Source organism: Abramis brama, assembly GCF_963993115.1.
Source record: "Abramis brama genome assembly, chromosome: 10".
NCBI lineage: Eukaryota > Metazoa > Chordata > Actinopteri > Cypriniformes > Leuciscidae > Abramis > Abramis brama.
The window spans coordinates 24,837,514-24,981,692 of record NC_139972.1 but is presented as its reverse complement, the minus strand read 5'-3'; the positions used below and the strand labels follow the sequence as shown (position 1 = coordinate 24,981,692).

The 144,179-nt window shown below is 37.5% G+C and overlaps 1 protein-coding gene and 1 long non-coding RNA gene across 3 annotated transcripts; both read left to right on the top strand.

The window, feature by feature from the left end:
* The first annotated feature begins 16,119 nt into the window (after nt 1-16,119).
* LOC311091544 lies at nt 16,120-17,312 on the top strand. The gene is made up of 2 exons (XR_014608116.1): nt 16,120-16,714; nt 17,134-17,312. It is a non-coding gene; the product is annotated as an uncharacterized lncRNA (long non-coding RNA).
* Nucleotides 17,313-46,280: 28,968 nt separating this feature from the next.
* LOC311091174 (FRAS1-related extracellular matrix protein 2-like) lies at nt 46,281-129,076 on the top strand. Of its 2 annotated transcripts, XM_084126978.1 has the most exons (24): nt 46,281-51,444; nt 54,108-54,197; nt 87,086-87,232; nt 92,930-93,160; nt 95,122-95,247; nt 95,459-95,710; nt 103,606-103,755; nt 106,488-106,697; nt 106,810-107,007; nt 107,147-107,311; nt 108,131-108,313; nt 109,457-109,587; nt 109,693-109,848; nt 110,528-110,831; nt 112,008-112,139; nt 112,674-113,005; nt 120,170-120,362; nt 120,771-120,875; nt 121,340-121,467; nt 122,358-122,492; nt 124,943-125,069; nt 125,191-125,378; nt 127,609-127,755; nt 127,835-129,076. In XM_084126978.1, the coding sequence occupies exons 1-24, from the start codon at nt 46,428-46,430 to the stop codon at nt 128,324-128,326; spliced, it is 9,339 nt and encodes a 3,112-aa protein (XP_083983104.1). In that variant the 5' UTR covers nt 46,281-46,427; the 3' UTR covers nt 128,327-129,076. The 2 variants fall into 2 exon arrangements, 1 of the variants encoding a protein (XP_083983104.1); XR_014608014.1 differs by lacking the exon at nt 120,170-120,362.
* Nucleotides 129,077-144,179: the final 15,103 nt, after the last annotated feature.

The window sequence follows — 144,179 nt, the reverse complement described above, 5'->3', positions numbered from 1 at the left end:
GTTATTATACCTTTATTACAGTGTAATAATACATTGTGTTATTATACCTTTATTACAGTGTAATAATACATTGTGTCATTATACCTTTATTAAAAGTGCAATAATACATTGTGACATTATACCTTTATTACAGTGTAATAATACATTGTGTCATTATACCTTTATTACAGTGCAATAATACATTGTGTTATACCTTTATTACAATGTAATAATAAATGTATAATTATACCTTTATTACAGTGTAATAATACATTGTGTTATTATACCTTTATTACAATGTAATAATACATTGTGTAAGTATACCTTTATTACAATGTAATAATAAATGTGTAATTATACCTTTATTACAGTGTAATAATACATTGTGTTATTATACCTTTATTACAATGTAATAATACATTGTGTAATTATACCTTTATTACAGTGTAATAATAAAATTTTTAATTATACCTTTATTACAGTGTAATAAAACATTGTGTTATTATACCTTTATTATAATGTAATAATACATTGTGTTATTATACCTTTATTACAGTGTAATAATACATTGTGTTATTATACCTTTATTACAATGTAATAATACATTGTGTTATTATACCTTTATTACAATGTAATAATACATTGTGTTATTATACCTTTATTTCAGTGCAATAATACAGTGTTATTATACCTTTATTACAATGTAATAATAAATGTGTAATTATACCTTTATTACACTGTAATAATACATTGTGTTATTATACCTTTATTACAATGTAATAATATATGTGTAATTATACCTTTATTACAGCGTAATAATACATTGTGTTATTATACCTTTATTACAATGTAATAATAAATGTGTAATTATACCTTTATTACAGTGTAATAATACACTGTGTTATTATACCTTTATTACAGTGTAATAATACCTTTATTACAATGTAATAATACATTGTGTAATTATATCTTTATTACAATGTAATAATACATTGTGTTATTATACCTTTAGTACAGTGTAATAATACATTGTGTTATTATACCTTTATTACAATGTAATAATACATTGTGTTATTATACCTTTATTACAGTGTAATAATACATTGTGTTATTATACCTTTATTACAATGTAATAATACATTGTGTAATTATACCTTTATTACAATGTAATAATAAATGTGTAATTATACCTTTATTACAGTGTAATAATAATTGTGTTATTATACCTTTATTACAATGTAATAATACATTGTGTAATTATACCTTTTTTACAGTGTAATAATAAATGTGTAATTATACCTTTATTACATTGTAATAATACATTGTGTTATTATACCTTTATTACAATGTAATAATACATTGTGTTATTATACCTTTATTACAGTGTAATAATACATTGTGTTATTATACCTTTATTACAATGTAATAATACATTGTGTTATTATACCTTTATTACATTGTAATAAGACATTGTGTTATTATACCTTTATTACAATGTAATAATACATTGTGTTATTATACCTTTATTACAGTGTAATTATACATTGTGTCATTATACCTTTATTAAAAGTGCAATAATACATTGTGACATTATACCTTTATTACAGTGTAATAATACATTGTGTCATTATACCTTTATTACAGTGCAATAATACATTGTGTTATACCTTTATTACAATGTAATAATAAATGTATAATTATACCTTTATTACAGTGTAATAATACATTGTGTTATTATACCTTTATTACAATGTAATAATAAATGTGTAATTATACCTTTATTACAGTGTAATAATACATTGTGTTATTATACCTTTATTACAATGTAATAATACATTGTGTAATTATACCTTTATTACAATGTAATAATAAATGTGTAATTATACCTTTATTACAGTGTAATAATACATTGTGTTATTATACCTTTATTACAATGTAATAATACATTGTGTAATTATACCTTTTTTACAGTGTAATAATAAATGTGTAATTATACCTTTATTACAGTGTAATAAGACATTGTGTTATTATACCTTTATTACAATGTAATAATACATTGTGTTATTATACCTTTATTACAGTGTAATAATACATTGTGTTATTATACCTTTATTACAGTGTAATAATACATTGTGTCATTATACCTTTATTAAAAGTGCAATAATACATTGTGACATTATACCTTTATTACAGTGTAATAATACATTGTGTCATTATACCTTTATTACAGTGCAATAATACATTGTGTTATACCTTTATTACAATGTAATAATAAATGTATAATTATACCTTTATTACAGTGTAATAATACATTGTGTTATTATACCTTTATTACAATGTAATAATACATTGTGTAAGTATACCTTTATTACAATGTAATAATAAATGTGTAATTATACCTTTATTACAGTGTAATAATACATTGTGTTATTATACCTTTATTACAATGTAATAATACATTGTGTAATTATACCTTTATTACAGTGTAATAATAAAATTTTTAATTATACCTTTATTACAGTGTAATAAAACATTGTGTTATTATACCTTTATTATAATGTAATAATACATTGTGTTATTATACCTTTATTACAGTGTAATAATACATTGTGTTATTATACCTTTATTACAATGTAATAATACATTGTGTTATTATACCTTTATTACAATGTAATAATACATTGTGTTATTATACCTTTATTTCAGTGCAATAATACATAGTGTTATTATACCTTTATTACAATGTAATAATAAATGTGTAATTATACCTTTATTACACTGTAATAATACATTGTGTTATTATACCTTTATTACAATGTAATAATATATGTGTAATTATACCTTTATTACAGCGTAATAATACATTGTGTTATTATACCTTTATTACAATGTAATAATAAATGTGTAATTATACCTTTATTACAGTGTAATAATACATTGTGTTATTATACCTTTATTACAGTGTAATAATACCTTTATTACAATGTAATAATACATTGTGTAATTATATCTTTATTACAATGTAATAATACATTGTGTTATTATACCTTTAGTACAGTGTAATAATACATTGTGTTATTATACCTTTATTACAATGTAATAATACATTGTGTTATTATACCTTTATTACAGTGTAATAATACATTGTGTAATTATACCTTTATTACAGTGTAATAATACATTGTGTTATTATACCTTTATTACAATGTAATAATACATTGTGTCATTATACCTTTATTAAAAGTGCAATAATACATTGTGACATTATACCTTTATTACAGTGTAATAATACGTTGTGTAATTATACCTTTATTACAGTGTAATAAGACATTGTGTTATTATACCTTTATTACAATGTAATAATAAATGTGTAATTATACCTTTATTACAATGTAATAATAAATGTGTAATTATACCTTTATTACAGTGTAATAATACATTGTGTTATTATACCTTTATTACAATGTAATAATACATTGTGTAATTATACCTTTATTACAGTGTAATAATACATTGTGTTATTATACCTTTATTACAGTGTAATAATACATTGTGTTATTATACCTTTATTACAGTGTAATAATACATTGTGTCATTATACCTTTATTAAAAGTGCAATAATACATTGTGACATTATACCTTTATTACAGTGTAATAATACATTGTGTCATTATACCTTTATTACAGTGTAATAATACATTGTGTCATTATACCTTTATTACAGTGTAATAATACATTGTGTTATTATACCTTTATTACAATGTAATAATACATTGTGTAAGTATACCTTTATTACAATGTAATAATAAATGTGTAATTATACCTTTATTACAGTGTAATAATACATTGTGTTATTATACCTTTATTACAATGTAATAATACATTGTGTAATTATACCTTTATTACAGTGTAATAATAAAATTTTTAATTATACCTTTATTACAGTGTAATAAAACATTGTGTTATTATACCTTTATTATAATGTAATAATACATTGTGTTATTATACCTTTATTACAGTGTAATAATACATTGTGTTATTATACCTTTATTACAATGTAATAATACATTGTGTTATTATACCTTTATTACAATGTAATAATACATTGTGTTATTATACCTTTATTTCAGTGCAATAATACATAGTGTTATTATACCTTTATTACAATGTAATAATAAATGTGTAATTATACCTTTATTACACTGTAATAATACATTGTGTTATTATACCTTTATTACAATGTAATAATATATGTGTAATTATACCTTTATTACAGCGTAATAATACATTGTGTTATTATACCTTTATTACAATGTAATAATAAATGTGTAATTATACCTTTATTACAGTGTAATAATACATTGTGTTATTATACCTTTATTACAGTGTAATAATACCTTTATTACAATGTAATAATACATTGTGTAATTATATCTTTATTACAATGTAATAATACATTGTGTTATTATACCTTTAGTACAGTGTAATAATACATTGTGTTATTATACCTTTATTACAATGTAATAATACATTGTGTTATTATACCTTTATTACAGTGTAATAATACATTGTGTAATTATACCTTTATTACAGTGTAATAATACATTGTGTTATTATACCTTTATTACAATGTAATAATACATTGTGTCATTATACCTTTATTAAAAGTGCAATAATACATTGTGACATTATACCTTTATTACAGTGTAATAATACGTTGTGTAATTATACCTTTATTACAGTGTAATAAGACATTGTGTTATTATACCTTTATTACAATGTAATAATAAATGTGTAATTATACCTTTATTACAATGTAATAATAAATGTGTAATTATACCTTTATTACAGTGTAATAATGCATTGTGTTATTATACCTTTATTACAATGTAATAATACATTGTGTAATTATACCTTTATTACAGTGTAATAATACATTGTGTTATTATACCTTTATTACAATGTAGTAATACATTGTGTTATTATACCTTTATTACAGTGTAATAATACATTGTGTTATTATACCTTTATTACAATGTAATAATACATTGTGTTATTATACCTTTATTACAGTGTAATAAGACATTGTGTTATTATACCTTTATTACAATGTAATAATACATTGTGTTATTATACCTTTATTAAAAGTGCAATAATACATTGTGACATTATACCTTTATTACAGTGTAATAATACATTGTGTAATTATACCTTTATTACAGTGCAATAATACATTGTGTTATACCTTTATTACAATGTAATAATAAATGTATAATTATACCTTTATTACAGTGTAATAATACATTGTGTTATTATACCTTTATTACAATGTAATAATACATTGTGTAATTATACCTTTATTACAATGTAATAATAAATGTGTAATTATACCTTTAATACAGTTTAATAATACATTGTGTTATTATACCTTTATTACAATGTAATAATACATTGTGTAATTATACCTTTATTACAGTGTAATAATAAATGTGTAATTATACCTTTATTACAGTGTAATAATACATTGTGTTATTATACCTTTATTACAATGTAATAATACATTGTGTTATTATACCTTTATTACAGTGTAATAATACATTGTGTTATTATACCTTTATTACAATGTAATAATACATTGTGTTATTATACCTTTATTACAGTGTAATAATACATTGTGTTATTATACCTTTATTACAATGTAATAATAAATGTGTAATTATACCTTTATTACAGTGTAATAATACATTGTGTTATTATACCTTTATTACAGTGTAATAATACCTTTATTACAATGTAATAATACATTGTGTAATTATATCTTTATTACAATGTAATAATACATTGTGTTATTATACCTTTAGTACAGTGTAATAATACATTGTGTTATTATACCTTTATTACAATGTAATAATACATTGTGTTATTATACCTTTATTACAGTGTAATAATACATTGTGTAATTATACCTTTATTACAGTGCAATAATACATTGTGTTATTATACCTTTATTACAATGTAATAATACATTGTGTTATTATACTTTTATTACAATGTAATAATACATTGTGTTATTATACCTTTATTACAGTGCAATAATACATTGTGTTATTATACCTTTATTACAATGTAATAATACATTGTGTTATTATACCTTTATTACAGTGTAATAATACATTGTGTTATTATACCTTTATTACAATGTAATAATACATTGTGTTATTATACCTTTATTACAGTGTAATAAGACATTGTGTTATTATACCTTTATTACAATGTAATAATACATTGTTATTATACCTTTATTACAGTGTAATAATACATTTTGTTATTATACCTTTATTACAATGTAATAATACATTGTGTCATTATACCTTTATTAAAAGTGCAATAATACATTGTGACATTATACCTTTATTACAGCGTAATAATACATTGTGTAATTATACCTTTATTACAGTGTAATAAGACATTGTGTTATTATACCTTTATTACAATGTAATAATAAATGTGTAATTATACCTTTATTACAGTGTAATAATACATTGTGTTATTATACCTTTATTACAATGTAATAATACATTGTGTAATTATACCTTTATTACAATGTAATAATAAATGTGTAATTATACCTTTATTACAGTGTAATAATACATTGTGTTATTATACCTTTATTACAATGTAATAATACATTGTGTTATTATACCTTTATTACAGTGTAATAATACATTGTGTTATTATACCTTTATTACAATGTAATAATACATTGTGTTATTATACCTTTATTACAGTGTAATAAGACATTGTGTTATTATACCTTTATTACAATGTAATAATACATTGTGTTATTATACCTTTATTAAAAGTGCAATAATACATTGTGACATTATACCTTTATTACAGTGTAATAATACATTGTGTAATTATACCTTTATTACAGTGCAATAATACATTGTGTTGTACCTTTATTACAATGTAATAATAAATGTATAATTATACCTTTATTACAGTGTAATAATACATTGTGTTATTATACCTTTATTACAATGTAATAATACATTGTGTAATTATACCTTTATTACAATGTAATAATAAATGTGTAATTATACCTTTATTACAGTGTAATAATACATTGTGTTATTATACCTTTATTACAATGTAATAATACATTGTGTAATTATACCTTTATTACAGTGTAATAATAAATATGTAATTATACCTTTATTACAGTGTAATAATACATTGTGTTATTATAGCTTTATTACAATGTAATAATACATTGTGTTATTATACCTTTATTACAGTGTAATAATACATTGTGTTATTATACCTTTATTACAATGTAATAATACATTGTGTTATTATACCTTTATTTCAGTGCAATAATACATAGTGTTATTATACCTTTATTACAATGTAATAATAAATGTGTAATTATACCTTTATTACAGTGTAATAATACATTGTGTTATTATACCTTTATTACAATGTAATAATATATGTGTAATTATACCTTTATTACAGCGTAATAATACATTGTGTTATTATACCTTTATTACAATGTAATAATAAATGTGTAATTATACCTTTATTACAGTGTAATAATACATTGTGTTATTATACCTTTATTACAGTGTAATAATACCTTTATTACAGTGTAATAATACATTGTGTTATTATACCTTTATTACAATGTAATAATACATTGTGTCATTATACCTTTATTAAAAGTGCAATAATACATTGTGACATTATACCTTTATTACAGCGTAATAATACATTGTGTAATTATACCTTTATTACAGTGTAATAAGACATTGTGTTATTATACCTTTATTACAATGTAATAATAAATGTGTAATTATACCTTTATTACAGTGTAATAATACATTGTGTTATTATACCTTTATTACAATGTAATAATACATTGTGTAATTATACCTTTATTACAATGTAATAATAAATGTGTAATTATACCTTTATTACAGTGTAATAATACATTGTGTTATTATACCTTTATTACAATGTAATAATACATTGTGTTATTATACCTTTATTACAATGTAATAATACATTGTGTTATTATACTTTTATTACAATGTAATAATACATTGTGTTATTATACCTTTATTACAGTGCAATAATACATTGTGTTATTATACCTTTATTACAATGTAATAATACATTGTGTTATTATACCTTTATTACAGTGTAATAATACATTGTGTTATTATACCTTTATTACAATGTAATAATACATTGTGTTATTATACCTTTATTACAGTGTAATAAGACATTGTGTTATTATACCTTTATTACAATGTAATAATACATTGTTATTATACCTTTATTACAGTGTAATAATACATTGTGTTATTATACCTTTATTACAATGTAATAATACATTGTGTCATTATACCTTTATTAAAAGTGCAATAATACATTGTGACATTATACCTTTATTACAGCGTAATAATACATTGTGTAATTATACCTTTATTACAGTGTAATAAGACATTGTGTTATTATACCTTTATTACAATGTAATAATAAATGTGTAATTATACCTTTATTACAGTGTAATAATACATTGTGTTATTATACCTTTATTACAATGTAATAATACATTGTGTAATTATACCTTTATTACAATGTAATAATAAATGTGTAATTATACCTTTATTACAGTGTAATAATACATTGTATTATTATACCTTTATTACAATGTAATAATACATTGTGTTATTATACCTTTATTACAGTGTAATAATACATTGTGTTATTATACCTTTATTACAATGTAATAATACATTGTGTTATTATACCTTTATTACAGTGTAATAAGACATTGTGTTATTATACCTTTATTACAATGTAATAATACATTGTGTTATTATACCTTTATTAAAAGTGCAATAATACATTGTGACATTATACCTTTATTACAGTGTAATAATACATTGTGTAATTATACCTTTATTACAGTGCAATAATACATTGTGTTATACCTTTATTACAATGTAATAATAAATGTATAATTATACCTTTATTACAGTGTAATAATACATTGTGTAATTATACCTTTATTACAATGTAATAATAAATGTGTAATTATACCTTTATTACAGTGTAATAATACATTGTGTTATTATACCTTTATTACAATGTAATAATACATTGTGTAATTATACCTTTATTACAGTGTAATAATAAATATGTAATTATACCTTTATTACAGTGTAATAATACATTGTGTTATTATAGCTTTATTACAATGTAATAATACATTGTGTTATTATACCTTTATTACAGTGTAATAATACATTGTGTTATTATACCTTTATTACAATGTAATAATACATTGTGTTATTATACCTTTATTTCAGTGCAATAATACATAGTGTTATTATACCTTTATTACAATGTAATAATAAATGTGTAATTATACCTTTATTACAGTGTAATAATACATTGTGTTATTATACCTTTATTACAATGTAATAATATATGTGTAATTATACCTTTATTACAGCGTAATAATACATTGTGTTATTATACCTTTATTACAATGTAATAATAAATGTGTAATTATACCTTTATTACAGTGTAATAATACATTGTGTTATTATACCTTTATTACAGTGTAATAATACCTTTATTACAGTGTAATAATACATTGTGTTATTATACCTTTATTACAATGTAATAATACATTGTGTCATTATACCTTTATTAAAAGTGCAATAATACATTGTGACATTATACCTTTATTACAGCGTAATAATACATTGTGTAATTATACCTTTATTACAGTGTAATAAGACATTGTGTTATTATACCTTTATTACAATGTAATAATAAATGTGTAATTATACCTTTATTACAGTGTAATAATACATTGTGTTATTATACCTTTATTACAATGTAATAATACATTGTGTAATTATACCTTTATTACAATGTAATAATAAATGTGTAATTATACCTTTATTACAGTGTAATAATACATTGTGTTATTATACCTTTATTACAATGTAATAATACATTGTGTTATTATACCTTTATTACAGTGTAATAATACATTGTGTTATTATACCTTTATTACAATGTAATAATACATTGTGTTATTATACCTTTATTACAGTGTAATAAGACATTGTGTTATTATACCTTTATTACAATGTAATAATACATTGTGTTATTATACCTTTATTAAAAGTGCAATAATACATTGTGACATTATACCTTTATTACAGTGTAATAATACATTGTGTAATTATACCTTTATTACAGTGCAATAATACATTGTGTTATACCTTTATTACAATGTAATAATAAATGTATAATTATACCTTTATTACAGTGTAATAATACATTGTGTTATTATACCTTTATTACAATGTAATAATACATTGTGTAATTATACCTTTATTACAATGTAATAATAAATGTGTAATTATACCTTTATTACAGTGTAATAATACATTGTGTTATTATACCTTTATTACAGTGCAATAATACATTGTGACATTATATCTTTATTACAGTGCAATAATACATTGTGTTATACCTTTATTACAATGTAATAATAAATGTGTAATTATACCTTTATTACAGTGTAATAATACATTGTGTTATTATACCTTTATTACAGTGCAATAATACATTGTGTTATTATACCTTTATTACAATGTAATAATACATTGTGTTATTATACCTTTATTACAGTGCAATAATACATTGTGAAATTATACCTTTATTACAGTGTAATAATACATTGTGCTATTATACCTTTATTACAATGTAATAATAAATGTGTAATTATACCTTTATTACAGTGTAATAATACATTGTGAAATTATACCTTTATTACAGTGTAATAATACATTGTGTTATTATCCCTTTATTACAATATAATAATAAATGTGTAATTATACCTTTATTACAGTGTAATAATACATTGTGTAATTATACCTTTATTACAGTGCAATAATACATTGTGTTATTATACCTTTATTACAATGTAATAATACATTGTGTTATTATACTTTTATTACAATGTAATAATACATTGTGTTATTATACCTTTATTACAGTGCAATAATACATTGTGTTTTTATACCTTTATTACAATGTAATAATAAATGTGTAAGTATACCTTTATTACAGTGTAATAATACATTGTGTTATTATACCTTTATTACAATGTAATAATACATTGTGTTATTATACCTTTATTACAATGTAATAATACATTGAGTTATTATACCTTTATTACAGTGTAATAATACATTGTGTTATTATACCTTTATTACAGTGTAATAATACATTGTGAAATTATACCTTTATTACAGTGTAATAATACATTGTGTTATTATCCCTTTATTACAATATAATAATAAATGTGTAATTATACCTTTATTACAGTGTAATAATACATTGTGTTATTATACCTTTATTACAGTGTAATATTACATTGTGTAATTATACCTTTATTACAGTGCAATAATAAATGTGTAATTATACCTTTATTACTGTGTAATAATAAATGTTTAATTATACATTTATTACAGTATAATAATACATTGTGTTATTATACCTTTATTACAGTGTAATAATACATTGTGTTATTATACCTTTATTACAATGTAATAATACATTGTGTTATTATACCTTTAGTACAGTGTAATAATACATTGTGTTATTATACCTTTATTACAATGTAATAATACATTGTGTTATTATACCTTTATTTCAATGTAATAATAAATGTGTAATTATACCTTTATTACAGTGCAATAATAAATGTGTAATTATACATTTATTACAGTGCAATAATACATTGTGAAATTAAACCTTTATTATAGTGTAATAATACATTGTGAAATTATCCCTTTTTTACAATGTAATACATAGTGTAATTATACCTTTATTACAGTGTAATAATACATTGTGAAATTATATTTTTATTACAATGTAATAATACATTGTGTTATTATACCTTTATTACAGTGTAATAATACATTGTGAAATTATACCTGTATTACAATGTAATAATAAATGTGTAATTATACCTTTATTACAGTGCCATAATACATTGTGAAATTATACCTTTATTACAATGTAATAATAAATGTGTAATTATACCTTTATTACAGTGTAATAATAAATGTGTAATTATACCTTTATTACAGTGTAGTAATAAATGTGAAATTATACCTTTATTACAGTGCCATAATACATTGTGAAATTATACCTTTATTACAATGTAATAATAACTATGTAATTATACCTTTATCACAGTGTAATACTAAATTGTGCTATTATACCTTTATTATAGTGTAATAATACATTGTGAAATTATCCCTTTTTTACAATGTAATAATACATGTGTAATTATACCTTTATTACAGTGTAATAATACATAGTGTAATTATACCTTTATTACAGTGTAATAATACATTGTGAAATTATACTAGGGCTGGGCGATATATCGCATTCGATTGTTATGCGCATCTCGTCAGTAAAGCCGGTTCCTTGATTAGTAGTAAATCGCCATCACCTGCTTTCAGATGGAGCGGCATTTACAACACAGAGCCGTAGTTCACTGACAAGCTGAGCCATATCGCATTAATTATCGCAATGATACGTCCGTGATAATTAATGCGATATGGCTCAGCTTGTTAGTGAACTACGGATCTGTGTACCTTTATTACAATGTAATAATAAATGTGTAATTATACCTTTATTACAGTGTAATAATACATTGTGAAATTATAATTTTTTTACAATGTAATAATACACTCTAAAAACTGCTGGGTTAAAAAATAACCCAACCTTAACCACACCGCTGGGTCACTATTGGACAGAACACGCGCTGGGTTGGTTTGACCCAAGTGCTGGGTTTTACCATTTAACCCATATTTCTGGGTCAATCAATTTGACCCAACCAGTGGGTGAAATTAACCCTCTTGCTGGGTTAAGTCTTACTCATGTGCTGGGTTATTTCTTGTCTCATTGCCTTAATAATTAGTAACAAATAAAACTCACAAACCCACAAAGCTGCTCGTTGACTGGCAGCGCTGATGATCACCTCGTTTAGATGTTTCACACAATAAAATGAAAGATAGGGTAGGCTATCATGTAAGTTTAAATTTTTTAAGTTTTAAATATTGACGCTCATTCGTTCAACTAAACGGGTATAATTTTCTTCTCAAAACTGGTGCCTGTCCATTTATTTCTCCTTTCCTCAGTCGCTGTTTATAAAGATTGCAAGTCATACATTTACTAAAAATAACTAGGCTATATCAAGCTCTTGAAAGCCTTTTTTTTTTGGCACAAACAATGGTTCGAGACATTACAGAAGACACACACAGACTGTGCTGGAACTTACCTCAGTCACTTCTTCTGACGAGTATTTCTAAAACTATGCCAGCAGACTTTTCACTCACAACTCACTAGCTAGCCTAGAGACTCATTTCCTGCTGATTTTACGTGCGAGCCCTGTGAGGGATAGTGCGTGTATGGATTTCATACAAAACGCTTTTCTCACTTTTAAATACGCAACATCGACAATGAATAGGCCTACGATAATTACATGATGAATTTAGAATTTAAACTGCATATTTCAAAAAGGCTGCTGATATAGCTGGTTTAATTTCTTTTTTTTTTAACTCCTGGGTTTCAGTCTGGATTCAGACCGCATCACAGCACTGAAACTGCGCTCGTTAAAATCACAAATTATTTACTTTTAGCTTCTGACCAAGGCTGTATCTCAATACTAGTTTTACTTGATCTAAGTGCTGCGTTCGATACTATAGATCACACAATACTCTTAGATCGACTACAAAATTATACTGGTGTTCAAAGACAAGCATTAAGCTGGTTCAAATCATACCTATCTGACCGCTACCATTTTGTCTCTTTAAATGGAGAAAAATCGATCATAACTCCAGTAAACTATGGAGTGCCACAGGGATCTGTGTTAGGCCCTCTGTTATTCTCAATATATATGCTGCCACTTGGAAATATTATAAGGAAACATGGAATTAGTTTCCATTGTTATGCTGATGACACTCAAATATATATTTCATCACGGCCGGATGAAAACGCTAAATTATCCAAATTGACAGAATGTGTTAAAGATATCAAAGATTGGATGACGCGTAATTTTCTTTTATTAAATCCAGACAAGACAGAGGTAATACTTATCGGTTCAAAAAACCGCCCACAAAACCTCTCACAATACAATTTTAACATCGTAGGATGTCCTGTTACTTTATCCTCTACAGTAAAAGACCTGGGTGTTATACTCGATTGCAACCTGTCTTTTGAAAATCATATTTCATATGTTACAAGAACTGCCTTTTTCCACCTTAGAAACATTGCTAAGCTACGTAATATGCTATCAGTTTCCGATGCAGAAAAGTTAGTTCATGCATTCATGACCTCGAGACTAGATTACTGTAATGCTTTATTAGCTGGTTGTCCTGCATCCTCAATAAACAAGCTACAGTTAGTCCAAAATGCAGCCGCTAGAGTTCTTACTAGATCAAGAAAATATGATCATATAACACCAATTTTATCATCACTACATTGGTTACCTATAAAGTTCCGTATCAATTACAAGGTATTGCTACTGACTTATAAAGCCCTAAACGGCTTAGCTCCAGTCTATTTAACGGATCTTCTATCGCCCTATAATCCATCGCGCTCTTTAAGATCACTAAATTCGAGGCTTTTGGTCATACCTAGGATATCCAGATCCACCAAAGGAGGGAGAGCATTTTCACATTTAGCTCCGAAACTCTGGAATAGCCTTCCTGATACTGTTCGTTGCTCAGACTCGCTCTCCCAGTTTAAAACTAGATTAAAGACGCATCTCTTCAGCCAGGCATTCATATAACATTTTAAATCTTACTGTTCAAACTACAATCTGGCCTCTAGTTCATAAATGCCAGAGGAGAACTGGCCCCCGACTGAGCCTGGGTTCTCCCAAGGTTTTTTTCTCCATTGGGTCACCTGATGGAGTTTTAGGACACCATTAGGTCACTTGATGGAGTTTTCGGTTCCTTGCCACTGTTGCCTTTGGCTTGCTCAGTTGGGGATATTTTGAGGATATTAATTTAATTTTATCAATCAATAAATTTACACTAGAAACAACCTTGTTGTGTTATTTTGGTTTAATGCTGTGAAGCTGCTTTGATGCAATCTGTATTGTGAAAAGCGCTATATAAATACACTTGACTTGACTTGACTTGACTTGACTTGACTTAATTTCAACTAAGGATTTAACAATGCGGCATTTTGTCAAAAATTCTAACCGGCTAGCTGTGGCTATTTAATGTTTCACAGAATAAATACGTTACCTCTCACACTTCCATATCAAAGACTGTATGTTGAACAGTGAAATTAGCTTGCTGCTACAACCACAACTTATTAAAAATATAGGTAAACATCATATTAACTTACCATAAAACAATGCCTGCTCCGAGTGACGTGCTCCTCGAGTCAGAAGTGAAGAATCCAGAAAGTTCTGCAAAGAAGGAAAAAAGTAACCAGTTGCTGGGTCAAAATAACCCAACCAGCGGTTTATTTGTGAATGACCCCCTTACAACTCATTTGACCCAGCATGAGCAACCCAATAATGTGTTTACAGGACCCCAAACAACCCAACTTTTTGACCCAGCACAATCAAACCAACAATTTGTTTACAGAAACAACCCAGCATTTTTTTTGAGTGTACATTGTGTTATTATACCTTTATTACAATGTAATAATACATGTGTAATTATACCTTTATTACAATGTAATAATACACTCTAAAAACTCCTGGGTTATTTCTTCAACCCACTTTCTGGGTTATTTGTGTTGGGTTAAAATTATGGGTTTCTGGGTTATTTTTCAAAGAGTAACCCATGTTCTGGGTTATAGGGTTGGCTCTCTCTCTCTCTCTCTCTCTCTCTCTCTCTCTCTCTCTCTCTCTCTCTCTCTCTCTCTCTCTCTCTCTCGCCCGCCCGCAGTTGTTCTGGAATTTTCTCACAACAGTCGTTTGAAATAACGTCGCTCCGCACTCGATCCGTTTTGGCCTGTGCTTCATCGGTGCAACTTAATCTATATTTAAGGTAAGAGAGTATTTTCAGTGTTGATGTAATGTAAACTTTTCTGTGTCCATGTCCCTGTTGCTAGTTTAGCACCATTTGCTAAAAAAAATAATACGTTGCTACGTTGAGACTGGCGTTAGCTGTGGTAATTCTGTGGTTGGCATGTAGCCGCGGCTATCACGACAACATCTAGAACAACTCGAGGTAATGTTATCGCACACCGGACGCGATTTTGAACACGGTCCTGAGCCATTGCTGGGTGCCGCGGACAGACGCCGGATGGCGCCGCCGGTGTGTGTACACTCATAGACAATAATGTGTTCGAATTTTAAAGACGCAGCACTGCGCTTCTCGTCCGCGACGCGGTGCTTCTTGTCCGGTGTGCGAGCCCCATAGCCGCGGCTACAGAGCGACGAGGCAACAGTTGAGTTATGTTTACCAGCTGCGCCGTGCTTATCATATTATACAGTGCTCTACTGGCTGAAGTAGTGAGAGTTAAAGAAGCGGGTCAAGTCTTCAAATTTTTGCTAACCTCTATATTGCTATGTTTTCTCCAGGTCAATTTTGAATGGACAGTTTTGTCGCTGATAAGCTAACTGAGTGGCTGCTGTCTGAGCTGATAGAGAATTTTAGAGGTGAGCATTTTACTCTTATTGCCCTTATATCATATCTCTCTATTTTTTTTTTTTTTTTAAAGACTTAAATGTGTCAGTGCAAGATTTTGTGAAAGTCACAACTTCTTCGACAGTGGGGTATGCACAACCCTAAAAGATTCTTGTGCCTTGTCTTTAAGCTGTTATGCATAAGAATGGGCCAGATATTCACCTTTGAATTGATGTCATTACACTTTTTAATGAAAGAAAAGATGGACAGACTGTCATTCACACAAAATGGGTAATGTTAATGCTGCAAAAGAACCACATTAGTTAACTAGCAATTTGGGCCACGTAAGAAAAGAAAAAAAAGCTTGATAATGAAAGGGTGTCTGGTGAGTGGTTCACAATTGTCTCAACTTATTAACAATACTCATGTTGTCTTGTTTTCTGTCTTTCAGATGAAGACATAGATGAGGAGGCATTTCTTCTCTTTGATGAGGACACTATCAAAAATCTTGTCCCCAAAGTTGGCCCCAGGCTTAAATTCCTGAGGCTCTTCAGAGAATTGTTTTTTCAAATTTTTATTTCTAATATTGTTATTACAGTGTGACCTAAAATAAATAGGAAAATAAACATGTCCAAGTGTGTGTTTTTTCATATAGATTTTAATTTAATGCAATAAAAATGTAAAAGTGCTCGAAGTGTGTAATATAATGTAAAACAAAGTTTTATTTTCTGAAATAAGGCATACTGGGATAGTAACCCAACTCCTGGGTTAAAAAAGGATCAACTAATTTTTGGGTTATTTCTACCCAGATGTTGTTTTTTTTTAAACCCAATTTTCTGAGTTGAAATAACCCATTAATTAGTTGGTCCCTTTTTAACCCAGGAGTTTTTAGAGTGTATACAACACACACACACACACAGACACACACACACACACACACGTATGTTGGGTTTCCATATGTTTTATGGGGACATTCCACAGACATAATGACTTTTATACTGTACACACTGTATATTCTATCTACGTACACTAATCCTAACCATCACAGAAAACTTTCTGAATGTATATATTATCAAAAAACATAATTTAGTGTGATTTATAAGATGTTTTCCTCATGGGGACCAAAAAATGTTCCCACAAGTACAAGGATTTCGGATATTGCCATAGATGTGGGGACATTTTGTCCCTGTACCTGAATAACACACTCACACACACACACACACACACACACACACACACAGTAGGAAAAAGGCAGCATAATGACAGTAAGCACAGTTAGAACAGAATTAAATCGAATTTGTGATGATGGTGGTGACAGATCAGAGGAGGAAAAAAGCAAAGCTAGTGAATCACACTCATTTAAGTTCTTTTGTGGATTTTATTCCTTCGTTTTGAAGTGTCTTGTTTCGAACAAAGCACATTAGGATTGTTTTTTTCTGTCTTTTTATAGTGCGTCCCATTTGATGTGTGAAAAATGTCAGCCTTTGATATTTGAAAATTAGATAGAGTTTTATTGCCTTTTCTTTTGCACCGTCAGAAGAGTCAAATATTCTGAAGGAACAATAAACATTTATATCAGTTAGTCTAGTCTGTTCATATTTTGATATTACTTTTAGATGTTTATATTCCCGCAACCTTTTTTTCCCTCCACAACCATATAAGTTAATGTAGTTAATTAGAAAAAAAATCAAATCCAGATGGCCCTTGCAAGCACCATGCTTTAAATACTGCTTCTAACTAGCTTAACTAACCATCAAGACGTCTTTTTTAAATCTTAAAGTCGGCATGAAACAGATGTTGTGATTGTGTGTTTTTGCCTATTGTGACATATATCCGAGTGAAACGGCTTCTCAAACAAGACAAAGTGTAGGGTGGGATTTGATTTTGTCCGTCGGAAATTAATTGGATGGTTGTGGTTTGCTATTGGTCGATCTCTTGTGAATGACAGGTTGTCCCGCCCTCGCGCCAGTAAACACGTCATCAGAGAAGAGAAGAGATGTCACTGCAAGAGGGTGGGGAAGTTATGTTGATTAAAGATGATGAGAGCACATGAAATTTAAAAAATAATAATAATGGTGTGCACAAATAAATAATTTATAATAAATACTGCAATATTATGTAAAAAATATTTGATTTCATGGTGACCAGGATAAACTGAACAAGCATGGCAGTTCATCCGGTTTTAAATGCCTTTTCAGCTGCATGGTAGAGCTCTTTGTATAACGGTTGATACATAAACAATTAATCCATCAGGCTAACTGAAGTGCTCTTTCTGAAAGCTAAATAGCTGACATTTAGAGAGAGGCTCAACCACCTGTCTAGTCTCAGTCAGTGTGGGCAGCACTTTTTCTGGACAGAGATAAATCTGTTTCTGTGCTTGGCGTGGGTTTACCTGTTCCTATAGGAGAGAGGTACTTCTGAAGCACATACCATCCTTTCTCATTCCCACAGACGGAGTGGGTTGTTCACCTCAACAAAATATATGTGCTTTGCATTTTTATAGTGTTAGTAAGATATTTCTTTCAGACCTGAATGAATGATCGTTTAGTTCTCCATGTGGTAATTTATTGTGACAACCACTGCAGATGATTCTTTCCTAAGGTAGACTCATAGTAATTAGTATTGGTTCATAGTAATTGATGGAATCAGATCTCGTATCAGCAATGTGCATTTGTTTGATAAATTATATTTTGGTGAGTGATTGACCATTTGATTAAACATTAGTTTTGAGACTGAGAAGACAGATTGCTGATGGGCTTTGTTGTCATTAGACTGGCAGGGACAGATAAAGCAGATCCATGGACTTTGTGTGACTAAAATAACTTTTTGTTTGTAGAAGTTAAAATCTTTAAAATAAAATTTAAAATAAAAATGTCTGTTGTTGTTAGCATTGACTTTTTATATTACATTTATATTACTATCTTTAGCTATTTCAAATTGTTTTGTGTGAAGTTTTCCAAAACAATATTTTTGAATCATCTTTGTCTGGTGGCTTTTCTGCAAATACTGCTATATTAAATAAATGTATACATTTGATTCGTTTTTTTAAATGCATGGTTGCATGCATGGTTACTTAATTTGATCTTGATCTTACACAAATAAGTAAGTTATTTGACTTTCAGACACAATTTGATGGGCTTTCTTGGAAGGCATTTTTGTTCTTTTGTGGTTTATGAAGCTTATTCGCTAAATTCTTTGGTCATGGTATCCGACATTTGTGCTCATAGAGCTATACACATATTTTCTTTGGTTGAGTAAATCGCCAGCTTGCATGTTTTTCTCTAAGACTTTGAACTTCTCCTCATGGAACATCTTTCTACATTCAGTTCTGTTCCTCAGATAGTTGGTGTAGGAGTTTGTGTGTCCCAGAGTTTCATCATTCACTGATGGCACTTTAGGGAGCAGATCCCTCTAACCACGAAGTGAGACATTTCAACTTCTCCACACAGTCTCTGATCCCCAATGTGTGAACTCTGAGCAATAACACTTCAGTCCGTGTCATTTCCTGTTTGATATGTGAAAGGGTGTTACTGCAGCTATAGTCACCAATGACTGGTTTGTGACTGAGAAAAACAGATAATCAAAAGTGAACAGATATTGTATCTGATGTAAAATGACACAACGTTCTGGAAAACAACAGAATGTATATGTGTCCGTTTAATGCAAACAGTGTAACAAGACCAAAGCATTTCCACCTTACAATTATGAGAAATCTCAAAGCTGTTCAGAAGGTGGGAGAGCAAAATACAGCAGCAACTGTTTTTTTAATCATCTGCGAGTTTATTTTACAGTGCAGTCTCTGGGTAGCATCATCTGAAAGGAATCTCCTGCTGCAGGTTGTTTTATGATTCAGTCATTCAAGCAGATGAGAGTATCTCAGGAACAAGAAGAGAGATTTTGAAGGTTCAGTTATGTAATATAACCTATATAGTTTCAATCATGTTTATGGATAGAGCATCTTCAGCATAATGTTGTATGCTATACAATGGTGTCAAGCATGTTTTAAAGTCCCCCTGTGGTGAAAATCTAAATTTTAATGTTGTGTATATCTCTATGTGGTGTTTTTTAGTATGCTTTAAAGACAAACCATGTGCAAATTCATAAGTCAACACCATTGCTGATTATTTTCTCCTTAAAACTGCAGTGAACCAAAGACAGTCTCAAAACGCTGTTTGAAATCACTGGTGTTTCTGACGTCACAAAATACCTTGCAACCAATCACGTCAACATGTGATCGTCAACGAGTGGATCTCTGAGTTGGAGTGATAGTGAGTTGAGCTGGGGCTAATTAGCATATTCATAGAAACACCCATAGTAAATGAGGCAAAGGTATGTAATTTTGGTGGTCAAAGATGAGTTTTAAGGGATACAATTATTGACTACAGGGGGACTTTAAGAAATTACAGTTATTTAACACTGATTTTGTGTCAAAGTTTAAACAGTACCAAGTTAATAAATTGAGTTATTATGTGAAGACTAGTTCTGATTGGTCAGTTGTGCCATCCAGCTGTCAGATGTTGTGTATTATGGTCGCCCATGGCAATTGTGTATCAGCCCGCTTATCCACGTGACTAAAACCGGTGCTCCACAGTGCCCACCCACTATTACAGTGATCTTGTTTCCGAAAATTGACCAAAAACCAACCAGCTACGAGGGGAATCACAACATTACAAACTTTGATTTGAAGCCAAAAAGTATTTTAAAATCAGACAAAAGGACTAACTGTACAAGACTGTGTTTAATGGCTTCATTGAGGGAAAGAACTACAATCCATGAAGCACTGCAAATGGCATGACCAAAATAAAAAAAGATGGATAAATATAGAACTATTGATTTAAACATGTTGATTATGTATAATGAAACAATATATTTTACCTTTACGTTACGTTTATTTTATTGGACTGTAATACATCTACCCCTCTGAGAAACTTGTTTTATTCTGTTGATACTTTTGAAAAAAAATTAACCAAATAAATTAAAATTTAGTCTTAAGGTTTTTAGAAAAAAAATATATATCTTAAGGATATTATTTATTTTTATTTTTGAATAACTAAAACTGAATCTCGCCATGAACATAGCCATAGAAGCTGGCATGACGTTAAAAAGGAAAGAATAAAAATATTTTGGGGACAGTTGTCAGGGTTGTAACAGGCAGGATGCTGAGACGAGGTTTAAGTAATTCAAAAACAAAGTATTTATTTATTAGAACTGAAATGGTTTCAGATTACAAAATCAAAAGACAAAACTCCAGGAATCAAACATTAACCATACAAAGACAACCATAATCTGACAACGACAGACCAAGACTGAGTAAAACACTGGGGTATATATACACAGGCAAACAGGATGATTAACAAGACACAGCTGACACAAATGAACTAATAAAACAGACCGGGGAAAACAGGACTAAACCAAAAATCACAAAAGACAGGGGAAAACGGATCACAGAAACTGAAAACATAGAAACAGATTCATAAAACAGAACTCAAAAACCTCAAAACGTCACAGTACCTCCCCCCTCCCCAAAGGCGCGTCCTCGCGCCGTATAAAACATCCAAAAGGGTGGGAGGGTGGGCATCCTAGACTCCAGGACGATCCAGACGGATGCAGGTTGGTCAGGAGACCAGGGCGGAACATGCTGTGGTCGTGGCCATGATGGAGCAGGCTGTGGACGTGGCCATGATGGAGCAGGCTGTGGGCGTGGCCATGATGGAGATGACCCTTCAGTTGGCCATGGTGGAGATGACCCTTCAGGTGGCCATGGTGGAGATGACCCTTCAGGTGGCCATGGTGGAGATGACCTTTCGGGTGGCCATGGTGGAGATGACCCTTCAGGTGGTCATGGTGGAGATGACCCTTCGGGTGGCCATGGTGGAGATGACCCTTCAGGTGGCCATGGTGGAGATGACCCTTCAGGTGGCCATGGTGGAGCTATTTTTTCAGGTGGCCATGGTGGTATTGGGAACCGCGTCAGAGAACCCTCCGCTGTTCCCTTAGCAGGTATGCGCCCCCCCAAAATTTTAATGGGGAAATTGACAGGTTCTGGCTCTTGCTCTGGAACAGACACCACCAGCTCAGGCTCAGGAACAGACACCACCGGCTCAGACTCAGGAACAGACACCACCGGCTCAGGAACAGGAACAGACACCACCGGCTCGGGCTCAGGAACAGACACCACCGGCTCGGGCTCAGGAACAGACATCACCAGTTCAGTCTCAGGAACAGACATCACCGGCTCAGACTCAGGAACAGACATCACTGGTTCAGTCTCAGGAACAGACATCACTGGTTCAGTCTCAGGAACAGACACCACCGGCTCAGACATCACTGGTTCAGTCTCAGGAACAGACATCACTGGTTCAGTCTCAGGAACAGACACCACCGGCTCAGACTCAGGAACAGACATCACTGGTTCAGATTCAGGAACAGACATCACCGGCTCAGGAACAGGAACAGACACCACCGGCTCAGACTCAGGAACAGACATCACTGGTTCAGTCTCAGGAACAGACACCACCGGCTCAGACTCAGGAACAGACACCACCGGCTCAGGAACAGGAACAGACACCACCGGCTCAGACTCAGGAACAGACACCACCGACTCGGGCTCAGGAACAGACACCACCGGCTCAGGAACAGGAACAGACACCACCGGCTCAGACTCAGGAACAGACACCACCGGCTCAGGAACAGGAACAGACACCACCGGCTCGGGCTCAGGAACAGACACCACCGGCTCGGGCTCAGGAACAGACATCACCGGCTCAGGAACAGGAACAGACACCACCGGCTCAGACTCAGGAACAGACACCACCGGCTCAGACTCAAGAACAGACATCACTGGTTCAGATTCAGGCTCAGGTTCGGCTGGGCTGATGAGAGGATCAGTAGATCTGGTGGTATGTGGAAAAAACTTGCGTGCTCTCCGAACGGATACCCAAGGTGGGTCAAACATTTTAGACCCAAGATCAGCACTATTAGAAATAAGTTTTCGTGCTCTGGGCCAGGTGATCTTTTTAAAATGTGCTGGGCTCGGAACAGGCTTCGGAACAAGACTTGGAACTGGCACCACCGGCTCAGGCACTGGAACTGGCACTGGAACTAAATCGGTTGGGTTGGCTGGATGTGAGGCGTACTGGGGGGTAAAACTTTCCCAGCAGATGGCAACAGCTTCCCTCCAGCTCAACCCCGAGAAATCGGGGAGTGGACGAGGATCGACGCTTACAGCACCAATCATATATGCTGTGATAATGGTTTCATCACATACATTCCAGTCTTTAGCCATATCACTAAACTTCACCGTATACTCCAGCAGGTCGTGGCTCTCCTTAATTACCCCTGTGAGTTGATCCCAGCACATTTTCTTTTTTGTTAGGGTCTGTCGTTCTGTCAGGGTTGTAACAGGCAGGATGCTGAGACGAGGTTTAAGTAATTCAAAAACAAAGTATTTATTTATTAGAACTGAAATGGTTTCAGATTACAAAATCAAAAGACAAAACTCCAGGAATCAAACATTAACCATACAAAGACAACCATAATCTGACGACGACAGACCAAGACTGAGTAAAACACTGGGGTATATATACACAGGCAAACAGGATGATTAACAAGACACAGCTGACACAAATGAACTAATAAAACAGACCGGGGAAAACAGGACTAAACCAAAATCACAAAAGACAGGGGAAAACGGATCACAGAAACTGAAAACATAGAAACAGATTCATAAAACAGAACTCAAAAACCTCAAAACGTCACAACAGTGAGGCAGAGCACGCTCCAAGCTTACAATCTGCTACTATTTATTGCAATCGCACATAATTCTCTCCCTCATGTTATGACCGCACTATGCTTATTTAAACAAGATAATCTCCTCTTATCTTTGAAACAAGAACCCCCCCAGACTCTTTTTCAAATAAAAAATTTTCAGTTGTATTATTGGGCTTGTAACCTAAGAGCTCTGACTTACTGGCAAGATTCACATTTCATAAACCACTCACCAGACTGGGTCCGGATAGAATCCTCAGCCTGCCTTACTTTCTCACTCTCAGCCCTCCTATTCTCACCCTTACCACTAGGTCTAGACTCTCACTCGTTGCACCCTATGGTATGGAACTCCGTCCAGATTTGGGCCCAAATTCGCAAATATTTTGGATGGCAGAGGGGTTCAATCTGTGCCCCAGTTGCCAGAAATCATAGATTCACTCAGCCTCTAAATGACCAGGCATTCTTGCTTTGGCAAGAAAAAGGTATCTTAACATTTAAAGATCTTTTTGCTGATGGTAGCTTCTTGTCTTTTGCGCAATTAGAATCTCAATTTAAATAAAGCCCACTTTTTCAGATATCTACAGGTACGTGATTTCACACGTAAAAAAAATATTTATTTTCCTTCCCTTCCTGATCCAAACCCTATTGATCAACTTTTTCCTGACGACCCAGAGCAAAGATGCACCAAAAAATGCATGGACCTCCCTGAAAAAATAAAAATAAAAAAGGTTGTTGATTGTGGCCTGTGGAATGTTGGTCCACTCCTCTTCAATGGCTGTGCGAAGTTGCTGGATATTGGCAGGACCTGGAACACGCTGTCATATACGCAGATCCAGAGCATCCCAAATACATTCATTCATGCTGACTGCAGGAATGTCCACCAGAGCTGTTGCCCGTGAACGGAATGTTAATTTCTCTACCATTAGCTGTCTCCAAATTCAGAGAATTTGGTAGTATATCCAACCGGCCTCACAACCGCAGACCACGTGTAACCACACCAGCCCAGGACCTCCACATCCAGCATCTTCACCTCCAAGATCGTCTGAGACCAGCCACACGGACAGCTGCTGCAACAATCGGGTTGCATAACCAAAGAATTTCTGCACAAACTCAGAAAACATCTCGGGGAAGCTCATCTGCATGTTCGTTGTCCTCATTGGGGTCTCGACCTGACTGCAGTTCGTCGTCGTAACCGACTTGACTGGGCAAATGCTCACATTTGATGGCATCTGGTACTCTGGAGAGGTGTTCTCTTCACGGATGAATCCCGGTTTTCACTGTACAGGGCAGATGGCAGACAGCGTGTATGGCGTCGTGTGGGTGAGCGGTTTGCTGATGTCAACATTGTGGATCGAGTGGCCCATGGTGGCGGTGGGGTTATGGTATGGGCAGGCGTATGTTATGGACAACGAACACAGGTGCATTTTACTGATGGCATTTTGAATGCACAGAGATACCGTGACGAGATCCTGAGGCCCATTGTTGTGCCATTCATCCACGACCATCACCTCATGTTGCAGCATGATAATGCACGGCCCCATGTTGCAAGGATCTGTACACAATTCCTGGAAGCTGAAAACATCCCAGTTCTTGCATGGCCAGCATATTCACCGGACATGTCACCCATTGAGCATGTTTGGGATGCTCCGGATCGGCGTATATGACAGTGTGTTCCAGGTCCTGCCAATATCCAGCAACTTCACACAGCCATTGAAGAGGAGTGCACCAACATTCCACAGGCCACAATCAACAACCTTTTTTTTAGCAAAAACAAAAGTGTTACGTTTATAATTATGTTCAGTGTAGAATCCATGGCTCTTCTATCTGTGCTAACCACAGCCTTATTCAATTCAAAGTGGTACATAGACTTCATCTATCTAAGGCCAAGCTGGCAAAGATGTATTCCTTTGTTGACACCACCTTTACAAGATGTAAGCAATCCCCTGATACATTAGCCAATAGCCCATATGTTTTGGTTATGTCCTTGTCTATCTGTTTTTTGGACGTAGATTTTTGTATCTTATTCTAGAATATTTAGTAAAGATGTTTGTGCAAATCCTTTAACTGCTATCTTTGGCATTGTGTGTGAAAAAAATACTTTGTCAAAAAGTGAATTGGACTGTATATTCTTACTTCATTGTTGGCAAGGCGCTTAATTTTAATTTTTTGGAAACAGTCCTTTCCCCCTTTTTTTAAACAGTGGGCCCAAGATGTTTTACAATCCTGAAGTTTAGAAAAAATAAGGCTTAATTTAAGGGGCTCCAGATCTAAGTTCACTGTCATGTGGCGTCCTTTCATAAATTATCTTCAAAACCAATTATAACTGTAAGTGGAAGAACTGATGCTGGTGTCAGGTTTTGCTTATGATTTACTGATGTTATTCTTTATTTTTTTTCCCTTTATAAATATGTACACAATGTAAAAGCACAATGTCCGTATGTGTGCTGTGTTATTGGGTGTGTTGATGTGTGAATATGTTTGTTGCTGATTGTTGTTTAAAATTAAAAATGGAAGAAAAAAAAAGATCTATGGGGAAGATTGGATTTTTACTTGCGTAGCCCAGCTGTTGCACTCTAAAGTCATGTCTCTCGTATCACACAACTGTCGTCATCTTGCATCTCAGTAATAGATTGTAGTGAAAATGAGCTCAGAGAACATCATGATTAATATTACAGTGATATTGTTGCAGTGTTCATCTTGTTGTTGGGATGATTGTTTTGTACATTTAATTGACTTTTTTTTTTTTTGGCAGAAGCTTTAAGATAATGTAGGTACAATTCTAAAATAATTGTAACAAATTACATTTTTTATTTGTATGTTGTAATAAGTGGGATCCTGTAGCTAACTATCATTTGCTATGCCGTATTGCTAGATTTCTATTTCTGTTGTTAGACAGAGAACTCTCTTTACAAGGAAACGTTGACATGTTACCGCTTTGACATTGTACTTTCCTGCTTACACTGCCTGATAAGGTTGCTTAAAAAGACCACCTTCATTTTATAAATCAAAACCTCTGACCTGGCCACTGTGCCAGTAAAATTCATATGTACATCTGTAGATAAGTCTGTATTTAGATATTTCTTTGTTGAAAATAACAAAGCATTCCTAATGTTTCATAATAAGTGGTAATGTGCAGCATGGCTCCTGTTCTCACATCACTGCTGTCTACAAAGAGCCAATAAAACTGTTAAACAGACAGTAAACCAAATCAGTTTCATTGAGGACTGATCTGCATGCCACTGATCTTTTCCCTCAGTGACCATTCAGATGTCATTACACTACTTGTTTAAAAACAAAACGTAGTCCTTAAGATTACATAAAGAAATAGGGCTCAATTTGAAGGATGGCTAAGGCCACTGACCTTAAACATTCGGTTTCCTGTAAAGTAGAGAACGTTGTTGTTAATTCTGCTGATGTAAATGTCACCATGTATAAAGATGGAAGTGTCAAACAGTTTTGGTCATGTTTTGCACTATACGCCATTGTTTTCCCTAAAGAAAAAAAAAAAAAAAAAATCAACTCACTAAAATTGAAATGACAACCTGCACTTATTGCATTGAAGTTCATTCCACCTTTTCAACCATTCAGAATTGCATTACTAGTTGAATAAAAGTTGAAACGCTGATATATACAGTAGATTAGTCATCATCACTGGAGGATGGAAATGGACAGGAAATAGACTATCCCATGGACAATGACAATCTGATTCATCTGCTGCTCATTAAGCGGCTGTTTGGGCAGTTTGCTTGTGGTCAAATACTGTTTAGTTTGTCTGAGTTGCTTATATATACAGAGTCATGGTGAAATGAATTCAGGCGGTGGTAGTTTTATAAATTGTACAGTTAACCCTTTCATTACCATTGTTGTTCAGAACAGCAATTTAAAACCAGCAGATGTAAACAGAGCAGACTGAATTACATCCAATCTGACATGAAATATCATGAAACTAGAATGAGGTTAAAACTGGTGTTTGTATGCCGCTTTTATTGTATTTTCAATTGCAAGCTAACATAATATCCATAACAATCCCATGTCCTGTTTTTAAAGGTGACCAAGTTAAAAATATATGTATTTTTTCTTCTTTTAATGCAATGTTTTGTGACGTATAAGCATTGGGGAATGGTGCACTTTTTATTAGAGCGCCATCTAGCGGCACAATCGTAAATTAAACTCTTTCTTTTTCTTGGTATTGTTTTGAATAAAAGAGAGCTATCCTGAATGAAGATGATAGTATATGCTTTATGGGTTTATTAGGTTGCATTTTGTTTCATATCATTAAAACAGATGCATTAGAACAGGGTTTTTCTATGACTTGTAATCGGTTGCATACCTGTAAAGTGGCACAAGGGGGCAGTTCAGACCTATATATAGAGTAACAAAATGGAAAGGGACCATGTATTATTGCATTATGTTTGCATGCCCCGAATCTTTTTCTTTCAAATTTATAGCAAATATAGACCTGAGGCCGGTTGCATAAACCTCTAAGACTAGCCTTACAAGTTAGACATCGATTTTTTTTTCTTTTTTTTTCTTTAAAGTGACTGAGCATTATAGCCAAACTAATGTCCTTATTTTCAAAACAAAGCCTTACAAGGCAACAAAATAAAAAAATAAAAAAAGAATGGCAGACATTTAGCCAAATTGGCGACGATAAAAATCTTTTGTCATTATTTTCTTTGTTATTAAAAGATAAGAACAAAGAAACACATTACATATACACAACATATAATATGCAAATTAAATAAACAGTGCTTTGTTTTTGTTTTTCAGCTACAGTAGGTGTATTTAACAGAAACGAAAGAAAGAAATTAAATGAAAAAATATGAAAATAAAATAGCACCCCCAAAAATGAAAATTGTCATAATTTACTCTCTCAAGTTGTTTTAAACCCAAATAAGATTCTTTCTTCTGTTAAAAATAAAATGACAATCAAGACAGTCAACCAATAAGAATATGACACATGAGATTAGGGGAGCACAAGACATAATCACATGATGGCAAGGGAAACACATTACAAACAGGAAACATGAGCATTTCAAAATAATAGACATGAAACATGAACATTAAACAAAACCCAAAACTAAATGTGACAATATTATTACAAATTAAAATAACTGTTTTCTATTTTAATATATTTATATAATGTAAAAATGTAATTTATTCCTGTGATGGCAAAGCGGAATATTTAGGATCTATTACTCCAGTCTTCAGTGTCACATGATCCTTCAGAAATGCTGATTTGGTGCTTGAGAAACATTTTTGCGGAAACTGTTTTTTTTTTTTTTTTTTACAGGATTCTTTGATGAATGTAAAGAGCAAAAGAACAGCATTTATTTGAAATGTATTTGTAAAAGCTAAATGCCTTTACCATCACTTTTGATAAAATTATTGCATTCTTGGTAAATAAAAGTAGGAATTAAAAAAAAAAAAATAAATAAATCTTATTGACCCCAAACTTTTGAACGGTGGTGTAGATCTAATACCGACACGGACACAGGCACCGGCATGGACACCGGCACAAAACGGACACTGACATCGACACGGACACTAGCACGGACTCCGGCACGAATGGCACCATGCCAGTTAAGCTCCATACACACAAAAAATAGAATCAGACTTTTTTTAAGACACTACATCAACACCTCTCATAATGGGAGTGGGGGAACGGGTTCCGACAGCTTTTTTTTATGATGTCGGATTCTGTTCCCCCCATGTTGCCTACACAAAGAGGTTCTAATATGTATCAAACTGATGCTAGTTAAGCACCATCAACACACAAAACAGAGTAAGCCTTTTTTTAAGCCACTACATCATCACCTCTCATAGTGGGTGTGGGGGAACAGATTCCGACAGCTGGATTGTTTGCTGTCGGATTCTGTTCCCCTCATGTTCTAATATTCATCAAACTGATGTTGGGCTTTGGGCGACCTGAGTTCAAGTCCCGAATTTATCATAATGGGAGTGGAACGGATTCCGACAGCTTGTTTGTTTGCCGTCGGATTCTGTTCCCCCCCATATTTCTTAATAATAATAATAATAATAATAATAATAATAATACATTGTATTTATAATGCACTTTTCTTATACTCAAATCGCTACAACAAACATAGTACAAAAGTACATCCGTAAAAGAAAAAAACAAAATGCAACAACAGGTAAAGTACAATATACATCCAGTGTCCAATGTCTCCAATTAAGACACAAACACTATCTTAAAAAGATGGGGTTTTAACTGTTTTAAAACTACCTGATGTTGGGGCATTCCTAACAGTTAAGGGAAGTGCATTCCACAACCTAGGGGCTGCCACAGAGAAGGCTCTTTCACCCATAGTTTTTAGTCTGCAAGAAGGTTGTATAAGGGGAATACAGTCAGCGGAGCAGAGAGGTCGAGAGGGCATATATAGCGTAATTAAATCACATATATATGATGATGCAGTTCCTTATACAGCTTTGTATGTTAAAATAAGAGTTTTAAAATCAATGTGGGCATGGACCGGAAGCCTATGCAGGTTCTTAAGCACCCCAGAGATATGCTGACGAGAAGGAGTATGTGTAAGAACACGTGCAGCTGAGTTCTGAATGTGTTGCAGGCACTTAATAGACTTTGCAGGTAGGCAAAGATAAAGGGCATTACAATAATCAACCCTAGAGGTAATGAGTGTATGGACAAGCCTTTCTGCATCAGGTAATGAAAGAAAAGGCCTAATCCTGGCAATATTCCTGAGATGAAAAAATGCAATTTTGAAATGCTCTTGATATGTGAATAAAGTGTCAAATGAGAGTCAAAAATAATACCAAGATTACGAACTTGAGAGGATGGAAATACTACATTATTTTCAAGGTGCAAACTGAAATCACCATTGCAGGTGGCTGCAAGGGTACCAACTAAAAGTACCTCTGACTTTGTACCATTCAATTTAAGAAAATTGTGGTACATCCATAATTTAATTTCCTTTCCTTTCCTAATTTCCTTCATTTGTATGCAAACAGTCAGAAAGTGTTGCCGAGATACCGGTGATATTAGTTTCCGTGCTAATATAGATTTTGTTATGAGGGTGAAGGATGAACCCAATCGCAGACAGTTTGCAGGACACACAAGGTTTATTGTTGACAGAAAACAGGGAAAACAAAACCCACGAGGGGGCAAAACATAGGCAGGGCAAATAAAGAGTAACAAAAACTAGACGATGACTAGACAATTAACTAGACAAAAAACAAACAGCAAATACAAGATCAGAACTTCACTAGACAAGACTTTCAACAGGTTACTCACAGATTGTTTCACACAATGAATGACAGCATGTAAAGAGTAACAATGAACCAGCACAAGACAGCAAACACAAGGGGATTAAATAGGGAGACTAATGATAACAACAGGTGACACAGGTAAAGCAATGGTGACAAAACGAGGATAACAAGGGGGCGGGGCAAGAGAACGAGACAACACAAGCACATGGCCCAAACAAATGGCCATGTGCTTGTACACAAAACATGGGTCTGTCATGATCCTGCCTCAAAGATTAAAGAATGACAAGGACTAGATGGCAGAATCATGACAGATTTGGGTATCATTAGCATAAAAGTGGAACCCCAAATCATGCTTTCTAATAATCTGCCCTACAGGAAGCATGTAACTATTAAAAAGTATTGGGCGAAGGACAGACCCCTGAGGAACACCATAACATACCTGTCCAACGTTAGACGTTAGACGTAAGACGTTAGATTTTCTAGAACAACAAACTGGGTTTGAAACTCCAGAACCTTCGCCAAAAAAGGAAGATTAGATATAGGCCTGTAGTTAGACAGGATTTTCTCTCAAATGTTTGCTTTCGCCAACTGTGTTTATGTACACATTGTGTGTATTTGCCAGTATTAACCCAATAAGACTCGAAAGATAACTTAGTCCAGTAACCAGGCACTGTTTGACAGGCATTAAAGGACATGTGCGCTTCGGGTGTATGAAAAGCGCATGTAAGTGTAACCCCTCACCCAGGTCCTAGAGCACCTATTGAGATCAGAGGAGTGAGGTTTACTCGCACAGCGACTACTAACTGGCCTCCGTTACATTAGAACAGCGCATCAGCACGTGAATGAAATGTTTATCTGGCAAGGCACATATAAATAATGAACTTTTGTGAACTGCAGTATCCCGTTAGTGTAACTCGACCTCTGCGTTACTGTACCATGTGATGTGAATGTATGTCACATTGTACAGTATGTTTGGACAGAGGTGCCAGAACTGCAACTGATGGAATGCACTGTAGCACCATACTATATTCCTTCAAAATCAGATTGTGCAGACATTTTTATCGTCCACGATCAAAAATCGTGATATCGCACACCCCTAGCCTGACTGCTCCTGTCCTGACTAACTGCTAGTGGATCATAGAACACCGTTTTACAGTGTTTTTCAACTGCTTACACACAAAATCCTTACTTGTCACACAGTTCCTGAAACCTGACACTCAAACACCATAACCACACACCAAATCTGCAAAACCATACACCAATTCTTGGCCTTCGACATTTTTTGCAAACCACAACACACAATTCTCTACGTAACACACAAAAATCTAAGAGGAAATTTCCTTTTTCAAACACAACCTATCAAAATGCCACGCTAATTCATCAGTGCCTCACACAAACTCCTCACATGTGCAAACACTCATTGCTTTACTTAACACCAACCAATCACGGCTTTAAAATAGGCCTACAAATAGACCAAAGGTCAAGTTATAGGTTTTTCAGACTGTGTAATACTGTATTCACAACCACAAACGCTTACAGTAAAAAAATAAATAGTTCGGTTTCAATCTTGCTTTTGTGTTTACCGTGAATTTTTTTACATCTCTGCCAATTACTTTCAATCTTGTATAGAAATGTACATAGAAGCTTGTGAAAGAAGAGCTTTAGGTTTTGAATAACTGTGTATGATATATCCAAAATATAATATTATGGCAAAGGTGTTTACACGTAAGACAAATGTTTGCTTTTGAGATGTGTTTGTGATATTTTGAATGCAGTGCTTCATTTTGCAAGAGATGTGAGGCAATTTTCATTTTGTGTGTGCAATTCTTGGATTTGTGTATAAAGTTTATACTTTTTACCATTTGGTAGGCTTCCAGTCGAATAACATTCTTATAAGTTACTTTTTCAAGAACACATTAGTGATGGAGCAGGACTGAGAACTGAGGAAATCTCTCTGACTTGACTTTCTGTCAACGTATAACCGGGAATGAACGATCATATGTTAACAAACCAGACTTACATTAACCTGACATGATTAGCCCTGGTTAAAAAGTAATTGCCAGTGGTTTAAATGGGAGTTTATGTTGATTCTGAAACAGTGAATTTGAGTTGAAGGGTGTAAGGTGTTCTGAATAGTTCCGTACAACATGAGAGACCGGTAATAATGCCGGTTCATCCACTCAACATAAAAAATCAATCCCTCGAGGCAGATATTTTGAACTGTATAGTGTCATACCTGCTGTTAAGTCTAGTGGAAAAAGCTTAACTTTTGGAACTTTTGAGAAGCTCAATGAAAGATTAATGTTGCACTTAATTAATGCCAAGCAGGGAACAGTGAAAATATTTTTGTCAACCCCAAAACAAAGAAGCATTAGCTGCCATTGATGTTAACCTTTAACAGGCAGTTTGACAGGACTCTGAAATAATGAAATTGGAAGAAACCAGAGAGTATTGCTTCTTTGTGCTCTTAGTATTGAAACTGTTATGAATGTCATACAGTATATTGTTACATATAGACTCATTTGTAGGATGATACACTTTAAGGAAATCAGACACCTTCTTTTTTTAAACGGATGCAGTGTGCAATATTATGTCTAATGCAGTGTTATTTACTCTTCATTCAAAATTTGTAATTACAGTGTTTCTGAATTGCTAAAACACTAAACCCCATTCTCTGAACCAAATTCTCAATAGCCTAAACCAATTTGTCGAATAAATCACTCTTTCTGTAAAACATTAAACAAGTTCAGGTAGTTAAAAAATCTCATGCACTCTTTTTGCAAAACTCTAAACTTAAGTGCTTAAGTGCTGAATATACAGACATTCAATACAATATTCAGTACAATATACTTACAGTACATACAGTAACAATTTATTCACCTTACTGTAAGATGTCATTACTATACATTTTTACATAATTGCAAAATGTATTTACTTTGTTACAATATACTTTTGTTCTGTAACTAACTGCATGCTTTGGATGCTGTGTTCTCCATTTTTTGATGAATGATCTGTAGTGTTTATGATATTGACTCATGTGTGTATGATCTGAAAGCCTTGTTTAATTTTGAGCACAGATAAAATGGTTTTGAGGCAATTGGTTGATTATGCCAGAAGAGTCAGAGGTTCTCTGAAGGTGGTTTGAAAATTTGGTTTTGTGTTTAAGGTTTTGAGAAAATGAGTGATGGTTTCAAGAAATGTGTTTTAGCATTTAAGAAAAACTGTAATTCCAAACAACACTTACAGACCTTGGTTACTCTGTAAATAAACGTGTTAAGTGAAAGGGATGATGGCATTTGCAAAATGTAACAAGAAAAAAAAAATGTTTTACAGAGAAGCAAAAACACACTATTATACAATGTGAAATAAATCACTTGAAATTAAATATTTATGTGTTAAAAGACCTTGTAGGCTTTTAAAACGCTATAATACGAAACATATTTCTGCTAAAACATTTTCTTTCTACAGTGTAGTGGAGAGTGGGTGTAGACAGGCATGAGGGTCCATCAGACAGAAATTGTATCATGCTGGGTGTGGATGTAGATTTGGCCCAAAGCGGGATTAGAACAAATGACCCCTAATGTGCCTTACTGACCATTGAACAGCTGGAGGTCCTGAGACTTATTAACAACTGTTTAAAAGTTTAGGGTCTGAGGGGTTTCTCCTGAGCGAGCTTGTTTAATAACTGAGTAACTTCTGATGTTAATTATCTACGACTAATTTATTTCTAAGCGCCACCGGCGCAACTTTAATATGAATTTATCTTTCTGCTCATTACTATTTCAGCATCAGTTATACTCATCTCATGCAAATATAGTTTTAGGCCAAATTTGAAAGTTTAAAAACAAGATATCATGTAGATAAATCACATTGGGTATAATATAATAAAAGTGAACCACTTTGATTATGATAACAGTGTTAATTTGAGACAGATTTAACTTTTAAAAACTTTGAAATGTGTGACACGGTCAAATATTGGGATAATTTTGATTAACTTGATTATAAAAGACAGTTAAGACATTTAATGTTACAGAAACACAACTGTTTTCAACATTGATAATATTACGAAATGTTTCTAAAACAGCAAGTCAGCATATTAGAATGATTTCTGAAGGATCATGTGACACTGAAAATAAAGCTTTGCCATCACAGGAATAAATTACTTTTTAAAAAATATATTAAAATAGAAAACAGTCATTTGTATTCATAATTTTTTCACATTATTACTGTAAAAAAAAATAAAAAAAAAATAGTATTGATCAAATAAATGCAGCCTTGGTGAGCATAAGAGAGTTCTTTCAAATACATAAAAAAAAAAATCTTACCAACCTCAAAGTTTGGAATGATAGTATCTTTACCTCTAAGTGCATGTAATGGTTGTTTACACAAGATGCAGATGTAGACGAACATATGAGTTCTATCTCGCTAAGCCTAGAAGAATGTTGCATATTTATGGAAAATCACAGAACAACTCATTAAAGTAATTTTAAAACCATTTCATGCAAACGCATATGAACAATATGTCTTGATTGTAGATCTAAAACTATCTTCATAATTATAGATGATACTTTGATGTTTTCTCTCCAAATCAGTTTTCTCAACCCTTTCCTAGACTCAAAGACAAGCCAAGACATCTGCACCGCTGACATATTCTGTTTTGACCTCTGTTTGCCGACCTGAACTTGTCTGCCATAAAATTGCCTTGACATGTTTTTACAACAAGCTCTTCCGGATGGAAAGCATGTCCAATCAAAGACATAATGCAGTAGTGAACTAAAATAGCAGCAATGAGACACAACCGAGTGCATTTCGAGCAAAAAATAGACCCGATAAGCTCAGCAATTGTTGCAGTGGAAAGGCAGAATGACAACTGCGAGGCTAGGCAGCTATGAACGTTGAATTCCAAATGGAAAATCAACAGTATTCAAGAGCACAGCATGTTTTCTGTGATTATCCATATGATGTCATAGCTATTCAATTCTCCTGTTAAGCCATTTTAAATTATAGGCTAATGATTTCAAATGTAAGACAAGAAAAGTTTCTGCTTTAATTCTTCAACATTTTATTCCAACACCCAGATATGAATGATGCAAGGTAATGTTTGTGTGTCCTAATTTGTCATAGAAGCCCACTAAGTTACATCAACAAGACAGAACCTGATGCAGACATATATAGTATTTTCAAACATAAATGTCTTTACTCTCACTTTTGATCAATTTAATGCATCAGTGCTGATTAAAACATTTATTTCATAAAGAAAATTAAAATCTGAACCCAATCTTTTGAACAGTATATTGTATGTGGCCAAATGTAAGATTGCAGTAAAATTGATCTAAAGTGACCAGGTGTAAGTATACCCTCAGGGAACAAATTCCCTGACCAACATGTCAAGTCTGGGCACACAACCACGTGATGTTCTGGAAAAACTATGCATCAAAAAGAAGACGAACCACTGTACTGTCTGGTGTCAAAAGTGCATTATAATAGCAAGGAAGGGTATATGCTTAAATCAAGCCTCGAAGAGAACATACAATCCTAAGTGGAAAGTCCCCTAGAGGAAGTGCTTTAGAAAATAAATGGATTTGAATTGAAACCCAGGTAATACTGGGTTTATACTCTATCAATAGAGATGTAGAGAGCTCATGCTGTAATTTTCGAGCAGGATCAGACTGAGGTAATGACAATAATCTGGGCTCATGCAAGAGGATGTAAGAGGTTTCAAAGTCTCTTACACATTATTTTTCTGTAACATGACTTTATAACCATGTAAAAGCAAAATATATAAAATATTAAGAGTGCATTTAATGACAAATGATCAAATCTGTTTTAAATGCACATGAAAATATAGTCTGACTAACACTGTTTCACTGTTGCCTTTGATCTTTTGTGAACATCTGCAGCTTCCTACACATCCAATAAAACCAAAACAACCATTATGTTAAATACAGGGCAGCAGCCAGGCGATGAAAAAAGAGCTTTCACTTTGACCATTTCCCTGAAGTCAAAGTTCGGAAAACCTTTTTCATTCTTCATGCAAGACACATATGAGAAAACACTATGCCAGATTAAGTCTGGTAATGCGTCATACAATTAAGACCATTTAAGTTCTTCTGATTGTGCATTAGAAACAGATAATTGCAAATAGCTCAAGAATGGGCAATAGGTCCATAAATCAGCACTAGGCACCTCTAATCTGATCTGTCTGATTCACACTGGGGGTGTTGACAGGGCTGAATTCCTCTGTGATAATTTTAAGCCTTTCTGGAAACATCAGCCAAACAGCAGGATGCCAGAATAGTTGGCTGTGTGATTTTGTGTAACTTTATGTGTAGATGGAGGTTTGTGCATTTATGACAGGGATGTTTATAAATATAATTAATTAAAATTGGTTTCATGGTATCATTTATGCAGAATTTTTCATGGATGATTTTGCACAAGTCCTGGTTGGATAAATTGTAAAAGTGTGCATCATATAAAGTGTATGTAGACATTTTATATAACCCTGTTTATGTCCGCTAAAGAAACCATCTTAACCCTTAAACGCAAACCTCAGGTCTTTAGTGACCCAGGACGTCATGCACTACCCTCCTCCTCATTTATTTTTTTAAAGTTAGACATCAACCTTCTTAGTATTCCTCAATCAATTCATTATGAGCAATATTACAAGAAAAAAATAATACAATTATAAAAGAATGCCTGTTTTCCCTTTCATTTAATTGCATAGGGTTGCTAATGATCTGAGGTGAGTAACAGTGTAAGTAAAAATTTTCTGCACAACAGTAATTTAATCTTTGATGCCTGAATAAGTGCAATTCATCTTTATCCTACAAGGTGGCGATGTCTGATACACAATGATGAAGTGACGTTTCACTTAAAGTTACCGCAGGCAGAAAACAAAAGAATATGAAATATCATCAGCAAGAAATGGCTGAGCGATTTACTGCAGAGCAAGTACTGAACGAAATAGTTAGTTTTATATTATCGCGACAGGTAGAAATCCATCCATGTTAGATATCGATCCGGGTGGACCCGAATATATAATAATGATTGGCGAAACATTCATGCATTTAGGGGTTAAATGTAAGCACTTCAAATGGTGAATATGTCTATATAATTTACCATGCAAGCATTACTGTATTACAAACTGTATCGCATTTATTGAATAAAATATAATGCTATGACTTAATTAAAGGCAGGGTAGGTAGGTTTTTTCTAAAAAAAACTTTTCCCCAAATTTGTTTAAACTGTCTTTATATACCAATACATAATTAAAATGTAAGTACTCTGAAAAGGAGAGTATAAAAATCGAGTGTCTGTAGTCCTCTCAGGGCTGGAATAAACACAGCTACTTATTTCCATTCGGAACCAATGAAATGATTGGCTGGGCGACTGTCACTTTCCCTCGCTGCCATGGCTACCACCCCTGCTGCTACAGGAGCTGCCCACATGCGTGCACCCGTTTGACTCGAGGAGGCGAAGAGGCACGGAAGCTAGGAAGAATCACAATTATGGCAGAGAAAGAGCAGTCAAAATTCCCAGTACCTGCATATATAGTCAGCGAAGGCAAACAAGGCAAAGGAAGACAGTATTTGGATAAAGCAAGAAGTCAGACGAGAGTCAATATCGGCCAACAGTGCTTTCATCGTGGAAGCTCTTACATGCAAAACACCATATATGTTATGAATCTTACACGAAATTCACCTTCATCACAGTGTAACTGATGGTAATGGGAAAACGTGTATCAGTGCAACCTGTTTTTAGCTTTGCCTTATATTACTAGCTCGTTACCGAATCAAACTCAATATATTTTAAACTTTACCAGTATCGATATATGCTAGCTTGATAGTGAGTACTAACAACCATGTTAGTTGTTTATATCCATAATGATAAAGTTAGGTATTTTATTACATGTGATTCTGACATGATGTCACTACATGCACTGCGCTCCCCTCCGCTCGGCGCTGGCAAACGCGTCCTCCAAGCTGAGCGGTCGGCATCGCGCGTTCATGTGTTTTGGGGGCGTGGCTTTGGAAGGAGCCCAGAAGGGAGGGGGTGGGAGTGAATGGAATAAGTAGCTGTGTTTATTGCAGCCCTGAGAGGACTACAGACACTCGATTTTTAAACTCTCTTTTTCAGAGTACTTACATTTTAATTATGTATTGGTATATAAAGACAGTTTAAACAAATTTGGGAAAAAGTTTTTTAGAAAAAACCTGCCTACCCTGCCTTTAAGACCGCTGTTGAGTGTATTATGTTCTCTTCTCTTCCTCTCTCCCCAACACCTGCTCTGTTCTCTCACATCCTTTGGCAGCTGCACAAAAAGATGTGCATGACTTATCAGTCAATAAAACCCATCGCATGTGTGAAATACAGCTACAGTCCCAAGGAACATTTGACCTAAATAACTGACATGCCTGATTTAGAGTCTTATTTAGATGGTATCATAGCTGGAATAGCTATCGATCCTCGATTGCTGATGATCAATTGCTCCGGTCTGCCTCGCTGCCGTGTGGTTTGCGTCTGTAAGCTCCGTACAGCTTTCGACAAAACACCGTTCTTCCGTTACAATTACCATAACAAATATATTCTCCCCACTCAGTGAAACACCCACTGTGAATCCTGTTGAATGTGCACTAGTTATTGGCGAATCTATTACACGGAACGTGAAAATATAAACACCAGCCACCATAGTCACATGTTTGCCGGGAACCAGAGCGCCTCACATCAAAGCAAATTTAAAAGTGCTGGCTAATGTTAATCGTAAATTCTCTAAGATTATTATTCACATTGGCACTAATGATGTTCGACTTTGCCAGTCGGAGATCACTAAAATTAACGTTAAAGAGGTGTGCAAACTGGTACTACCAACAAAATATTAGTGCATTCCTGGAACTGGGCGTCATTACACTACATCCTTATGCATCGCTTTCTGCCAGGACTTTTCTGATGGGCTTTTCCCAAATCACGGAAGTGACCTCGACGTCCGGGTTAACGGTAGCATAAGCCATCAGGCAAGTGTTATTTAAGCGTAGCTGGAAGAAAACAAACTTAGAAGTTTTTCACATTTGTTGGAGAGAGAGCACGATTGCGTACAGAAAGGCCTTAAAAACTGCTAGATCTGCTTATTTTTCAACACTTTTAGAAGAAAACAATCACAAATCTAGGTATTTATTCGAAACAGTGGCTAAATTAACAAAAAATAAAGCTCCAACACCGGACGTTTCCAAACAGCACAGCAGTAATGACTTTATGAACTTCTTTACTTACAAGATTGATAATATTAGAGAAAAAATTATAACTATGCAACCGTCTACTACAGTATCGCATCAGACAGTGCGTTGTAGTCTTCCTGAGGAAAAAAAAATATTCATTCATTGCTATAGGAGAGGAAGAATTGCCCAAACTCGTTAAATCATCTAAATCGACAACATGTATGTTAGACCCCATACCGACTAAGCTACTGAAAGAGATGCTTCCAGAGGTCATAGATCCTCTTCTTAATATCATTAATTCATATTTGTCTCTAGGATATGTTCCGAAAACTTTCAAGCTGGCTATTATTAAACCTCTTATTAAAAAAACTTGATCCTAGAGAATTAGTCAATTACAGGCCGATCTCGAATCTACCTTTTCTGTCAAAATTAATAGAAAAGGCAGTATCCTCAAAACTATGTTCCTTTTTAGAAAGAAATGGTATCTGGGAGGATTTCCAATCAGGATTTAGACCATACCATAGTACTGAGACAGCTCTCATTAGAGTTACAAATGATTTGCTCTTATCGTGGTTATACTTCTCTATTGGTGCTGCATTTGATACCATCGACCACAACATTCTTTTGAACAGACTCAAAAATTATTTTGCCATTAGTGGAATTGCATTAGCATGGTTCAAATCATACTTATCTGACCGTTATCAGTTTTGTAGCAGCAAACGAAGAGATGTCATATCGATCAGAAGTTCAGTATGGAGTACCACAAGGCTCAGTACTAGGACCGTTGCGGTTCACCCTGTACATGCTACCCTTGGGAGATATCATTAGGAAGCATGGAATTAGTTTTCACTGTTATGCTGATGATACTCAGCTCTATATTTCTTCGCGCCTGACTAAACGCACCAATTCACAAAAATAACGGAATGCAAAGCTGATATAAAAATTTGGATGACTAGTAATTTCCTACTACTTAATTCTGAAAAAACAGAGTTTTTAATTATTGGGCAAAAAACCTCTGCAAGTATTATTAACCAAGAATACAGTCTAACAATTGATGGCTGCTCTGTCAAGTCTTCGTCATCGGTTAGGAACCTGGGTCTTTGATACCAATCTTTCATTTGAAAGCCACGTTTCTAGCATCTGTAAAACCGCATTCTTCCATCTTAAAAATAAATCTAAATTATGACATATGCTTTCAATGAAAAATACGGAACAGTTAGTTAATGCGTTCATGACCTCAAGGCTAGATTATTGTAATGCTCTACTGGGTGGTTGCCCTGCATGCTTAATAAACAAAGTAAACAAAATAAACAAAATGCAGAAGCTTCTAGGTTGATAATACTAGAATATCAAAATCAACTGCTGGAGGTAGATCCTTCTCCTATTTAGAACCTAAACTTTGGAACAGTCTTCCTAACATTGTCCGGGAAGCAGACACACTTTGTTAGTTTAAATCTAGACTAAAAACGCATCTCTTTTACCTGGCATATAGAACATTATACATTTCTATTATTCAAATTAGTTAATTGATTATTAGGCTGCATAAATTAGTTCAGCCGGAACCGGGACACTTCCTATAACACCTGTACTTGTTACATCATAAGAAGGATAGCATCTATGCTAATGTTAGTCTTTCTGTTTATTCTGAGGTTTACTGAAGTCAGCCAGATCCGGGCCGTATCCAGGTCAGATGGTGGAAACAGTGCCTGGACCCATCCATGACGCATCCCTGAGGTGCCAGCCTCATCAGCCCTGTGAAGGCCTCATTGACACGACAGCCATCAGCACTGATCATCAACTAACTTGTCTCCATACCGGCGTGACTCCGACTTCCAACCAGATTGAACTGGATAAATATTCTGAATGTTCTGATCCAGTCTGACTTCTGACCTGTAATGCTGCCTGAATCATAATAATACACTGTTTGTTCGTTGGCCAGAGGAGAACTGGCCCCAGACTGAGCCTGGTTTCTCCCAAGGATTTTTTCTCCATTCTGTCACCTAAAGGAATTTTGGTTCTTTGACACTGTTGCCTTGGCTTTTGGCTTGCTTAGTTGGGGACATTTAATATTCAACATTAGTATTGATCTGCCTTACTTAAGGTGGACGATGATGCAATTTTCTTCTAGAAACAAACTTTGTTGTATTATTTTCATGTTAGCTGCTTTGATACAAGCTGTATTGTAAAAAGCGCTATATAAATAAATTTGACTTGACTTGACTTGATAGAACAATGCAATGTTTGAATGAATATATCACTACAATTTTTTTTCATGTTTTTTTTTTTTTTGTGTTACAGTTTTTCTCGATTGCTTAAACACATTTCTTGAAACTATGCCTCGTATTCTCAAAACTATAAACACAAATCCATAACGTCTCACCCAATTCCCCAAACATCCTATTTTCAGGTCAAAATGAAGCTCTACACTCAAAACCATTCACTCTTGCTGAAAAACCAAACTTTGCCCTCAGACAGGACACACAAGCCCTCAAAATCACACACACTACAACATAGTCTAAGACACTGGTGCAATAAATTCAAAACAACATTTCCAAAACTGGTAATTTATGTTGCTTGTGGTTCCCCCCTCACAAACCTTTTCACATGATGAACACAAGACACAACCAGTGGATACATTGGCACATTTTTATTCATACACAGAAAACACACACACACAAAAATATTTTTTTTTTCCTGTTTTACTCTTTTTTTTTTTTTTTTTTACTCTTTTTTTTTTTTTACTCTCTCCTCTAATTTTTTAATATATTTACTTACAGTAAGATGTGTGTGACCAACATATGACAGTAAAAGAGCACACACAAACCATATTCTAATATGGAATTTGAATTGTATTGGAATGGTAAAGAGTGTTGGGACGTGACAGGAGGGTCTCCACTCAAGGATACAATATGATGGATACGTCTAAGAATGTTCCACATATGGTTGAAATACCATCATTTGCCTAGAAAGATAACATTCTGGGAGTCAAGACTATAAAGGAGAAAGGATGCCCTCCCTTCACTGTCACTGCAGCCACACTGTGTGACTGTTCGACATGCTGGTCTTTTCTTGCAAGAAAATAAACCTCATCAAAGACTATTGGAAATGTTTGTCTCTTATTCAGTAATAGAATTTTGTTTGCCACCACCACACCTCCCTGAAGGTTCTCAAGGCGACGGTAAAGTGACTCAAATTTGGCCTTACTCGTAGCCCAGCCTCCCTAGTCACACCATTGACAAAGACATGGGCAACTAGAGTGGCTTGAATTTCATCTGAGACTGCTTGTCTTCTTGTCCTTGCCCTTCCTCCTCATTCTTATCCCTCTTCCTTCATGTCTTTCTGGATCCATTGTTCCAAAACGCAATAAACTGATTTGGGCCCTTTTATATATCTATTGAAGGTTCTGATTGATGTGTGTTAAATTTTGACTCTTAGTGTTTCCACTTGGGTAATTGTGTGCTAACTGAGCTGAAGCTGTGCTGACTTGAGTGAACAATTTTGAATGCTAGTGCTTTCTAAATGACAACATGGTCTAAGCAATGAGAAATGAAGGGATTTGTGTGTAGAGTTTTGCAGTGACAGTTCAACAAATCTGACTCATGTGTCAAAACAGGGAATAGTGTTTATAGTTTAGTGAAATGGGTGTGCTTTTTGATAAATGGCGTTATGGTTTTGAAATTTTAGTTCAAAAGCCTGGTTATAGTGTTTAAGCAATCGAGAAAAACTGTAATGTTAAGGACCCCAAATGTAAGAGACCCCATTCTTAAAATATAAAAGCAGCTAAATATTTTAATAAATTCAGACCCATTTGTGCTGTGTAAGAAGCGGCAGGCATTCTATAGTTTTGTAAAGAGGATATTTTTGTAAAGACAACATGTCGTTTTCAAGGTTACAGAATGATTGCTTTTTATTTGGTCAAAATATATTTAAATAATATGTGGAAAATATTTATTTTGTATTAAATCAATAGGGTGTCTTTTTCTTTCCCATATTAGATAAATGTTAGAATAAAACTCACCTCAACTGAATATATTGCAAAGAACAGAAAAAAATGTTGCAATAAGTGTAGAAGCTCAAAAGATCTACTGCACAATGAAGTTCATGATTTTATTTTTCACCACCAGAGAGAGCTGACACAATGCACAGCAGATGTAATGCATGTTAGAGCATTATAGAAATGAAAAAATCTTTACATCATCTTACATCATTTGTTTTATGCTTTCTGACTATTTTTCACTTTATTTGTCATAGCTGTCAAAGCAAACTGCATTGCTTCAAAATGAAGAACACCAAGTTTTTATCCATCTATCCCTTTCAATTGTTCCAGAATTAAAATGTTATGGTCACATTTAACATTAGTTAATGTATTAACTAACATGAATTAACAGTGTGAAATATATTTCTTAACATTCATTAATCATTGTTAGTGTTAGTTAATAAAAAATAGTTGTTCATTGTTTTGTATGTTAGTTCACAGTACATTAACTTATGTTAACAAATACAACTTTTGATTTTAATAATGAATTAATAAATGTTGAAATGAACATGAACAACAACTAAGATTAGTAAATGCAGTATTGTTCATGATTAGGTAATGTTAACTAATGTAATATGAAACCTTATTGTAAAGTGTTACCAATGTTATTTGGTAATAAGAATGTTGCTTTGTTCTGATTATTTCATGGAACCAAAGAATAAATAATTTCAGAATTACGGAATACATCACCATTGATTGTCTGAACACTCTTATGATGATGGGAATTATAGGTTACCTGTTCAGTAGGCTACAAATGGTGATGACTGTGCCAAATCCCTGATCAAGAAGAAATTCTGTCAAGAAGGCTACTGTGGTAAAATGTGTTACTGTAGGCTATTGAAGTAGTCATGCATAAATAACATTTTAGATTACAATTATAGGCTATTACAATTAAAATAAAGAGGAAATTAAGAAGTGCTGGATTTCATGTCATTGTTATTTCATTTCAAAGCTTATAGCACAGGTTCAAAATTATACATTCTCAAAATAGGCTTACTATTAAACGTTGTTTAATTCTGACAGGTTTTCGTTTCGACAGGAGGTCGTGAAAAAGAAAAGTTTTTGCTCAAAATATACCCAGATGAAAAACTTAAACTTGGCTACAATAATAATAGATAGTAGTTAGTTTAAAGGAAGGAATGCTAATACGGCTTGCCATAATACGCCACACCAAGTCATTCTTTCTGAATGCCGATCTGTCCCCGCTTGCCTTTGTGTGACAGTGCGCGCGTCCAATCAGAGCTCTCCGAACGAATTCCATCTTAAAGTTCAGTCAATAGCGTGAGAGCAGGGCGTGGTTTCCCCGCACGGCTCCGCGAGGCATGAAGTTTATTCAGAGTGCGAGCTGCTCAGGGAGAATGATGCACCTTTGCGCGGATGCGAATGGGAGATTTTTCTGTTGTGCGCTTTAACTTTTCCCACTTTCTCATCTTGCCACGGATTGTGCCGAACGTGAATGAGTAATTCTGGCTCACATTACAAATGGCTTGGAGTATAACAGATCAGCGGAAACGTAGAGCGTGTCATGTGCACTTGTTTCTCTTTATATTGACTTTGATTCGCCATGCATCTACACAGGGAATTGAGAGTTTGGGATTAACCTACGGTTTAAGATCTGAACTTTCAGAGGATGCTATTCTTGTTGCCAATAATGGAATACGGGTTCCCTTCGGCAGATCTGTTTATATTGATCCAATCAATGATCTGGTTATCCAAGTTCAGCCTGGAGACAAGTGCACCATAACAGTTCTGGATAATGACCCACTGTCACAGAGACCGGGACAGCTGTCCCCGAAAAAGTTTCCTTGTGAATTTGGTCCCAATGATGTAAAGTACTCGCATTTCGGATCCAGGAGCCCCTCAAAAGACAGAGTAAGACTTCAGCTCAGATATGATACTCAGACTGATACAGTCATCATTCCCTTTATGATGGAAGTGGAGGTGATTTTCACTCAGCTTGAGATTCTCACCAAACACATGCCTGTAGTTGTAGAGAAACTGCTTGGAATGAGTAATCCTATTGATAAGAAAATCCTGGAGTTTACTTATGATAGAAATGCTCATTTGTGTAAAGTTACATCTCTGGCCAGTGGCAGCTCATTACCCAGGTATGGAAAGCTGGTTGATAATGGAAAATTAGGCAAACCAGTGAACTGTGATGAATTTGTCAGAATGGACATTCGCTATCAGCACACTTTTGCACATCGTTCTCCAAACCGAGATTATATTCCCATGTATTTAGAGTTACAAGACAAAGAAGTGAATGTACTGAAACAAGAGTTTTTCCAAATTGTCGTGCTTATAAAAGAGGGTGAGGAAAACACAGCTCCTAAACCGAGTTTTGTAGCAATGATGATGATGGAAGTCGACCAGTTCGTAATGACAGCTATAACCCACGACATGCTTGCCGCTGAGGATGTGGAATCTAATCCTGATGATTTAATCTTTAACATCACTTCTCCGCTGTCCTTTGAGGAGGGTTACATTGTAAGCACAGATGACAGGAATTTGCCCATCACGTCTTTTTATCAAGCAGACCTGAAAGATCTTAAAATAGCCTACAAGCCTCCCTCTGTTGATTCAAATGCAGAGAGAATTTTCCAAATTGAATTTGAAGTTGTAGACACTGAGGGGGCTATATCAGACCCTTTTGCATTCATGATAGTGGTTAAGCCCATGAACACTCTAGCACCGGTTGTGACCCGTAACACTGGACAACTGCTTTATGAGGGTCAGTCCAGGCCACTGTCCAGCTCACAAAACCTACAAATTAGCGATGAGGACAATTTAGACAACGTCCAAATCACAGTAATTAATGGGCTCCGCCACGGAGAGCTCACAGTTCTGGGGTCCAGGCGAAAATTTTTCACCCCAGCAGATCTTGATGTAGGTAGCGTCATCTACCAGCATGATGGCAGCGATACATACAGCGATAATATCATTTTCAGAATGACAGATGGCAAAAATGAAGTTGAGTTTCTATTTCCCATTACAGTGGTGCCAACTGATGATGAACCTCCCATAATCAATGCCAACACAGGTTTAGTTTTGTTTAAAAACCAAATGATGCCCATTTCTCCTTTAATGCTTAGTGCTGCAGATATAGACTCTGAAGATTCAACTATCAAATTCATCATTGTGCCTCCCTTCTCTAATATCGGAGAAGTGATACTTCGTCAATCAGATGCACCAGAGGATCCATCCACATGGAGGTTCAATGCTGAGGACGAGATGTATGAGAAAGTAGTGACCGAGTGGTTCCAGTATGACATCACAGAAGGAAAGCTGTTTTACAGGCATGTTGGACCACATAATACAAAAACCATCATGGATCAGTTTGTTTTCCGTGTGCAAGATGACAATGACCCACCGAACCAATCAGGTGAGAACTCTTTCATCATCAAAGTTCTCCCCATTGATGATATCCCCCCAGAGTTGTACCCCGGGACCACCCTGCAAGTGACCGTCCACGAGTACCAGCTCACCCATTTTCGAAAGAAATTCTTGCGCTACACAGACTTGGACTCGGAAGACAGGGACCTGAAATACACAATTACCCAGCCACCCACTGACACAGATGAGAACAGCCCTGGCATTCTGGGAAGCATCGTTCTAACTGAGAGTCCAAACTCAGAGGTCACCGAGTTCACTCAGGCACAGATAAACCATCATAAGATAGCCTACAAGCCTCCTGATCTAGAGCTCGGAATAACTCCACATGTGGTGCAGTTCCATTACAAAGTCGAGGACATGTCGGGAAACAGTGCCAATGGAATTTTTACTATATTTTTACAGCCTGTTGACAACAAGCCTCCCCAGATCACCAACAAAGGCTTTACCCTGCAAGAACGAGGGTTGCATGTCATCACTCGTGCTGAACTGGACACCACAGATGCAGACACGGACAGCTCACAGATTCTGTTTACAATCACCCAGCCTCCAAAACACGGTCAGGTTAAGTATACTTTCACTGATATGACTAAAGGGAATTCATTCAATTTGGAGGATATATCTAATGGCAGAATATCTTACATACATAACGGTGATGAGTCAACCAGTGATTTGTTCCAGCTTGATGTCAGCGATGGTGTCCACGTTGTCACAATCACAGTCAGGATCAATGTGAAGCCTATTGATGACGAAACACCAACCATCAGTCTTCCAGAGGGCACTATCGGTTCTTACATAGATGTTTTGGAGAACGGAGCAACTGAGATCACCACCAATGTCATTCAGGGTCGAGACGAGGACACTGATGACCTCAGGTTGACCTTTATCGTGGAGGAACCCCCAGTGTTTGGTGAAATATTAGTGAATGGTGTGCCGTCCAATAGGTTCACTCAAGCAGACATCATTAGTGGATTGGTAGTGTATACACATAGTACTGGAGAAATTGGCTTGACAACAAAACTCGACTTCTTTAATTTGACGCTCACTGATATGTCTGATGAATGGACAGTTGGGGGAAATAAAATCAAAGGGGTTCGTGTGCAGGTCACCATTCTGCCGTTGGATAGTCAGGCCCCTGAGGTCTTCGTGGGCCCCCGATTCATTGTCGTGGAGGGTGAGAAAAACGTTATCGAAATTTCACATATTAGTGCTAATGACATTGACACCCCTAATGATGACCTCCTTTGCACAATCATTGTGCAGCCCACCTCAGGATACGTAGAAAACATCTCCCCTGCACCAGGCTCTGAGAAATCCAGATCAGGGATTGCAATTAGTGCTTTCACCATCAAAGACATTCGGGAAAACCACATTTATTATGTGCAAAGTATTCATAAAGGCGTCGAGCCAGTTGAGGACAGGTTTACTTTCAGGTGTTCAGATGGGATAAATTTTTCAGAGAGACACTTTTTTCCAATCGTGATAATCCCATCCAATGACGAAAAGCCAGAGATCCATATGAGAGAGTTTGTTGTGATGGAAGGCATGAACATTGTGATTGACACTCCAATATTAAATGGCGCTGATGCTGATGTTCCAGCGGGTGAGCTCACGTTTATTATTTCAAAACCTCCGAAACATGGATATATCCTCAATCAGTTAACCTCAGGCACTATTCCTGTCACAAATTTCACTCTTGATCAGATACGAGAGGCTTCAAGTATTGTCTACGAGCATGATGATTCAGAAAACACAGAGGATAGTTTTGAAGTTCTTCTTACTGATGGAAAATTCACAGTGGAGAAAACCGTCATGATTATGGTCATTTTGGTTGACGATGAAACGCCAAGGATGGCGATTAATGATGGCCTTGAAATAGAGATAGGAGAGGTGAAAATAATCAACACTAAAGTTTTAAAAGCAACTGATTTGGATACAGAAGACAGCATTCTGACCTACATCATCCGTTATGGTCCAAATCAAGGGTTTTTACAAAAGCGAACACCATTTGGAACACTTGAAAACATAACTGTTGGAATGAATTTCACACAAAACGATGTTGACCAAGATATGATCATGTACATTCACAACGGACAAGAGGGAGTTCGTGACCTCATCAAATTTGATGTTACTGATGGCATTAACCCCTTGATTGACAGGTACTTCTATGTAACTGTGGGTGGAATAGACATGGTGTTCCCTGATGTGATCAGCAAAGGTGTTTCTCTGAAAGAAGGAGGAAGGGTGACTCTAACCACAGACCTGCTTAGCACCAGTGATCATAACAGCCCTGATGAGCATTTGGTGTTCACCATCACTCGTGCCCCTATACGAGGACACTTAGAGTGCACTGATGTACCAGGGATGCCCATTAGTTCGTTCAGTCAGCTTCAACTAGCTGGGAATAAAATATACTACATCCACACTGCTGATGACGAGGTGAAGATGGACAGCTTCGAGTTTGAGGTGACTGATGGTTACAACCCTGTGTTCCGCACCTTTCGTGTGTCCATTACGGATGTTGACAACAAAAAGCCTGTGGTCACCATTCACGGACTGGTTGTTAATGAAGGCGAAAATAAGTTAATCACTCCTTTTGAGCTGACGGTGGAGGACCGTGATACAGCCGACCAGCTTTTAAAGTTCACAATCACCCAGGTGCCTGTTCATGGCAAGTTGCTGTTTAACAACACCCGACCTGTCACTTTCTTCACCAAGCAGGACCTAAATGAAAACATGATCCGCTACAAGCACGATGGAACCGAGTCTTCGTCTGACAGCTTCTCATTTACGGTCACCGACGGAACTCACACAGACTTTTATGTGTTCCCTGACACTGTTTATGCAACTCGCAAACCCCAGATGATGAAAATCACTATTTTTTCGGTGGACAATGGAGTTCCGCAGGTTGTGACTAATAAGGGTGGTACAACAATAAGAATTCTCCCTACTGGTCACCTTGGGTTCCTAATCACTAGTAAAACATTAAAGGCAGAGGATAGAGACAGCCCTCAAGGAGCAGTGACTTTTAAAATTACTGTGGGTGCTGAACATGGCTATCTCATTAACTTGGGAAAAGGCAATGCAACTGTCACCACATTTACCCAAGGTAAGTTTTGTGATGTTAATTTAATGCAATAGGTTATATTAATTTAAAACATTTAAATGGTTTAATATTAATGGTAGATTAATGTTTAATGTATATGAATAGTTTAATGTATAAGAATAGTATGTGAGAGAATACTGGATTAACATAAATGTGAGAATACTATATTAAAGGGAAAATGCTGTGATCATTTATTTACCCTCATGCTGTCCCAGACCCAAAAGATGTTCTTTCTTCCATGCAACACAAAAGGTGAAGTTTTTGAAGAATATCTTGGCTGCTCATTTCCATATAATAAAAGTGAATCGGAAATGAGTCTGTCAACCCCTTCTTGAATATATATATATATATATATATAGCCTATATATATATATATATATATATATATATATATATATATATATATATATATATATATATATATATAAATATAGCCTATATATATATATATATATATATAAATATAGCCTATATATATATATATATATATATATATATATATATGTAGCCTATATATATATAGCCTATATATATATCCCGGCTTGACTAGAAGAAAAATGCCCACAACCCCTCTAAAACCAACAGACCAGCAACCCTGGAAGACTGGCAAATCAGCTCAGGTTGTTTTTTTGGGGGGAGTTACAAAATTACAAAAAGGCACAAAAAAATTTTCATAAAAATAGTAGGAGCAGACTTAAATTGAATCAGTTTGTCCCCCAAAAATAAAACCTCAAGTCTATATGGATGAAAAAAAAAAAATGGTGCATCAGCACTGCTTTGGATTGTCTCATTACCAAACAACATTGACGTCAATGGTTTGAGTTTGATTTGAGAGCTACTTCAGATTGCAGAGGATTTTTAGTAAAAAAGTCTGCTCATCACTATGAAAACACAGTATAGTTTCACAGTATAGATCCCTTTTATGCCGTTTTTTCAATTTTGGAGTTTGACAGCCTCAAGTTTCTTCCATTTTTATTATTTAGAGAAGAGCAGCCTGAATAGGAGGGTTAATAAATTATGACAATTTTTCTTTTTGGGTGAACTGTTATACTGTATACTGTCTCACCATTTTCTGAACCGTGTTATGAGGGATGATTGTCCTGAAAAGCCTATCTGGAAAAGTGCCCACATTGAAGAATGAATCAGAAGAATGGCATCAGTATCTATTGTAAGATGTGTTTGGCATCAATTAAGACCAATAATTTACAAGTCTTTTTTCACCAATAGATAGTACAAAGCAAACAGTTATACAACCGTGTTACACAAGTCAAAGAGTTACAATAAAGGGCTTTCTGAGCTTTCAGGCGTATCAGGAAAGCCTTAGTATAGTTGTACAAAGTTGTAAATGTCAAAACTAGCAGGGGACATGCTCAACTTGCCACTGTGCTTCCCCTATCTAAATAAGCTCCTTTTTGAGGATTCTCTTTGAATATTTCAAGGGAATTTAGCACAGTTGGGGGTGGGGGGTGTTGGTGTGGGCTACTGACAGTAAATAAAGTTGCTGCTCCCTTGCAGGCATTTGAAAATGATGGGTTTACATTTTTATGAGCTGACCGCTTTGAAGAGAAATGTTTTGACATCAAATATTGAAGATAGGATAGTGCTGTTGATGTAACACCCTCTCAGAGAAAACAAGTACATTAAATGCACTCTAAAGTTTGAGCAAAAGAGAGGGTGATGGAGAAATTAATAGATGGGTGCCAGCTGGAGACCTACTGCTCTGTGGCTCCTTTCACTCACAAGGGAATTGCTGTACCATGGCTTTTGTGCCATATATATTTTTTCACTCTAAATTAAAAACTGCCCAGCTGACGAATCTCAGACATAATGCAGTCTGGTGCCTGCAACCCTCTGTGCAGGAGCAGATGGACAATATGCCCTTATCTGAAAGTGTTTTTCAGCCTGGTTCATATAGACCCTGTCCTAAATGGAACCCTGCACCCTCATGGTCCTTTTCACCTTTTCAAAGTCTATACTTTGACACATGGGTTGTTGGCTGTTAGGTAATAGTTCCTGTGGAGTTCACATCATGTGGGCCATTTGGGATGGCTACACTTGTAGGAAAAATGTCCAAAGATTTTACATTTAGGAGTTTTTCTTTGTGCCTTTTCTACCCCCTAAAGTGTGTGCAGTGCATTAGTACCTATAAAGAGTACATATTATTACATTAGGACAGGAGTAAATGGCAACATATATGGCAATTGTTTAGTTTTTAATATCACACATTACTAATATCAGTCCAAATTAGTCTTAAAATATACATATATATATAGCTGCCTTTATATTTTTGTGATTTCCTATATATTTGGGGGTCCTTGACATTAAAAAGTTTGAAAACTCCTGCCTCCACTAATATGTATTTTTTAGGTATAGAAAATATACTTAATGTACAGCTGAAGATATCATTTATATATATAAAAAAAACATTTTTCCAATATAATATAATTTCTATATACTGTATCATTCTGTATATAGAAATGTTTGCATCTGAGTATGTGATCATTATAAAAATATATTACTGGAATAGATTCTGAAAAATGAAATGCATAATACAATGGATCTTGATCTATTTAGTATCTATATAAAGCAATAAAGTGCATCACAACTTAGTTTATTAATATAGTTTAAAAAAAGTTACTTATCTGTTTGAATGTTTTCTCCTTCAGCTGACATTGATGACATGCATATTTGCTACGTGCTTCGAGACGGAGACAATGCCACAAGCGACGCATTCCACTTTTCCATTGAAGACAATGGTAAGCCATTTCAACTTTTATTTTCTATTTTTGCCTCAGGATGTTTTAAATAGGACTAGTTGGATTACAGAAGTGTGCATTCCTATCTGCATCATCCTTCATTTCTTTGTGTGCTCACGAAGTGCTTGCGATGGTGTGACTGCAATAGCAATAACTAGAATCTGTACGATTTAGTTCTGTCTGGAATGTCTTTTGATTGACACATTGGCATATTGGGCTGGAAAACTTTGGTTGGGTTTTAATCATTTTATTGAAAAAAAAAAATATTTTAGTCTCAGACTCTCACTCATGGATTGAATGAAACTGTCCAATTATAAGCCCACCAAGTGCACTTAGTACCCAGTGAGGTAGAAGTCCCAGAATGCAATTAAGGACTTATTGCTTGACTGCCAAATAAAATTAGAGCTCATATGTTAGAAACAAGTGTTCCACTTTGAAGATCACTTGTGTGATGAAAGCTTTCGTCTAAATTTAGCCACCATAATATCATTTGAGGAGGATGACTGTCTGTCTTAATGACTGCCATTGTCGGGCTAATTAGGTAATGCTGACTAAGTTGTATGATAGAAGGTTTTGTTTGAAGCTCTGATACATTTTTACAAAGCTAATCCATGCCTTCATTATTTGATTTTCTTGTAAATGTATGGTCCTACCTGTCTTCCCTAATTCGTTTTTGTACACACAGCCCACTTGAAAACATTAAAGTCTTCCACTTTTACATATGCAAATGCTGATTGCTTGTTTTAGTGGGCTTTTGAGGACACTTTACGTTTCAAGACCCTCCTGACAGCCTGTTCATTGTTCTCCTTCGCCATGGCTATAGAGAAACATGCTGTATTGTGATGGTGCAATTTCTCTTTTTCCCCAGAAACGCTCTCACTGGAATCATCTGGTGAAAACCAGCGTCATTTTGCATGGTTCTGTATGGGGAATATAGATATATGAATATTTAAAGAGGTTGGGAGAAGACTAAATCAGAGCGTTTCGCTTGGTTTACTTCGGATCTGCAGAATGAGTTTGAACTCTTCCTGAGTAGGTTAATTTGTTAATCATTTGCTTTGTATCATAAAAGCAAAAAGCATAAAAGATGAAGACTGACTTATTTTTTTATGAATTTGACGTTCTCTGCTGTTGTTCTGTGTGCATGCTAATTAGATTACTCATTTGCTGAGTCAATTGACTGGCACAATTAACTGGCACAAAGAGCCTTTGTCTATCAGAAGTTGGCATGAGGTGTGTGTGTCTTCTGAAGTTTGGCAATTGTACAATGGGATTCTGCTGAATGTTGTCATACACTCCTTTCAGAAAGGGCTCAAGAATCCCTCATTTTGTCTTATGGCTGTTTGTTTTCTAAATGAAGATTTCTCCTTTCATTTTAAGGCTTGTCAAAAGATTGAGGAATTTTGTGCTTCTTCAGTTATAAGCGCTGAGTTTACTATATAAGTTTACTATATAAACTCTGAAACATTATCTCACCTCGACAGTGTATATTCACAAATTGCTGGAGAATTTTGTAATTTTCTGAAACATCATGATCATTTCCACTGCATCACAGCTATGTTTAATTATGTATTTTAAGTTCCATTCTGTAGTGGAAATTATGTTGATGGAAATTACTCCATTGTCTCCCTAAGGTTAAAGGTAGGGTAGGCAATTTCGAAGAGGCTAGCAATAGCAAGCTATACCTTTGAAAGCATAAGATAACACCCTTCCATCAGAGCGCTCTCTCCAAAGCCATGCCTCCTCCAAAACACATGAACGCTCACAGCCAGAGCAGAGTCTGCAAAGCATCACGAGACATGGCGTTAAATTACCTCAAGTCTTAAAGCACATAACATTACAATAATAGTGGCTGCTTTTGTTTGTGGCGCTCGGTGACTGTCTGTCTACAACTCTGCATGGCCTTACGGGCCACGCTGATAACGTGTGATGTCTGCGCGAGCAGGTGTGCAGAGGAATGGAAATACATTCGCTGACAGGACATCATATCATTGCATTCGGACTGAATGCAATAATTGGACGAACATTTTAAAATATACCATTCAAAAGTTTGGGATTAGTATGATTTTTATGAAATTCTCTTATGCTCATAAAGATTGCATCTCTTTTAAAATACAGTAAAAACAGCAATATTTTGAAAATATTGTTGCAATTTAAAATGATTGTTTTCTGTTTTAACATATTTTAAAAGTAATGTATTCCTGTGATGGCAAAGCTGAATTTTCAGCATCATTACTCCAGTCTTCAGTGTTACTCCAGTCTTCATAATCCTTCAGCATTTACTCTAATATGCTGATTTGCTGCTCAAGAAACATGTATTATTATTTTTATTAATGTTAAAAACGGTTGTGCTGCTTATTTTTTGTGTTAAAACTAATAAATTTATTTCTGGATTCTTTGATAAATAGAAAGTTTAAAGGAGCAGCATTTATTTGAAATGGAATTTGATTTTTTTTTTTTTTTTACATAAATGTATTAAACATTTATTAAAGTCACTTTTGATCAATTTATTCCATATGTGCAGTGTGCACCTATGGTATACGTACACCTCCTTAAATGGACAGAATTTGTCCTCACCTTCATGAAACGTCTGTGAAATGGACTTGATACGATCTAGAGGCTCCCCTAAACCCTTGTGCAGTTCAAGTATGCATTAACATTTGCTTATTGGTGAGTTACTCATGTTCCTCCCCATGAAAGAGAGTGCTTTACATGTTTAAAATTGTACCCACCAGGTGAACCGATAAGCATAAAGACATGTTGAGGGCTTCAAATCTCCAAACCAGCACAGGGCTTTGCTTCAGTGTGGTCACCTTTTCTCGCCTATAGTGGAAATTGCTACCTTAATCATATTTGACTTTTTTCATTAACCATTCATTAGTTTTAGTCATTAGATGCATCCCAATTCCCTACTTATTTGACTTATTTTGAGGCTCTCTTCATACTGTGTAGCAGTGAAAGTACACATATTCAGATGCAGGGTCAGTTTTGAGGATTTAATTTGTGAATTGTGTGCTTATGAAACTCTAATACTGGATCATTGATAGCAAGTCCGCCAGGCTGCTGATGTTATTTGTACGCATCAGAGCCACTGTGGCAGTCAAACTAAATTCCCCAGGTACCCCTGTGGCTGTTTCACAGGCAGTGTATCAGGCAACCACACTGGATTGTGAGTGCTCATATACAGCTGTATCCTGTCATGTTCCAGCAGCCAAAATCACTCTGCAGGTTGTGTTTGTATAGTAAGAGGGGGAAAAATGGAGATGAATCTAAAAGACTGTTTATTCTTTATATTAATGCAATAGAAGGTGAGTGAGCTGCAGTACAGCTCATACAGGTTGTAAAACAGGGCATTTTTGTTGCTTGTAGAGATTGTGTTGGGTTTATATAGGGTTTATTTAGGCTAAGCTGAATAAAGTTGAGAAAATGCTACTAGATGTGTGGTCAGATTAAGCAGTTTGTTTTATGAGGCATTGCTGTGTTTAAAAGTGTATCTGTCTTCTCAGATAAAAATATTTTAATCATAGGCTTGAGCTGTTGGGAAATTTAGGCAGTCGTAGTGGAAAAAAAACATCAGTATTCTCAGTCAATTCGTCCGAGGGCTTGCTTTCAGAATCATAATCAGATTTCATGTCTATAAGCCAAATAAGTTGCACATATGGGAATTTGGCTCAAAAGAACATGGTAAAACATGCCATATCAAGTACTCATAACATGCCATTACATATAGATGTATATACAATACATATGGGCTGTATAAGTGAATAAATCCAGTAAATGCAATGCATTATGTCTTTCTTATTGAATACCTTATATTTACATGCGTATGCCCACTGTTATAGTATCAGCTTTTGCTTTAAGAATAATTTTATTTTAATTGTTGTTAAAATGTTTTTGTTGCCAATAACCTTTGCCCTTCTCCTATTCTAATGGAGGCCAAATTACATCTATTACAAGTAATTAATTAACATCATTTTATGAGAGGAGTTGAAATTGCCCTTCAAAATGATGCTGTTATTTGCCGGCGGATTCTTCAGTTTAGTTGTCCCTTTGGCTCATGTTCCCAATGATTAATATAATTGGTCTCCCAAAGGATGATTAAGTTTGCAAATGTTGACACAAATATCAACAGGTGGTTACTAAAGGATCCAAAGATGGTTTTTGGATGATTCCAAATCCAGAAAATGCCAGAAATTGTATGCTAGAAGATGAAGATGCTAGTAGATATTATGCTTTAGATGCTAAAAAAAAAAAAAACGATTATTATAAAATACAGCAAAATATGATTTTATAGATGTTTTTGTGTAATTCCGTCCTTACCACCAGTGGTGCATGGCGTTGGAAATGTATAATATAAAAATACACATTTTATTTTATTTGATTTAGATTTGTTTAGATTTTTTATTTATTTTTTATTTAAGTTTAAATATGAGACTAACGCCCGTTTCACACATAGCCTACTCCGTATGCGGTGCGTGTTGCAGTGTGTATGCGGTGCAGGAGCAGCACGCGCTATAGTGCTTTCACATATGCTGCATTTGCAGTGCATAACTGATCCGCGGCTGTACCACAAACACACACACTATTTTTATTTCAAATCCAGAAGTTATGCAGCAACTTTTATTAAAAAAAAGGTTTTGTCAGCATTGCGATTCTCTTTGTACACATATACACTCTTTAATGGACGTATGCACGTTTAAACACAATTTAAACAATGTAGGCCTATTATTCCATGCATTACTTCTACTTGTATTAAGTTGCTCAAGCAAGTGGCCGTAATACAAAGTTCATGTTCTTGCCATGTGGGAAGTGAATGTTCCTCCTGAACCAAAACAAAAGCTTATGCTGCGTTCATGCCATGTCGTAACCGTAATTACGAGATGGCAACCCATGACGTTATATCCGAAGCTGTTTACGTCCTCAAACTCAGATGCCTTTCTATGTCAACAACAATATCAACGCGGACATGAATCTGCAGCAGTCAGGTGGTACAAGTAAGAGCTCTGTAAGTTGTTTACGTTCATTATTATTGTAATGTTATGTGCTTTGAGACATGAGGTAATTTTACGCCGTCTCTTGTGTCTATTTGCAGACTCTGCTGTTCATGTCTTTTAGAGAAGGCATGGCTTTCGAGATGCTCTGAAGGGGTGGGATCTTACTCTTTCAAAGCTAGCTTGCTACTGCTAGCCTCTCCGAAATTGCCAACCCTGCCTTTAACTACAGAAATACTATCTCACAGCCCTCAATGTGGAAAAAAATAGAAAGGTGATTCTGATTTAATCAATTACTTCACTTAAAAAGAGAAGCACTGTTCTGCCTTGTTCAATTCCCTCTGTGTGTATACAGTTTTAGACTGAACACTGCTCAACAAGGAATATATGAACATTACTTGTCATGCTGCCAAATGCAGGCTGAAATAGCAGTTACCTGAAGGCACCTCATGAAAATTCTCAGCAATGTTTTTATTTTTATTTTTAAGTCACACACTTCAGAAACACAATCTAGCGGTTCATTTAATCTTCTTGAGGTAGACTACAAAAGCCTGGTTTCCTCCTTTTTGAGAAATAATACTCTCTTTATCAGGTACGACATTCTTTACCACGTTTTTTTTTTTTTGCATTAGTTTGAATAAAGGCAACTGCTAAGCTTGAAAAATGGTAGAGAAATGGAAGAATAAATAGGAGACGAAAGTGGTAATAATTGTTATTTGTGAGACCTGTCAGGTTGCTGAATGGAATAGGAGACGAAAGTAGTAATAATTGTTATTTGTGAGACCTGTCAGGTTGCTGAATGGAGATTAACAGAGAGTGGAAACTTGTGCTTTCTTTGGCTGAACCCAGCAAACTCTCTCACCTTTCAACCTATAAAGATTCCCCTCGGCAGTGGTCAAGACTGTGTGGATGAAGATACATCGTCTGGTTTTTGTTTATTAGATGACATGGAGGCCTAAGGGCCAGTTTTTGGCATGTTTGTTCACTTAATTGTTCTGTGTAGCCACTTTTACCCCTCCCTTTCATTTTCTCCTCTGCTTCTTCTCCTCCTCCCCTGGAAATTGAGCTTACCTGAGCACACACAAGTTCTAGCACTGCCTGTGGGTTTGTTTGTGGAGCTTTAGAGAAGCTGTCTGCCTCCAACCTCTAATCCACTCAGTCAGTCAGTGGAGGAGACGTCCCCACTGACAGATTCCCGCCTGCACCTTGCTCTTTGTTTTCAGTTCCTGCCTTTTCTTTCTTTCTCTCTCCCTCTCTCTCTTACCTTGCCGTCTTGTTGTCTCTCTCTCACTTAACCGTCTTGCTTGCACCTCCTGTGTCCAGGGAGTCCAGGGAGTCCAGGGAGGCTTGTTTTCTCTGTTTGTGTAATATGCCCGTAAATTATGAATTAAGACTGCAACTTTGTTGTTTATTTGATTATAAGAACTGTGGTGCATTGATTTGATTTTTTGCCTGTTCTTAATGAAGTTGTATCTATCCGCTCACTAAATTCATGCTATTTTAAATGTGAGCAGCCAGTGAAGATGTTTTAACCATTCTTTTTCAAGACAAAGAAGTAAAGGTTACAATCCAACAATGCAAAAAGTTTGCATGGGTGCTTCCTCAATTATTTCATTACTTTACTTTAAACTTTTACAGCAGGAAAGGGGAACATCTGGCTACATAAGGCCTTTTGAGAATCCAATTTTGTAAGTATAAATATAGCATTGTTTCTGTTTACTGTCATAAAAGAAATAAGAACATACTTAAAGCCCATGATGACCAATTAAACAGAAACTAACAGGACAAGGGAAACCAGGAAAAACTGAAAGAAATAATCTTCTCCGAACACAAGAACCAAAATCATGACTATAATAATATAATATAATATAATATAATATAATATAATATAATATAATATAATATAATATAATATAATATAATATAATATAATATAATATAATATAATATAATTAATTGGATGCAGAAAGCATATGCAAATAATCTACTACACTAGTGAATTCCTCCCACTTTATTATTTCATTGTAAAGGAATTGTTTAGGTTACGTTGACTTCCAAAACCTGCTCAAGTGTTGGTCGCTCAACATGAAACTTTTGTGTTCATTCATAACCATTGACATTGAGGGGGTCTCTTTCCAGCTCATCTCTGAAGCACCACCTCACTCCAATCTCAGGTTAGCAAAAGGATTATGTTTCACCACATGCCATGAAGTGCTACGAAGACAACAAGCTCATACATGCATCGGTCAGGTCAGAGAGTCTCTTACAGGCTTTATCCTTCATCTTCACAACGGATGTGCATAGATCAGCATATTTTTTTTCCACTCTCTCATCTGTTCACATTCCATTATTAATGAAAATACCACCTTTGGCTTTGCAGAATGGTGCTTTAGGTACAGATCTTCCAGCGATTAGAGCAAAGTCGTTCATAATTACAGGATAAGCACAATCATAAATTGCTGCAGCCTATTTTGGGCCGTAGACAAAAACATGTGCTATTCAGCACATTCGTTTACGGCTGGCCGTGTAAGTAGTGATTTTGACATTATAGACACAGATTCACATAAACCATCTGGTTGTAGATTATAGACCATATACAGGTAACATCTGCTGCCCACAAGGGTGTCATTATTATTTTCCTGGATTGGCACATCAGTGTTTCACAGGAAAATGTCAAGTGGTTTGATTTTAATATCCCTTTCATTTTCATGTCCACTGTTTGGAAATATAGGCTTATAGTTAGAAAGTAAAATAGTTACAGTAAAGAAGTAACAAGCACTACACTTTGATGTAACAAGCGCTCCCTCATCCTCCTCTGCAGACTTCTTCTGCACAGCAGCAACTTCAGTACTCTTGAGTGGGAGTTATGTTTCAGTGGAGCTTGCTTACAAATACATGAGGTTAGCAGGTCATGAAAGCATTGGTTGAACTCCACTGTCATACTTATTTGTTCTTTTGCCTCTCCGTGAATTTAATACTTTAACACTGGGGGATATAGCGCATCTCAAGTAGGAACCTACATAGTAGGAAGTAGTGTAACAGTCAATGTAATGTTGATTGTGAGTTAGTGCTGGGCTGTATGACCAAAAATCCATATCACGGTATTTTTCAAAATTATAACGGTTTCACGGTATATGTCGGTATTTTATTTAATTTTTTTCAAAGAATGACTGGGTGTTAACCACATTTTCTACTGACTGAGAGAGGAAATACTGCAGTAGATTGACTTAGAATGCCCTATTTTACTGTCTTGAGTGAATATTGTAGAAAAAATCCACACTAGTATTAATACAGGTTTACAAGGCTGTTTACAAAGAGGTGCCAGTAGGAGGTGCTTTAGGAGCGGCCGAAATAGCGGTTTCCCCGGTAATGGCTGTAAACAAAGCAGCGCAGCGCAGCGCTCATAAACGCTGCTTTATCAGGAAAGATAAAGAGAGATTCAATTCAAATAACATCGAAACTTTTCTAAAGACTGTCAGTTCACTTCAGATACATTCATATAAAAACACCCGCTCCGTGTTTTGACTTTGAAACGTGCAGTGCTCATGTTTATTCAGCGGTATCAATGCCAACCACAAATAGATTTTCCAAAAGGATGTGTTGATATTGTAAACCAATGTATGGGAAGCACTGTAATATAATTTGACAGCTCTCAATTATAGTTTAACCTATCCATCTTCACCGTCACCCTTAGTAACACATACTTATTTGTGTGTATCTTGACATTGTTAAGCACTTTGGTCAACTGTGGTTGTATTTAAATGTGCTATACAAATAAATTTGAACTTGAACTTGAATTTGAACATACAGCTGTGCCCTCACCACAGTGCAAAAGGAAAGGGACCCTCTCAAACAGTGTCGCGCCGTATCGCGTTCCGAACGATGTTAAAGCGACATACATATTGTCGCTTTATTGCGGTATTGCAGTATATTAAAAATTCATATCATAATAAAAATAAACACCGGTATTCGGTATGAACTGGTATACAGCCCAGCACTATTGTGAGTTAGAGGTTTTGCTGCTGACAGCCATGGTAATGTTAATGAAACAATATATTGGAACCATATCAGGCATTTGCAGTAATTAGAGGGTTTTTATTTTTTCAAATTAGCAGTAATTACTGATATTGGATATACAAAGTTATGTCATGAAACTCTAGATAGTGCAGCTGACAGGTCATTATCTCAATCTTCTTGCAATCACATAATTCTCTATAGGGAACAGCTGATTGGTTCCTGCTGTATCGCTGCGTAACCTTCAAAATACTGGTCAGCATTTTCTGTACCAGTTGTAGGGTGTTTTCAGACATCCTCCACCTCCCCCAGCTCCACCTGTATAGATCTGCTACAGGTAATTCATGTATGCTATATTGTGCAGCAGCAGCAGCATGTCTGTCTTGCTCACAGCAGCGTGTCGTGTATGTATTGGCAGTAGCAAAATTTCTGTCCGGGTTCACGTGCCCGACACACATTCTCCCCATTCTGTCCAGGCTTGCCCCGCCGGATTATTTGAATGTCGTCATTCCCTCCCTCAGGATGTTGCTCTTGCAGTGAGGATTTGAAGACGAGTTTTTACCAGGCTACACATTCCATTCCAAAAGTTTACAGAAAACCAGCTATTAAACTGGGTCAGTTTTTCCATGCCAGTGCACCTCAAGACCTGTTCTGCCACGGGAATTGAAGTATGGAGTAGGGCAGTGTTTAAAAAAAAAAAAAAAAAATCAATATCTTCTTATCATTTATGCACTCTAAAATGTGGTAATCTCTAACCTGAAATTGTTACCTTAAAGTGCAATTTCTACTTGATTCAGCCCATAAAACTCTAATTATTACATATTTTTATTGCATATTTTTTATACAGATATTATTACAATTTAAAAATAACTGTTTTCTATTTTAATATTTATTGAAATGCAATTAATTCCTGTGCAAAATTCGCACTGAATTTTCAGCATCAGTACTCCAGTCTTCAGTGTCACATGATCTTTCAGAAATCATTCTAATGATCAACTGATTGTCACGGATGAGGTGGTTGAGATCAAGCGCACAACAAATGAGATTCAACTGGAGACTTTAATTAAAAAATAAGATCAGGAAGCATAACCACACATCAACTATAACTAAAGTAAATTATATAAGACAAGGAACAGGGAGAACCAGAGGGCTTAAATACACAGAGAACAGATCAGGGAAACGAGACACAGCTGGGGCAAATTAACTCAATGACAGTGACCATGGAAACTAACAAGATACAGCTGACAATGAACAGAGGAAGAGCATGCAGGTGAGGGCCAGGGAGGATGATGGGAAATGTAGCGATCGTGACACTGATTTGGTGTTTAAGAAACATTTGTTATTATTATCAGTGTAAATCAGTTCAAATTTTTTTGTGGAAACCATAATACATTCTAACTTTTTAAAACGTATTAAAGAATATTAAAATAATATACAAGATTAATTTAATATCATCAAAATTATCATCAAATTAATATCTGCCAAATTGCAACTATATATATATATATATATATATATATATATATATATATATATACAGTCAGAATTACTGGCAAATATGATCAAAGATGGCTGTAAAAATAAATCTGCATTGTTTATCCTTTTGATCTTCCATTCAAAAAATTTGTGAAAATCTAACCTTTCATTAAAGTAAAAGAATTGTTACACATTATGAAATGTGTTTTTCTCCTAAACACATTAGCCACAATTATTGGCACCCCTAGAATGTTTTAGGAGTAAAATATCTCTGAAGTATATTCCCATTAATACTTACTTCTTCTTTTTTAGCACGACATGAAATTGTCCAGCTATGACTGCTTCTTTCACTGGAGTATAAATATGAAGAAACACAATGGCCAAATTCCCTTAATCATTTATCACAATGAGTAAAACCAAAGAATATAGTTCTGATGTGCAGCAAAAGATTGTTGAGCCTCACAAAATAGAAAGTAGCTAATGCACTGAAAATACCCATTTCCACCATCAGGGCAATAATTAAGAAGTTCCAATCAACTAAAGATGTTACAAATCTGCCTGGAAGAGGAAATGTGTCTCTATCGTCCTAATGCACGGTGAGGAGGAGAGTTTGAGTGGCCAAAGACCCTAGCTTTCTCACCTGAGCGTTTGTTTCGGAACCTGGTGCGTTTTCTCCCCGTTTTTCTCGCCTAAAATGTTGTGTAATTGAGCTTCTCCGTTTGAGAATGCTGTCTTGATGAAGCCTTGATTCCTGCTCTAGTTGCATTATAACATCCGTATAGTGTTTGCATATGTCTTGACACTGTTAACCCCTAGACAGCGCTGAGAGATCCAGAGAGAGCGTGTTTTAATTTGCTTTAGTATTAATACGAATGTACTATATAATTTAACAGTGGGAATGACGGCTACATTTGTATAGGGTTTGCGTGTTTCTCACAGTTACAAATAAAGCCACAATAAGCTCATGGAGCTAACTTCTCAATCATTTTGATGGATGACGCAGAGGAAACTCTTGACTTGCATAAACCCATTTTGGGATGCTTTGAAAGGTTGCCTTGTGAAAGTGAACTGAACCAAGAAGAAAAGACATTGTAACAAATTAATTCCCTGTTTCGGAACAAAACAAACTATCTATAGGTGTGAAAACGCCCCAAAAAAGAACTTTTTGGCAGCAAACCCAGCAGATGGGTTGGGTGCAAACAGGGACAAAAAGTATGCCATGCCCACTGGTAAATATACCACTGGATCTTTAATGTTGTGGCCCTATTTTTTTGCTGGAGGTCCTGGACATCTTGTTCAGATACATGGTATCATGGATTCTAGCAAATACCAAAAGATAAAAAATCAAAACCTGGTGACCTCTGCTAGAAATTGTATAATGGTTGGATCTTCCATCAGGACAACAATTCAAAACAAATGTCAAAATCAACACAAATGTGTCACTGAGCCATCTTTGTTCATATTTACCAGTGGTGCCAATAATTCTGACCACAACTATATATATATATATATATATATATATATATATATATATATATATACATATGTATATATTTGTGGTCAGAATTATATATATTTAATTATTTAATTATATATATATATATATATATAGTTAAATATCCAAACATAATTGGTAACATTTCCAAACATGTTTAGGCTATAAGCACTAAAATAGACTATACAAATCACAGAATGACAACTGTGACACAGTATACGATACATTGTCAAGCCAGTGATACAGTTTTCATGTTGGCAGTGTAAGGATGAATGCTTTTCACGGTAAAGCCAATCTTTCATCTTATTTTTTGTGGGCCTCAGTCATGGGTTTCAAAGGTAATATCCTGCAAACAAAAAGACCTTGTTTGCTGTTCTTCCGGATGCTCCAGTGCTGCAGACACGCTGTCACTCTGCATCTGTAAGCCTGCCACTATCTCTATCACATCAGGCTGCATAATTCTTCCTTGGCCTTCGCTTTCTCACCGCCTCCTTCCTGCTTCTGTCTTTGAGGATCTGCTGACAGCGAGGGCCAAGCTGCAGACTCGCAGTCCCTTCCCGCAGGGCCTGGGTGTCTTGACTTGAATCTGACAAGCTTTCCTCCTCCACCCCCCCATCTCTCCCTCTATCTTCCTTTTTCTCTCTCTCACCCTCCTACTCACTGACACAGTCTGAAATTGATAGCTCACCTCATCGTAGAGCTCCATCAGAACAGTGTCTTGAGATGAAATGAGAGAGAAATGAGATCCCGTCCAAATTCTTGATATAAAGATGTAGGTATTTTGTGGTGCTGTCCAGTATGGAATAAAGTGTTTAAAATGTTGGTTTTGGACTGCACGATCTTTGACCGTGGTGTAATTTTTATTGGATCATTTATTTATTTATTTCATTATGAGACTTTTGGATCCCACTATAGCCCACACTAATGCATGCAAGCTGCCTTGTATGTTCTGGCATTGTGCTGATAGTCAGATGCAAGTATCTCAGGGGAGGGAGGTGTGAGCAGCCGGTGCTGTTGAGCATCTCCTCCTGGGAGATAACCTGTGAAGCACTACCCACCTGCCCCCACATCCACCTCCCCTCGGGATAAGGGAATTTTTAGATCTGTGTAATGACTGGGAGGAAGTGCAGGGGGAGATGAAAGATAGAGAAGTGGCTCAATCCCTTGGAGTGGTTATGAGCAACTTCCTAAAGCCCTGAGCCATGTCACGCCATTCTTTCATTCTGTTGCCTCAAATAAATTCTAATTTCTGACTTCTAGCTATTTACTGTTACGTGGCTCTTCTGAAAAAGCATTCAGTTGAAAAGAAAAGCACAGTTTAGTTTTTTTCTGAATTTTCTTAAAGGAATAGTTTGCCCCAAAAGGAAAACTCTGTCATCATTTACTTGCCCTCATGTCGTTGCAAATCTGTATGACTTTTTTTTTTTTCTGTTGAACATCATTTTAAAGAATTGTACTGGTTGTTTTTTTAAATCAAAAGCAATAGTTTAAATAATTCATATGACTTTATATTCAAAGTCTTATAAAGAAACCATACAATACTTTTGTTTGGTCAAGAAACAGACTAAAATAAGTAAGTAAATTAAAATAAGCAAAAAATATATATATATATATATATTTGCCTTAGCACTCTTTGTGTGTTAGTAGAGATGTCTGACCCATTCTTTTGAATTGGATCTTTTCAATTAACCAGGTCATTCAGTTCAGCAGGTCTGAATGATTTGTTCATGAATCAGACTGATTCTCAAGTTCATCTCTCTGACTCTGTGATCCATTTGGTGAGGTTAACAGCTCACTGCAGAGGAAGATGAATGAAAACTAATCAATATCTGAAAAAGTGCTTAAAAGCATAATTTTCTAGTTTTCTGGATGACACCAGTACTCATAACATGAATGAGGAGCACTGTGACTGAACGGCTTTATGGACTATGAGGGATAAAGCTAATGAAAGGACAGGCTTTGCACCAGTAAAGTGAAGCCCCCTTTTTCCTTCATTCAGTCAATTCAGTTATTCATTTATTCATGGTTAGTCAATAGATGTCATTAACACTGCATGTCTTTAGCACTTGTCTAATCATCAGTCAACGCCTTTGGCCAAGATGTAGCACTTTTCACCGCTGTCCTCATAACCTTGAGTTTTACAAGCAACTAAAGGGGATTTAGCGCATGTTGCAGACTGTGAAAGAGCCATCAACAAGTACAGCCCAATCCCTGGGGATGAAAGTCAATCTGTCCCGGCTGTGAGTGTAACCTTCGTCCTGTAAATCAATGACACGCATGCTGACCGCCTCTTCAAGCCCCGGGACAGCAGCATGAGCACCTTAGTCTGTAAAAGCTGCAATGCATTTCCTATTTACTGCTCTTCATCATAGCACTGTACTTATGCGCAAGCTTCAGCATGCCTTTTTTGCCCTACTAAATAAAGTAAATCACTTGATTTATGTGTTTTTACATGTCGTTGGGACTTTATTCTGTTTGGGAACTTGTCCGGGGGCCTGAAAATGGACAGCGTTTAGCAATGTATTTTTACATAGCCATAAGATTTATTTATATTCAGATTCCAGCGACTTGGATTTTTCATTACTCCAAAGCATTGAGTTGCAAATACAGTTGTAGTATGTGAACCCTTTGGATTCATTTCTTGTCAATAGCAAATCTGTGAGTGTTTTTATAGGTCAGAGCCAATCACCTCCCATCTTGTCTTATTGTTTGACCTGCTGGTTAACTGACCCCTGACTTTAGTTAGCTTTTGCAGTCACTGGCTCAGAGATTTATATACTTTTTCCACCCTGTACTGTGAATTTTTTACATGGTGTGTTCATTGAAGACATGAAATTGTTTGTTATTATTTGGAGCACACTGTTTTTGTCTGTTATAGTGACTAAGGAGGCACTGATATTACAATTTTTTATTCGTTATTAAAGCAGATCATTTTCATGTTGATGCGATGCATACATTTCCATATATGTATACATACATACAGTATATATAATTTTAATAATTTATTCATTTTCATGGCTGATAACAATAAATTGTCTACATAAATCAAAAACAAAACACTGAAAACTAATTTCAGTTGTTTAAAATGCTGTATCACAATATTATAATTTACAGTGTGAGAAATGGATATTCATTTTAAGATTTGCTATAGCAAATTACTTGTGTTACAGATTACATATTATAATCTTTAAAGATTAACTTGTGTGTTAAGTGAGAGTTTGGTTATGGCAAATGTAATCTAAATGTAAAAATAGCCTAGGTACTAAGAAATCTCTAATATAGTCTGATATTTATTTTGTGTGTCTCTAATTGTGATTTATTTGAATTTCATGGCCGATTTATCCATGTAAATCAACTTTTTCCTGTTTCTGATTCTGAAGTATCTTCCTCTTATTCGCAGCACATTTGATTGTCAGTTCTTCCTTGCAGTTGTATTGCTATTCTGCTTTGTACTGCCTCTTAAGTGAAGATCTCTTAGAAATGGCACTCTAAATACCACTTTTCAGTGAAAAGGTCACTGACTGTCGAGAATGCATCAGCACGCCACTCCAGAACATGGTAGTGGCCTTTCGTGCTCGTGCACCGAGAAAGTTAAGGGCAATGTTCATTTTTAGGCACTCTTCGGGTCTGTGTATGTCACATCTGTCAGCCTACTCAGGTATGATGCTCACTATGTCATGTTTTCAAACCAGTGTTCATCTTTATAATAATTTTCATTGCTGATTTGCTAGTTATCTACCTGTCTTCTATATTTATTGTATTTATTTATTTTTGCTTCTTTTTTAGTATGAACCACAATGAAACTCTTACACATCCAGGGATGTTATCTTATACTTTTTTTTCTTAATTGTATGTATGGCCACTATGGATTTAGACTTCAGTTTGGTCTCGAAACGAAAGTCGTTGGACATCAGAGATGAATGGGGTAGAGTTTCAGGGCAGACAGGGAATAAACTAGGCTTATACTGAATTAACTCGGACTTTGTCAGACCTATTAAAAAGTTTTTCTTAGCCTCTGGAGTAAGACTGAAAAGGACATGTTGGGCATTTAGAAACCGTGATTAGAGCACTTTGTTTAGAGGTTTTTGTGGTGTGCTTGAACTCTAAATAGGCTCATTTAAAGTAAAGCCTCTGTTTGCTGCTCAGTACTCAAAATTCATGTCTTTGCTGATAAGCAGTGAAATGGTTGCATTTAATTAACTGCGATGAAAGAACAGTGTATAAAAGCATAAATATGTGTTTTGACTGCAGACCGCATTGGCAGATTAGTGCTAGTCAATAACACTAATGAAACATTTCATTGCATATACCAATTGACCGTTACATAAAGCAGTGTTGACCAGAGGAACATGTCTGTATACATTATGTTTTAAGTTAATATTTTTTTATACGACTCTCATGCAATGCTGATTGCTTTAATACTGCCGATAAGCACGTCTTCCCTTAAAATCTCATAGAAAATGAAGCATCGCGGTTATGTTAAGTAAATTAAGTAAATTAAGTAAAATAAATGTGTATAAATAAAAATAATTATTTATATAATAATTTTTTTTAATATAATTTTTTTATATAAATATGGATTAATCTATGTGTCCATGGCAATACCATCCAAATGTGTTGGCTATGTTAGAGCTTGGTACGTTTCTTATGCTACATTTATTTGATCAAAATTACAGTAAAACAGTAATATTGTGAAATATTATTACAATTTAAAATAACTGTTTTCTATTTTAATATATTTTATTGTATCATCATTACTCCAGTCTTCAGTGACACCGTCAGAAATCATTCTAATATGCTGATTTGCTGCTCAAGCAACATTTATTATTATTATTATTATCAACGATGAAAAAAAAAGTTTTGCTGCTTTATATTTTTGGTGAAACCGTTTTTTTATTTTTTTATTTTTATTTATTGGAAATGGAAATCTAATAGAAATTGTAAAATGTCTTTACTGTCACTTTTGATCAATGTAATACATCCTTGCTGAATTAAAGATTCTTAAAAAAAAAAATCTTACTGATTTTGAACAATAATGTGCATTATCTTGTGCTCATGTTTCCCCACTCGTGAAAAGCACTAGCTTCCACCACCCAATTGATTTAAGGCAGTACCTCTAACCCATATGCTATGCACCATGATTTTTCATCTTTTTCATCTCCTACATTTTATGCAAAAGAATCTTGAATCAAATGTTTCTCCTTTTAATCACTCCCACAACACAGAATCTCCCTTCAAAGAGAACTTCAAAATCTAGTGTTTTTTTCCTTCCCAAAATGTATTCTTACATCATATGCTGCATTTCAGTAGCTATAAGACTTTTCCCACTAACTCCCCATGTTACCTTTTTGACAGTTCGAAAGCAATTGTTTCAGGCAGTGCAAATTGGCATTCTCTCTCTGCTTGAATTTGCAGAAGAGGTCCTTATTTTTGAGAAAAGATGTGGCAAGCCACTCAAAAAAAAGTGACTAATACTGTTCAAACATGTCCTTCCAAAAGAAGCAGCTCAGTTGGAAACTCTCCCAGAGGGGAGAATAGACTCGCCACAAACAACCTGAGAGCTATTAGCATGGAGCTCGACAGTCAGGGGGCCCAGCTTTTACTCGCCGTGTCCTTGCGCTGAAGCCATTCAGCAAACAAGCTGCCATTATTCTGCCTGATGAGCCAGCAAACACTGGGCATTGAGGGTCAAGAAAAACCACAGTCCCTCTCTCATTGTCACGTCCCTCTCATCCTGAATCATTATATGCCTGTGTTGTTTTTTCTTTTCTGCTTCCAGTGTTTTCACTCTGGCCCTTTCGCCGCCTCCTCTTCAAATCATTGAGGTTTTCACTGGTCCAACAGTAAGGAGAAACGCACTACCGCTTTTCGAAGTTTGGTATATAATGCTCCTTTCAGCCAGTTGACATGTTAGTCTAGACTTTGCCAAACTTGTCCACTTGAAATGACATGCTACCATGCATGAGTAATAACAAATCTTTTACTTTAGGGGAATGTTGTCAGTTGCATTGCAACTATTTAAATTGGGGTAGCAAACAAGATGCTAAATACCAATTCAGATTTAAAGGAATAGAAGTTACAATTAATTGAAATTTAAAGAAATTCATATTACTGTAATTTCTGAAGAAGACAAACACGTTTAAATGTTTATTTGTCTTACAGATACAGATATTGATTTTCTTTACTATTTTCAAGTGGTTTTTCAGGTACAAAATTCTTCAATAATACACTATCATTAAACATGTAAAAACAGTAATATTGAGAAATTATTATAGTTTAAAATATAGTTTAATATTTGAATATATTTTAAAATGTAATTTATTCCTGTGATGGCAAAGCAGAAATCATTCTAAAATGCTGATTTGAAACGTTTATTATTATTATCAATATTGAAAGTAGTTGTGTTGCTTAATTTTTTTTTTTTTTTTTTTTTGGAAACAGTGATACATTATTTTTTTCAGGATTCTTTTTTCTTTGATAAATTGACCCTATAATATAATATAATATAATATAATATAATATAATATAATATAATATAATATAATATAATATAATATAATATAATCTTGTTGGCATCCTTCTGTCTTCGAGAGACAATGGTTTAGAATCTGCACCCAGGTCAGTCTGTGGTTTGGTTGCAGACTCTGCTATGACTGTAGAGTCCGATACGGGAGCGACAGCACCGCTGGCACTTGCTGCAAGTGTAAGCAGTGGTGGTGTCAGTGGGGGCAGGCTGAACGCTTTGCTGCCGGCGGGTCCTCTTCTCCTCCCACTGCATTGCTCTTTTTTCTTCGGCTAGAAGGACACCAGTCTTAACGGTGGATCGCCAATTTTCGCGGTCCGATGTCACTGCTTCCAAATCAGCTGGGCAGATGCTGCACGCTTTCAAGTCTCGCTTGCAGGCGTCCTTATAGCGCAGGGTTGGCCGTCCAGTTGGTCGTGTTCCTGTGGCAAGCTCCCCGTACAGAACGTCCTTTGGCATACGACCATCATCCATCCTGCACAGGTGGCCAAGCCAGCGCAGTTGCTCTGTGTAAGGATGGTGAACATACTTGGCATACCTGCCTGAGCCAGGATGGCTATGTTTGTGATACGATCCTGCCAGGTGATGCTCAGGAGTCGTCTGAGGCAACGCATATGAAAGGCATTCAGTCTTTGCTCTTGGCGAGAATATAGAGTCCAAGCTTCACTGCCATAGAGGAGGGTGCTCAAGACGCATGCTTGGTACACCTTCAGTTTTGTTTTGAGTGTCAACAGAGTGTTGTCCCAAGCCCTCTTTGCTAGTCGAGCCATGGCGGTGGCTGCTTTGCCTATCCTTATATTGAGCTCAGTATCCAGGGATAGGTTGCTGCAGATGGTGGAGCCAAGGTAGGTGAAATTCTCCACTACCTCCAGGGTGTGGTCGCCGATAGTGATTGCAGGAGTGGTGTTGACATCTTGAACCAATATTTTGGTTTTCTTGAGGCTGATGGCAAGGCCAAACTCTGTGCATGCATCTGCAAAGCAAGTGATAAGTCGCTGGAGGGCACCCTCAGTGTGTGCAGCAAGAGCAGCGTCATCTGCAAACAACATCTCCCGTATGAGTACCCTGCGGACCTTAGTCTTTGCTCTGAGGCGGGCGAGGTTGAAGAGGTTCCCATCACTCCTAGTATGGAGGAAGATCCCGTCTTCGGAGTTGCAGAAGGCATAGCGCAGGAGCAGGGAGAAGAACATGCCAATGAGTGTTGGCGCCAGGACACACCCCTGCTTCACACCACACCTGATTGGGAAGGGGTCTGAGGATGACTCGCCATACTGGACTGTGCCCATCGTGTTCTCATGAAATGATATAATCAGCTTCAAGAGCTTGGGGGGGCATCCAATCCTGTGTAGGACAGTGAAAAGGCCAGTCCGACTGACCATGTCGAACGCCTTGGTCAGGTCTATAAAGGCAAGGAACAGGGGACGTCTCTGCTCACGGCACTTCTCCTGTAGCTGCCTAAGGGTGAACACCATGTCAATTGTTGACCGTTTTGCTCGGAACCCGCATTGCGACTCCGGGTACACACGATCGGCGAGCAGTTGTAGGCGGTTAAAGATGACACGTGCAAAGGCTTTCCCCGCAACACTGAGGAGGGAGATCCCACGATAGTTATTGCAGTCACTGCGATCGCCCTTGTTCTTATAGAGCGTGAGGATCTTACCGTCTCGCATGTCTTGGGGTATGATGCCCCCTTCCCAGAATTTGAGCAGGAGGTTGTGGAGGTGGCCGAGAAGAGAGCTCACTTTTCCTGCCTTGATGATCTCTGGTGGAATTCCATCACTGCCTGGTGCTTTCCCACAGGCCAGTGAATCGATGGCCTTCCCAAGTTCCTCGATGGTGGGTGGCGAGTCAAGCTCCTCCATGATGGGCAGAGGCATGGTATTTCGATTGGCTGTGTCAGTAACAATGTTCTCTCTTGAGTACAGTTCCTGGTAGTGCTCAGCCCATCTCTCCAACTGCTTTCTGCGATCTGTGATAATCTCGCCGGAAGTAGATTTTAGGGGAGCAGTCTTGATGGCGTTGGGACCAAACGCTTTCTTCATGCCCTCATACATGGCTCGGATATTACCACAGTCTGCCGAAGTCTGAATATCGCTACACAACTTCAGCCAGTAGTCGTTCGCACATTTCCGGGCAATCCTCTTGGTGTTATTACGTGCCTCTCTGAAGGCAGCCAATGTCCTTGCAGAAGGCTGTCTCTTGTGCTCAAGGAGAGTGGTACGTTTTGCAGTGATGGCAGGCTCCAGCACCTCGATCCCTGCCACAAACCAATCTTCACTCTTTTTCACCTTCTTCCCGAAGGTGTCTGAGGCGACCTTGTACACGGTGTCACGGATGTACTCCCATCGCGTCGTAACACTGTCTACAGGGCAGTCCTCCAGGGCCTCATCAATGGCCCTGGCGAAGCGTTCCCGCAGCTCTGGCACTGATGTTCTTGCCGTGTTGATGCGAGGACGGCCCTTCTGCTTCGAGCGATGGGCTCGTCTAGGTTGGAATCGCACCTTACTGCTGACCAGGGAATGGTCCGTGTCACAGTCAGCACTGTGATATGTGCGGGTGACGAGCACGTGCTTGAGCATGGGTCTCCGAGTAACAATAAGGTCAAGCTGGTGCCAGTGTTTGGATCTGGGGTGTCTCCAAGACACTCTGTGGTGGGGCTTGGTGGGGAAGAAGGTGTTGGTAATGCACAAGTTGTGGTAAGAGCATAGCTCAAGTAGTCGCTGTCCGTTCTCATTAAGCTTGCCAACGCCAAAATGTCCAATGCAGTGTGGCCAGGAGATGTAGTCAGCGCCCACCCGGGCATTGAAGTCTCCGAGCATGAGCAGGTTGTCTTTCGGTGGAATCTCTGCAATTTTGGCCTCAAGTTCATTATAGAAAGCATCTTTATCCTCAGCTGTGGAGCATAGTGTGGGGGCGTAGACATTGAAGATGTGCAAGGGTCCCGAGGAGGTTGTGAGACGGAGGGAGAGGATACGCTCAGTCCCCTGAGAAGGAGGTTCTACTGATGGTAAGAGAAAATTTCGCACTGCAAAGCCGACCCCATAAAGTCGGCGCTTGTCTTGCTCCAGTCCTTGCCAGAAGAAAGTGTAATCTCTCTCCTTCAGACTTCCACTGGATGGAAGATGTGTCTCTTGAAGGGCGGCAACGTCGATGTTGAGCCTTAACAGCTCGTGATTGATGATAGCGGTTTTTCTAGCGTCGTCAACTTGCTGAAGATCGTCACAGAGGCCAGGGCACAATGTTCTGACATTCCAAGTTGCCAGCCGCAGGGCTGGTGATTTTTTGGTCTTTTGATTATTTCCTGGTGCTGGGTTTTACAACCTTGTGGCGGGGTAGTACCTAACTGCCCGGGGGCTGCCCGGGTTAAGGCGGGCGGTAACGACCCAATGGAGCACGATGGTTCCTCCCACCGTCGGGAGCAACCCCTAGCGCCCAGCTCGACGCCAAATGAGCCATGACTTAACGCTGGTAGACTGCTGCTCCCCGTGTTGTTTCTGCACTGAGACAGTGCAGCTGGAGTGACCTCTCCAGGTGCAGGCCTGGGCTAATAATATGGAGATCCTGGGTTGCCCAGACGTCAGGACCCCCCTCTCGGCTTTGCTGGCAGGGTCTGGCAGAAAGGCGAGCCAATACAGTCAGTGTCAGCGCAGCTGCAGGAGTTGCCGGATGGTGACATGTTCCTTCACCATCCGCCTGAGGGGCTCCACTCCTGATTTTCTGTTGGGGTTTACTCCCTTAGCCTTTGCTTTCCCTGGAGCTAATCACAAGGCAGTGGCTCACGAGGGTTTCTGTACAGAGTTTTCCTTCTCTGTTGAGGTATGATGGTACAGTATATCCCTTGGGTCGCTCTTTGTCTGGAACCTCCCCCTCGACCTTACCGCCATGGGTGGCCCTACCAGGAGCTTAAGCTCCAGACGGCATCGCTCTCAGGTTCATCGGAACACGCAAGGCTCTCCACCACGACAAGGTGGCAACCCAAGGAGAGCTATAATATAATATAATATAATATAATATAATATAATATAATATAATATAATATAATATAATATAATATAGGGTGACCATATTCCAGGACATGTCCGGCCGGGGTTTCGAGATCGCCCAAAATATCCGGGATATGGCTTTTGCTTTATCGTCGCCATTCATTTTGTTTACATGCACACCTTTTGATTCAGTAGGACTGAATTAATTCCGATTGGTGAATCTGAATGTAGTGTTTACATGAATGCTAAACAAGTGATCGGTTGATGTGCGTTTTAGCATTGCTAAGAAAATTCCTGTGTTTTCGTCTCGATCGGGATCCGTGTGAAGTAGTGTTGCTTTCGTCAACGAAAATTATGACGAAATATTGTCGTCAACGAACCGTTATCACCTGACGAAAACGAGACGAGACTAGACGTAAATGCATGGTCATGTGACGATGACTAAAATACATGTATAATGCAATATCGTTGACGAATAAAAACGAGACTAAATGTGGTTTAAAAAATAAAAACTATGCTAAAATGTCTCTTCATTTTCGTTGACCAAAACGAGACGAGACGAAATGTAACGTCACGACGAATGAGAGAGTTGTGCGTGAACCCATAGCTTTGTCGGCTTTAAATTCTGGATTGCGATCTGGTCACCCGATTATCAGCGAATTTAACCATATATTACTCCATTAGTTATTCTATTAAAATGTCTCATTGATATATTTGACACATTCATAATCATTACTTTTGCTGGTTCTTTGTGACAGCTGTTATGTGCATTATTGGCAGCGTCTCTTGTTACATGAACACGTCACCGCATTAGCGCCAGAACATGGAGATTTTATTTTAGAGTATAATCGCACAACCTATTCGATATTTTATAATTAAATAAACTAATCGAATATCCAAAAATCGTGACTCATCCCTGCATGGAATCTCTTGTTTCTTTTCCCAAATTCACTCACGTGTCACGTCTCACCCATTTTCTAAAGGTAGCCTATTATAAACGTTTCTTGGTTCACTTTTAATTAAGCCTATTATATTCGTATTCTTTACTGTGGTAAAGTAGAAAAACGCTGTAGGACAGATAGCCTACATTTGTACTTGCATGTCAAATTCTTTTTAACACAGTTTGTGCTTGTTATATTAGACATTGGGCGCGAGTTTAGTTGTAAAGCGCGTTTGACACGTGTGGGTGATTTTTAGTTTCACTTTCTCTGGCAGCGCAATCTCAAACACAGCCTAAATATCTTGCCCTTGTGGAGGATAAAATTCGCTCTTCAAACCAATTTACATCAAGTAGAAAACACGAAGATATCATAAAGAGATCGATATCTTCGTGTTTTCCTGCTCGTGTCCCACATCCCGCTCAAAGCGCAGAGTGCATCGCGTCTTTGTGTGGAAATATAAAACGAGTTTTTTTTTTTTTTTTAATAACCCCCCGAATATTAAAATTTAATATTATTTTTTAATAATAATACCGCGGTGGTAAAAAAAAACCTGCCACCGTCACAGCCCTAAATATAGGCCTACTAAATAGCCTATAATAAGATAGCCTTGTTTGAAATTATATATTGACTGGGTTAAATAGAATCGCATTACTAAAAAGAGACTAAAATACAATTTTCATTGACTAAAACTAGACTAAAATGTCATCAGTTTTCGTCGACTAAAACTAGACTAAAATGTCATCAGTTTTCGTTGACTAAAACTAGACTAAAATGTCATCAGTTTTCGTCGACTAAAACTTGACTAGACTAAAAAGAGTATGAATGTGACTAAAACTAATAAAAACTAAAATGACAGCCTGACACAAAGACTAGACTAAAACTAAAATTAAAACAGGCCGCCAAAAACAACACTAGTGTGAAGCAGAATGTTTAATCTGCAAAGCTGGCACGTACGTGTCAGTGTCAAATAATGTAATAAAATGTAAACATAATGAATGGTGACTGTAGAAAGCAAAAGCCGAATCCCGGGCATTTTGGGCGATCTCGAAATCCTGGCCAAACATGTCCTGGTTAAACAGGACGTATGGTCACCCTAATATAATATAATATAATATAATATAATATAATATAATATAATATAATATAATATAATATAATATAATATAATGCTGCAGAGAATGCTGCACCACAAATTGCTTTATATTTTCTATGGCAATCTTGTGGTATGACATTTCTCATATAAACTCACCATTAAATATGCATGTGGAAAAAAAACTGTGACCTCTACTCAGTCAGACACTCTCTTCCTTAATCGACTAGAAGGTAATGGCAACCTAACTGTAACTTTCCTGTAACTTTCTTGTAGGTCAAACAAAAAGTAGAGCGTTGGCACTTGCAACACCAAGGTCATAGGTTTGATTCTCAGGGAAAGCAAGAATTGATAAGAATGTAAATGTGTACCTTGAAATGCAATCGCTTTGAGTTTGGATAAAAGCGTCTGACAAATGCATAAATGTAAATGCAAACCTGCAAAAATGTCCATGATAAACAAGTGCATTTGGCATGCCAGCATCAGCTCACACAGTATTTCTGAAACGTTTAATTAATCCCACCTCAGTAGAGATGTCCTTTTTGAGTGCTCAGTGGCTGTGCATAATTGCTACTTTCAATATTTAATCGTCAGTGACCTTTATGTGTGCACACTAGAGATTTTGCCATGCTAAAAGACTTTGTTGTTGCTTCCAGTGCCACCATGAATTCCTGATTTTAACATCACAACAAAGGTGGTAATTAAACCACTCAGTGGGTGGAGAGAACTTTCCTATGGATATAATAGCTGACATAAATGAACAAGTCTCTCATCATGAAGCGCCTTTACTGACTGCCTGATAATTCCCTTGTTCTATTTCTGCTGCAGTTTTCCATTAGCCAATCAGTGGATCCACAGTGGCATTACAGCGAGTTATGAATACAATTATGTCCACTTTTCAAAGTCGCAGGGATTGGGAATGTATTTGTGCTATTAATTGCTATTTCTTTCCTTGCCATAGAAAAAGAAAAGGGTTGGATTATCCTGGAGAGGGTATGTTATCTATCCTGAAACTGAAGAAAGTAGAGACTCTCACATTGACTTGCTCCATGGTTGTAGTTGGTCTTTTTTTTAGGGGGAGGAGAGTTTACATTAGAACAGGCTCAATATTGTGGATTACACCTACTATCGCTTACTTGTATTCAAACACTTGCTTGATCCTCAAGAAACTGTTTCAGAGGAGGCCATTCAATCAAAAAGCAGTGAAAGAAAGCACTGTTAAATAATCGTGTGTCCATCCAAGTCTGCGCTCTAATCCTCTTTTTTTTTAATGAGCAGCGGTCAAGGATAAGACCCGACCTTGATGCTTTGGAATGACATTCTGCCTTTCTCTGCCTTTAAAGGAGATCACAGAGAAGGGAGAGAGAACGTTTCTTCCACTTAGATTATAGTTTTGTATGAGGAGAACCTTTAAATAGTTTTTAATGTTTTTACATTTGAAATGGTGCATCAGCTACATGTTTTAAAGGAATAGTTCACTTCAGAATGAAAATTCTGTGTTCTTCTGCTGAACACAAAGGAAGATATTTTGAAGAATGTTGTAACCAGACAGTTGATGGACCCCATTGACATCCATCGCATATTTTTTTCCTACTATGGAAGTCAATGGGGTCCATCAACTGTCTGGTTACCCACATTCTTCAAAATATCTTCCTTTGTGTTCAGCAGAAGAAAGAACTTAATACAGTTTTGAAACAACTTGAGGGTGAGTAAATGATGATAGAATTTTCATTTTGAAGTGAACTATTCCTTTAATGTTTAATGAATAAAGCTCGGTCTCAAACAGAGTCGGTAAGATGCTTGGTGAGTAATAAAATAAGTCTCTTCTGCACACCAAGGCTGGATTCATTTAATTAAAAATACAGTAAAACAGTAAAATTGTGAAATATTATTATGATTTAAAATAACTGTTTTCTATTTTCATATATCTTTTCAAATATACCTTTTCCTGTGATGGCAAATCATTACTCCAGTCTTCAGTGTCACATGATCCTTTGTAAATCATTCTAATATACTGATTTGCTGTTCAGACATTTCTTCTTCTTCTTCTTCTTCTTCTTCTTCTTATTATTATTATTACTATTATTACAAAATAACTTTTTGAAATAATAATAATATTGAAATCTAGTTTTGCATATAAAAACCTGAGAGAGGCACAGAGGTGCTTTTGGTTCAGAGTCTAGCATGAACTTGTGTGAATGAACTAGTGCTAATAGGATTAGACTCCAAATTACAGGATTTAGTTTTTGTGTGCCAGTGTTTTCCAGGCATATAGAGTGACCTTCATAAAATCCCCCTGCCCAGTGTGATAGCAGAGTGCGTGCACAGCGAAGACCACAGTACGAATGCGGTGTGCTAAACGAAAGAAATGCCTATTGCACTTTAAAACGTTCAAAGAATGTTAAAACACCTTGCACAACCAACATCTCCGGAAAGCTGAGAGGTGAGAGACAAATGCAGACAGGCTTTATGGGTGAGAAGCTTTCACTGACAGGTTTGGTGGAAGGCCATATAATTTTATTGACAACGTGAAGTCCCCGTCATCCTGGACTGTCACAGGATTTGGTGCTCTTAGAAGCTTCTACATCCTCTTAGCTTGTCCTTTTTCCATTTGGAAAAGTGCATAGTGAAAGGCATTTTGCAATGAAAAGACAAGCAAGGTATTTTCAGAGTCCTCTGTCTGTATGTGTGTATGGGGGGTTGGGTTGGCAGGGGACTTAAGCCGGTGTGTGAGGGAACTGACCTCAGCAGTGATTGCAAGGGAAGTCACTAGAGCATGGTGCAACTCCCAAGGTTCAGTTTGACCTTTAGGCTCTAACAAACTTTATTTCTCACTCCCAGTCTCCTTGAGACACACGTAAATGAGCTGCGCTGACTTCAGTGAATTCCAGGCAGCTGCTCCTCTCAAGAGTGCGTGGGAATCCTGCTTTTGTGACCCAGGAAGTGAGCTTCAGAATGGTTTCGACAAAAACTCTGTCGAATCAAAAAGAAAAAAAGAGAGTGAAAGAGTGACGTTTTCTTTATGCATTTGTAAAAATTACAAATTAGATCTATTTAATGTCTCATTTGTTTCTCCTACACTGGCATGGGTCTCCTTGAAACATTTGTCTTGTTGTTGTTTTTTTCCCCTCCGGAGGAAAAGAGCCTCGTTTATATTTATTTTATTTTTTATTTAAATTTAAATTTTAAATATATATATACACATTCAAAAGTTTATTAATTAATACTTTTTATGCTTTTTATTATTACTTTTATTCATCTTAGATGCATTACATTGATTAAATGGGACAGTATGTAAGTAATGCTGTTCTTTTGAACCATCACAATTTACAATAAAATAATAAGCAGCACAACTGTTTTCAATGAGCATCAAATCATCATATTATAATAATTTCTGAAGGATCATGTGACACTGAAGACAGGCGTAATGATGCTGAAAATACAGCTTTGCATCACAGGAAAAAATTACATTTTAAAACATATTCAATTAGAAAACTGTTATTTCAAATTGAAATATAATTAAATATAATTATAACAGATTACAAATCTGATTAAATCTTCTTTAAAAACCTTAAAAAATCATATCAACCCCAAACCTTTGAAAAGCTTTTTGTAATCACGTAAAAATAGTAAAGAAAGCTAAATTAGTAAAAGTAGTGAAAAAAACATCAACCTCATGTTTGTAAAAAAAAAAAAAAAAAAAAAACAAAACAAAAAATCCTAATTTTTTTTTTATCCAATAACTATAGATGCAGACTTTCCATTTTGCTCCAAGCTGGTCTTTTTTTAGGTGCTGAGAAGTCAGTGTTTAGCAGTGATGCCTAACAGGCGGATTTGTCTGATGGAGGGAGAATGATGGTGGGCACCGTGGGCCCCTCGATCGCTCTCTCAGTGACCAAATAAGGGTAGTCTGCAGACTCAGTGCTTATGGAGGAGACAGGGGGCACAGAGTTGGCACGGCTCAGGCTGAGCGGAGCCTCCGGTCTCATTCATAACAAATCTGTCCATCAAAAACCGATGTCATGCTTATTATCTTGTGGTGAGAGACAGGACATGCTATGTTAGGACTGTAGTGACTACTAAATCTATATTAGCTCTGCCCAGAGCATTAATCAGTGACATCATCATTTCTGTAATGTATAAAATGATGGGCTGGTTCGTGAAATGGAAATTCACCCTGTGCATCTTACTGATCTTCCATGCATACGTTTTTTTTTTTTTTTTTTTACATTTAGACTCAGTCATTTTTAAATAAAATATTGTAACTCGATCTTCCAGTGAAACAACAGACTTCTTTCTGGTGACATATGCCAGACTTCTCCAATAACTTCGTCCACTTTAAACTTTTTTGACTGCTGGCTCACATTCAGATCTGCTTCCTTCCAGTTAACAACAAACAGATGAACCAAGTCTCTTCTTTTCTTTTTCGATAATCCGTTTAACTTGCATGTACATCACAATACGAAAGAATCCACTATAATCAGGTTGATATTTAACTTGAACAAAACCATTAGATAATTTATTTTATTTTATTCCCCAAAATATGCTGAATAACTGGCAAAAAGATTCAATGTCAGCACGTATTGCCCATGTGTTTTTAAAGATGTGATGTAGAATGTGCTTGCTTACAAAATTATGTTTTACAATACAAATAATTAATTACATTAATGGTTTGGTTTTCGTAACATATTGCTTGCAGCAAGCCGCATATCATCAAAGAAATGAGGAAAATACATTTTTGAAGTTGTTTTTCAAAGCATTGTCTTTTCAAAGGGGGTTCTGAAAATGCACTAGAACGTGACCTAGAAAGCGGGGCTTTGAGAAAACATCGGTGTTAACAAAACCCCTGCTCAGCAATCTTAACTTACAGTTATAGATTAACTGTGAGGTTTTCCTTGAACTCTTTGAAGTCGGTTGATCCAGCTGAAACACAACCTCACCTCTAATACCTGAACTGTGGGCCGGATCTAGAACAATGCTAGGCCTATCATATGTTAGTTAAACATGACTTATCATATTGCATTTAAAATGATGTGCATATATGCGCATTAAAATCAAAGCTTGATGTGGTCTTTCTGTGGGAAACACATGTGGAAGGATATTGTACGGGTTGACTCTGGAAAATGCTCTTTGAAGGGTTTTTCCAGATAAGGTCAAGTGAATGAACTTGTTGAATTTTCTTGTTTTATCAGAAACTATTGAATGTTTAACTAAATAAACTTCCTATAGCATATGAACTTGCTAAGTGATCTCACCCACACACAAACTCTTATACAGAGGTCATTTTGTGCAACCGAAGGTCCCTTTGATTTCTCCGTTTTTGCACTGAGGAGAATTAGAATCGTTTAGAGTTGTTACTTTGACATAGTTACTGTATGTTGTCTTTAGGGGCCAAATCTCTAGAAAGAGAATGAAAATTCACCTCACTTCTTTCCTCAAAAGTAAAGTGGATCATGTTTATTCGCTTGTCACAGAGAGCAGGCTTTGTTGAAGTCCAAATATCTTTGTATTCTGCAAATCTCGAATTCTCTTTCATCAAAAGCGCGTTGACACAGCCAATTATTCTGCAAAATGTCGGACTTTGAAGATGAGGCAGGTACTTCAGCTCAGATCTGAATCTTCTGTCATTGTTGGTTAAATTCTTTACTCTGACAGGGCTTCATCTTGCAGTTTGAAGACGCTTTCTTCGCTTGTTACATTTCATAATAGCAGCTCTCACAAATCCTGCAAATGAAACCGAGGGCCCTATTTTAACGATCTGAAACGCAAGTATCAAACACGAAACGCAAGTAACTTTGTAGGCGGATCTCGGGCGCTGTTGCTATTATACCGGCGGGATAAATGACTCTTGCGCCCGACGCAAATCTAAAATGGGTTGGTCTGAAGTAACTACATTACTCATTGGTGTGGTTTGGGCGTAACATGAAATAAACCAATCAGAGCGACATCTCACATTCCCTTTAAAAGCAGGCGCGTTTGTTCCATGGCGGATTGCTATTATAATGGTGGATTTGCCAGGCGCACGCCAGGAGCGGTTCACAGCCAAGGAGACCAACGTTCTCTTCAGGGCCATAAAAGACAGAGAAGTGAGATTGTATGGGGATGGGAGAAACCCATCCAAATTAGCTTCGGTTAAACAGGCGTATAATAATTTGGGTAAATGTGTAAACTAGATTTATACCTATTTTTTCACATCTTCATGGACACCACAATGATTTCCTCTGTGTGGTAATATTTTTCCTTGTAATTATGTATGGTTTGCAAAAATGGGAACTGCTGCGTCTGTGTGTAGATGAGAGAAGCAAAGTGTATGCATGTTGTGCACACGCTACATTATGGCCAAGCATGCGCCCTTAAAATAGCATATGAATAACGCGCCACTGACTTTAGACTAGGTTTTTCCTGGTCAGTGGCGGAATTGTTTTCTGAAACTGCAAAACAGCACTAGGGAACGTTTGCGCCGGAACACGCCTCCTCTTTTCACTGAACCGCCCCCGGGAGCGCAAGTTTCTTCCCTAATTTGCCGACGTGCGTCTGTGGAGGGAAAAGTCCGCTGTGCGTCGGGTGCAAATAGGAATGATACATGCGTCGGTGTACAAAGTCAATTGCGCTGGGTGCAAGATAGGGCCCCGAATCATTGGAAAAGTGTCTTCTAGTTGTTGATCTATATTTGTCCAAGGTTAGTATTTGAATAATCAGAGGTGACACACTTTTATAGGATGTGTGTCTGTGCTGTAGTGGTTTAACATTGTGAATCTTCCTCATTGATCATGCTAGATATTTGGATTGATGGGATTTTTTTGACAATTGTAGCTGTAAAAATACATGAAAAGCTCTTAACAGGTGCTACTAGCAAGCTTTACACACATGCACATTTACGTTAACTATAAAACATCCAGACTTGTGCGTCTCGCCCTTTGCATGAAATGGAAACGGAGATAGTTGGACGTGACGGTTTTGCAGAGCGTGACAACTGAACAGAGGAGGAAGGAGAAAAGGAGTGTGCAGGGTGGGTATGGCCTGTGTAGTGTTGCCAAAAGCAAACAAACCACAGTCCACTGATAGCTCAGTACAAAGAAGCCAGAGCAGAACAGACCTATGGATTGAAGTCTCTCTCTCTCTCCCTTGCTCACTTCCTCTCTATCTCTTATTTTCTCTTAACATGCCAGCTGGACTGGACTGGACAAACGATCCCAAATGCTGATTGGATGGGTCTGTCAGACAGATCAATCTTTCTCTTTGTTATACGAAGAATGTTTTTTTGTGTGCAGTGTGTGTGTGTAAGACTCACAATTTTCCATTTCCTGTTGAAACAGGACATAAGGTGGTACTTATCAGGGTTTGTCCTTATATTAAATAACTTTTGGTAACTTTGCTGTCCTTCTACGGTGTTTTTCTTATGAGGTCTCTTATATATGTTAGACTATTATGTAACCTAAAATTAACTTACTATGAAAAATGCCAGACATCAAATCTACTCCCCCCTTTAAAATAGTAATTTTGGCCATAATCTGTTGATTTGACATTAAATCTATTCATTATTTTTAATTGATAATTATGATTTATCAGGTTTAATTTTTAATGTAAACAATATTTAATCAGTTTAGTTATTAACTTAATAATAATAATAATATGTATGTAAAAATTTAGTATAATAATAGCTGTGTCCTACATTTTGTGCACAAAATGGTAACCAAAGCTTACAGACAAGGTAAAAAAAAACACAAAAACCTAATTTTTATTAAACCACATATTTATATAATGTATTTGCATAATTGTATCTGAATTATGCATATTTAAATTAATATAGATGGACTAGACATATTAAATTTTTCCATTATTTGCATTCCTACATTTGTGTGTGTTTGATGTCTGTGTGTGTGGCTGTCTTTGTGTGCAGATTGTAACTGGTAGGGATGGCCTCCAGGAGCGAGCCCTCACTTTGAATCACACTTCAAACGCTGACGATAAAACAGACTAACACAGATAGAAAACAGACAAACCTTTTTATTTTAATTAGAAACGAAGCAATTAAACCTGCACTTTCCCTCACCGCTGCATCAGAGATTTTTGACTGATATCACACTGTTCTTGTTGAGATGAATAAGGTACCCTTTATGAATTCGAGAATTCAGCTCCATTAAACCTCAGTGGGCCATATTAAAGCTATTACTTCAAAGAGAAAGCCTTTGAATGCTTCTAACAAAAATGTATAGAGTCTAACTTTTGTACGTTTGTACATGGATTGATACAATCAGTGCACAGCAAACAATTCATACCCTGTAAGATTGATCCTTTCCAAATCATTACTACACCTCTGATACTAATCTTTAGCTGATTGTATGTTCAATATGTTTCTTCTGTTTTTTCTGTAGGGGGCAACAAGCTGAAGAACCAACATTTCCGGCTAAACTGGGCATGGATATCCTTGGAGAAAGAGTACTACCAGGTTGATGAAGAGGTTAAGTTTCTGGAGGTGGTCTTGAGACGTAGAGGTTACCTTGGCGAGACCTCATTTGTTAGTAAGTGATGTTAAGAGACCTAATTTCCCATCATGCACTACTGATAAGATTTTATCAAGAAAAAAGCCTTTTTGTTGTGTGAAATAACCGTGACCACTAATTTGCTGATAGGAGTCTCTTTATAACATCACTATTTTGGTTTCTTTGAACCTCTGTAGATGTTGTTCCTCATGTCATCAGATTTGGCTACTTGCTTTGCATCAAGGCATAGCTTGGTTTTAAGTCAGAAACCCTCCCACAGATCTCTTCATTGCTGGTCCCCTAAGGGCAAAGTTGAGTTTCCATAATCAGCAGGAAAAAAAAAACATTAAATCCCTATAAACAGGAACCTCACATGGGAAGGGTCAAAGATCAAAGTTTAGTTGTTGACTTACCATAACTGCAAAAAGCAGTTAATTAATGGGAGGAGGCCACATAGAGATGCATTTTTGTTGTATTGGTGACGATATTCTCAATTGATATTATCATTTGCTATGTTATGCAGAAAATAATGGACTACAGCTTTACATTACTGCCTATATTGAACCGTAAAACATCAAGTATTTATTGATTTGGTGCATAGCCATGTGATAAGTGGTACATTCAGCTTTGTTTTGGGGTCATGATCACCCTGTTAAGGTTTATTTTGTATTGATTTACCAGCTGACTGTACATTCAGTATAGTGGTCGCCAAGGCCGATATATCTGCCAATATTTGGCATTTTTTAATTATCTGCATCGGCCGATAAGTTTTTCTGTTTGACAGATGTACCTTAATTTCACTAACCTTGCAGACTAACTGTAGTCAAATCAACGGTAAGATCTTCTGATTTGTGCATTTTTAGACTGCATAAAAACGTTTTACTCTGTGCCAGCAATGCGAAATGCAGACAGGAGATTTCAGCTGTCATTGGAGACACACGATCAACAAACTTTAAACCCTATAGATTTCAAACTATATGCTGCGCTAATTTTCAAATCATTACTATTCATTACTGTTCAAAAATTGGGGGTCAGTATGATTTTACTTTTTTTGAAAGAAGATTCACCAAGGACACATTAAATTGATAAAAACATTCAACATTGATAATAATAAGTAATGTTTTTTGAGCACCAAATCAGCATATTAAAATGATTTCTGAAGGATCATGTTACACTGACGAGTGGAGTAATGATGCTGAAAATTCAGCTTTGCCATTACAGGAATAAAATATATTCAATTGGGAAATAGTTATTTTAAATCAGGAATATTTTAAAGTATATACAATTTTTACTGTTTTTTTGTTTGTTTTTTTTTGGTAAAATAAATGCAGCCTTGGTGAACATAAGTGACTGCTTTCAAAAGCATTAAAAAAATCGTATTTACCCAAACCTTTGAACAATAATATTTTTGTCAGATAAATGTCTCTCAAATTTAAGAATTTTTGAAGAACAACACAATTTTATGAATTTGTGAAAGATTGAGCTTGTGTGGGAATCAGGGAAAGAAATGAACCGAAATGCCATAGAAGCATGAAATCAAAAATTTCCCATAGTATTATATTTCCCCAGGTTTTTTTATGTAACATAACATTTTATGTTATCTTTGATATATTTCATAATATTTTATTCTAAGTCTAGAATAGCTTAGGATCTAGTTATCTATAGTTATATTAATTGGTTGAATTATTTGGACAAAATATTTTTTTGTTTACTCCTCAATAGAAAATGTTAGATTCTGGAATGAATGTTTATCATATTTTAATGTAAATCTGTTCCTGTAGCCCAACTGGTAGAGCATGGCGCTAGCAACACCAAGGTCATGGGTCAAGGTCACAATACAGATTGTTTCAAATCAGCTTTACAATGATAAACGGGTAAATGATCAGTGATGCAAACATAATTCAATTCTGCTGTAAAGCAGTGGAGTGTTCACCTCTGGCCAAAACAAAACTGGCATGGAAAAGACTGTAAAAAACAAGGGTTAGACCTCTGCATGAGACTTGCAGGATCACACTGACAGACCTCCACAAGTTCTCATCACACAGATGAATATTCCATCCACATGCTGAGCTTGACCACCATTCCACAACTCACCTCGGTTCCGGTCTAGGGCCTCTCGGTGAGACGGGCTGCTGTCCTGCTGTTCGTCTGCCACTCGCTGGGCCTGGATCACAAACCTTCCTGTACTGAAGCGAGGAGACGAGGAAGTCTTTGAAATGATGATTTTTATTCAATTATTATTTAGATTTTTCACTCCCTCCCTCAGTTTCTCTTCAAGGACTGATGTTCTATGAATAATTTCGTTTTTTGCTGGCACATGCGAAGGCAGGACATGACAGGACCCCTCCTTTTTATGTGATGTACCTTAATATCAAAGCGATTCTTTCTAAGTTTGCTTCAAAGTAGTCTTTCTTCTTTCGGCATGCAGCTCAATTTCTCTTTCTTTGCCAAAGCTCATCATTATGCGTCCATCATAACCCTTCTAGTCTGGCCTTTCCCCTGGCAGTTTTCCCTGGAAATTCTTCTTCTTTCTGTGTTTATTTATTTATTTATTTATTTATTTATTTATTTGTGGGTTATATTAATATCTTATTTTGTTGGTGACCTTTGAGATTTCTGTGTTGGAAAGTTAGTGTTCTCCTTGCCGCACTGTTGCTCACTAGCTAACAATGCCCACCTGGCACACCTGCCGTGAAGCTCCTGGCATTGTAAAACCCTTTTCAACCTAAGTGGACAGAAATCCACCAGTGGGACTATGAGTATCTGATCTTTTGAAGGATGTTGATGGACTAGCCTTCTGAGTCTTAATCTTATTCTCTTTTCAAAGAACTACACACCTCTCCCTTTGAGTCTTTTTATTACCGAATGGTTGCGTCACACATGCTGCAACTTCTCTACATTGGGCTGTTAACAAAGCTCTGCTGTGATTTATAGAAACACAGAAGATGTGATATAAACAGGAGATTTTTCCAATCCCTTGCAGTAGTCAAAATGACACTAACAACGTTTTTGTCAAAGTACATTCGTAAAATTGTATGTTCTTAGTACTCCAAAGCACTGGAAAAGACTGCATTTATTTGTTTGTTTATATAGTTCCAGAAAGAATATCTTAGCAAAATTACAGAAACCAAAATAAATAAATAACAATAATAATAAAAAAAATGATTGTACAGTGAGGAAAATAAGTATTTGAACACCCTGCTATTTTGCAAGTTCTCCCACTTAGAAATCATGGAGGGGTCTGAAATTGTCATCGTAGGTGCATGTCCACTGTGAAAGACATAATCTAAAAAAAAAAATCCCGAAATCACAATGTATGATTTTTTAACTATTTATTTGTATGATACAGCTGCAAATAAGTATTTGAACACCTGAGAAAATCAATGTTAATATTTGGTACAGTAGCCTTTGTTTGCAATTACAGAGGTCAAACGTTTCCTGTAGTTTTTCACCAGGTTTGCACACACTGCAGGAGGGATTTTGGCCCACTCCTCCACACAGATCTTCTCTAGATCAGTCAGGTTTCTGGGCTGTCGCTGAGAAACACGGAGTTTGAGCTCCCTCCAAAGATTCTCTATTGGGTTTAGGTCTGGAGACTGGCTAGGCCACGCCAGAACCTTGATATGCTTCTTACAGAGCCACTCCTTGGTTATCCTGGCTGTGTGCTTCGGGTCATTGTCATGTTGGAAGACCCAGCCTCGACCCATCTTCAATGCTCTAACTGAGGGAAGGAGGTTGTTCCCCAAAATCTCGCAATACATGGCCCCGGTCATCCTCTCCTTAATACAGTGCAGTCGCCCTGTCCCATGTGCAGAAAAACACCCCCAAAGCATGATGCTACCACCCCCATGCTTCACAGTAGGGATGGTGTTCTTGGGATGGTACTCATCATTCTTCTTCCTCCAAACATGTTTAGTGGAATTATGACCAAAAAGTTCTATTTTGGTCTCATCTGACCACATGACTTTCTCCCATGACTCCTCTGGATCATCCAAATGGTCATTGGCAAACTTAACATTGGTCATTGACGGGCCTTGACATGTGCTGGTTTAAGCAGGGGAACCTTCCGTGCCATGCATGATTTCAAACCATGACGTCTTAGTGTATTACCAACAGTAACCTTGGAAACGGTGGTCCCAGCTCTTTTCAGGTCATTGACCAGCTCCTCCCGTGTAGTTCTGGGCTGATTTCTCACCTTTCTTAGGATCATTGAGACCCCACGAGGTGAGATCTTGCATGGAGCCCCAGTCCGAGGGAGATTGACAGTCATGTTTAGCTTCTTCCATTTTCTAATGATTGCTCCAACAGTGGACCTTTTTTCACCAAGCTGCTTGGCAATTTCCCCGTAGCCCTTTCCAGCCTTGTGGAGGTGTACAATTTTGTCTCTAGTGTCTTTGGACAGCTCTTTGGTCTTGGCCATGTTAGTAGTTGGATTCTTACTGATTGTATGGGGTGGACAGGTGTCTTTATGCAGCTAACGACCTCAAACAGGTTCATCTAATTTAGGATAATAAATGGAGTGGAGGTGGACATTTTAAAGGCAGACTAACAGGTCTTTGAGGGTCAGAATTCTAGCTGATAGACAGGTGTTCAAATACTTATTTGCAGCTGTATCATACAAATAAATAGTTAAAAAATCATACATAGGATTTTTTTTAGATTATGTCTCTCACAGTGGACATGCACCTACGATGACAATTTCAGACCCCTCCATGATTTCCAAGTGGGAGAACTTGCAAAATAGCAGGGTGTTCAAATACTTATTTTCCTTAAAAGGAGTATTCCTAATACTTAAAAGTATTAAAGGGGTGGTTTAATGCCCTTTACACAACATGTAAAATAAATCTCTGATGTCCCCAGAGTGTGTATGTGAAGTTTTGGCTCAAAATACCCCACAGATATTTTTATATAGCTTGTTAAAGTTGTCACTTTTTGAGGGTGAGCAAAAATGCTCCGTTTTTGTGTCTGTCCCTTTAAATGCAAATGAGCTGGTGCTCCTGGCACAGAGGGTGGAGCTTCAACAACTTGTGTCCCTAGCAGCTTGGATTACCTCACACACAAGCAACTGAAAATTTCAAAAACTTTTAGCCTTTTATGTTCAAACTGGAGTCAAAAAGATGGAGAGACTCAAGAAGAAGTGACAACATGTACACAACATTTCTGAATGGTTAGTTGATGAATTTATGTAGCTTAATATGTGTAGTTATCTTCTAGTCATTGATTAACATATTCTGTCTTGATAATCAATAAATCTTGTTCCGGGGACGGGGTTTGTGATGTCACTAACCCGGGAGGAATGTTGTGTAGTCCCTACCAGCCGTTTGTTGTAGTCCTTAAAAAGCGATTTCTGGAAAATAAAATATCTCGCTTTGCTTTGAACTTTGAGCGTCGTAACTTTGCAGATGTTGTTTATTCTCAAACAGCAACATTACACACTAACTAAAGTTAGACAAGTGAAATCATAATCAACCACCCCTTTAAAAATACTTATCAAAAAATGTAAAAAAAATAAAAAATTGCACAAATCAAATAATACATTTTATCAATAAATTAGTAAATAAAATAATTAATAAATAAAAACAAATTGAATATAAATCCTGAACACACTATTTAACATTTTCGAACTTTGTTTACCTTAAATCTAGCGCTTAATCTACCATTTGATCTAATAATGTTATAAAATACTAAATGCTTTATATGCTTGATTTAAAGTTTATTTACTCTTACATTCTTAAGGTATCGGCACCAAAGATGGTACAGCTGAAAAGGACAAAGATTTTCGAGGAAAGGCCCAGAAACAAGTTCAGTTTAACCCAGGTCAGACCACTGCTACTTGGAAGGTGCGCATCTTGTCGGACAGCCTGTACGAGCAGTCCGAGACCTTCCAGATTGTCCTGTCAGAGCCTGTCATGGGAGCACTGGAGTTCCCAGAAGCAGCAACGGTGGAAATCGTTGACCCCGGAGATGGTGAGCTCCAAAAAAAAAAAAAAAAAAAGCAAAAGCAAAGATCAGTATATACATATATATTTGCTGTATATATATATATATATATATATATATATATATATATATATATTATTTTTTTCACAAATACTGTGAAAAAACATTAATGTTGTAAAAAATTGGGTATTGTCTGCCCTCAGTGTCACATGATCGAATTGATGCTCAAGAAACATTTCTTATTATTATCCATGATGTAAACATTTGTGCTGCTTTATGTTTATGTTTTGGTTTAAAGTGTTGTAATTTTTTCTGGATTCTAAATTATATTGTATATCTAATATTATAATAATATTCTTTGATAAACAGAAAGTTCCAAAGAACAGCATTTATTTGAAATATATTTTATTGGAACAATTTAATCATACATTCTTGCTGAATAAAATAAATTATTTGTAAATCTTACCCCAAATTATTGAACAGTAGTGCATATATATCTATATATTTTTTATATCAGGCAAATATCTGAACTGGCAAATCAAATGACAACATTAATGTCAACACAAAATGTCATTTGCAACCTATTTTACTGCTGTAGGATTAATTATTGCTGAGTAAAATTCAAATCAAAATGTTGGCCAGGACTGATTTTATCAATTAGAAATTAATTTGATTTTTTTTTAAGTGGTCTGAGGGGATGGGTTGAAAAATTAAGAGGGACTGATGAAAAAAAGGGAAAAAATGTCAGCCAAAAAGAAAAAAGAAAAGGCTACGAAGACCATTTATTTTTTTGGGTGGAATCAACATTGAAATACTCATAATGTGTTTTAAGACAGTAAACAAGATCAGTTTATGAAACTTTAATAGTACATTCAATTAATCAAATGAAATGTTACATTTTATATTTAATTTGCTGAGTGAGTGTTACTTGAAGGCAATACGATAATTTGTGTATAAGAAAAACAATCCAACCAGGCAAAGGGTAAGAGAAAAAATATGGAGAAAGCGTGTCGGTGGGGGCAGACATCACAGCGGTCACACTTCTGCGCATTGTAATCATAGCATAATATCTCCAAAACATCTGAATAACATCCTGGTTCCTTCTCTTCAAAACAGAGCAGCCAAGCCTCTGATGACAGGATCTACGGCTGATTTAGCAGGAGCAAGTCCCTTTGTTCTCTTATCTGACTGAATGAGCTTTCTCCATAGATCTTACACTTACACTGCTGTTCTTAAGATGGCAAATTTCACACCTGATGTCCCTAAAATATCTTGTGCTCTTTACTGCTATTACACTTAAAAAATAACCTTAGTATTATGTTTTCTTTTTTTCCTTTTTTCTTTTATTCTTGATTACAAAGCATATAATCAAGTTTTTAATGTTGTTTTCTGAAAGAAAACCCTGTCCTTAGAGAGCTGCTCAGCCATATATTGTCCCAATACTCACTGAAAGTCAAGTCTTATACGGATAAAGGGGTTTCATGTAATTGAAATGGTGACCGTGAAGTTGCCAAAGGTTTTTAACCCATGAATATATGAAGCTTAACACACCATAGTATTAACTTTCATGCTATCTTCTGTGTTTTCTTCGGTGCTACTCCTATTCCTGTTATTTTTTTATCCATTCCCAACTCTTCTGATAAGAGTTGTTATTTGTATCTCTCCCACTACGATTACTTATCTTTGATTTGTTAAATTATTATGAAATTCTGAACCTTTTGACAGCAGTTGTGAGAGATCAGTCCCACATTAAAAATACAGAAACAGAAACAAGTTACACATGCATTTTTAAAAGGTTAGAAACTTTGGTGTTTGTTTGAAGACATCAATTTCAAGCTTTGACAGAACTTTAGGTCTGAAACACAACCGAATCCATCTGAACCGATGAAGCTCCTCACAGAATAATGATTTCAGTAACTCTTTTCTTTCTTTGTCTATAAAGTTGTAAGTGCATTTATACTAAATGTGATAGTTGCTTTTTGCCCTAGAATGCACAGTGTTCATCCCCTTGGCTACATACTCGATTGAGGAAGATATCGGAGAACTTCTGATTCCTGTGCGAAGATCTGGAGATGTCAGTCATGAGCTCATGGTGGTCTGCTTCACACAACAAGGTGAATTATGACTGGAACTGAATGAAACTTTACTTAAAGGTATTTCTATTCTTTACTAACCAAATCAAACTTCGTGAACTTTTAAACTTATCAGAATTCTTCAACTACATGTTTAGACTTTAAAGTGGCGTTTGTCCCTGACTAAACCTGTGAGATTAAATATGAATGCTCAAAACTTCCTCTAATCTTCCCTTTATCCTATTCCGTGCAGGTACAGCCAAGGGCACGGTTCCCACCACAGTGCTTTCCTACTCTGACTACATTTCCCGACCCGAGGAACACCACAGTGTGCTGCGTTTCGATAAGGGCGAGACAGAGAGGCACTGCCGTGTCGTTGTCATCGATGACTCCCTCTACGAGGCAGAGGAAAGCTTTAATGTCACCCTAAGCATGCCCATGGGCGGCCGTCTGGGTCAGGAGTTCCCCACCACCAGAGTGACCATCCTGCCCGATGCAGATGATGGTGAGAATCTTCACTGTGTTGGATGTGTTTGATTTGTTTGGCATGCTTGCTGTTTATATTTCAGTTTCGTAATATTGTTTCACCAAAAGAGAGTAGTTTGAGGTTGATGATCAGAGGCATTAAATATATATATATATATATAAATTATCCTGTGGGATTAAGTTCTGCAGTACATGGAAAATATAATCGCAAGAGTTTGTAACAGTTGCAGGGCCTTTTGAGTGGGACTTCATGTAATCAGTAGTGTTTTACACTGCTTAAGCAATGCACACAGAGACTGGAGAATTCTTAAATAATTTATGAGCGCTCTGAATTTTTAGGCAGGACATCTTATAAAACAAACTGTTCTTTTAAATCTTTGGGGCACTTGCAGGCTCAGACGTTTGAAAAAAATGTCTTGACAGGTGCTTCCATACGAGGCAGCAGTCTGGGAAGCTGTCGGAGGCTTTGTTTTAACACAGTCCCGTAGCGATCTAGCGCAGAAATCTGAAGGCAAGATCACACTGAATGTTTAATCTAAATTCATAGGATTTATTGAACACCACAGCAAACCTTGAAACGATTTTCCAGCCATAATTCCTGAAGTATGAAAGCATAGAAGGGTGCAGCCTCACCTTAAAGTGGGGAGAATCGATTATTTTGTCTGTGGAGAGATTGTTATTATTCCAATATGGTGTTTTGGATTTCTTTCTTTCTTTTTGGTGCTTCAAAGAGCAACCTGTCTGAACCTTTCAAAGTGAAGCTGTGCTTGAAAAAAAAAAGATTTTTGTGATGAAATTTTTATTTAATTATAAATAATTTTTATAATTAAATATAGTTGAATTCATAATTAAATGAAAATTCTGTTATTATTTACTCATCTTCATGTTGCTCGAAACATGTGTATATTTTTTTTCCATACAATGCAATTATCATTGAATTATTTGACTTTTATAAGCTATGTGTGAAGAACTGACATTGGGTGAGCATAATTAATTTCCCTTTTTAGATAAACTATCCATTTAGAAAGTAGAAGTTTTTATTGATAAACAAAACATATATAACAGATCCTGTCATGTATATTTGATCCTTTAAATTCAATTTGATTTACAATTACATTATGGGACATATTTACTAAACAGGGCAAATAAGCGTGAGAGTGCAATTAAAAAAAAAAGCCTATTGGAGTGGAAAGTTCTGTGCATGATCTACTGATGACAACGCAAATTAAAGAACACAGACACAGCCGGATCATTTCCATAATGACCAACACAATCTACCAAGAGCAGCGCAAATTAGCGTCTGGTTTAAGACATGCTTTTTTTGGTCTTTAAACAATGGCGCAAATACCAGTAAATCGACTAGCGCAAACCTTAGTATATCACCTTGCGTGATTCATTTCAATACTCTCCTCAAATGTTGCATCTGAAAGGGAAACTCCTACAAATGCATATGCAATAAGGTGAGCCACAAATATAACCCTGTCCACAGCTTTTCAGTCGTTAGTAAATCCTGACAGTGGTTTTCTAACACCAAAAGAAGGTTGGCGCTGGCGCAAGCTGTTAGTAAATCTGGCCCTAATGTGCACCAAAAACAAGACTATCCAATCTGAAGTAGAAAGCAGTGTTCAGTCGTGTGCACACATACGTCTGTTCCCCAGAAAGCACCTTATCGCTCATCTCCAGGCGTAGTTACAGGTGCTGTTCTCTATCATATCTCCCCACGGTGCCTCTTTGTTCAGCAACACCTCCGGGCCTCCCCTCCCCTCACAGCTGCCCCGCTATCTCCTGAGACCGATGCTTATCCTACACAGATGGGGTACACTGAAAGTAAAAGATCCAACAAAAACAGCTGATTTTTAATTTCTACCTACTTGAAACTCAGATTCTGTTGGGAAAAAAGGAGCCATCAAGTTTGTGGGAGGTCTGAAATCTATTTACATTCTCACACACACACACACACGCCAGAAGATAAAACTTCAGCAAATTAAATTTATTCAGTTTGTGTTTGATGTATAACACCTTTTGAAGTAATTTGGTTTATACAAGCAAATCTTTCATTAAAAAATCTCATGGAAAACAAAACAGCATGGAAATCAGGCAATAGACAGCCTGCCTTTGCCAAAGCTCCCCTATCTCTGGGCAATTGAATCGGGGATAAGACTGATTTTATTACTATTTATGGCAACATTTTATGGTGTTTAAAGTGTCCTTATTTTTAGAGGACAGAGGTTACATGCCTGAAATTCCCAACAGTTGGTCGTTGTGATGTAATTTAAACCGTTGCGTGTTGAAACGCCGTGTTTGAGACTCCAGGGTCAGCTCTGGAGGCGTCAGCACAACTGTGGTGCCACGTTGATGTCTCTGTCAGGATTTTTATGAGGGTCGACTTCAGAGAATATTTTTCAATCTGTAACTCTGTCCAGAATGTCACCAAGCCATTCCAAATGTAAGGAAAGTGAAACATTGACAGGAAGCATTTGGGGTAGCGTGGGAGATCAAGTGACTGTGACTGTGATCAATGGTGACCGTTTCATTACAGCTGCTTTGCTGACTTTTAGGTGATAATTGACTGTGTTTGCAGATAGATAGATAGATAGATAGATAGATAGATAGATAGATAGATAGATAGATAGATAGATAGATAGATAGATAGATAGATAGATAGATAGATAGATAGATAGATAGATAGATCATCATGTCACATCTCAAGCATCTCAAGCCAAAACTCTTGTTAAAAACTTAGGCGTTTGGCTTGACAGGGAGTTGAAACTTGTCAAACAAGTGAACTCAGTGGTTAGATCTTGTTTCTTTCATCTCTGTCTTCTTTCCAAAATTAAGCCTTTTCTCTCTTTTCAAGACTTTGACAGAGTAATTCATTTTTTTATATCATCACGTTTAGGCTACTGTAACTCACTGTATTGTGGAACGAACGCTACTTCCTTGGTCCATCTCAAGTTAGTCCAAATTGCGTGCAGCAAGTCTTTTATTGGGCCTCTGTAAATTCACTCACATTACTGTTGTGTTAGCATCATTGCATTGGCTTCCTGTGCGGTTTAGAGTGGAGTTTAAAAACCTATTTTTTGTTTTTATGTCCCTAAACAACTTAGCACCCTCATATCTATCTGAACTTATATCTCTACATAACCCTTCTCGAGCTCTTCGCTCTGGTAGTCATAGATTGCTCATTGTTTCCTGAGCCAGATTAAAACAAAGAGGAGAACGTGCCTTTGCAGTTGCGGGCCCTAAACTCTGGAAGAGGTTGGCAATTCACATTAGATTTGCTCCTACATTACAGGTTTTAAAATCTTTGCTTAAAACTCAATATTTTTCCATTGCTTAATGGTCCTTGATGATTATTTTTGTATCTGACTTCTGTTAGTATTTTGATTTTCTTTTGCTATTTAGTTTGAAAATTGTCTCTGATTTTATTTGTGAAATTAGTTTTCTACTGCTTTTGCTTGTATTTATTGTATCCGATGTTGTAAACTTTAAACTAGATTTTAAATCTGCTCTTGATTTTCAAGGTGACGTAAATGACATTTGGAAGTCTCTTACGCATATCAGTTCGCAGGTTGATCCTGTTTCTTACGGGTGATTTGTCAAGGATAAATACACAAGGTGGAGGACAACACTGCCTTGTAGAAACTGGCTTTGTTTGTATCTTCATTGTTATTTTGTTTTCCAGTCCAGATTCTTGGCTGATGTCAAGAATTTCCGCAAGAAGGAGAAGAAAAAAAAAGAAAGAAAGAACGAAAACATCGCCTGGAGCTACTGTCTGACAGCAGTGCTCGTTCGCCTTTGCAAATGACGCATACACCTGAAACCTGATCGACTGTTTTTTAGAAAAGACAGCTCCGTGTCAGCTTATTGAGTGCCACCTACTTAGAGTACTCAAAGCACGCACAGACAGCAGCAACACCGGGTAAAAATAGTCTGCTTACACTGGACTTTTTTTTTTCTTTGGTAGTTTTTTTTTATTTAAAAAAATATGTGATGGATGGATGGATGGATGGATGTATAGATAGACAGAGTTCACACCACATCTATTATAACGGCACAGAGAAACAATATCGTTGAAATAACTTTCAGAACGATTTTATCCAGCTTAAGAACGATAAAAACAATGACAGCTAATCAGAATCCATCCTGTTGTAACAAGCTCGAGCATTTAGAATGAAAGACAAGCACGCACTTAGAATAAACAGAAACATTTGGTCCTCAGAAGCCTTCTGTAATTGTATTGGTAACAGAAATCAGCTGGCAACATCACATGTAGAAAATCTGTTTGTTGATAATGAGTGTGTTGGGGACGTGTTCTCGCACGCTGCAGTAACTGCCGCTTGATACGACAAAAATCACTCTCGTAAGCGAAGAGAAAGAACTGCGCGTGAGTTGTTGTAACTGTAAAACAAGAGGATACTTGTACCTAAGGATCGGGCTCACTAATATGCTGCTTGATGTCAGGCAGTGAATGTGTGTTGTTGGGCTAATAAAGCTATGATTATGAACCACTTGGAGAGAGAGATGGAAGGGAGTATCCGGAGGGAGCAAAATGAGTGTAGGTGGCTGTCTGTCTGGAGCCTATTATTAAGATTCAGTCTTCCGATTCTGGGTCAGCCTGGGGGAGACGAGGCAGAAGTCCTGTTGTGAAACTGTTTGTTTATTCCTGGTTAGTTAAAGAAAGATTTTATCAACAGTAACAGCATTTAATGATTCATGGCAAATTTGAAATAATTAAAAATGTTAAATAACCATTCATCAGATGTTTAAATTTAAAAGGAATCTAAATCTCATATTCATTACGTAATCATCAGTTTTTGGACTTTTGAGCATATAGAACTTGCAATTGTGACAGAAATCATTCATTTGGTCTCCATATTACATGCAGGTCATTTTGTACTGTGAAGCAATGTTAACATAAATGGCTTTTGCATTTTTTTTTGCGGTTGAAGTAAATGTGAGGTCACAAAAGAAACATGTGAGGTCACAAAAGAAAAGAAAAAAAGCCTTTTTTTTCTTTTCTTTTTTTGCCTGGTGCTTTTTTCAAGAAAATTACCTTAAATCAATTCAGACTCATTTGAGAGCTCATGTGGAAAGGTGTACAATGTGTTCTCTCTGAAAAATACTTAGCGCTGTGCTAATGTGTTCTGCCATTTTCTTGCACCCAGAGCTCTTTGCTTTTTATAAATGCTGTCGCTCGGTGGGGATGCTAAGGAAAGTTCAAGCGCACAAACGTGTCTGTGCGTAGATGTGTGAACCGCACACCAGACTCCCTGGGTACTTTCTGCCTCTCTCCCCAGGCTAACGCCAAGTCTTTAAATCAGATGTAAACTGTGCTATATACATATATATATGAAGAGTTCAGATGCAAAAGCCTATATGATCCATCTGAAATTTTCTTCTAGAATGATCATTTTTATCAAGTGCGTATATTTAAGTTCAGTAATTTCAAATTAGCTATTAATTGTCATTTAAGTGAAATTACTGATTTAGTAATTTAGTAATAAATAAATAAAGATGCTATCGTCGGCCATGTCACACTAAACAATATTTTAGAAATAGGAAGAAATATGTTATGTTTCAGAAATCATAGTCTTTGAAATGATTGCATTTCCCTGGTTTGTTTCGGCTTTTTCCACCTGAAGGTTTAATTACAGAGAGTTGAAATGAGGTGAGAAGGAGCAGTGCATTAATGTCTTCTGGCTCTGTCCTTGTGAAAAGTTTGTTGGCTGGAGTTACTTTAAAGAGCAGCTTTTGACCAAAGCGGTCAAATGTGCAGTGAAGTAAAATGCCAGTTAAGAATGAATGTCAGAGTGCACTATAAGCTACAGGCCAGATAATTCACGTTTTGGAAAGATAATGCATTAGAGTGTACCTAACTGCAGAACCTTTAAAGAAAAGAAAACCCTCAGTTGTCCAAATTTAGCCTACTAGCACCCAGGCAGACTGCCACATGGGTAACCTGATCCACCCTTTGATGCGCCTGAGTTTGGGTTTGGGTCGTGTAGGAGCCAATGGCTTGCCTTTCAGTTAATGGACTGTGGTGCTTTGAAGCTCACTGTTTGTACCTTTTACAAATGAACCTTATCTGATTGTGGGAGCAGTGAGACACACACCAAAACGCACCCACACAACTAGCAAAACCAAAGCACTCATTTTATATCACCTTCCGATCGCCCACAGTACTTTATGTCTCTGCAGGGACAGGCTCTGGCAGTGCCAAGGCACATCATGCAATTATATTTAATGTGTCTCCAAGACCTAGATAAAGCTGGAGATAACTGCCTCTCTGTTTTTCTGAACTCTGCATTTTATAATGGGATTTGAACAATTTTCGCCCTTGGACACAAAACTCTAGGCAGTGCCTAAAGACATATTAGCCCCCTGTGAGCTTTTACGCAACTTCACACGATTGTTATGAGCATATTATTGCAGGTGAAGCATGTCAACTTTTTTGTGAGTTTAAGTTTAGCCTTTGATCATTAATGCAAGTCGTTAATTTAGTAGTTTCAGCACATTAAAAAGGAAATGTGAAATACAAAATTTTCACTAGTGCTCATAATTAAGCAATAGTAATCAGCTGTATTGCGACGGCAAGTTTGGAATAGAAAAGCACCACTTATGTTTATAAAAAGTATCTTATGCTTACCAAGGCTGCATTTATTTGATAAAAATACAGAACAAAAACAGTAATAATGTGAAATATTATTACAATTCAATATAGCTGTTTTCTATTTGAATATATTTTAAAATGTACATTATTTCTGTGATGGCGTCATTGTCACATGATCCTTCAAAATTCATTCTGAGTATTTATTCATTTTTGAGGATTTTTTTAAACCAAAAATGTAATTCTGTCACATTAACTTCCAAATTTGTGTTTTCTTCTAAACTAACTCTAAATTCTAAACTAAACGTTAGAATGCATCACTTGGTAATCAATCAAAAGACATGCATTCAGATGTCTTACTTGGCATATACTGTGGCATGGAAAATTTGACAGAATTATTTCTGTCACTCAAACTTTTACTTTGTCCCTATTTTCTCATAATGTAAGAGTTGGAGCTTGAATATCTCTTTGACCGTTAAAATCATTCTATGATGGGCCCTAACAAAAGCTCAAATGCTAAAGTGGTTCTATTTTAAGCTTTTTAATGGAAAAAAAAACATCCAAACACCCCACATGACCTCATCAATGCACTCCATCCTAATGCGTCAACAGTTCAGTGCTGGTTTAGGGGTAAAAAATTAACCTGCTGGGTTTTTTTTTTATCGCGTCGTGTGAGTCCTCAATGCCACACAAGAATAAAACGAGAGGAAAAGAGTCTAGTCACACATTTTGTTTATTTTCCTTGGGCTTAGATGCGCTTAAACTCCTTCAACACCCTCAATGTCTTACTCTCAATCAGATTCAGGACATGACACTGTGTCTTCCAAGAAAACACATTTGGAAGTTGAGTGTGACATAGACCTTTCACCAGCAGATAAGGTGTTTGTGAGCTATGAACAAGGATTTGGCACTGAATTCTAAGATGGGTAAAGTGTTAATTGCAGGCAGACAGGTCCATGCTAGCCCGTCTGTCTCATCCCCGTACCTTTTGTCAAGGCTGCCTCAGACAGTTCCTCATTCTTAAAGGGATAATTTGTCATAATTTATTCACCCTCAATACAAACCTGTATGACTTTCCTTCTTCTATGGAACACAAAATATATTTGGGTTTCTTTGTCCGTATAATTAAATTCACAGGGGTCCAGTGTTGTTTTGGACCCCACTGACTTTCATAAAATGAACAATAACAGTTCTTCTAAATATTTTATTTTATCTTATGACATTACTCGTGTAGTGATCATGCTAGATTGCTAGATTGTCTAGATTGTTCCTTCCATTAAACATCTCTCTTTATTTTCTAACAGCACCAGTATTTTATTTCGGAGAAATGGAGTACCATGTAGATGAGAGTGACGGTTATGTCGAAGTCCGGGTTTGGAGAACAGGAAGTGATCTTTCCAAAACCGGAACGGTCACAGTGCGGTCTCGAAAGACTGACCCTGTTTCAGCCGAAGGTATGTATCAGACAGACACACGTATGGCAGTTCTTTGTGCAGACGCTTTTATATATAATTACTGTCAACATGTTCGGTTAATATAATACATTGTCGACCTTGTATTTTGAGAAATCCACACCATGAGACAATAATATGCTGTTACAAGCCCCACAGGCTTTACAACACTGACAATGTCTTCAGTGCCTCTATCTACCATGATCTAAAAATACTCCATCCATCTTCCTAGCGTTATTCCCGCTCATTTGCAGGGTCCGCTTGACACACACACACACATTTGATTTGGCACAGGTTTTCCACCGGATGCCCTTTCTGACACAACCGAGCACTGAGACACATTCTCACACACACTCCTACAACAATTTGGCATGTACAATTCACCTAATCTGCATGTCTTTGGACTGTGGGGGAAACCGGAGCACCCGGAGGAAACCCATGCTGACACTGGGAAAACGTGCAAATTCCACACAGAAAGGACTCCTGGCTGAGCCGGGGCTCGAACCGGGGACCTTCTTTTCAAGGGAATTAAAAGTAATTAAATTACAGTTAATAGATTATTTAGTAATTAATTACACCCAATACTGCTAACCACAAATGTATTCTTTTATCGGTCTAATATTTCATTTCATTTTGTATTTTATTTGGATGGGACAGTGCATATTGATGAACGTACAATATAAGTTGGCGTAAATACACCGGATTTAGCACAATGCTAATTTCCATCCGTAGTCCCGGACATAGAAAAAAAAAAACCTAATAGACATATAGAGCTAAAAAGTATTAAAAGTACCTATACTTATATAAAGTACTTGTTATAATAATTTGTAACGGATGACACAACAGGATGTAAATGCAATAACGCTCTTTATTAGAATCACACAATTGGTCAGGACACAAAACAGACGGCCGCCAACACAGCGGGACAGGCGGGCGGACACAAACGCTGGTGATACAGTGACGCAGGGACCTCGGTGGACAACAGGTGCTGTGTTAAGTCCAGTGATGATCCCTCGTGACGGTGCTCTGGTGCTGTGAGTGATCCCTCCTGACGGTGCTCGGTGAACCAGTGCACAGTGCAGAGAATCCAGAGACGAACACGACGAAGACACGGGGAATCCAATCCAACACGAAGGGCACAGGCACAGGCACAGGCACAGGCACAGGCACAGGCACAGGCACAGGCACAGGCACAGGCACAGGCACAGGCACAGGCACAGGCACAGGCACAGGCACAGGCACAGGCACAGGCACAGGCACAGGCACAGGCACAGGCACAGGCACAGGCACAGGCACAGGCACAGGCACAGGCACAGGCACAGGCACAGGCACAGGCACAGGCACAGGCACAGGCACAGGCACAGGCAACACAACGGGAAACCACAATGATCTGACAACATGAGACACCGGTTACTGAACATATAAAGGGACAAACAATTGAATCCAGCTGGCGCTACTGATCACTGATGATCAGTGACCACGCCCACAGACACACACACAACAGCACGTTAGACTAGAGAGAGACAGTGAATTCATGAACCGTGACATAATTATTTAAAGTGCGTATTTTAAAATGCCTGGAACATGATCTTTACTTAATATCCTAATGATTTTGGCATAAAAGAAAAATCTATAATTTTGACCCATACAATGTATTGTTGGCTATTACCACAAATTTACCCGTGCGACTTGTGACTGGTTTTGTAATCCAGGGTTACATATTTTAAAGTGCCTATAGTTCTTACCTAATGTTCAGAGTTTTGATTGTTATTCAGCCATCTTTTAAGCTGTTTCTTAAACAAAACAAAAGTGGGGCTACCTCTAATTTCCGTTGGCATACTGTTCCAATTTGTGCAGCCTTTAATAGAAAGGACGTTTTGTGCAAAAGTAGATTTTCTAAATTGTACTTCAAAATCCCCCCCGAGTAATTGACCTAGTACTAGTCTCACTGTTTCTCTTTTTGATAAAATCCCCCAGGGGTGGTGGGGCCATTCCATTCATTGATCTATATATAAGACAGCTACTTTTAAATACTTTGAGATTTTCAAAACTTAGGAGTTGATACTTCTCTAAAATTGAACTAAGGTGAAACGACTGTGGTTTCCTATCAAATACCTTAACTACTTTTTTGTAGAGTTGATCAATAAAATAATTCAATGGAGATAGGATTTAGCAGCCTCTGTTGTAATGAAAGAACCTGATTTGTTTGTAATTATGTAAATTAAATTTTATAGCAATAGTTACCTTTTTTATGTGTTTTGTGAAAGTGAGGTTCGAATCTAGTATAACCCCAAGGTACTTAAACTGAGTTACCAACTCCAATTCCTCTCCTCCCAAAAACACAGTAGGTCTGCTTCTTGTTGGTGGTTGTTCAGTGGGCGTCTTACAATCAAGTTTTACAGTATTTGGCTTCACCGTTTTTTTTGTAAACATCATAACAACGGCCTTTTTGGTGTTAAGAATGAGACAAATTTGACTTTGTTTTGAACTTTGGTTAGTGTATTTGTGAGATTTGTAGCTATTCTCTTTGCATCTTTGCATAATATCAGTTCTTTATTTATTTTGCTTTATTCGGGACAAAAAGGTTGGCCATTCCTGCAGTCCTGTGATACTGAGAGAGGCATTTATTTTCCCACTGTTAATTTGCCTGTGAGAGGAAATTGTTCTTTTGTCACTGAACTTTCTTAATTTGTTTCTCCATTGACCCACTGACTTTCTTCAAATCTTTAATACAGCTGGTGTGGACTATGTTGGAATTAGTAAGAACCTGGACTTTTCCCCGGGCGTCAACATGCAGACGTTCAAGGTTATGATCCTGGATGACCTGGGACAGCCGGTGCTAGAAGGGCCAGAGAAGTTTGAGCTGGTTCTCCGTATGCCCATGAATGGCATATTGGGAGAACCAGGAAAAGCTACAATCTACATCAACGACTCCATCTCAGATTGTGAGCGGTCTTATACTAAACCTTAAAAAGGCTAAATAATGTATGCAAAAACAAGGCCAAAACAATTATGATAAACAGGATTTGGTATAAATATGAGACTTTTGTTTTTTAGTGCCCAAGGTGCAATTCCGGGATCCTACGTACACAGGTAATGAGAATGATGGACAGATTTCTGCTATTGTGTACCGGAGCGGAGATCTGAGCTACAAGTCAAGCGTGCGATGCTACAGCCGTCAAGGCACAGCCCAAGTCATGATGGACTTCAATGAGAGGCCAAACACAGATGTCTCCACCATTGTCTTTTTACCAGGTATTATTAAGTGTGTTTAAGACTTATTCTGAAAGAAAATCCATTGTTTTTTCCTAAATAATTATTTTTCTGTTTGATGTGCTGACATATTTTATGCATTCTTAACAACAACTCTCTCTTGAAATGATTACTTGTGTAGGTGAGGTGGAGAAGCCTTGTGTCCTCATCCTCGTGGATGACACTGAACATGAGGAAGATGAGGAGCTGAGATTGGTGCTGGGAAGTCCCAAAAGTGAGTCTCCGTTTGGGGCCTCAATAGGGGCTCAGAATGAGACACTCATCAAGATAAAGGATGATGCTGACAGTAAGACTTTTATCTCTTACTTTCCCACATTTCTGTACCCACTTATGTTCACTTGCAATTTATTTAATCTCTGTCCTAGAAAGTACTTAATTGGCCTAAGAGCAGAAAATGTACTGTAAGGCTGTGAGGTTTTTTTTTTAATCTAGAAATTCAGAAATGTTGATTTTAAAGATGTATAGGAGATGTGGAAAGAGGAAAACCCTACAAGTCGTTAGTATAATAGTATGCATTATTTCATAATAAATATTTCAAACAGGATCAAAAAGAAAGAATGTAGCATTTAAATGCACTTATCTGCTAGATCAATTTAAAGATAAATGTATGATTTTGTCAACATTTATGAGTTCACTTGCAAATAGATTGCTTAAAGGGATACTTCTCCCAAAAATTCTGTCATCATTTACTCACCCTAAATTTGTTCCAAACCTGTATGAATTAATTTCTTCTGCTGAACACAAAAAAATATATTTTGAAGAATATGGATAACTAAACAGTTGACTGGCCCCATTGACTTCCAAGTATGGGAAAAAAAAAAAATACTATGGAAGTCAATGGGGTCCATCAAATGTTTGGCTACCGACATTCTTTAAAATCTTCTTTTGTGTTACAGCAGAATAAATAAATTTATATAGGTTTAGAATAAATTGAGGGTAAGTAAATGATGACAGAATTTTCATTTTTGGGTGAACTATCCCTTTAAATCTTTAAAGATCTTTAATCATCATTCTGGTCAAGCTGATTGGTCAATATTAGAACTGACTGAAGTGATAATGCGGTGCTGACATACATCTCAACTTTCTCACAACCCTCCTTCCCCAGAGGCCATTATAAGGTTTGGAGCAACCAAGTTCAGTGTCAGTGAACCCAGTGAGTCAGGGCAAATCTCAGTGGTGAGGATCCCGGTCCAGAGGACAGGAGACACATCCAAAGTGTCAGTGGTTCGGGTCCACACAAAGGACGGCTCAGCTTCCTCTGGAGAAGATTACCATCCCATCTCTGAGGGTGGGTTCAAACACAACATCATAGCACAGTTTTGTAAGACAACTCACCGGGGAATTTCACAAGAACATGTTTTACCCCAAAATCATAATTTTAACTTTCAAAGGATGCTGATCAAAAAAATGCTGATGCTGATTTAAAAAAAATATTCACAGTTGCATCTGTTATATTTACCTAATTTATTCTGATTTAAAACAAATACTACTATGAAAACAACAGTTTTTTTCTTTTAAATCAGTATAAATTATGTAAGGGATGATGTACATCCAGCCGGTGGTTCTCTCAGAATAACCCCCGACAGGGTGATGAGGATCTTAATCAGCCTGAAGGGGGTTATTTTGAGAACAAACGGCTGGATGTGCATTATCCCGCTTATTACACGGCTACTTGCCACATAAGTAAATAATTGACACAAAATATTGGTCTGAGTTGAAATATTTTATTTAGTCTTTAAACGCAAAGCTTCGTGGAGAGAGCCGTTGTTCAAACTAAACGGACATTTAAGAAATAGGGTATACAGTCATACCACTTATTACATAGCATTTCGCCACATAAATAATTATGGGGATTAGATATATTGATTTCAGATTAAACTGTTTTAAAATCGATACTGTTAATCAATAAAAAAAAATCGATAAATCGATAAACTGTTTTATTTTACAATACAATAGTCACAAAATGGCAGCAGCTGCATTTGTATGAAACAAGAGAGAGCGAGTCCACAATACTAGATGGCATAATTAAATAACTGTACACAAAATATTGATTTTGTTTTAATATTTTATTAGATCACCAAACACAAAACATCCACAAAGAAAAAACGTTCCTTGCGCTGCTGACTTCAGTAATCCGGATGAGCCTGCATTATCTGTTTTGAGCGGTTGTTATCTGGGAATAACATAACACTGGATGGCACTATTGACCAATCAGAATCAAGGATTCCACAAAGCCGTGTAATAAGTAAATATAACAAATACTACTATATGAGTACAATTATTTTTCAGTTTACCCATTTTATGCTGATTTAAATAGAAAAACAATTGTATTCCTAATAGTATTTGTTATATTAACATAATTTATGTTGATTTAAATATAATAAATACCCCCAAGAATATAATTGTTAATATGGCAATTTCCCAACTGCAGATGTGGAGTTTAAAGAGGGAGAGACAGAGCACATTGTAGAGGTGGAAATCCTGTATGATGGTGTGCGAGAGATGAGAGAGGCCTTCACGGTCCACCTCAAACCTGATGAGAACATGGTAGCAGAAATTCAGGTACTCCAAAATATGCTTGCCCTGGAATATGGAAACAAGGTATATAATCTTGCTGTCTATTAGACCCACACTGTGTACATTATAGCTTTTCTTCCAAACCTTCAGGTCACCAAAGCCATCATCTACATTGAAGAGGCGAACAGTATGGCTGACGTGACCTTCCCCTCTGTGCCAGTGGTGGTGTCTCTGTTGCAGTACGATGATACAAGCAGGGCGAGAGATACTCAGCCAGCCGCAGGATATCCCGTACTCTGTGTCACGGTAGGTTCACTGTATAGGGAAACAATTAACATAAAAACTATCTATCTATCTATCTATCTATCTATCTATCTATCTATCTATCTATCTATCTGTCTGTCTATCTATGTCTGTCTGTCTGTCTGTCCATCTATCTATCTATCTATCTATCTATCTATCTATCTATCTATCTATCTATCTATCTATCTATCTATCTATCTACATCCATCTGTCTCCATCATACAGTATATACAGTATGTGTGTGTGTATATATATATATATATATATATATATATATACTGTATATATACTGTATGATGGAGACAGATGGATGTAGATAGATAGATAGATAGATAGATAGATAGATAGATAGATAGATAGATAGATAGATAGATAGATAGATAGATAGATAGATAGATAGATAGATGCCATCTGAAATTTTCTTCTAGAATGATCATTTTTATCAAGCTTGTATATTTAAGTTCAGTAATTTCACTTAAATGACAATTAATAGGTCATTTTCATTGACATTTAAGTGAAATTACTGAACTTAAATATACAAGCTTGATAAAAATGATCATTCTAGAAGAAAATTTCAGATGGCACTTAGAGGCTTTTGCATCTGAACTCTTCACATGTATACATACATACAGTATATATACGGGATATACAGTATGTTAATTTATTTCTATATTTATTATAGTCATGCAACTCCAAGTATCCTGACTTTGACCGGACGGGCTCCATCTGTGTTTCGGAGCACATCAATAACACCCTGACCCGGTACCGCTGGCTGGTCAGTGCCCCTACAGGACCTGACGGTGTGACCAGCCCCATGAAGGAGGTGGATTTTGACACCTTTTTCACCTCCTCCAAAACAATCACATTAGACTCAGTTTATTTCCAGGCAGGCTCGCGTGTGCAGTGTGCAGCCCGGGCTGTCAACTCAAATGGGGATGAAGGCCTGGAGCTCACCAGCCCCATAGTTTCCATCAGCCAGGAAGACGGTGAGTTTAGTGCATTACAGAATTAGCACCAGTTTTAGACCATTTCTGGGCCAAAAAAATAAATAAAAATAAGATGAAAAGACAAGTGGTTGTCTGATTTAATTTTCTGATTCTTTTTTTTTTTGAGATCTGCATCATTTGATCTTGATAAAATTTTAGCCTTGCTATGCTACAGTATTGTTTAGGATTTGTAATTTCCACAGTAAATTTCTTGTACCAAAAAATTTACATGGGAAAATGTAGTTTCCCATGACCATAGTTTAAAACCTATGGAAGCTTGTTTCCGCCACTAAATAAAAAAAAAAGGTAATTACGACTTTTTATCTCACAACTCTTGACTTTTTTTCCTCAGAATTGCATGATATAAAGTCAGAATCGTCTGATATGAACTTGCAATTGTGAGAAAAAAAGTCTGAATTGTTAGATAAAAGTCTGAATTCCGAGATATAAACTCTCAAGTCTTTTTTCCCTTAGAATTGGACTTGCCAGTTTATATAGTTAGAATTGTGAGATATAAATTTGGAATTGCAAGAAAAAAAAATCAGAATTGCAAGAAAAAACGTCAGAATTGGGAGTTTACATCTCACAGTTCTGACTTTCTAACTGGAAATTCTGACATTATAATTTTCAATTGCGAGTTTATATCTAGCAAATCTGAGAAAAAAAGTCAGAATTACACTTTGCTGGGCTGCGTTTAACTCTTACTTACACTTACAATTTTAGACATAGACTCGCAAACTTACCTAAGCATTTTTCCTTGGGCCTTCAAAGGCCTAAAGAATGGAGCTTAAACAAATTCATAAGTGAACTGAAAAACTATAAATAATAAAGCATATCCATAGCAGATTCTAAGTGATTAAGGGCTTAGGTCTGTTCAACCAGTAGTGGGCACTCGTGCAACGTAAGCAATGACATACATCCAAGTGAATGAGACGGAGGGAAGTTTGCATAAAAGGGCATACAAAAACTTATTTGCAGCCCTTGTCTTAATGTGCATAATTCACACCCACTTATTGTGATCCAATCGGTTTCCAGTAGAAAACATTAAGTCCCGTCTTACAAATTTAGCAAATTTACTATTTCACTCAGAAATATATGGAAGTAAAATGGGTTGCAAAAATTTTTTCATGCCCCTTTAATCTGCTGCCGTTTCATTTTTCTTCCTTTTGGCATCAGGTATGTGCCAGCCTCGGGTTGTTGGCACAGTTGGAGCTGAACCTTTCTCTGCCAGACTGCGCTACACTGGAGCAGAAGATCCAGACCATCCAAACCTCATTAAACTGACTGTCACCATGCCCCATATTGATGGTCAGTACACCTACTGTAGTGTAAGCAGATTTTGCTTATCAGACTGTCCAGCATATAGGGAATCATATACATTGATAAATCACAATGACTTTTCTTTAAAATGTTTTATTTAATATATATATACATACACATACACACACATATACTGTATATATGTTGTTTAAAAGAGTTTGATAAATGTCTGTCAGATCAGATCAGTGTTATTTTAGTATTATTTATGTACTTTTATAGTTATGATTAATATTGTGAATTATCTTTTATTTTGAGTTTTTATTTTAGTTTAGGTTTTAAAACTTTTTATGTAGTTTTGTAATTTTTTATTAGTTTTTGAGTTTTTTTATATTTCTATTTAGCTTAAATTGATTTTTGTTTCAGTTTTAGTTATTTTTTGTACTTCAAACAGTTATTCATTTATTTATTTATGCATGCATGCTTTATTCCAATGTCAAAAAATATTTTCAATATTTTTAGTTTGAATTTACTTAACAATAACAACAGATCCATGTTACATCATCTGCCTTATTCCATTGTTAGGTATGTTACCTGTAGTCTCCACTCGGCCGCTCTCCAACTTTGAACTGACCCTGAGTCCAGACGGCACGCGTGTTGGAAACCATCGCTGCTCAAACCTGCTGGACTTCACAGAGGTGCGGACACGCTACGGTTTCATCTCCAACGCCACCCGCAATCCAGATGCCATTGGCGGGACTGCGCCCTACCAGTATAGCACGACCCTCAGGGGACAAAATACCCTACGATTCTACCGAAACCTGCATCTGGAGGCATGCTTGTGGGAGTTTGTCAGCTACTATGACATGTCTGAACTGCTCAACGATTGTGGAGGGAACATCGGGACTGATGGACAGGTGAGGAAAGAGAAGAAAACTATTGAATTACATTTCATCATGCCTTTAGCATTAGGCAAATAAAAAGTCAAATACACTACCGTTCAAAAGTGTTTTTTTATAATAAATTATTTTATTGAGCAAGGATGCATTAAATTGATCAAACTGATCAAATTGACAGTAAAGACAAAGATTTATATAAATAAATGCTCTTCTTTTAAACTTTCTATTCATCAAAGAATTCTGAAAAAATATCATGGTTTCCACAAAAATATTAAGCTGCACAACTGTTTTTTAACATTGATAACAGTAAGATATGTTTCTTGAGCACCAAATCAGCATATTATAATGATTTCTGAAGGATCACGTGACACTGAAGACTGGAGTAATGATGCTGAAAATTCAGTTTTGCATCACAAGAATAAATTACATAAAATAGAAAACATCTCGGTTGCGTATGCAACCCTCGTTCCCTGAAGGAGGGAACGGAGACGTAGTCAACGTTCGACTGAATGGGATCACGCTAGGGAGCCTGTCATCTTCGAGTACTATTGAACGAGCCAATGCAATTGGCATCACACACTCCGCCCCCGTGGCGTGGGTATAAATACGGAAGTGGATGCGCGCACTAGTTGCTTTTCGCTGAGGAGCCGAGAGTAACTCGGAGTCAGCGGTGTTCCAGCTATAGTGGCTAAGGGACTACATCTCCGTTCCCTCCTTCAGTCGTTAACGTTCGACTGAATGGGATCTACTATGGAACGCGCCACTAGAGCTGCCACCTTCCAGTGCCTGGACGAAAGCCTCCTGACCCCCCGCAATTTTGAGGCGGAGAAGGGCAAGGCTTAGGCCAGGGAAGTCAACTGCTGTTCCACAGGACCACTGGAAGAGCGTACCCTATCAAGGAAGGAAGGGACGCTGCGAAAACCACATGTGGAGAATACACATATGGACTGAGCGAATGACCGGCAGTACAACATATGGAATGTCACTGGGATGACTACAGCCTATAACAGGGGGGAGGATCAACCGAACAGTGACGGCAGAGTGGACTAGTTCTCTAGCGAATGTGTATAGGTGTCACCCAGCCCCCAACTCTATTTAACATCTGTTCAGCGAGGCACTCTGTGTCAATGCTTAGGAGGGAGCAATACCCTCGCTTAGGAGGAGCTCACCGTCCAGGTGGGCACGTGCATCTTAGAAAACTTGCTCACAAAGATGAAGGCAACCACATGTAGTGGGCCAACCTCTGCTTGGAAACAGCCTTCCCTTCTGCTGGTTTCCGTAACAGACAGAGCTGGTCTAAGGTCTAGGCTTTGCATTCTGATCACGTATAACCGCACTGGAGCGGACGGACAGAGAAAAAGCCAGGGCTGGGTCTGCCTCCTCCGGGGCAGCGCTTGCAGGCTCACCACCTGGTCCCGTAGGATAGGTAGGAACCCTGGGCACATATCCAGGCCGGGGTCTCAGGTGTCATGAGAGTTAGCTGGCCCAAACTCCAGGCACGATTCGTTGACCGAAAATGCAAAGTCCATATCCTCTAGATAGAGACCAAACAAGCAGGAGAACTGTTTCTTTAAAAACTGAATTTTTAACTCACTGCCTGTAGGGCTCAAGGGAGGTCTCTGCAGTGAAGTAGCACCAGAGATAAGTCCCAAGAGGGTAAAGAGGGGACGCAAGGAGGTTATTTCTTTTCTCCTTGCTCCCCTCAGGAACCTGAAGATCAAGTCGTACTTCCCACTGATTTGTATCTACTACATCATGAGGTGCGTCAATACTGAGGCCACAACATTTTGAGGTGGAGGAGACAGCCCTCACTCCAACCGTTAGCAGAAAGGAAGCACTGAAGTGATCGAACACCTTCAGGATCTCCTCACGGAGAGAAGACTCAATTCAACGAATAAGTTCCACTTCTAAGGGGAAGCGAGCCTCTTTTTTAAGAGGTTGTCTCACAGAAGTGATGGTCTCTACGGCATAAAAAAAATATTGCGGTAGTAACCAGAACCTTTGCGTCCCGTTCTTTTTAGAACCAGACCTGGAACTCTCCAAGGTCTAGACGCGGGTGCCATCATGCCCCATCCCTGAGAACGTACTCAGAGGAATGAGTCAGGAAGGCTGTAGAGAGGAGAGGTCGATTGGGCCAATAAGGGGCAACTATCAGGACCTGCTCCATCTCTTCCTGATTTTAGCAGCGTAGTGCAAGAAGGCTCACTGGGGAACGCATTTCTGCGGGGGCACTAGGGCCAGCTGTGGCCAGAGTTTTTTCTGTGCCGAGGGATATCCACTAAGACAGGAGAAGAAACAACTGGTGGAGGGACGAGTCCAGAGGAGCAACAGACTTAACTGTGCGGCCCCGAAGTGGTCCCAAAACAACTGGCCAGCTGGGGAAGGAGTCTCCACTCTATCTGGACCAGAGGCTGTCGTGAGGCTTGTCAGCGGCACGATTGAGCAGGCCAGCAGTAATAAGTGGAATGAAGTGACCAGGAACCGAACCTTGTCCGCATCCGCCATAACAACCAGGCTGAGCCAACGATGGCACTCCTGGACCACTAACGTGGACATCGCCAGACCAATCACGCACGCCACGACACTCTTGCCCAGAGGGCAAGGTCTGATGCGGTGCGGAGCTCACCTATGAGCACACGGTCTGGGCTACCCCTGTGCATGTCCATGAGTGCCCGGGCCTGCTAGACCTGCAGCAGCGCCATGGCATGCAAGAGGAGGCGGCTTGCCCACAGGCCTTGTAAGCTCTGCCCGTCAGAACGGGCTAGAACTCACAGGCTTTAGGGGGGAGAAGAGGGGCCCAGTCCAAATGCAGCGGCCGCCGGACACAGGTGCACCTGTGTCCAGTCTATTGGAGGGACAGCCTCGCAACCCTTCACCGCTCCTCCGTCAAGGGTAGTTAGGGGGGAAAAGCTTATTCAGGCAGTTTCCGGCAGAGAAAGGTGTCGTCTACGACCTGGCAATCTCTCTATGCACTTCGGGAAAGAAAGGCACTGGGGCAGCGAGCTGAGAACCAGCACGGCCTGTCCCAAGATACCAATCATCCAACCGTGACTGTTCGGGACACGGTGGAGGATTCCACTCGAGCCCGACAGCCTCGGCGGCCCGATTCAGCATAGCTGATGCTTCTGGATCTGACTCGGGCAACATTACACTCCCAGAGGGAGATAACGCAGCCAAGTCATCATTTCCAGAGGTCAGCTCACCCTCCGATGCTGCAATCGGCATCCTGTCCTCTGGAGAGGAATAAATAAAACGTCTGGTCAACGGGGGGCTCCACCAGCTGAGATGTGATAGAGATATATATATACACATTCTACAAACACGTGATACAACTATTGTGACCGTCCATTTGGGGGGACAGGGAACGATCGCATCCAGAAACGCACGGGTGGAATGGCATCTTGAAAAAGACACAAACGCACCTGTGTTGTTCTTTCAGGAAATGGGACCCATCACCAGTGCCGAAGCACACAGGGGAATGACCGCGGCAACACAGAACAGTAAACTGAAACAGTGAAGCACTCATTTTTCCGCCCTCTAACCAGCCGTCAATAAACACAGAAATGTGATGCTGTTGAAACAGCAGTCAAGAGCTCAATGCTCGCGAGCACCGCTACACTCGCACTGTAGAACCACCAGCAACTGGGAGAGTCTTCCTAGAAGAACACCGACACACTCACTCGTTGTATACAACAATACTCTTCAGAGACATCAAAAACAATCGGCTCCGAGGAAAAAAGCAACTAGTGCGTGCCTCCACTTCCGGTGGCGGAGTGTGTGATGCGAATCATGCATGCCAATTGCATTGGCTCGTTCAGTAGTACTCGACAGAGATGGCAAAAGTACTCACTTCTCGTACTCAAGTAGAAGTACAGATACTTGTGTTAAAAAATACTCTGGTAAAAGTAGAAGTACTGATTTAACTTCTTTACTCAAGTAAAAGTAACAAAGTACAGGCTTGGAAATTTACTTAAAGTATAAAAGTAAAAGTAGCCTTGCGAATGATAACCATGTTTTTATGCAAAGCTACCTGGACCACACAAATGTTACTAGAGTGCAAGCTGAGAAACTTAAATGTATATGGAAAAAAGGTTCTTTATATGCCATTGCCTAATGTTACATTTTAAACGGATGTCTGCCAATAGGCCTAAAACATCACATAGCCTATATGATTATTGTGACAGAGACTCATCCAGGTTAATGAGATTCTGACTGAGTAGCAAGATATGAATTCAATTGTGAATTCAATTGTGATTCTGTGAGAATTCACAGACCCAGTTTCTCTTTTTTAATCTTCCCCTTAACATTTGAAGGAATCTACATGTAGGCTATGTAATGATTTTTCCGCGAATGAATGCCGCCGAATCTGTCGAGTTGTCTTGTAGTGATGGGGCAAGTGTGCAACGTATATTCCCATTCATTTGACCGTTCGCAAAGACCGGTTTGCGAACAGTCCCAAACCCTTCCGTTCCCTTTAGTTACTGTTGCTATGTCCGACAAGCGACGCCGCTCTTACGCCACACCATGTTAACACACACATCGCGGAGCAGAGAGGACACTGACAAGGGACTGAGAGACAGGACAGACCAGGCTATTTTTTTATATGAAACAAAGACTCGCCTTTCAAATTTGGTCATTTTTTAAAGAAATGTAAACAATAAATACCGTTTTGTGTCTCTTTAATGTGTCGTGACAGATCGCTGTAGAGCCTCAGTTAAAGCTGCTCGTGTACCGATCATCTCTTCCTTCTAGTTAATTTATAGCATCAAATAAACATGAATGAACATAAGAGGGAATGATGTTTTTACGCGAAAAGATGTCGGTACACTTCGTTTTTCAAGTTTAAATCCTCCAATGTTAATCTACTAACTCTCCTGACTGCTTTGTCGGACAAAATGGCGGATTATGATTGGTCACATCGCCTGTCAATCAAACTCCCTGTGAAGGGTTGATGACGCAAAAATAGTAACGACTCCACTGAAATTATAACTAAAGTAACGAGCCAATTTTTTAAAATGTAAGGAGTAGAAAGTACCGATATTCATGTTAAAATGTAAGGAGTAAAAGTAAAAAGTCGGCACAAAAATAAATAGTAAAGTAAAGTAAAAATATCTGAAAAATCTACTTGAGTATAGTAACGAAGTATTTGTACTTCGTTACTTCCCATCTCTGGTACTCGAAGATGACAGGCTCCCTAGCGTGATCCCATTCAGTCGAACGACTGAAAGGGAACAGTTATTTTTTTACTGTAAGTTTTATCCAATAACTGCAGCCTTTGATTAGAAAAAGAGACTTCCTTTGAACGGTAGTGTAAGAATGTATTTTGTGCCCTTAAAAGCGGCTAACTGTTTTGTTTCAGTGTCAATTCAGGAATGTATTTAATTTGTTTCAAGGTTTAGACTCCTGCTCTTGATATATGGATTTCCAGTCTATGCCAAACATATTAAACTTATTTCACAGTTGTGAGATCACATCAAACCATTATGTTGTGGCTATCCGTTTAAGCTTATTGGCAAAGGCATTTGCTTTATGTACCTCAAGTTTAAGCAGCCCACTATTTGTCTTTTGCCAATAATGAGTCAAAACTGACCTTTAGATCATAAAAAATCTTCTCTTTTTTCTGTTCTTCCCTTTTAACAACTAGCTTGGAAAGGGTAGACCTTAAAACAAGCTTGGAAGACAACTGTTTACATGCCTGTTTGAGCCAGTCGTTCATCTTCACCATGGACACAGGCTCTGTTGGTTTACTCTGCAGTTAATTAAAGTGGACTAGTGTCATTAAACAGGGATGGACGGGTGTACAGGCCACATTCAAGTTCAGTGCAGTCGATCAGTGAAGTTATCCAAAACACTTTCTTAAAGAGTTAGCAGTTAGTGGACTATGCTGCAGGGCTTCACAGCTAAAGTACTAAAGTAAATGTGTGATTCTGACTGTTAATGTAATTTTAAGAGTTTAAGTTTTAGTTTTTTAAGTTTCAATTAATTTATAATTTCTTAAATCAGTCTATGGGGTAAACTGATGAGGCTTGCAGAGTTAACGTAAAGCAAAAGCAACAGCACCATCTGCTGGTGGCACATATGAAGAGTTCAGATGCAAAAGCCTCTAAGTGCCATCTGAAATTTTCTTCTAGAATGATAATTTTTATCAAGCTCGTATATTTAAGTTCAATCATTTAACTTAAATAGCAATGCAAATTACCTATTAATTGTCATTTAAGTTAAATTACTTAACTTAAATATACAAGCTTCAGAAAAAAAGGGCACTCATTAGAGGCTTTTGCATCTGAACTCTTCATATGTACATGCAGTTTTTCCAAAAGCTTTTTGCTTCTCTTAATATAGTTAAGATTTTAATTTGGCAACCAATGGATATGTGTAATAATCACGAGGTTAGAAGTCTAATTCTCATGTGCTAAATTATTTGAGACTGTCTACCCAGCAAACACAGAACGACCTTATAATGTCATGTTTTTGTTTTGTTTTTCAGGATTAAAAAATATGTAGGTTCTTTTTTGTAACCAAAAACATCTTTTAAGAAGGTTTCAGGGAGGTTTTTGTGACAACCTGTACAGAACCTATAAAGAACTCTCTAACAGTTATTTTTATAACCATAAATTGACCTTTCCAGAACATTGCAGGAAGTTTTTTTTTTGTTTGTTTTTTTTTTGACAACATAAACAAATCTTCCCATAATGTTGCGGGCAGGATTTTTTTGGTGACAACCTAAAGAGAACCTTTATGGATCTTTAACTAAAAGTGATTTTTATAATTATAAATCCAATTATAATTATAATTATAACCAAATCTAAACCTTCTCCAAACCTAAAGGGAACATTCTATTTACGTAAAGAAAGCATTCCTGACTAATTAACAGAGAACGTTAGTCATTCTGTTGCCTTTGACTTGCTCAGTTGGGGATATTTGGGGATATTTAATTTAATTAATCAATCAACAATACTATTGATCAGCATTACCAAACGTGGACGTTTTCCACTAGAAACAAACATTGATGTATTGTTTTAATTTAATACTGTGAAGCTGCTTTGATACAATCTGTATTGTGAAAAGCGCTATATAAATAAACTTGACTTGACTTGACTCATTCTGGGTAGGTTCGCAGGTAGGTTCCAAAAACTGTTATCTGGGTAGTTACTAGAGTATTGACCTTTCTGTCCTGTGTAGGTGCTGAACCTGGTGCAGTCTTATGTGACCCTGCGTGTGCCCCTGCACGTGTCATACGTGTTCCATTCACCCGTTGGCGCTGGTGGTTGGCAGCACTTTGACCTGCAGTCGGAGCTGCGTCTCACTTTTGTTTATGATACTGCCATCTTGTGGAGAGATGGCATTGGTAGTCCACCAGAGGCTGAATTACAAGGCAAGACAGCACAATTTTCTATTTGAATATATTTTAAAATGTAATGTATTCCTGTGATAAAAAGCTGAATTGTCAGCATCATTAATCCAGTCTTCAGTGTCACATGATCCTTCAGAAATCATTATATGCTGATTTGATGCTCAAGAAACATTTATTTGTGGTGAAAACGTTTGTGTTTTTAATGTTTTTTTTGTTGTTGTGGAAACTGTGATACTTTTTGTTTCGAGACTCTTTGATGAATAGAAAAACAGAAAAACAAACAGCTTTCTATTTGAAAAAGAATTTCTTTGTAACAATGTACAAGTTGTTATTGTCACTTAAAAAAAAAAAAAAAAAAATCTTACTGATCCAAACCTTTTGAACAGTAGTTTATATGGATTTTTTCATTGTGTGAAATTTATTTTTTAGGGGCCCTCTATCCTACAAGCATGCGCATAAACGAACAAGGTCGCTTGGTTGTCAACTTCCGTACAGAAGCACGTTTCCGGGGGCTCTTTGTTACTGCACATTCAGGTGTGTTATAACTTATTAAGCATATTATATATACAAAAGGTACCTGTAAAATGATTTCATCTGGTTCTAATAATTGTTTTTCCTTTGCTTTTTTTTTTTTGCCTCACAGCTTCATGAAAGCAATTATACAACTGGATGAAAAGAAACTGTATTTTGAACATAGAAAATGAAGCTTATTTCAGGAACCAGCTCTTGTTATAACTCTATTCTTATAACTGTAATTCAATTAAAATAATTTTAAAGTATCTTTGTAAATAACAGTTAATGCCAAATGTAATGTTTGAGTGTTTTCAAATTATTATAAATTAATATATATAAAAAATTTATTTGGGGGTGAATTAAGATACCTTTCTTGTGAAATTTGTTCATTTAATGGGTCAATTCATTGAAACTTGTAACGATGAGGCAGTGTCATGTGAACTTACTTGTGTTCAATCTGAATAATAACATTTCTGTTAACACAGCCTCCCTTATGACTTCCATGGTCATGTGTGCGGACCAGCCTGGGCTGACCTTTAACCTTAGCTTGGTGAGAAGTGAGCCAACATACAACCAGCCAATGCAGCAATGGACCTTCATCTCTGATTTTGCTGTAAGTCTTTAGGGTGTCTAATTTTTCTGCATTCAAATCAAAATCTGCTCTTGATACTATTTTAACGATCTAAGCGCATGGTCTAAAGCGCACGGCGCAAGTTCACTTTTGCTAGTTTAACGACGGGAAAAATGGTTGGTGCGTCAGGTGCATGGTCTAAAAGGTTTGTGTCTATTCTCTTGAGTAATGGGTATGTTTTGGGCTTCACGTGCAATAAACCAATCAGAGTCTCATCTCCCATTCCCTTTAAATGCCAGTTGCGCTTGCGCCATGGCAGATTCACTATATTTACACGAAGGAATATGATAGTGGAAAGACCAAACGGTTAAAGAGCGTGAGCAGACCATCTACGTACGGGACAAGCCGGATTCCACCAAATCTTTATGTACACAATAATAATCTTTTACATTGTAATCCTTTTATTTTTAATATTTGGCATGTTTGTGTGCTGCTGTGCGTCCCTGTGTGTTTAATAAGCAGAGTGTACGCGCGTTGTGGACCCGCCTATAAGCGCACATTACTAACGCGCTCTTTAAATAACAAAAATATATATATTGCGCCATTGACTTTAGACCAGATTTAAGTTGGTCAATGGCACAGTCTATTTCAGTTGCCTCAAAATAGCAATGTGCCATCAATGCACCTGAACACACCTCTTTTTCAGACCAGCACGCCCATGTGGGCGCAAATGCATTTTCTATTTAAACAACGTGGCGCAGTACGTGAAAATGATAACTGCGTCAGGCTGAAACTATCAAAAAACACTTGCATCGTGCCTGCCGCTGCATTGCACCGGGTGTATGATAAGGCCCATAATGTTCATGATTGTATTTGTCATTATTGGGTCCTTTACTGTCTTTCCTGATAAGTGCTGAAATACTTTCCTCCAGGTGAGGGATTACTCAGGAACTTACACAGTGAAACTGGTTCCCTGCACGGCTCCTCCCAGTGTCGAGTATAGCTTCCGTCCTGTGTGCCATCCCAGAGAGCCAATTACCTTTGATCTGGACATACGCTTCCAACAGGTCAGTACTGAATCACAAGCACTCATCAAAGGGTTCACGTCAGTGGCTGTATAGCCGAGCTCAGAGTTTTCCTTCTGTGTGTCTAGGGTACTTAAAGCTTGCAGGGACCACATCATACATACTGCAAAGCCTGCATTACAGTCTGACAGGTTTACAAAACAATCAATTCTGAAAAGCAGAACTTAGCACAGTCAAAACTGATTAATTGTTGATTCAAACCTCTTTCAGCAGCTGTCGGGGATGAGTATAGTGCAGTCTCGACGGTTTTAAAATTGCAGATGTCCTGGTCAAGCCAGTGTGCACATGACGATGGACAGGAGTTGTCCCATAATCGATTTCAATTAAGTCATTCAACTGTGCTCTCACCAGGGCCGGACTGGGACACAATTTCAGGCCGGGAAATCCTACACCCATCCAGGCCATCCTGTGCACCCAAATAAAATTTAGAAACACGGACAACCCTATTTTTTCCTAAATTACATTTATTGGTCTAAATCCTTAGGCTGGGGCCGTGAAAAATAATTAAAGGCTTTCTCTTAAACAGTACCCTCACTTCCCTTTTCCTTCTCTTCATTTTCCCTAATATCTCTCCATCTCTCCCTTCCACCAGGATCATCAGCCTCATACACTAAGTAAAGTGGAGTACTAGTGTTAAACTAAAACATGACCATCTATCTATCTATCTATCTATCTATCTATCTATCTATCTATCTATCTATCTATCTATCTATCTATCTATCTATCTATCTATATATATATATATATATATATATATATATATATATATATATACTGTATATATATATATACATATATTGTTTGCCCAGAATCTACATTTATTTTAGTAAAAAATCGAAGTATTATATTTATGACAAAATGTTGTTGGTTTTATCTTAAAATTACTTAAATATCCAACATTAAAAAAAAAAAAAATCTTATTTTGCTTCTACATGTCATCTCACTCCCTGGCTGAATCTGATGTGTGATCATTGCCCCACAGCTAGTGCTAGGTTGACTGTCTCCACCTTCATTTGATTAAAAAAAAAAGGAAAAAAAGTTTTAAACCTCACAAATGGGCAGACATAATTGTCTAAATTGTCTAAAAAATGTTATTGCATTATTTTTTGTTGATGTCTGCACTATCACTCCTGTCTCCCTGCTCCCAGTACCTACCATATAAATGTTAATATTTGTCTGCTAAATTACTAATGTAACTTTACACTAAATAATATTAATCTCCTTTATCATACAGTATTTTGAGTGACGATAGTAATAGGGGCGCTACCGCTTACATTTGCTAGCAGTTCAATACTAAGTTAACGAGGAAAATAATACAGTATTTACAGATGAAACTGACCTGCACTTGAAGCCCTGAACAGGTCATTCATTTTGCAACATTTTGCTGCTTGTTCTTGGAGTGCTTTCTTTTTCTTTGTCCTTTCCCTCTCTGCTCCCCCTGGCCGTTTTCTGTCCATCATCGGGTGCTGCTTGCATTTTCTGTTTAACCGTTTGGCTGAGGCTTAAAGTCGAATCGTAGCCTTGCCAGTCAAGACTAACAGATTCATGATTTTATTTTATAATAATAATTTTATTGAATGACGAATTCGAAAATGATCACTGGTAAAGGTAGTAATATAATTTTTCTTTTTTTTTAAACGGGCAGCAGGACAAATTAGTCGCCAGGCCACCGGGAATTCTCCCGGTGCTCCCGATGGCCAGTCCGGGCCTGGCTCTCACAGTTAGTTATGTTTATAAAGAGCCTTTGAGTCGTCTCCCACCACAAGTATAATCCACATTTTGAGAGTTGGGTTACTTTCCCAGGCTTTACTGTAGATACAACTTACTGTATATTTATGCCACTTTGGCATAGCGATCACTTGAATATCCAGCTACAAGTACCATGTGTTTAGTAACGTCATGATTTAGTTTTGTTTATTAACCAAGTAGACTATAACATTTAGAAGTTTGAAAACCACCGAGTTGACCCTAAACCAGCTCAAATTTTGTCCACCCGCACAATCAAATTCAAAACCGCCCAATCTGGCAACACTGCCAACAAGATAAAGTCATAAGAATCCCCATCTACTAAATTGGCTTTATCTCTCTCTCTCCTCTCCACCTATAGCTGGTGTGTGGTGAGCGCACTGGCGCTGTTGTACTGTGGAGGTGCACACTGGTGGTGGTTGAGGGGAGAACCCTGTTATGATTGTAAAGTGCTTTGGGTGTACAACAATACACAGTAAAAGTGCTATGTAAATGCCTCCATTCAATCATTCATTCATAAGTGAAACTTAAGTCATATTTGCAACTTATGTTACAGTAATTTTTCATAGTACATCAAACTCTATTTCAAAATCTAGTAAAATTCGAATTATATAATATATAATGATACTATAATTTTGTGTTAAATGAAGTTTAGTTAAAAGTAATGTGCATGTTATTCCCTTTAGGTGAGTGATCCAGTGCCAGCAGAGTTCAGTCTTAACACACAAATGCTCCTACTTTCAAAGAGGACTCTCTGGTTGTCAGACGGCTCCATGGGCTTTGGTCAGGAGAGTGATACTGCTTTCTCAGAGGGTAAAATGCTAAAAACAACATTTTATTCATATATGTGATTTGATCCTGTGACCAAAAGTAAAGATTATGAGAACTTAAGTATGACACCTCTCACTAATTCAGGGCTGTTGCATTTCTCTAGGAGATGTCATCTACGGCCGTGTAATGGTAGATCCTGTTCAGAATCTTGGAGACTCGTTCATCTGTAACATCGAGAAGGTGTTCCTTTGCACAGGGGCGGATGGATACATCCCAAAGTACAACCCTGACAACTTTGAGTATGGCTGCTTAGCTGATTCACCATCTCTTTTGTACCGATTCAAGATCATTGTAAGTATTGACACAAACTTTGCATAAATAGTTGGAATTTTTTATTTGAATATTGACTTTTAAAGTCTAAATAAATTGTAAAAAATATTCATTAATATAAATGAATATTTACTTTTTAGTAGGTTTTTGAGAAAAACTAAAACTAAAAAACACATGCAGTTGCATTAAAGAAATACATACAAACAGCTAATTGTAGTTACAATTAATCATATTTAGAAAACAGACATAGAATACAATTAAACATCATAAATGTTGGTTAACTCTTTCTTCGCCAGCTTTTTTAAAAACGTTGCCTGCCAGCACCTGCATTTTTTATAAACTATAATGGCGACCAGAACCATGCATTCTTTTTTTATCAACACTTGAATGTGGGCAAGTTTCATAAAAAAGCAACATTTTGAACAAAAAGCTGAGAAAATGTCAGTGTTGATGTTTTTGTCAAAGACTACGTCCAGATCGGCTTCAGAACGATGATCAAAACATAAGCCGTTTCTCAATATGCGTTTTTGTCTGTACTTGTGTTCTTGTGGACTTGTGAAACATCATCAGTCGCTGCCCAAGTACTGTTCCAATTCAAAGTTCACATCTAGCCAAGTCCAGTTCAAATCCCCGGATGTGTTCTTGATCCGCCCCTTTTGCCGAGGATGCATCGAGAGGTGACTTGTGCGAACTTGAGACAGCCAGGTATCCCAGAATGCATCTCACACCAACCAGCAAGCGTCAATAGCAGAGGAGAAACCCCGCGTAATTTAAAAATACTGCTGTAATTGTGTCACGAAATGTAGTTTTAAGAGTATTTCAGGCGAGAATGTAGTTGTTTAAAGATCAAATCTTTGGTTTATTTATAAAGATAGCGCCTATTTGAAAATTTGATCTGACGTTTTCGGAGTTGTGAGAACCAGGCAATCGGACGCTCTGCGCTCATGTACCCCGCCGAGAACAGCCTTTCCTCGGCTAGTGCTGCTGACTTGCCGCTGGCTCGGATGTCTCTAGTCTAGTGGTTTAACATGAGATATAAATCGTCTTGTGTATATCTAACGGGCGATTTATTTATTTATTTATTTTATTTGTCTCATTAATCTATAATTTGTTCCCTGGCAAAACGTTAAGCTGAGGGCAAAGTGAAGTTTCATAGCTTTATTTAGTCTATTTAACTTTAACATTGTAGCCTAGAGAGCTGACTTTTGTTTGACTGAATCGTTTGCTTTATTATTGTATAGCTTCTTATACCTTTTAGGCTACTTATACTTTTATAATGGCTATTATTGATCATTAAAACTGACATTTAACAAAAATAGGTTATGTCATTTTATTTGATATATTTAAAACATATAAAATATTTTATTATAGTCTACATTCTCTTCACTACATGTGTAATAAAATAAAATGACACAACCCTGTCTCTTTTTGCTAAATGTTAGTTTTAATGATCAATATTATAATTTTTTTTATTCATCATTCATCAAGAGTCAGGGTTGTGCTTTATATTTCGTGTTGTTATAAATATGCAGTGAAGATAATCAATTGCGTTGCCTGAACCACATTTGTGTGGCCATTATGTTTAAGATTTTTTTTAAATGAAAATGAAAAGAGGCAGAGTGGTGGTTTATAACATATTTTGTTTTATTTGTAGCCTAGATATACATAAAGAGATAACCGGAGTAGCCAGAGCGAGCTGAGTGACGCTATCAAGTACGCCGCTGTTCCATTTCAGAATTATCAGACTTGCGTCCTCCCGTCCTAGGGAGTTCGTTCTCCTGAGTCGAACTTGTCAAGTCCGAACTACCAAGGACTCAAGTCCGAACTTTGCGTACTTGGTATTGAGAAACGGCAATAGATTGAGTCCATCAACACCTATACCTTCAAGTCCTATACCTTTTCCTGGGTCGACATTTCATTCGGTAATATTAGGCGGATTTGATTTTTATGCTGTTTAACGTTTGCGTTAGGCTCCTTTTCCCAATGCTTCTTCGCTTGTTTTGGGATCCGGAGCTTCTGTATTCTTATAGAAGATGCGTAATTGCGCCCCCTACCGTATAACACTGAAAACATGGATTGCCAGAAAATTGCCAATGGTGGGGAAAGAGTTAATAGTTTTAGTTTTAATTAACTATACCACTGTTCAGGATTGATAATTGTTATTGATAGCATGGAGAACAACATTGGCTTTTCGTTGATGTTAGGATCATTTGACAGTATAACATACGTTTGAACTTATTCTGCTTTACAGGACAAAGCTCAGCCAGAGACTCAGGCGAGAACATTTGGTAGCATTAGTTTCAATGCTTTCCTCGCTGTAGATGATCCTCAAGCGCTGGTGCTGGTAAGGCAGCCAGGCTCTGATGGCTTTAGGATGGATTCCACAGCTTTGTTTCAGGTGAGATGCACACAACAGCCGGCACATTAAGAAACGTTGCGATCATGTTCTGATGCTAACACTGTAACACTCCTCCCAGGTGACGGCAGGCAGGGAGTGGTACATTCACACCATCTACACCGTCCGGTCCAGAGACAACGCAAACCGGGGCATTGGGAAAAGGAGCCTTGACTATCATTCTGTGACACACAGCCATTCAATTTCCAAAAGGTCAGCCAGCAGCATTCCAGATTTGGCTCAGGATATTGGTGCAGAAAATAATCGTGGCACAAACATCTTGCATATAACGCTGGACCGCAGCACTCAAAAACAACCCAACCTTCACAAGGAATCCCAAGCGGAGAGTGTCGTTCCCAGAGAACTGAATCACAGGGACTCTAGTGATGACCGGCTTGTCTTAATCATAGGAATCTTGGTAGGTCTTCTCTTCACCATCCTCCTTGTCGTTCTCGTCGTTCTGGTGGTGCGATCTAGGCGGGAGAAGAACGTCACAGAGCCCCCCAAAAGCTCCAACAGCACAGAGCCCATGATGACGCAAGTCCTTGATAGCAACAACAGTTCAGAGGTTTGATTTCCCAACAGTGGACCCCCCTATTCAAATCACTTTTTGTTTGCAAGTGCCTCTTTTTGTTTATTTGCTTGGGCACGCAAAGACACATAGTGACTCGGAGTGGTTGCTCTCTACCTCTCCTCGGGATTTTGACAGTCCGAAAGTGTACTTGAATTTCAGAAGCACTTCTGTTGTCACTGCTTTAATAATTGTTTGAAGTCTGAATCTTTTGCCGAGAGAGTCTTGTATACTACTGCTACTGTTACTACTGCTTGATGGCATTGATATTCATCCAAATTAAACTTTTACTTTTATATCCAAAGGTGCTAGATGAACGAACGGTATTGATATTGTATAAATACAGGTGGTTTTAAGTCACTGATCATTTTTATTGGCTTGTTATTATTATATGGATGAATGAATTGTACTATATACTGGATGGGTGATCCATCCATGACATCATTTTTTTATTACATTTATGTGTGTTGTTTTCCCACTGCTATTTCTACTTTGCAAAATAAATATACTGTAGTACAATAACTTTAGTAACATCAAACGCTTTCAAACTAACTTTTGCTATTATCAAGAACGAGATTGTTTTATTTTTGGCAAAACAACAGTACATTAGTAGTCTATTCCTTTTCTGTATTTTACGTATTTATGGTCAATAAGTTTGCATGGTTTTATTTTTATTTTGTATCTACACTTACTGTGTAAAAATGTATCATAGTGTATTATAAGTCAGATAAAATGTTGGGGGAAATGATCAAATGATTTTGCCTTGTTGCATTTCTTTGACGTTACACAATAGACCTCATTCACAGCAGCGCCATCTTTTAACGGGAAGGAAAGCGAGGCTGTGAGGGATAGACATACATCTCTTCAATGGGTTGTACTGATATTTAATGTTTTTGGATTGTTCTCTAAACATATTTTTCCCCCAAAAAAATTCAGTAGACAACAAACTCCAGACAACATGAGGTGTGGAAAATTATAAGTGATCTAGGAGCTTTTTTTTTTTTTTTTTTTTTTACAGTGGATGCCATTGGAAACATGGTAAGCCTCACTTTCATACCTGTCATGGAGCCGCTCTGAATAGGGTCTATTATCCGCTACTCTGGTGACCACCTGGTTATTGCTCTGTTGCAGGACAGTACTGTAGATGTGATTTTGAGTGAATGTGGGACATGTGTGTGAGAGAAAAGTTCACTGCTATTTTACCATACAAATATACTGATATTTTTTACATTAGTTGTAAAGCCTATTTGCCATCACTTTGGATAATAAAGTTGTAAATCACCAAATAAACTTGACTGGCACTTAATTTGCCCAGGTTCGAGTGATACGATGTAATTTAGTCTATGGGACCTATTCAGTCTATACTAGTTCTAAATATAATGAACTGAATAAAAGGCTAGTAGGTAAAAATAGATTTTTATTCTAAAATAAATTCCCTTAAGTAGTGGCAAGTTTATTTTCCTTTATTAGATTATGTAATCATTAAATGCATTTACTGAATTCAGTGCATCTTGTTTATAATTATTATTCCCGGGAGAGAAATTTTGGCCAGCTCCTGCGCCTAGCTATTTGCCCCCCCTAAATTTAAACTAAATTTTCACAGGTCACAAATTTGGTCCGCACTTCACGAAACTGGACGTACATGATCCTTGGACCAAGCCTCACAAAACGCAATAACATGACATCACATAGACAAGGCGGGGAGCCTGAACTAATGTGGGAATTTGTGGGTCTTACGCAATACTGCCCATATGATAGCCGGCAGCGCACTGCGCTCGCGGCCTCAGAGTCCTAATCAGACAACTGATTCGACTATACCGACAATAGCTTAGCCTGCAAGGCGGGAACCTCTAGGTTATAAAACCTAATAAATGTAGACGGCGAGGCCCAGCCTGCCGCCATACATATGTCTTGCAAGGAAATCCCGCTAGACCAAGCCCACTAAGAGGCGACACCTCTCGTGGAGTGCGCTCTGACACCAAATGGGCATTGTAAGCCCTTGGTAGTGTATGCCAGCGCTATGGCGTCGACTATCCATCTGGATAGGCTCTGTTTCGAAACAGCCATTCCCTTGGAACGTCCACTGAACGAGACAAATAGCTGCTCAGTCTGTCTGAAGACAGAAGAGCGAGACATGTAAGCTCTTAGAGCCCTAACAGGGCAAAGAAAACTTGTGTCCCCTTCCTCGCCCGACACCGGCAGGGCAGACAGGGAAATAACCTGAGCCCGAAATGGTGTGTTGAGGGATTTTGGAACGTAACCGTGCCTAGGTTTGAGTATGACTCTTGAGTCGCTTGGCCCAAACTCTAAGCACGCCGCGCTCACCGAGAGCGCGTGCAGGTCACCTACGCGCTTCACTGAAGCGAGAGCCAACAAAAACACTGTTTGAAGGACAGATGTTTGAGGCTAACCGTTTGGATAGGCTCGAAAGGGGCACCTTTCATGGCCTCCAAAACCGTAGAGTGGTCCCACATAGGGACTAAAGGAGGTCTGGGAGGATTCAGCCTCCTAGCTCCCCTGAGGAAGCGGATGACTAAATCGTTCCTTCCTATTGACTGACCGAGCGTTGTTTCAGAGAACGCTGCGATAGCCGCCACATAGACTTTGAGCGTGTAGGGGGCTCTGCCCTTATCCAACAGCTCCTGTAGGAAGGAGAGAACCTCTGTCACCTCACAATCGAGGGGTGAACGACCCCGAGCTGTGCACCAGCTGGAGAATACCGACCACTTCGAGGCATAAAGCCGTCTAGTTGACGGAGCTCTAGCCTGAGTGATAGTATTTAGCACTCCCACTGAGAGGTCAGCGGGTACCCGTTGAGTGCCCACACGTGGAGGGACCACAATTCCGGGTGAGGATGCCAAATCGAACCCCTGGCCTGAGAGAGGAGGTCCCTCCTCAATGGCACTGGCCATGGGGCAGTGTCTGCTAACTGCATCAGAACTGGGAACCATGGTTGGTTCTTCCAGAGCGGTGCTACAAGCAGCACTGAGCATTTTGTTTCCCTGATCCGTTCTATCACCTGAGGCAGGAGAGAGACGGGGGAAAAAGGCGTAGAGCGGACAGCGCGGCCACGTTCGGGACAGCGCGCTCTCGCTCTTGGAAAAGAACGCGGGGCAGTAAGCGTTTTCGTGAGACGCGAACAGGTCCACCTCCGCTCTGCCGAATCTCTCCCACAACAGCTGGACTGTTTGCGGGTGTAGAGACCATTCGCACGTAGGAATGTTGTTCCTGGACGGTCTGTCTGGTCCCAAATTCTGGAGCCCAGGCACGTGCACTGCTCTCAGCGAGCGCAAGTTGCGCTGAGCCCATATCAGGAGGCGTTCCGCCAACCTGTATAGGTTTCGGGATCTGAGACCGCCCTGGCGATTTATATAGGACACCACAGACATGTTGTCCGAGCGGACTAAGACGTGTTGGTCCTTGATTTGGGGACGAAAACGCGTCAGCGCGTTGTCCACTGCCAACATTTCAGGCAGTTGATATGTTGGAGCTTCTCCCGTTCTGACCACAGGCCGAAGAACAAACTGCCCTCGAGCAGCGCTCCCCATCCCGAGGTAGAGGCATCTGTCGACACCACCATAACTCTCGAGGAAGTCCCCAGGCTTACACCTGATTGGTACCAGTCGCTCGCTTTCCAAGGTTTCAGAGCTGCAACACAGCTCTGATTGACCTTGAGACGCAGCTGACCGGATGCCCACGCTCTGCGCGGTACTCACGCTTTCAACCAGAACTGCAGAGGGCGCATGCGGAGCAGGCCCAACTGAAGAACCGATGATGCTGAGGCCATGAGACCTAGCATCCTCTTTTTGAAAATTCCTGAGCGGGACGGTCGCGCCGCAGCGGAAAGAGCTCGCTGCGCGCTGAATGTCTAGCACACGCTGTGGTGATAGCCGCGCTATCATAGACTGCGAGTCCAGAACTGTGCCCAGAAACGAAATCGTTTGACTGGGGTTCAGAGAACTCTTCGTCCAATTGAATCTGAGACCAAGATTCTCGAGGTGATCGAGTAAGATGGTCCTGTGCTCCACGAGCTCTGATCGTGATTGAGCTAGAATCAGCCAGTCGTCCAAATAGTTCAGCACTCGCATGCCTCGGAGTTTGAGAGGTGCGAGCGCTGTGTCCATGCACTTCGTAAATGTACGAGGTGCTAGGGACAAGCCGAACGGCAGGACTGTATACTGGTATGTCTGGCCCTCGAAGGCGAATCTCAAGTATCGCCTGTGACGTGACGCTATTTGTATTTGAAAATACGCATCCTTCAGATCTATCAACATAAACCAGTCTCCTCGGCGAATATGCGCAAGAATTTTTCTGGTCGTGAGCATTTTGAAACCGCGTTCCACTAATGCCTTGTTCAGCTGTCTTAGATCCAGTATGGGTCTGAGACCCCCGTCTTTTTTGGGAACCAGGAAGTATCTGCTGTACAGCCCCCCTTCGCTTTGAGCCTGAGATAAAGGCTCTATAGCCCCTTTTCTCAGCAGTTTTGATATTTCGGCTCGAAGTAGGTGTGCTACTTCTGAATTCACCGTAGTTTCGACGCGCGCTGTGAAGCGGCGAGGACTTTGGCAAAACTGTAGCGAGTAGCCTCTCTTTATAATGTCTAGCACCCATTCCGAAACCCCTGGAAGCGCTGCCCATGCATCTGCATGGTTGGCTAAGGGTTGGATGCGAAGCGCGCTCTGTTCGCTGGGCGACAGAAGCACTTCGGCGTGCTGTAACATAGGCGTCATGCCTGTGACATTCGAGGCGGGGAGCGCGCTGATCACAGCGGGCAGAATGCTCGCTCTCGACCCCACTACGGTGCTTAACCGAGTGAGGGAGGGCTGAGCGAGTCCCGCAGGACTCATAATGTCTGTGAGTAAGTGTGGGCGCAGAGGAGCGGGCACACCTACTGCTTTGGACGCGCTGTCTGCCTGAGCAAAGCAAGCGCGCACTGGTTTCGTTTTACAGAAACCATGACATGTGCAGAACATAGTGTTTGTGGGCACTGGGCCGTGGGCACGTTTACTATGTTGAATGCGCGATCGACCTGAGTCGATTTTATGAGCGCGGGCCCTGTGTGAAGGGCTGTGCTTGTGCGTAGGGATGGCACTGGACAGTGGGCATCTGCTCTACACCTGAAGCACCATCGGCCGTGGCCGGGATTTTTTTTATTTTTTTTTGAAGCGCGCTCTGCTCGTTTGGCGGCAGAGGCGCTTTGGTGCGCTGTAATCATAGGCGTTATGCCTGTGACATTTGTGGGGGAAGCGCGCTGATCACAGCGGACAGAATGCCCGCGCTCGACCCCGCTGCGGTGTTTAACCGAGCGAGGGAGGGCTGGGCAAGTCCCGTGGGACATATAATGTCCGTGAGTGAATGTGGGCGCGGAAGGGCGGGCACATTTACTGCAGTGAGCGCACTGTCTGCCTGAGCAGAGTGAATGCACACAGGTTTCGTCTTTACAGAAACCATGAGACATGCAGAACATAGTGTTTGTGGGCACTAGGCAGTGGGCACGTTTACTATGTTGTGAGCGCGATCGACCTGAGTCGAATTTATGAGCGCGGGCCCTGTGTGAAGGGCTGTGCTTGTGTGTAGGGATGGGCACTAGGCAGTGGGCATCTACTCTACACATACAGCATCATCGGCCGTGGCCGGGACACCAGACGATACATCCCATGGGATTTTTCTGGGTAGCCGTAAAAGGCTTTTGTGTGCAGGCAAGCGAGCAGCTGTGCACTGCAGAATACACTGGAACAGTCACATTTCTTGGAACTGAACGAGCAGCTAGTCGAGCGCGGGTTGTACCACGTGCTCGTGGGCTGCAAAAGCACACCTGCAGCTGCCTCTCAGGGAACTGACAGAGTGATTTGCATTTGGCGGCATAAATATTTTCTGCCGGTAGACCCGGGATTCGAACACGGGTCTCCCGCACGAAAGCCTAAGAATCTACCACTGGGCCACAGTGAAGATACATAGACATTCAGTTAGCGGAGGCCAGTACGGCCAAAGGCGGGACTAAGAACACTCTTTTCTCCTTTCACCGGTGAATGACGCAGGGTAGCTTTTCTTGTAACGTAAAGAAAAACTAACCCCGACCGTCCGCTTCCAGGAGGAGCAGCCTCGGAGAAGGATGCCAGGTGAGTCCTCAGAGTCACCATAGGCAATTGGCTCGGAGTGAGGGCGGTCGCCGTCAGCGAGCGCGAGAGCTGCGAGATCCTCTAGGAAAGGGGGGCATCTTGAAAAAGACGCCCGGCTCTTTTAGTGTAAAATGGTACATACATAAAACACAGTATAGAGAAGGATATAGGCGCCGGATAGCGCAGCAGGTACGGCGGTGAAGGCGGCGTTGGCCAGCAGCTTCTGGAGTGGCTCGTCCCGCTGAAGGTGCTTTCTCAGACGGCGCGCTGTGCTTCTCTCGTGATCCAACGATGCGTGAGCTTCGCTGAAGAGATGAAAAATCAGTGAATCAGCCTTTTCGAGCTTCCTTTATAGGGCTAAGCCACGCCCGTTTCGGCGGGAAGTGGCGAGGAAGCGCCCTCATTTAGACTAGACGGATTTTAGAAAAATGGCCTTCTATAAGAAGTGAGGAGCATTTATGGGTACAAGTCGGGAACCGACCTACCTCACATATTTCAAGGGTGCTGAGTCCAAAAAAACTGGTTCCCAAGCGAAATTTTGAGTTTTTTACCTTCTAATTTGCATATCAAAATGGCCGCCAAATTGCCTATCTTGCTCAGTCGTTGGACCATTTTCCCCTAGTTTTTTTGTAAGTAGGCAATCAAGATGAGGAAATTAAGTTTCTAGATCGATAGTCAAGGGTACGAGCAAAGATATAATGGAGGCTCATTGCCTTTTTTATGTATATATATATGCAAAATACCAACTTTTAAGGTGAAATGAAGCATTATTTGTGTAATTTTTTTAAGGCCGACATACATATTCAATCAATATCACTCTTAAATGTTCCCAGTGTATATATGATATGTGATGTATTCCATATTACATAATAACTAAGAAAAACACCATTGCAAGTTTTTTTTATGCAAATTAAGGCGAGACACTACAGGTGAATAGGGTAAAAATTTTAACTAGCAGATATCACCATGAAACTATCACAGTTGATTACCTACATTAAGATGAGAAACAAAATGTATTACAAGTTTTCTGTAATTTAATGTTTAAATATGCAAATTAGGCAATATCTAATCAAATATGCACTAATTTGCATAGATTTAAAACAACGAAATCTGAGTATTGGATAAAGCCAGGTTAAAAATTATTTTTTCATTGTGTTCACATATTAGATGGGAAAAAAATTACAGAGGGATTTATGGATATCTACTTTTGTTATCCTGTAAATCAGAAAATACTGTCAATAGCCTTAAAAAAAAATGATTTTCGCCATGTTTTTTGGAATAAAATGTTATATAAATCAGGCTAGGAATAATATATTTACAAATCCCTCTGTAAATGTCTTCATAATATAACATAATATAACTATAACTAGGTACAAGTACAAAAGTTTGGTGTATAGGTGCTACTGAAGTGGAGCGTCATCCATGTGGTTTCCTTAGTCTGCTTCCGAAGCCTTCACCGGCCCCAAGCAGGAGGACGGCACCGCCCGTTCCTCGAGGGAGCTGTCTCCCTGCTCAAGGCAAAGCAGCTTGACAGCAGGGAAGTCCATGATGAACCAAAAAAAAATTAAACAAAAAGACAAACAAGACGGAAAACAAAAATACCAAAGAATCGACGACGAAAGTTAGGCTTTAATGCTCCAACAGAGTAATCCAAAGAGGTACATCCAAACACAACTACACATAGACGAGACCCAACACGAAACACAAACTGATCTGAACTTAAGTAGTTAGAGGATAATGAGACATGAACACCTGAACACAACACTCACCTGAACTGAGTAATGAATCAAATTAACAACCATGAAGACAAGCTAACCAAGGTGAAAACACAACAGAGTCCATGTGGAGAAAAATAAAAATAAACAAAACCAGATAACCCTGAAAGGAATACAGCTTTCATGTATTATGTGCTCTATTTATTGCTTTTTATGGCAAATTTATAAGTAAAAAATAATAAAATTATATCATTGTGTTAATTCTTTTTTGTAGTTTTTGTATTATTATTCTATTAAAATTAATGAACTATCTATTAAATATGACATGAATATGAGAACAAGTGAACAAGTTATTTATTTTCATTATACCATATAAAGTTATATAAAGTTATTATCGTCATTATTTTTTAAGGTGTAAAATAGTTATTTCTACTCTCTGGCACACACAAATTCCGTCATCTTAAGCCGCTCACTCAATTTCATTTCTCTTTACTCCATAAAGTACATGTGCCATTCACTATAATGAACAAGTGAACTTGTGACCGATTTCAGATGCATCTCAGACGAAACTGCAAAGTAAATGACAAATTATGACCCACAGACAAAACTTCATAATAAAAGTCAGACAAAAACAATAGCTGAAAACCAAAAAGAGCAGAATTAGACTGTGGACTGACTAGACGTTAAAATTTAAGATATTTTTATGGGCTGGCTCCACTCTCATGGAACCAATGAATACTGCTATTTGATAGAAGACTATAGTGGGCCACACATGGTTGCTGCTACTACATACAATGTGGGAGAAAGGGTTTGAGGTTAGAGAAAATATTTTTTGACACATTGTCCCAAATATCCAAGGCCTCTGAGAGGGGGGCGTAAAACGTCTCGGTTACATATGTAACCCTCGTTCCCTGAGTAGGGAACGGAGACGTTACATCATGACGACGAATGGGGTTTCGCTTAGAAAGCCTCTCATCTTCGAGAAATAAAACGAGCCAATGGCAAAGAAATGCCATGGGTCTGCGTAATTTGCATTGCGTAACTCCGCCTTACCTCATGGGTATATAAGGAAGTATGCTGGCAACATGCAGAAATGTTTCTTCGCCGCGGAGCGGCAACGTACACTTTCAGGGTGGAGGGAGACTGCCTTCGGTCCAACCCTTCTTGCAGGAAGGAAAGCACGACACTGATCGGGCATTTTCTGGGGTCTTCTCTGCGAGAAGAGCACCAGGTGACGAAGAGGTTCCACTTCAACGCGTAGGCATGTCTCGTGGACGATGCTCTAGCGGAAGTGATGGTAGCCACTACCGCTGGTGGTTGGGTACTCAAACCTGCCTCATCCCGTCCAGGAGCCACACGTGGAGGTTCCAAAGATCGGGATGAGGGTACCATAGGGTGCACCGTCCCTGAGAAAGCAGGTCGTTCCTCAGAGGGATTGGCCAGGGAGGTGCTGTCGCGAGGAGGACTAGTTTGGAGAACCAGGTCCGGTTGTGTCAATGAGGGGCAACCAAAATGACCTTCTTCCTGTCCTCCCTGAGCTTGCACTGGGGGAAATGCATACTTGCAAAGGCCCCGCGGCCAGCTGTGCACCAGTGTGTCCGTGCCGAGCGTGCCCTCGGTCAGGGAGTAAAACAGATCGCAATGGGACGAGTTGTGGGAGGCAAACAGGTCTACCTGTGCGTCCCCGAACTGATCCTAAATCAGCTGAACTGTCTTTGGATGGAGTCTCCATTCTCCAGGGAGAGGCTGAAGCCATGAAAGCACGTGAGCATCTTGAACCGAAGCCTGTGAAGGGATCGGTTCAAGACGTGCAGGTCCAGGATTGGCCGTAACCCACCGGTTTTCTTCGGTACAATGAAGTAAGGGCTGTAGAACCCGGACTTCATTTCGGCTGGAGGGACAATCTCGACTGTACCTTTTGCCAGTAAGGTAGCGACCTTCGTACGCATGACAGGGGCATTGCCACCCACCATAGTGTAACGGACTCCCCGGAGGCGGGGAGGAGATCGTGCGAACTGAATCGCATAGCCGAGCCTGGTGGTTCTCTCAACCCAGCGGGACAGGTTGGGAAGCTCTAGCCAGGCTCCCAAGAACTGAACCAGCGGGGTCATGGGAACCACAGACGTACCCTCGGTAGGGCAGCGAAGTGGAATGAACGGTCCGGACGTGGGCGGCGTAGCGACCCGGTGTGGGGGCACGGTCATTGCCACATCCTGACAGAGGAGGCCAGGGAAGGACCAGTGTTCCACGGGGGGCCTGCTCTGACAGAGGTCTGGCGACAGAGGGGGACAAGAGTGGCGAGGCAGAGCGTCGCACACTGCCATCCATGGCCTCTTGGGGCTCGGAGGAAGGGGCATCAGTTCTTAGAAAAAAGATTCTCCCCCGGCCCTCCACCGGGGGAAGGAGTGGTCCTGCTACCAGCTCCTGAGAAGAACTGAGCCCTAACTCCAAGCTGCCCATCTCAGGAGTGCTGCTTAGCCTGGCGTTTTGGCCAGCTAAGGGGCGGAGACGGGCGGTGCCGTCCTCCTGCTTGGGGCCGGTGAAGGCTTCGGAAGCAGACTAAGGAAACCACATGGATGACGCTCCACTTCAGTAGCACCTATACACCAAACTTTCCAGTCTTGTACCTAGTTATATTATGAAGACATTTACAGAGGGATTTGTAAATATATGAATCCAAGCCTGATTTATATAACATTTTATTCCAAAAAACATGGCGAAAATTATTTTTTTAAGGCTATTGACAGTATTTTCTGATTTACAGGATAACAAAAGTAGATATCCATAAATCCCTCTGTAATTTTTTCCCATCTAATATGTGAACACAATGAAAAAAATAATTTTTAACCTGGCTTCATCCAATACTCAGATTTCGTTGTTTTAAATATATGCAAATTAGTGCACATTTGATTAGATATTGCCTAATTTGCATATTTAAACATTAAATTGCAGAAAACTTGTAATACATTTTTTTTCTCATCTTAATGTAGGTAATCAACTGTGAAAGTTTCATGGTGATATCTGCTAGTTAAAAATGTTACCCTATTCACCTGTAGTGTCTCGCCTTAATTTGCATAAAAAATGAAATCTCAGACAACTTGCAATGGTGTTTTTCTTAGTTATTATGTAATATGGAATACATCACATATCATATATACACTGGGAACATTTAAGAGTGATATTGATTGAATATGTATGTCGGCCTTAAAAAATGACACAAATAATGCTTAATTTCACCTTAAAAGTTGGTATTTTGCATAAATATATACATAAAAAAGGTAATGAGCCTCCATTATATCTTTGCTCTGACCCTTGACTATCGATCTAGAAACTTAATTTCCTCATCTTGATTGCCTACTTACAAAAAAACTAGGGGAAAATGGTCCAACGACTGAGCAAGATAGGCAATTTGGCGGCCATTTTGATATGCAAATTAGAAGGTCAAAAACTCAAAATTTTGCTTGGGAAACAGTTTTTTTGGATTCAGCACCCTTGAAATATGTAAAGTAGGCCGGTTCCCGACTTGTACCCATAAATGCTCCTCACTTTCACTTTTTGGGTACATCCCATCTAGACTAATTGGCCTGACGTCACCGCAGGCCTCGCTCGATAGGCTTATGCAGTTGCCGCAGAGCAGCCAATGAGCGAGCGAGCCGTCTCGCCCATGGCTGTGTGCTGCTGCAATGCGCTTTACATTATTTCAAAAATTAAAGGATAATTTTTTGCTTCAGTATTTCGTGAAAAAGAGTTTTTCCCCTAGCGTTTTCAACGCAGTACGAGAGACCTCTCGTAAGAGAACTACTTCTTTTTCAAAATATAATGCATAGTGTAGGCCTACGTTTATTAGTCACATTCTTTCACTTGAGTAAACTTAGAATGAACTATCGCTACTTATATATATATATAAATTAGCAAAACTTGGCCACTAAATATTTAATATTCAATTATTTTAATGATCACAATTAAAGTTTTAATTTTATTAAATTGAACAAGCGCAAAATTTAGCATTCAATCAAATATTCTAAAAGATGTATTATTAATAATAATGTATTTTAACATAATATCTCGTTATTTCGACATAATATGTGTGCGTGCAACAAGCAAGATGTGCATTTGTAAATCCGGTGACACGCGTGCATTGATTTTTTATTAATAAACTGTTTTCTTACAGTGTCGACTCGGCTGCAAAGATGAAGTTGACGATCGCCATATTCGTAGTGAACGCGCCTATAGAGAGAAATGCACATAATGGATTACATAATCAGAGAGTAGCCTTTTTCTTTTCGTTTTGAATTATTTCGTTTAAAGACATTTCGAGCTTTGTGTATTTGATGTATTTCTCATGTCTGTGTGAGGCATACACTGAGTTTCGTTAAGTTAGGACGAGATGCACTCCTTCAGTTCACGTGCAATGCAAGTGACCGCGCGAGCGCCTCCATGATTATATTGTCTGTTTGTTATATTTACTTCTTATTAATTAGCCCTAAATCCAGGCAATTGTTTGATGGAAAAATGATTAAAATTAAGATACAATTTACAAAACGAAATTCACTTTAAAGAAAGGCTTTAAACAGTTGACATTTTCACAAATTCCAGTGTCCTTCCACACCTCCATCCCCAGGAAGAAACAAGCCCTTGAGCCCACTGTATCCTTGTGCAAAACGTACACATACATAGGATTTGTGGAATTCTATGTATAAGAATGGATGTAGGCTACTGTTTGAAGATTGACAGGGAGAGGACAAGCATAGCCTACTATTAGGACTGTACTTACAGGTTACAAGCGCCACACTGTTTTTTTCCATTAAAAGGTTTGAGTAGCCTACAATCGGTAAAAAAAAGTTAGGAACAACACAGCACAACACAGCCAAAAGTGGGTATTGAGGATTAACTCCTGCATATTGTACATTTTAAACACAAGGGTTATTTCAAATAATATCTAAAGTGTACAGCACATTCACAATTAATTTTCTGTGCGAGAATCACAGTTCATTTTCTTCCTCCAAGCAGAGAAATGTACACTTAACTTATAAAAAACAACAACTTGACTACTACCATCCACAGAGTAAATGTAATCCCTTGCTGTCTGGTTTAGATTTCGTTCGTGTGAACATCCATACGCAGCACAAAAGTCCGGCATCATTCATGAATTCGAAGTATAGGCGGAGAAAGCAGCGTTACCTAGCTACTTCCTATGACAAGACCCCTGTTCCAAGATGGCGGCGGTTTTGACGCATGCTTTGAACCCCAAGGCGACTTCTAGTGTTTATATCTATGATCACCAGTAAGAACGGACATAACTAACGTGTGTGTAAGTATTCATACATTTCGCCATTGTTAAATGACAGTATTTTTAACGGTTATTGTTGTGAATATTACATATACTATATTTGATGATTATAATTTACCTCAGTGAATGCAGCCAGCTTAGCTAGTTTGTGAAGTAAAGTGATTTTATTTTAGGTAGTTGTAAAATAGTGCAATATAATTGTAAATATATAATATAATAATAAAAATTTAAATATGAATGTAGTCCTATATTTATGTTATATCATAATCTGCGCGACCCCGTAGTTGACTTTCTTTGATGACGTTTGCAGGGCGTTTCAAATGAGCGGTTATTGTCAGTGAAGTCCACTTCAACTGATATACCGTGCTCAGGGAGTAGGGGAGCAGTGAACACTGCATATGGACCCTGTCGAATGGAACGCACCTTAGATGTGTAAAAACAAGTGGAAAGCGCGGGCGCGCCGCTGTCTCCTTTCGCGCTTGCTCTCCCGTGGCGTCTGTCGTTGCTATGCAAGTTATGCAACCATGAACTGCGCTCTCCATGATGACAAGGAAGTATCAGCAAAAGATTAATAGATTTCTAGCCCTTGCATTAGCTTTACTACTAGATATATTTATGGAGATGAAAAATAATAAGGCGCCCTGTACAGCTATGATCAGCTGTTCGGCCGAGCATTCAATGTTGTTATGCTGCAAGCTGATCAGTTGGTTCGTTGCTGCCGCGCTCTATCACTCGCACACCATAAAGAGCAAATTGTTTTTTAATGTTTCAATTTCGTGATTAAAATGACATAATTTGGAAGCGGATAATTTCTTCACAAACAGCTCATTATGACTCAATGTTAGAATGCTGCACCTACACTCGATAGTGTGAATAAGATCAGCGCAACGCAGACCACTGCATTGACAGTGTGAAACATATGATCTGTCTACGGCCAGGGCTCAGCGGAAGACAGAAAATGCTGGTCCAGCACTGATTAAGGAATTAAAGGAACACTCCACCGTTTTTTGAAATAGGGCTTATTCACATTCTTTCATACATTTAGATAGGTGGGTAAATGCATTTTTGTCTCAGTGCATGCATTGTTTTAGTTTGACAGGGTCGGCGCTAGCTTAGCTTAGCACAATGAATGGAATCCTTTGTTGCCAGCTAGCATGTCCTGAGTAAAAGTGATAAAAAAAAACAAAAAAACCCACGTAATTACTTCTTGTGGCCTGCGTATTCACAACGAGTACAAATAGCGATGCAGATTAACACTATGTGATTTCTTAGGCAGATATTGACTTGGGACTATATTATGGGGAAGCACAGGCGAAGCACGGCTACTTAGGCGAAGCACAGCTACTTGGGCGCAGACATATCACGCAACACATGAAATCCCACGACTGTAAGTTGCTCGCGAAGATGACATCACAAGTCCATGTCGTTCGTCCGCCATATTGGATTGAACAGAAAGCGAAACTAAATTTTCACAGGTCACAAATTTGGTCCGAACTTCACGAAACTGGACGTACATGATCCTTGGACCAAGCCTCATAAAAGTTACTAGAAGGATTTTTGATTTTCGGAAGCGTTTGCCTGTCACAGCCAAACGAAATCGGCAGCGTAGTCGCCAAAAAAGGAAGTAGTTCATATTTCAGGAACGCTGTCACGTATCGAAACCAAACTTTGTACATTAACTCGGGACTCCAATGTGAGGATGTACAAGATAAAAAAAAAAAAAAATCCAAAATTTTACATCATTTGGCAAACCCCCCCCCCAGCTATTTGGCCAGCTCCTGCGCCTAGGCCCTTTGAGACAGAGACACCGTTCCAACTTTAAAACGTCTGGTCAGTACCGGTGTAAGTTGCTCGCGAAGATGACATCACAGGTCCATGTCGTTCGTCCGCCATATTGGATTGAACAGAAAGCGAAACTAAATTTTCACAGGTCACAAATTTGGTCCGAACTTCACGAAACTGGACGTACATGATGACAGCTATTGGATACAGTAAATGAAGACTGTCAACTTATTTTCAATACTATTTCATCACCCAAAACACTCCCACTCTCTGCTGTATATTCATAACCAATTATTTCAAAACCAACAACCAAGTCACATGAACAATGCCATTGGCACTAGTCTACATTGCAGACATGTCTCTTAATGCACATAACTTTTTACCTTTTTGCACAATCTTGAAAAAAGTACTATTGTTGAAATTCTCAGATCAAGCAAACTTCAACGCACCCTTATCCACTACCTGCTAACGTTAGTGAACCGCACCCGAGCAAGCACACTTTGCAGTTCCTCCGGAAATGCATTTTTCTAGTTATTTTTTTTTTTTTTATAATAAAAAATAATAATACAGACATAAATTAAAGGGACACCACTAAAACCTTGCAAGGAGCGAGACAAAGCTCTCTATTTCGGACTTTCCTGCAAAATGTCCTGCAAAATGTGCCCCCTAACTCTGCATGGTCATCATAGTTGTTACTTTTTTGTTTGGAGATCATTGTCATTACTTGTGGTATCAAAAGAACAGTGTAACTTTCGCTGATTTTCAACCCACCGTTACAATGTCGGTAGTATGTGTAAATGAACAATGTTTACTCACTCTCCATATTACCTGAGAAATTCACGTGTTCTCTAGTCAGGTAGCACCTAGTTCAAAAAATGTATTTGACTTTTTACTGTATAGGCAGCCAAGTTTTATTAAAAGCCCATTTTTCCAGCGATGAATTAAACCTT

Excerpts from the sequence above, each read along its gene's own strand:
- LOC311091174 (XM_084126978.1), top strand. The coding sequence starts at position 46,428 with ATGGCTTGGAGTATAACAGATCAGCGGAAACGTAGAGCGTGTCATGTG. Across the intron at positions 87,233-92,929 it reads TGGCGAGACCTCATTTGTTA|GTATCGGCACCAAAGATGGT; the intron begins GTAAGTGATGTT and ends TACATTCTTAAG. Across the intron at positions 127,756-127,834 it reads ATTCCACAGCTTTGTTTCAG|GTGACGGCAGGCAGGGAGTG; the intron begins GTGAGATGCACA and ends CACTCCTCCCAG.